Genomic DNA, 144,179 nt, shown 5'->3' on the forward strand with positions numbered 1-144,179 from the left:
TCTAGCAGAAGAAGGGCATTAACTACTCAGAAATATTTTCTCCAGTTGTGAAGATGTCAACAATTAGACTGGTACTAGGAATGGTGGCTGTAGAGAATCTACATCTTAAGTAGTTAGATGTGAAGACAACATTCCTTCATGGTGACTTGGAGGAAGACATTTACATTAATCAGCCAGAAGGGTTTATTGTTCAGGGATAAGAGTCTAGTTTGCAAACTAAGAAAGAGCTTGTATGGCCTAAAGCAAGCTTCAAGATAGTGGTACAAGAAATTTGATAGTTTTATGAATAGAACTGGGTTCAAGAGATGTGAAGTTGATCACTATTGCTATGTAAAGTTCTTTGACAATTCTTATATCATTTTACTGCTATATGTGGATGATATGCTCATTGCAGGGTCTAGTACTGAGGAGATTAATAATCTGAAGAAGCAATTGTCAATACAATTTGTAATGAAGGATTTGGGAGTTGCAAAATGAATCATTAGTATGAGAATCATTAAAGACAAGGCTAATGGTACATTGAAACTTTCACAGGCAGAATATGTGAAGAAGATTCTCAGTAGGTTCAACATGAATGAAGGTAAACCAGTGAGCACACCCTTGGGTAGTCATTTCAGACTAAGTAAAGAACAATCACCGAAGACAAAAGAAGAAAGGGACCATATGAGCAAGATACCTTATGCCTTAACTATTGGCAGCTTGATGTATGCTATGGTGTGTACAAGGCCGACATTGCACATGCAGTGGGAGTTGTGAGTAAATACATGAGTAGATCGAGAAAGCAACATTGAGAGGTAGTCATGTGGATTTTTAGGTATCTGAGAGGCTCAATAGATACATGTCTTTGCTTTACAGGTACATGTTTGAAACTGCAGGGTTATGTAGATGCTGATTTAGCAGATGATATTGATAGTAGAAAGAGTACTCTGGGTTTGTATTTACTCTGGGTGGTATAGCTATATCTTGGACTTCAAATCTACAAAAGATTGTTGCTTTATCTACTATAGAAGCTGAGTATGTAGCAGAAATTAAAGCTAGAAATGAGATGATTTGGCAACATTGCTTCTTAGATGAACTGGGTAAGAAGCAAGAATTGGGCATTCTACACAATGATAGTCAAAGTGCAATTTTTCTTGCAAAAAATTTAGCTTTTCATTCAAATTCAAAGCATATACAATTGATATACCATTTTATCTGTTACCTTATTGAAGATTAACTAGTAATACTTGATAAGATTTGTGGATCTAATAACCCAGCAAACATGTTGACTAAGGGTGTCACTATTAAGAAGTTGAAGCTGTGTGTAGCTTCAATTGGTCTTCTAACTTGGGGACAGGATGATGAGTTACAGCGATGAGGGATTGTCTTTGGAGGATTGCGGTTGATGTTGGTGATTAAACTAGTCTCCAAGTGGGAAATTTGTTGGGTTTTGTGGAATCTAGTTGTGTTTGATCTAGATTATGACCCAACCCAAAATAATATTGTTATAGTTTTTTATGGGAGATTTTCTGAGATTTAGTCCATGGAGCAAAGGCTTGGGTAAAAAATTTTGGCCCGTTTTTGTAGCCCATTGTAAATCCTGTACATAGGATATAAAAACTATTGTTTTGGAGATTAGGGTTTGATGTTTTTTTTTTTAAGAGAAAAATGCACTGCCACACTCTGTATTTTTCCCTGAGAATAGTGAAATCTTTGCAACTCCGTGGAAGTAGGCAAATTGCCAAACCACGTAAATACTGTCTTTTGTTTGATTATTTTTCTTTGGCGTATATTTTTTCTCTATTTTTGCATCTCACAGATATGGGAATTTCGTACATATTCCCATCAAGAACGACACTATCTTTTACCTAAATTAAGAAAAGTGAAGATCCATTTGTATAGTGCTTTTATTTAGCAAGTATTTTAGGGAGCAACACATTTTTTTATTTATGATTGAATAGCTCAAAAATCTGGTTAGAAAAGAGAAAATACTTCTGCCTCAACTGTAGGCTCGATTGATCGAGGTTTAATTTACCTCAACACCACCTGATTGATCAAGACTCTTGTTTTCAATTATCTATTTTGTGGCCACATTGCATTGACTTGGTGAGTGCTCACCAGACTTCACCAATAAAACCTATAAATACTCCTTCCAAAATCACTAAAAAAGTATGCACTACTAACTGCCATTGTTACTAGGTTATAATCCTTGATTACACACATAGAGTTAGTGATAATGAGGTGGTTCTACCTAGGTGATTAAAGCAGTTGGCTCGATTGATATATTAAGTAATTGCATCCGGGGATGTAAAATAGTGTCTACTTTAAATCCTCAAAGTTTACTTTATCTATTTTATCATCCCATTTTACAATTCACCCAATATCTCAGTTTCTATTTTTACATTTAACTCATTAAAATAATATAAACTATACTAACAAATAATATAAAAAAATTATTTTTTTCTCTCCACTTCCATCTTTCTTTCCTCTCTACTTTTTTGACTCTTTCCCCATATATATATATATATTTCTTACATTCTTGTGAATAGATGGTTCTCATATATGAGAACCAACTATTCACAGTTAGAAAAAATAAACAGAGGTCCACACCCGAATGTGGGTGAATTTTGGCTTGTTGTTTATTAAAATAGCAACTGGGGAGTTTTTATATGCCCAATCAAGGTTGTCAAAATCGGGATCCTACGTAGGATCGTAGAAGGTAGGTAGGATCGAAGATCGTAGGATCAAATCGTGGATCGTAAGATCCTACCTATTTTCAGATTTTAAGCAAAAAACCTATTGATAGTAACTTTGTATGTTATATAATCACTTAAAATATGAATCCATCCATTAAAAAAAAATTGCATCATAAAATGTAATTTGCATGCACTACATCGTTCTTATGTCATTCTAATGATGCAAAATATATTTAACTTTTGACATAATGTATCTAAAAAGTTCAGTACATGTTTAATTAGAACTAAGTACCAAAATATTATCTACACAAATGGAAAATTCACTTAATTTTCTTTCTAGCCAAAGTAGACATTGTATATTTGTACTAGAGCTGCAAAAAAAAAAAAGACACCAAGATACAGAGCATGCTCAAAAAATCACACAAAGAATTCATCAAACAAGTTGTGTGCAATTCTAAACTACTAATTGTGTTTACTAATATTTCTCAAAGATTCAAATACTGAAGATCATGTTTCATAATTTTTCAAATTTTACTTAATTTAGTTAACAAAATAGAAAAATAAAAAGCTTAAAAGCTTTGTCAAAATCATATACACAACACAACAATATGGAATCAAACTATCAAAGTACAAATAAATGATAAACTACTAAGTACTAATTACCAAAACAAATTACCAGAAAGCTTAAAGGCAGCGATGGCTCACGACAACATCATTAAGAGGGCTGAGAGGTGCTGGGTTTTTGACAGAGGAGGGAGGAGGCGTGGGATTGAGGTGCTGGGTTTTTGACTGGGTTTTTAAAAAAAAAAAAAAAAAACGTTAAAATTAAGTTAAGAAAGCTTCAAGGCAGTGATGGCTCACCATTAACAGGGCTGAGAGGTGTTGGGTTTTTGACCGAGGGTTGAGGAGGCGCGGGACAGAGGTGCATGCTGGAGCTTTGTGTTTCTAAATAGTTTAGGTTTTGTTTTTGAAAACGTTAAATTTATACCATAGATTTTTTTAAAATTTTATGTTGACATAGGGGTAAATTTGGGATTTCAATTCATTATTGGGCTTCTAAAACCTGTTGGACTTGTGGGTTTAGGTTTACCCAAATGAATCCCACTTAAAAAAAAAAAAAAAAATTCAAGCCAAATGGTAGGATCGGTAGGATCCCATACGATCCTACGATCCTATACGATCCTACACGATCCTACCTACGATCCTAATATTTTTGCGTTCCTGCTACGATTTTAAACTTTTTGGTGAGGTAGGATCGTAAAATCGTGCGATTTTACGATCCGGATCGCGATTTTGACAACCATGTGCCCAATACTAGTGCTCTTATATTGAAAATTTCTCTTTCAATAAGTAAATTCCAATACATATGACAATTCCTCAACTATTTTAGCACTTGAAAAAATGGAACAACATGGCTATGAGATGTTCAATTTCTATCAATATTGATAGAGGAAGTAAGTACTAAGTAGTCGAATTTGATAAAGGGAGTAGTCAAATAAATTTTGGGACAATGATTGTGGGTTATAGGATGCCATTGCAAAAATAGGCATACAAAGAGAAAGATAGTAATCCCTGGATTGTTATTTGATAGATTTTTAGATATCTTTATTTTTGTTTGAAGTAGTTTGCTAATGGTGATGGTAGATTGAGAGGTTCCGTTCTTTGGCAAGGCGGGGAGATGGGGATTGATTAAGGATGGGAACAGAGTGAGAGATTTTTATTTTGTATTAGTTTAATCTTTAATAATGTGGGAATCTAAATGTCAATTTAATGACATGGTTTTTTTTTTCCTTTTTACGTTCTGCTAATGTGGTAGTCCATGTAGCAGTTAAGTGACAAAAAATATTATACTTTATTTTAATTGTTAGCTACGTCAGCATTTTTTATCCATCGCTTAATTGCAAGGACCATTTTGACCCAATATTAAAAAGTCACGAACCAAATTGACACATTTGAAAGGTTAAGGACCAAATTGAAATATGGCGTAAAGGTTAGAGACCAAATATGTAGTTTACCCTATTTTTTATTTTACTATTTTTTCATCACATAATTTTAAAACTATACATACGTGGCAAGAAAATATATGACATTTTTCTAACATTTAGATATTGAGTTTTCACCCTAAGTTTTAAATCATATCACATTTATATATATGAAAAATGTATTTTTTTTGTGCTTTATTAGAGATAGAGAAATTAGCTACAAGTTATAAAGTATTACAAATCTATTAAATTAAGGTTAATTGCAGCTGCCAAAAAGCAAATTTCCTAGCTCTGTTAGACATAAGATATACATATTAGACATAAGATAAAATCATCATTGTATATTTATATATTTGTTGTACAGGTATATATAAAAATATTTAGTTATATTAAATTATTTTATTTTATATTCATTTAGTTACATTAAATTAATAAAATTAAAATCAATATTAGATACATGTCGAATAAAAAATAATTATATTAATATATATTGATGAGTACATTCACATGACATTAATTTAGTTCTATATAATAGATAATGCACATTAGTAATCTATTAACCCGAAATAGTCCATTATGATATTTTTTTTTTTTTTGGTGGTTTCCAGTTTCCACACGGAATGTTGGAGAGAAAATACCCACAATGCACATTAATATTATTTTTTTTACTCATTTAGTTATATTAAATTAATAACATCCCCTCAAAAAATATTTATTAACATAAATTTTTTTTTTAGGAAACAGTAATACTTATTAGAACACACAAACACGAAAGTAGTATATAAAGTTTTTTAAATAGGCTTATAATATATTACATAACCAAAGTACCACTACAAAATAATTAATTAGATTCAAATCAAAAGATAAATAATTATTTTAAGTTGTGACTCTTATGAGTACCTTCACATGACATGAATCTAGTTCCTTATAACAGATCATGCAAATTAATAATCTATTAACACATAGCAATAATCCATTGTGAAGTTTCTAAACGTAAAGTTATAGAGATACTATCCCAAGATGAGGAATACCTTGATTTCTTAATTTTAAAGATATAACTTACTAGACACATTTGGTATATTGAATGTGAATTACAACAAGAATGATAATCGTTATTACTGAGAATAAAATGTGTTGTAATGAAATAACTAAAAATATTCATTAGTTTGGTTGTGAATTGTAACATTAAAATAAACTTAAGATCTATTTTAGGAAATATCTCACTCATACAATTATATTCCCTAGAAAATAATATATTTTAAATTGAGTAATGCCACAAACACAAACTATTTTACAATATTTTTACAAAAGGATGATGTGGCAAATTTTTACTAGTTCTAATATGGGCCCATCACTAACATCACAATTTGTAAAAATGTTATAAAATAGTATGTGTCTATAGCATTACTCTTTTAGATTTGAAAGAGATGAGTTATTTTTATGTTTTTTTGTTAAATTTCCATAATTATTTCATGAATATGGAAAGTTTGTTTATTTGAAAATATATTAATGTTAGAAATTATTACACCTACTAATAGCTATTACAACGAGAAATAGTTAATTCTCATTTTATGCTCTGTTTATTTCAGCATTAACGTTTTCTGAAAAATGGTTCATTTTCCAAAGAGCATTTTCTAGAAAACTGCCTCATTTTCCAGTATTTGGTAACGACCTTGAAAATGAGCTTGAAAATGTTTTACTGGTGTTTGGTATGCATTTTTTTTTTAAAATATTTCTTGTATAATTTAAAACATGTATATCATGTAAACTAATTAATGTAATTGTAGGGGCATTGGGCCCAGTAATTTACCAAGGATGGCCCAACGAAGTCTTTTGGGCTAGAAACCCAATCCGAAGACATCAAAATGATCTTGGAGTATCTGAATGTATCTCATAAAGAAATGCCACGTAAAGATATGATAAACGAATGACCAATTACGTCCAAGGAGTAGATTTGTCCTCGGATTGTTAAGCCGAGGACATAGGAAGAGAGGTTTAGTGTCCCCGGGTTATGTTATAAAGAATCATATGACTACGGGAATACACAGTATACGTGGAGGACAATAGAAAGAGCAGTGGAATATCTAAGGTAAAGCTGCTACCACCGCCCATACATTAAAAGCTCTATAATTGATATACTGACTGCATAGATGGAAAGATGGGACCTGAGCATGAAGTTTGGAACTTGGTCCCTGACCCCAGCGGACTTTAGGGAAAAATTGATAGGACAAGTATCCTAAACCAGCATTGCAACCACGAGGTGGAAGATGATGAAGAGAAGAAGAGGAAGTATAAATAAAGGGGAAGACCTACAAAGAGAGAAGAGGTTTTTTCAGTAAGAAAAAGGGCCAATAGTATATGATAATCAATAATTGTATCCAACCTTAGGAAATACTATTATAAACTATCCTCAGATTGTGTCCAAGGAGGAACTTTCAGTCTTACTCTTGCAAATAACTCTTTATTTCGTGCCATTGGGCCCAAAGCCCGTTCTTTTCCTTGTTATCTAAACCATCCTTGAAATCTAGATTACAAACACATCCTCTACAAATTTATTGTAAAAAATAGGCTTTTCAAGCCCATTTCGTTCCAGTCGTAGATTGGGAATTTGAATTGTGCCCTTACAGTAATCATTATAAATAAAAAATCAAGAATGAATTTGGTTTTCATACTAAAATTTTGACAATAGATACAATCAAAATTAATTAGTTGTCAAATTTTCATGATCTCTACCACTCATTTTGATCATATATATAAACAATAACGTACGTATACACACACACACACATATATCAACCATTTGTCTATATCTATATATATATATATATATATATATATATATATATATATGACAGGGGAATACATTTTCAATAAGTATAAATAATAATAACTTTTAATTGTTTACTATGGTCAACCACAAGTCTTCAATATTACTCTAAATTATGTATTTACTTCATGTATTGTATAATATATCATCGCTGCATAGTATCTGCCAACAAAAAAAGTATCTGCCAACAAATACAATTCTCCTAAACAATTATCATTCATTATATAACAATATTATTATTCCATGGTAAAGATTGTCCCATGTAAAAGCAATTTAGAACAATATAGGTACTATGTTCAAAATTTTCATCTTTTACTTCATTCATTCTTTCTTCTTCTTCTTCTTCTTCTTCTTTTTTTTTTTTTTTTTTTTTGCACTTTATGTATGAAAAAGAAGTAACTTGTGCCTGGAATCCATCAAACTGAAAATTTCTTACAGAAAAAAGAAAATCGAGCTTGAAAATCAAAGCAAAGAATTGGGATTTTGGTAGAGAGGAATGAAATAATTTTCACTGCAAATTTATTCTCCTTTGCAAGTTAGAGCTATTGACTGATCAGTGAAGGAAAAAAAAAAAAAACTAATCCGAGAATTGTGTTACAAAGGGGAAGAAAAACATGGAGAAAAAAGAGAAGAGAGAATGTTAGAGAGAGAGATCTATGGGAAGAGGAGAGACCAAAGTTAGTGACAGTGAGGGTGTGAGGTGAGAAAAAGCAAAGGGAAGAGAGAAAAAGTGAGAAAACTTAACATGAGAGAGAGAAGGCGCCAAAAAATTATGTTTCCCACGGCTATAGATGAAGATATACTTATAGGAGATGCAACGCGTGAGAGAGAGAGATTGTTTTTCAAAAAAAAAAAAAAAAATTGGAAAACAACATATAGAAAATAAGCATTATTTTTATTAGGGTTTTTCGTTGACTAAAGATAGTTATCCATTGACCAGGTTTTTTTTTTGTTGCTACCAAACACTGGAAAATGTGGAAAACTATATTTATAGAAGGTTTTCCTATGAAACAAACAGAGCGTTAAAGAATATTTATTCATAAGGAATGAATATTCCCTGTAATAAAAATATAACCAAACTATTGAATAGCTAAACCATAGGAATAACTATTACATTATAGTGTCTATTTCTAGTCTATCAAACATGCCCTAACAAATTTGGGGAATATTTAGTTAATTTAATGCATTAATGCTTTTAAAGAAATGATTTAATATGGTTGACCACCATTAATTAGTAGAAGTTAAAATCAGATTTTAATGTAAAATTTCTTTCACTGTTGTACCTTCAATGTCTAACCATTAACTTCTTCTTCACTATTCTATCTATAACATCCTAACCTAATTACATTATTAATTTTATGGGTTTATATACTTAGTATTATCTTAATTACTTTAAGTGCATAAAGCTTTGATATTGTGATATTATAAAACATATATGCTCTTTTAATGTTATGGAAAGAAATTATAAAACATATATGTAAAGTTATATTGTTGTTTGGGCCTTTTTAGAATATAAGCTTATAAGGGGGGGAAAGTAAATACTTAAAAGTTTAAAGGGTGACTCACCAACCCTTTTCCCTTAGCATTACAAGTGCCCCACCCCAAAGTCCATTTCTCCTATCTTCTTTACTGCTCCAGAACAGTTTCTTGGTTCATCTTTTTTTGCTCTTTTTGTTCATTTCCTTTTGCTCTTACACGGCAACACCATCTCACAATAGCCCTCCTTTTCTTTCACCGAAAATCATAGATATCTCTCTTTAAGAAGAAAATTAAACTCTTACTAAAGCTTAGCTTCAGTTGTGGGTAAGTATATATGTTTATTTTTCTGTTTTGAGTATTTTAATAGTGTAATGGTTTGCTTTAGTTTCAGTTCTTTATTCTCTAATCTGATTTTAGAAGTTGAACTTATGATTTTGTTTTAGTAATTTGAAAGATTGATGATATTATGGTCAATTGGATGCTTATTAAGGTATTTTAATATGTATAGTATAGGAATAAAAATACCCAAATGAAATGAAGGCCAATTGCTATTAGTTGACGATTTTGTAAGAACATATGCTGAAATTGTCACTGTGCCAGATTTGATGTTTATAACAAGAAAAATCTGTATTAAATCATTTTCTGTGAATTAGGATGCTAGGAGTAGTTTTTATGAATCCTAAGACACATATAGTTGTCATGGAAGTGGTCTCACAGTATTTGGATTAATATAAAAACAATGGTTTAATTTCTATGTTGCCTGAATTTCTGTCAGGACAGATTTGATCATGTTATCTTGTATGATTTTTAATAAATCATTGCTTTATGATTTGACTCTGAAATTTATATTGTATTTACTAGACATCCAGAGGAGTGGCTTTGTAAAATTTCATGAAGATTTGATGTGTTTAGATAGCCTATATGTATTTTACAAATGAGGCATTTGTTGTAACTCTGACTTTGTGGATTTAGTTCTAAAGTTAGGATGAATGTTGAAGATGATAAAATAGGAGACGGATGGCTCCTTGAAACATGACGGTACGGTATTGACATGTGGATGGTCGATGGGTCGATATTACAAGGACACATAGTGGACGGTTGTAACATCTGGCCTCCATTTGTATTGATTAGGCTTTAAGGATTCCTAACTGGAATCAACTTGCATCTCGCAATAAATCTGATATGGCTTTGCTTGATCTCCACGCAAACGTGAATAAGGAGAGTTCTTGCATCACACGTTTAACCATAATTAGAAGACTCCTATAAGGAAAAGAACTCTATAAGGTATGCAGAATCGAAGAGGTGCTATTCTAAAAGGAAAGGGTTTCCTGGCCAAGGCACGGATGATAACCCTACACTAATATAAATACCCAAAACCCTCATAAATAAAGGTACGCATTATTGACTCAACTCTGGCACTTTAGGGTTGTGAAGAGTTCTAACTTGACCTTCGGAGGGTTTTTGGCCGTCACCACACCGGTGCTCTCTGATAGGTCTTTGTTTTTTGTTTTGTAGGCGTTGTTTCGATTTGAGAGTGCATATAGCTTATTGGTGACTTTTTGGCATCATCAGTTGGCGCCGTCTGTGGGGAAGAAAATCAACACTAGAGGGTAATCAGCCTTTGCTCTATCCCTAAGACAAAAAGTTGCATGGTACTCACTCGATCGATGGCAACAACCAACAATCAAGGTGAAGAACCGCACACCACAGCTCTAGAGAGGCAAGTCCAAACGCTTGCAGCGGCGGTTGAGCGCCTAACCAAGCAGAATCATAATCTAGAAGAGTAACTGCGGTAAAGGAATGCACACCTAAGCGCACCAAAGGAAGACCAGGAAGGTGCTAGCGTGGATGGGAGGAATGCGGAAGGGCCTGAGGGTAGCAACGCTCCGAGTAGACCGGAGCGGCAAGACACTAACTGGCCATCCATCTCGGACACCTTACCAACTCACATAGCAGCTGAGATGCAGGAGATGAGGGAACGGATGGATGTGATGATGAACGCCCTCAGAGGTCGAATCTCCAGTGACCTAGATGACCTAGTCCATAGAACTGATTCACCTTTCACAGCGCTCGCAAGTTCATGCCCCCTTCCCCCAAAATTTTGCATGCCTCAGGTGGAGAATTACGACGGATCCAAGGACCCATTGGATCACTTGGAATCTTTCAAGACCCTAATGCATCTTCAGGGTGTACCGGATGAAATCATGTGTAGGGCTTTTCCCACCACATTTAAAGGACCCGCGAGGGACTGGTATAGTAGGCTGAAGCCTAATTCCATTGGCACTTTTAAGGAATTAGGCGCACAGTTCGTATCACACTTTATCGAGAGTCACCAGCATAAGAAGTCTACCTCGTTTCTGATGAACATCAGACAACGAGAAGACGAGACTCTAAGATTATACATAGCCTGCTTTAACAAGGAAGCCCTCTCAATAGACGAGGCGGATGACAAGATACTTATAGCAGCATTCACAAACGGGCTGCGGAAGGGTAAGTTCCTGTTTCCTCTGTATAAGAATGACCCAAAGACTATGTCCTTAGTGTTTTATAGGGCAACAAAATACATGAAAGCAGAGGATGCCTTGCTGGCCCGAGAGAAAAAACCCAGAAAAAAGGGAAAGGTAGGAAGATACACGATCGGATAAGGGACGAAAGATGGCTAGAACCAAAGAGCGACGGGAAGATCGACGACCCAAACCACCCGCGGGAAGATTCATGAACTTCACCCCTCTCACAACCCCAATCGACCAAGTGTTAATGCAGATCAAAGATGAAGGAACCTTGACGTTTCCTGGCAAGCTGAAGGGAGATCCAAATAAGAGGCCAAAAGACAAATATTGCCATTTTCATGGCGATCATGGCCACGATACGATAAATTGTTATGACTTAAAACAACAAATTGAAGCCCTCATTAGGCAAGGAAGGTTGCAGAGGTTTGTGAGGAAGGAGAGAATTGATCAACTTTGGGAACAAAATCCCCGACGAGAGAACGAGCGCTCCAGACCACCCGTAGGAGACATATGGATGATTATAGGGGGCACTACTTCTGCAGGGTCATCCAAAAAGGCTAGAAAAACCTATTTGCGGATGGTTCAAAGCATCCAGTTGACAGGTTCCTCATTGAAAATGGCAGGACATAATAACCCCAACATCGAGTTTTCAGAAGAAGATGCGCGACACCTTTACCACCCGCATGACGACGCGCTTATCGTCAGCATACGGGCAGGGGACTATAACATGCATCGAGTTTTAGTGGATAACGGAAGCTCAGCGGATATCATCTACTATCCCGCGTTCCAGCAAATGGGGATTGGTAGAGAACGACTAATCCTAATAAATGCACCACTTGTTGGCTTCAGAGGAATAAGGGTTTACCCTTTGGGTGTGGTCACGTTGCCTATGACGGTTGGAGATCACCCTCAGCAAATAACCAAGGATGTAGCTTTTCTTGTGGTCGATTACTCTTCTGCTTACAACACGATCCTCAGACAGCTTACTCTCAATGCATGGAAGGCTGTAACTTCGACATATCATTTAATGGTCAAATTCCCTACCAAATATGGGGTTAAAGGGCTACACGAAAATCAGGTGGCTACACGAGAATGCTACGTCGCCATGATGGAAATGGACGACCGCCTTCAAGCAATGAACATCGAGGAACAGTGAATGGTAGTGGAGCTGGCAGAAGAGTTAGAGGAGGTACACCTCGATGACTCTAGGCCCGAACGGACCACCAGAATTGGCACCTTGGCTAGCCAAACAGTCCGGCAGGCGCTTATAGTGTTCCTCAAGGAAAACCAAGATGTTTTTGCATGGAGTCACGAGGACATGCCAGGAATCGACCCGTCGATCATAGTCCACAGGTTGAACGTATCACCCTCATTCTCCCCTGTCTGACAGAAGAAGCGAGTATTCGCCTCGGAACAAGACCGAGCCATAGCTGAGGAAATACAGAAGTTACAAGAAGCAGACTTCATACGCGAAGTGTACTACATGGATTGGTTGGCAAACGTAGTAATGGTCAAGAAGGCTAACGGAAAGTGGAGAATGTGTGTCGACTTCACAGACCTAAATAGGGCGTGCCTTAAAGATAGTTATCCACTCCCGCATATTGACACCTTGGTGGATTCCACCGCAAGACACGAACTCTTGAGCTTTATGGATGCCTTCTCTAGCTACAACCAAATTAAATTGGATGAGGTTGATCAAGAAAAAACCTCGTTCATCACAAGTCAGGGGCTTTTCTGCTACAAAGTAATGCCTTTCGGGCTTAAAAACGCCGGAGCCACGTATCAGAGATTGATGAACAAGATGTTCACGCACCAAATTGGCCGAAACGTGCAAGTTTAGGTAGATGATATGTTGGTGAAAAGCGTTCAAGAGTCTGACCACATGAGCGACCTCCAGGAGACTTTCAGTAGCCTACAATCTTACAAGATGAAGCTGAATCCGAGCAAATGCGCGTTCGGGGTAACTACAAGAAAATTCTTGGGATTTATGGTATCCTAGAGGGGCATTGAAGTCAACCCAGAGAAGGTAAAGACGATCATGGAACTATCTCCTCCAAGGACGGTAAAGGAAGTACAAAGCTTGACCAACAAGATAGCAGCCTTGAACAGATTCGTATCAAAAGCGATGGACAAATGCCTCCCTTTCTTCTGTACACTGAAAATATCATTTGAATGGACAGACGAGTGCCAAAAGGAATTTAAAGAGTTAAAGGTGTATCTCTCCGCTCTGCCGTTGCTTAGCCCATCTATGCCGGGGGAAGAATTATTCCTATACCTTACCGTCTTCTCAACAGCGGTCAGTGCAGCTCTTATTAGAGAAGAAGGTAAGGTACAAAAACCAGTGTATTTTATAAGCCGAGCACTGAGAGGAGCAGAAGAGAGGTACCCTCAGATGGAAAAACTTGCATTTTCTCTAGTAACCACAGCTCGAAAACTCAAACCATACTTTCAAGCGCATACCATAAATGTCCTGACAGATAAACCCTTACGAAGAGCAATGAGTAGTCTCGAAGCTGCCGAACGGTTGGCGCTATGGGCGATCGAGCTGAGTGAATTCGATATTCGATACCAACCACGGGCAGCCATGAAAGGACAAATATTGGCAGACTTCATTGCTAAATTCACCATCATAAAAGACTAGGGGGCAAAAGAGACGCCCATATGGAGAGTCCATACAGGCGGATCTTCCAATAAACATGCTGGAGGTGTTGTAGTTGTACTCCACACCCCGGAAGGAGATAAGATTGAATGTATGATCCGTCTAGACTTCTCTACTACCAACAACGAGACAGAGTACAAGGCCTTGGTAGCAGGACTGGACCTTGCAATTGCTGTAGGAGCTAAGAGTGTGGTCGTATACTTCGATTCTCAAATCGTGACCAACCAAGTTAATGGGAGCTATGACTGCAAGAATGAAAGGATGAAAAGGTATCTTGAGGAAGTGAAGGGTCGAGTGAATAACCTCCAAATCAAGATGGTTCAAATCCCAAGGGAGGAGAACCAAGAAGCCGACCAACTCGTAAAGGCAGCTTTAGCCGAACCTATGATCATCCTAAAACAGGTATTGTCTTTTGTCCAGCCCTCATCATTATTGGATGACATTAACATGCAGGAGGTAAGCAATGGGTATTGTTGGACGACTCCAATAATGGCGTATCTCAAGGAAGGCAAGCTACCCAATAATAGAAAGGATGCAAGGAAGTTGAAGGTTAAAGCTGCCCCGTTTGTTTTGATTAAAGACATCCTATATAAAAGAGGATTCTCCCGACCATACCTAAGATGCCTCAGCCACAAAGAAGTGGACTACGTAATGAGGGAGGTCCGTGAAGGAGTTTGTGGAAATCGTTCTGGATCAAGGTCTTTGGTACACAAGCTACTCTGAGCAAGATACTACTGGCCAACCATGCAGAAGGATGCCCACATATATGTCAGAGCTTGCAACAAGTGCCAACGATTTGACAATTTCATAAGGCAACCAACAAAAGAACTTACCCCTATGACGGCCCAATGGCCGTTTGCACAATGGGGATTAGACATCATGGGTCCGTTCCCGACAGAGGTGAGGCAGCTAAATTTTTTAGTGGTTGGTATTGACTACTTCACCAAATGGGTGGAAGTAGAGGCTCTAGCCACTATCACGGAGAAGAATATCCGTAGTTTTGTATGGAGAAGTATTATTTGCAGGTATGGAATTCCGAGGGTGCTGGTTTCGAACAACGGGAAACAATTCGACAATGACACATTTAGAGACTTTTGTTCCCAGCTTGGGATCAAGAATCACTACTCGTCACTCGCTCACCCGCAGGCCAACGGACAGGTTGAAGTCACGAACCGGTCCTTGCTAAAATTATCAAGACCTTGCTTGAGGGGGCAAAGGGCATATGGCCGGACGAATTACCAAGTGTTTTATGGGCGTACAGAACAACAGCGAGAACACCGACAGAGGAAACACTGTTTCGATTGGCGTATGGTAGTGAGGCTCTCATACCGGAAGAGGTAGGATTAACAAGCTACCGTATGGAGAACTACGACAAGAGCAAGAATGACGAAGCTTTGCGTTTACAGCTCGACCTTGTGAATGAAGTCAGGGCCGCAGTTGAACAAAGATTAGCGCGATACCAGGACCTGATGGCAAAGCATTACAACTCCAAGGTTAGGCATAGGGACTTCCAAGTGGGAGATCTGGTCTTGAGAAAAGTACTCGAGGTTACAAAAGATGCCTCCCAAGGGAAGCTAGGACCTAACTGGGAAGGACCATACAGGATCATTTCATGGCATAAGAAGGGAACGTCCTACTTAGAGACACTAGACAGAAAAAAGCTTAGTCACCCATGGAACACGAAGCACCTGAAGAAATACTACCAGTAGGCGAAGGACAGAGACGACAGCATCATTTACCTCATTTCCAGTTTATCTTTTAGTTTTTATTTCCTACAAGTACTTTTAGAGCCAAATGGCATTTTTTTTATGAACAATATTCTACCAATCCATTATAATAAGAGGAGTTTACTCAGAGCATATGGAATGTATTTTGCTCAAAATCTACCAAGTCCACACAGTGGACAGATCATCCAAGAAGGATGAAAGTTTAACAAGTTCACATAGTGGATGGATCATCCAAGAAGGATGAAAATCTAACAAGTCCACGCAGTGGACGGATCATCCAAGAAGGATGAAAGTTTAACAAGTCCACATAGTGGACGGATCATCCAAGACGGATGAAAATCTACCAAGTCCACACAGTGGATGGATCATCCAAGAAGGATGAAAGTTTAACAAGTCCACACAGTGAACGAATCATCCAAGAAGGATGAAAATCTAACAAGTCCACGCAGTGGACGGATCATCCAAGAATGAAAATCTAACAAGTCCATGCAGTGGACGGATCATCCAAGAAGGATGAAATTTTAACAAGTCCACACAGTGGACGGATCATCCAAGACGGATGAAAATCTACTTTCCACACAGTGGACGGATCATCCAAGAAGGATGAAAATCTAACAAGTCCACACAGTGGACGGATCATCCAAGAAGGGTGAAAGTTTAACAAGTCCACACAATGGACGGATCATCCAAGAAGGATGAAAATCTAGTCCACACACTGGACTGATCATCCAAGAAGGATGAAAATCTAGTCCACACACTGGACGGATCATCCAAGAAGGATGAAAATTTATCAAGTTCACACAGTGGACGGAACATCCAAGAAGGATGAAAGTCTACAATGTCCATGATGTGGACGGATCATCCCAGGAAGGATAAAAATTTATCAAGTCCATAATTTGGACGGGTCATCCCAAGAGGGATGAAAACCTACCAAGACCACACAGTGGACGGGTCATCCTATCCAGAACGAAGTGTACAGGTCCACAAAATGGACAGATCATCCTCTCAAGGATGAATATGTGAGTCCAAAAAGTGGATGGATCATCCTCTCAAGGATGAAATGTATTAGTCAAATTGTGAGATGATTCAATCGTACATACAAGTCCACATTTGGACGGACCCCTGCGACATGATTAGATTACCTATTGTACGGGCCATAAATTAAGAAATGCACGTCAGATAAGAGCCGTTCAAGGGCACAAGCAAACAGATAAAAACAAGCAAATAAGCTAGTTAAACCCTACAAGAGGGATTATGTCCACAAACAAAATACGACGGTTAAAAGCAATCCTTAACATTTTTTTTTTAAAAAACTACTGATGCTAGTGGGGAGTGCTTTCAAGCTTCTATTCGTCATCTGGTTGATCTTTAGCAGGAGTCTAGCCTTCGTCCACAAGAGGAGCATTAACAGCAAATAAGTCTTCTGTACTCTCTGAATGGATGGAGTGGGCTAATGTCTGCCCTTGGACATCTATAGAGACGTGGGACACGTCTAGATCTGGATACGAGGCCTTAACCTAACGAAGGACATCATCAAATCCTTCAGCAAAGGAGCTCCCAAGTTCTGCTAAAAGAAGGTCGGAGTCACGATACTCCCGTATTGCCTCCTCTTTGGCTTCACGAAGCTGATTCCTGGCGTCCGTAACCTCCTTTTCTTTATCTTTCAAGATTTGTGTCAGCTGCTCCGTCTGCTTTTCTAGCTCTCCTCTGACCTACTCAGAGCAGGTAAGCTTTCTCTCCATGTTGATCTTCCAGGCCTTCAGATCATGAAGCTCGTCTTCCATCAACTTATTCTTCTTCCTGAGACGGTCCAAGGTTGTCTCATGATTTAGACAATGACCCATCCGCCCCTTCATCATCAACATGGCCTAAAAGCAAAGTCAATATGAGTACGACGAAAATGATGAATAAGGAAGGACGGGTTTAAAATACCTGAGCAATGGTAAAAAGACCGGTCTCTCCCATCGTCTCTATAGCATGGTTACCAAGATCCTCATAGTCGTCAACAGTCATGATAGACGAGAGCTTTTCTAAGACATACTTAGAATCTTCTCGCAGGAGGATGGGTGGTTTCTCACCAGCAGGAGCTGGACCTTTCATCAAACCTTTACCCTTTCCATGCCCCATGGGAGTGACCGTTCTTTTGATCTCAACTTCCAATGCTACAACGGGCTCAGGGGTTGTTTTCTGTTTCTTTTGATGACGGTCCATTTTCTCTAGTTGCTTCCATTTGGACGGAATGGATGAACCCGTCCCCTTGATCTGTTGACTGGCCTCCTGTTTTTTCTTAGCTACTTGTTGTTTGATGAAGGCTCTTCTTTTGGCAGCGTCCATTTCTACAAAGAAAAGACGGATGTGCAGCATTAGAAAAGTATGAGCAAAAGAAATTAAAAGCATTTAATGACGGGCTTACGTTTGTGAACTCTAGTGTCGTAACGACGGGCGGCTGAAGTTGGTTTGGGACCTTCATAATACCAGTAGAGTGTGTCGAGGGTAACTAATTTAGCCCACGTCCTCTCTTCGAGCTTGGTCTTATTAAAGATCCTCTCCAAAAAGCTCCACTGCTCCAATGAAACTTGCGGATAGTCTCGAGCTGCAAAAGAAGACGTTTAGAGTAACTTAAAAAAATAAAAGCAAGGTTTGAGCCCACACAGGAATACTAAACTAAGTACATACCCGACGGACGCATTATGCCCCATGTTGTGTTAATGAGCATATATTTGTTATCACCTAGACGACACATCCACTCGTCCCCTTCTAGGAAAAAATACATACTCTTCCAGTCCCTATTAAAGTCGGGTGTATCATGCACAAGCCTCAACAACGGGCTCCTAGCCACAAAACTATACATACCTTTTGACTTTGTAATCTTAGTGGGACGATAATAGTGAAAGAATTCTTCCACCGTCAGCCTTCGTGCACTGTCAGACATTGCCCCGTACAAGACCTCCACGCCTATAAAAACCCTCCAGGCGTTTGGGGAGATTTGTGCGACGGATAAACCAAGAAACTGAAAGAGTCGACGGTGGAGAAAGCTCAGAGGAAATCTGAGCCCTGTCTTTAGCATTTGCTTATAAACCCCAACACCTTCAACACCCTTATAGTAACATTTCTCGGATTTATAGGGGAGACAGAGACGGATGTTGTCAGGAATTTGGTACTTGGCCCTAATAGTTTTGAAATGAGATTCTTTGACCGTGGACCTAAAGTCATTGACCGTCCATAGGGGTAGCATTACGAACTCCCTAAAGCCGTCAGGACTAATTACAGATTGGACGGGGGGATCAACGCCGTCTAGGCCATCACTTGAAACCTCCTCTGAACTATCTGACTCCAAACCTTTGTCATCTAAGGAAGGAGAAGTAGCAGACGGATTCCTTTCTTCACTTGAAGTGTCAGGGTCTTTTTGACCTGACGGGAATCCTTCATCGTAGCCGGCCCCGTCGCGGACAAACGAATGATTACTCGACGTACTAGACATTACCTACATATGACAGTAAAACCTAAAACACTAATGGATCTACAAAAAGTGCAGGGATTCGAAAAAGAAAAAGTTCAGTGAAAGGAGTACATACTGAATTGAAATCAAGCAGTATGAGACAACGGAAAGATTAGCAGGACGGTACAAGTGTGCAAAGTAAACGACGGTGGCCCTCCGATTGCAAAATTTCTATAAGAAGTTGAGAATGAAGAAAGAAAAGGCAAGCTTTTATAGAGCAAAGGGCACAGAATACGAAGGGATGCCTCGCTTGGGTGAACAGCTAATAGATGAAAGCCACATGTCCCTTGTCATAAATAATCCTAGCAAGCCTGTTATGATAAGTTACCGTAAAAAAGGAAGACTGTCACTCCATGGGTCCGTCTAGTTTGTAATGACGGACTCAAGGAGTGAGGGGGCAACTGAAAAGGATAAAATAGGAGACGGATCGCTCCTTGAAACATGTCGGTACGGTATTGACATGTGGATGGTCAACGGGTCGATATTACAAGGACATATAGTGGACGGTTGTAACATCTGGCCTCCATTTGTATTGATTAGGCTTTAAGGATTCCTAACTGGAATAAACTTGCATCTCGCGATAAGTCTAATATGGCTTTGCTTGATCTCCACGCAAACGTGAATAAGGAGAGTTCTTGCGTCACACGTTTAACCATAATCAGAAGACTCCTATAAGGAAAAGAACTCTATAAGGTATGCAATATCGAAGAGTTCTAACTTGACCTTTGAAGGGTTTTTGGCCGGCACCACACCGGTGCTCTCTCATAGGTCTTTGTTTTTCGTTTTGTAGGTGTTTTTTCGATTTGAGAGTGCGTGTAGCTTATTGGTGATTTTTTGGCATCATCAAATGTTTTGAGCCATAATTTAATTTTCTTATCTTTTGGTATGTCTAGATCATAGCTGAATTTTTATGCCTTCGTTTCTCTATGTTTTGGTACATAATGTGTTTGATGAATGTATCTTGTTTTTGGGGAAACTTTATGTGATGAGAATTAAGATTTTCTTGAGTTTGAGAGTTAGGTTGTGTTTGAGGTATAAGTTTATATATTTAGTAAGTGTTGTTAGTAATAAGTTTTGGTCTTTCATTTAGGTGACGAGAATGAGAACATGGACACTTGAGCTCCTCTTGTACAAATTTCTCGCGTCTTCTGTTTTCAGGTAAGGAATATGTGACATGTGCGTTTGATAAGTATAAGGACTATTTAGAAAATTTATTATGCATTAAAACCTTTTAATTAGAGATACTACATATAAACATGATTTAAGTAAAGATATATGTTCGTGAGTTTTTCAATCAAATTATTATTGAGGATGGCAGTATGTCCGCGATCAATCAAAGTATTATTGAGGATGGAGGTGCATCTGCTCGATCAAAGTATAAGTTTATGTTAAAAGTCATAATATTTTATGAGAAGAAGTTTATGAAGGAAATTATTATTTTCTATGATTTTAAAGAGTTAATATAAAGTTTAGTAACTTTATAAGAAATGAAAGGAATTTAGTCTGAAAGATTTTGTAGTATTAATCTGATAAGGGAAAAGGAGAACAATTATTTCCCTATGAAAAATGTGTAAGTTGTTATTATGAATAGTATAAAATACTATGCATGAAAAGATGTTCACCTATCTGAATATCCATAAAATATTTGATTTACATGCATTCTTATTAAAGGCCCATGTAGCTTAAAACCTTCCTGGTCTTTGTTGCTCACCCTATTATATTTCAGTGCATAGGTTCCATCTTGGAAGCAGCAAGAGTATTAGAGGTGGCAAGGATTCCGTGATTCTCGTTTGTTAGAATGTATAGTTTTTTGTTGTATAATAGTTTAGCTCTTTTGTTGTATTGGAGGAATCAAGATGTACTCGATCCTTTGAGCACAGATATAATTGGGAACCTTAGTTTGTTTTGAACCCTAGTTGTATGTCTTTGGGGTTAGGTTTGTAAATAAGAGTTTTGCTAAACGTTTAGCTATGTAATATTTACACGAATACCTTAAGTTTCAGCCAAGTGGTAATCTTACAAAGTTCAAATGAAATGAAGTTTCAAGGTCTTCATCATTTTTGTATATTATGGCTTTTATGCAAGAAAATAAGCAGAAATACAAGAAACATTTCTTGATAAGCACCTTCAGTTTAGGTTGGTTCGTGTTAGTATTGAGGTAAACTTGATATTAACATGGTAGTCATGCTTTAAATTCTGAAGTACAGGTTTGGGTCATGACACTCTCTGTGAGAGTATAAATACACAGTTCAGACTTCAGTTAGGCCATGAGAAACTAAGGCATTCATCACTAGAAAAACTAAACACTCAGAGTTTGTAAAAATGGCTTCTGCAACTTTATTTATACTTTTCATTCTTCAAGCTTGTGCTTGTCTATTTTTCTACACCACAGGAGCTCAAGCAAATATAACATTTTCGGCGATTTTCTCGTTTGGAGATTCAATCCTTGACACAGGCATGAATAACAATCGACCTTCAGGTAGGTGTAATTACCCTCCATATGGAAGAGACTTTTCGGGAAAAGTTGCAACGGGAAGATTTTGCAATGGGAAAATCCCCACAAACTTGATAGGTATAATATCATAAACTCTTTTACTTACCAAACAACATTTCCTCTCTTTCTCTCTCTCTCTAATGTGTTGGGTTATATATTGACCCTAGTTAATTAATTCAATTATCAAAATTGATTAATTAGGTTAAATTACATGTAAAGTTGTTGAGGCATAAGGCAAAAATACCATTGAGTAATTAATTAATTCAATTACCCAAGTTGATAAATTGACACAGTGATTTTGTTGACTAATGGGAAACCTCTCACAAGGAAAAAACCCTACTGGATAATTTGTAGGTCACCACTCAAAAGAATCACTAATCAAAATCAAGAGATTATAAGTACAATGAATCTTACCTCAAACCTGGTCTACTCGAAAGTATTAACCTACAGCTGAATCCTTAAGCCAATCTCTAATTGGTCTTGATTTTGTTAAGACTTCTTCCCTTTGCATGGATCTCAATGCATGTCTAACTCCCAGCAACTTGAAGCTTATTGTTGGATACAAAGTTCCTGATGTAGTGTAGGCGTGTAGAAGCAAAATCTATAACACACAATTACTACAAACTTCCACGAAACCTAAATTCTACAAGAAAACTAGGCTAGTAGGTAAAATAATAGAGAAAACATCTCTAACAAACTTTTATTAAAAAACATATAACATTAATCAACCTTTCTATAAAGAGTATTTATAGGAATAGAATTTCACCCACTCCATTTAGAAAAAGAAATAATAAACCTACTTTTACTTGAGAAAGGAAAACCAACTTAACTAGGAAAAGAAAAACAATTATAATCCTAATTAAACTAGGAAAATGATTTTAATTGAACTTGTAAAAGCAAATAAATCCTAATTCCACTAGGAAAGAGAAAACAACTTAAAATATTAAAATATTTTATTCTCCTTTAACCAATCTGCATCATTCTCTTAGGTTTGGGGAAAACTCGTCCTCGAGTTTTGTGGCAATCTTCCACGATCAATTGGAACCCTGAATAATCCTCTCCATCATATTCTTTTGTGCAAGACAAGACGATTTAATATGCTACTTATCAATCTTTTCTCACTCATAATAAATCTTGATGTACGAATTTTTATTCTTGACCTCTTTTGCCACAGTGGGATATATGAGTAAGTACTAAAAAATAATCCATGCACACATCCATAAACTTCATATTGCCTCCTCCACAAAGATTACTTAAAATCACGTGTTCATGCTTATTGTTGACCTCTATCAATTCTTGTTCAATAAAATCCTCCTAAAAGGGATCAATAACACTTTCCATTAATCTTTCCAAATTAATTTTAATTGTATTACCAAAAAAATTTGAGAGGAGCTCATCAACCCTAATGAAATCATAGTGTTGAATGCATTCAAGTTCAAGCTTTAGTAGATTGAAACTTTTTTCATCAATTGAGAACTCATCTACTACCAAACAAACCAATTGTACCAACCTATGATTGTAATCAGTAAAATCAATAACCTTTTGTTTTTGAACGTCGGAAGTCTCATCAATGGTGTGAGTTATGGGCTCACCTCGTATGTATATGACTTGTCTCCTTGACTAAAATCTTTAGGATAGTTATCATAAATTGGTGGAGAATCCCAATTTATTGCACAAACTCTTTCAATGTATTCATCGACTTCTTTGATATCACATTCCTCCTCCTTGATATCAAGATCCTCCTCCTCCTCCTCCTCCTGCACATAACATGGATTTGGAAGGCCGTTTTGAGGTCGATTTCCAACAGCTAAGGCAGTGAGCTGCTTTGAAAGCGCATCAAACCACTCTTCTGTTCATTGAAAGAATGCCTTTAATTGCGCATCACGTGCAACCTCATCGCGTTCATACACGTCATCTATGGCAACAAGTATTCCCCCACGTGCTTCTCTTTGTGCCATGGTAGGAACCTAGCCTTGCTCTGATACCAACTGATGCTGCATAGGAGTGTAGAAGCAGAATCTGCAATACACAATTACTACAACTCTTCCACGAAACCTAAGTTTTACAAGAAAATTAGGCTAGTAGGCAAAATAATAGAGAAAACATCTCTAACAAACTTTTATTAATAAACACATAACATTAATCAACCTCTCTATAAAGAGTATTTATAGGAATAGAATTTCTCCTACTCCATTTAGAAAAAGAAATAATAAACCTACTTCTACTTGAGAAAGGAAAACCAACTTAACTAGGAAAAGAAAAACAATTAAAATCCTAATTCAACTAGGAAAATGATTTTAATTGAACTTGTAAAAGAAAATAAATCATGATTCCACTAGGAAAGAGAAAACAACACTAAAATATTAAAATATTGGCGTAAATGCACTTTTAGTCCCTACATTTTGACCCTATTTCTATTTTTGGTCCATACGTTTTCATTTCACCACTTTTAGTCGCTAAACCAATTAATACGTGTTATTTTAGTCCTTACCGTCACTCAACTAATAGAAAATGTTGACATGGCTAGCGGATATTATTAAAAATCCACCGTGGCACTCATTACCCATGCCACATCAAATTATAATTTTAAAAAAATTAATTTCTCAATTTTAACAAAATAAAAAATATGAGTTAAAATAATAATTTCTCAATTTAACAAAATAAAAAACAGAATTAAAAATTAAACGTAACATGAATTAAGATCTAATTTAACTTGAACAAGAACACAAACCCAATTCAATATCATCAATTAACCCATCACATACCCAAATGTTAACAAACTCAAAATACCCAAATATGAAAAAAATACCAAACCGATTTACAACCACAATATTAATCAATATTAACACACCCAAAATAAATAAAAAATATTTAAACACATGGCTGCCATGCGTTTGTATATCTCCCAATTCCCAATTTCCAAGCATTAATAGATGGATTGGATGCCACATGCAGGTTTTTAATTAGATTTTTTGGAAGAATAAGTTCTTCCCAAAGAACATTCATATGTTCTCTCTCTCTCTCTCTCCCACAGAAGCCAATTTTCATTTATGAAATTTTAGTTTTCTAGGTTTGTTTTTTGGCGGTGGGTTCGGGTTTATGGATTTATGGGTCTTTGATCTTTCTCTTTTCCTTAACTGATTGAGTGCTTAAGAATGGGACTTCGTCTATATCAAATCTCAAACTCGGGCTCACTTCAACAATGGAGCTTTGTGGACCAGTGAAGGCAGCCAACCACTTCGAAATCGAAGACTTCGACACCTCCACTTGAAGACTCGGATTCTCAAGTTCAAAATCTCAGATCTTCGATTATGGTTTTAGTTTTATATGGGTTTGGGTTCTCAATTTCTTATGGGTTTGTTTGTATTGGGAAGTTGCAAGGATCGGCTGGGTTTGAAGGGATCTTGCTCTAATGGTCTTTGTTTGTTTTGAATTTTTAGTTTTGAAATTTATGGGTTACTTTGTTTTCTAGGTTTGATATTTGTGGGTTTGCTCTAGACCTGCTATTGGGTTTATGTTTGTGTTCTTGCTGGAGATCGGTTTGTGTTTGGTTTAAATTGATTTTGTGTTGGTTTCTCGGAAAGATGAGAAAATCTAGGCTTGAGCTGTGATTTTGTATATCTAGGCTTTTTCGTTTGAGAAAATCTGGGTTTTTTGGTTTGAGAAAATCTGATATCTGCTGCTAGTTTTGTGTTTGTGTTCTTGCTGGAGATCGGTTTGTGTTTGTGTTCGTGTTCTTATGTTTGGTTGACAAGAAAGGGCAAGAAAATGTGAGAAAATCCGAGCATGTGTTCTTATGTCTAAAATCTGAGTTTGTGTTCGTGTTCTTTAGTATTTTTGTTGAAGATGAACACATATCTAAACTGATGTATACATTTTTCTTTTGTTAAAATTGAGAAATTAATTTTTTTTTTAAATTATAATCTGACGTGGCATGAGTAATGAGTGCCACGGTGGATTTTTAATAATATTTTAATCCCTCTGTTAGCCACGTCAGCATTTTCTGTTAGTTGAGTGACGGTAGAGACTAAAATAACACACGTTAATTGGTTTAGGGACTAAAAGTGGTGAAATGAAAATGTAGGAACCAAAATAGAAATAGGGTCAAAATGTAGGGACACAAAGTGCATTTACGCCTAAAATATTTTATTCTCCCTTAACCAATCTGCATCAGTTCCTCAATACACTTGTATAAAAGGAAGCACTTGGTCATGAAATCCTAAGGCGCATAAGAATGTAGTAGCTTCACAATAAATGTATAGATTCCTTAATTGAATCTTTGTGTATGCTGACGACTTTAAAATAAACATTTTATATCCCCTAGAAGTTTAGTGAATGAAACCCTAAAAGTCCAACTCATCATGGGCTGAAAAATAGATGAAAATTCCAGATTTGCAAAGCTCAATAGATTGAGTAGTGTCGAAAGGTATTGAGGTTCATTAAATCTCAATAGATCGAGCTTGTCTTGAGCTTATATCAAGGTCCACTATTTCTAGCTTTTCTTACTTATTTCTTTGTGTAGTCTCATCTTTTCAATAATACCACTTGTTTTCCTTAAGAGACATACTTTATGATATTCTAGAATTCACTTAGAAGCTAGAACTACCCAAATAAAAGTAAAGTGCACTTTGTCAAAGGATATGCCAACTACATAAAAATATAACTCTAACATCATTCATGATCCATGTTTTATATACTATGTATAGAAAGTTTCTGGTTCTGCTTTTGAGTTTAGTGTCCAAAATATTCTAGGCATAGTTTATGTAGATTTCTGTTATTTTAGTTAAAAGAGACTTTCCAAAAAAAAAAATCTAAATTACAATAATATTTAAACTATAGGGGTGAAAGTAATGCACTCAAAACTTTAAGTTTTAATTTGAAAATAAGACCAAATTGTTGTGGTTATTCATCCATTTTATATTCCTTTCAGCGGAGGCATTGGGAATTAAAGATATTGTGCCAGCATATCTTAAACCAGATCTTCAAAGTAAAGATCTCCTAACTAGTGTAGGCTTTGCTTCCGGTGGCTCAGGAATTGACCTATTAACATCTAGTACACTGGTAACTATTTTCTATCTTTATTTATTAAACAAACTTTGAGTTGTTATATTTGACCTCATTAAGGTTTGGGCTAAAATCAAATAGTTTGGATTTTGTCAAAAGTACTTCTATCAATTTCATTTTAATCTAAACTTTAGGGATCAAAATATAACAATTAAAATAATCATGGTACGAAATTGTTATTAGATGGAATCCCAAGGAGGTAATATGTTCAATCAAAACATGTAAAATAGAATTTGAACAAAACCCTAATAATTTTATTTTAGTCCAAAATTAGGCGGTGATATATAAAAATTGAAAGTCATTAAACTAAATTGTTACCTAGTAGAACCCCAAAGCAAGGGATATGATGCCCCCCTCCCCCCTCTCTCTTTTATTCATATTGTATAGAAATTACGACATTTGTTGGTTTTCAATTAATCTAGAGGATGGTATTTCAACTTCTGCCCCACCATGTTTTAGGTGATGGGATCCAATACCCAAATCATGAGACAACAAAAAATCTAATTAGAAGAGCCGAATTAATATTTTCCTAAATCTAATAATTACACATAATTTACTGTGCTTTCAAAATTCTAGGCTTTCTTGCAATTTAATTGTTTTGTTGGAATCAGGGAGTTGTGGCAATGTCCCAACAGTTACAATACTTCAAGGATTACATAGCGAAGCTAACAGAGGTTGCTGGTGAAGAGAAAGCAAAAGCCAATATAGCCAACAGCCTTGTTCTAATGTCAGTAGGAAAAAATGACATAGGAGTATCATACACGAGTGGTGCGAGGAAATTACAGTATACTTTTCCTGCATATTGTGCTCAATTGGTTACATGGTCTCACTACAAAAAACGCGGGTCTACAGCCACGTTTTTTTTAGCCGCGTTTGCAAAACTGCGGCTATAGCTATCCTATAGCCATGTTTTTAAGAAATGCGGCTATAGACTTAACCTATAGCTGCTTTTTTAAAACGCGGCTATGAGTTAAGTATATAGCCACGTTTGTAAGTAGTTTTAGCCACGTTTTTAAAACGCGGCTATAGGTTAAATCTATAGCCACGGTCATAAACGTGGCTATAGGTCTAGCCATATATATATATATATTTTTTTTTTTTTTTTTTTAAGGAGGACCTATAGCCACGTTTTAAAAACGTGGCTATAGGTCCAGCAAAATATATATATTTTTAAAGGAGGAACTATAGCCACGTTTTAAAAACGTGGCTATAGGTCCAGCCAAATATATATATACTTATTTAAAGGAGGACCTATAGCCACGTTTTAAAAACGTGGCTATAGGTCCAGCCAAATATATTTATATACTTATTTAAAGGAGGACCTATAGCCACGTTTTTTAAAACGTGGCTATAGGTCTAGCCAAATATATTTATTTATTTAAAGGAGGACCTATAGCCACGTTTTTAAAAACGTGGCTATAGGAAAAAAAACCCAGATGGGTTTCTTTCCTTATGACTTATGATTTATGAAGGCCCTAAGTAACTTCTTAGAAAATAAAAAACCTAGAACCGCAAACTATTATACAATTTTTTTGCTATAAGTGTAATACAGCAGAGTGTGAGCCATGAAAAAAAAAATGGTATGTTCATGTGGAGAGTTGTGAAAAAAATTGTGTGATAATTTATGATCTTGTAACCACCTTTTTAACAAAGTATATGCCATGCGCTTCATTAAAAATCTATTTTTCTAAGAAGTAACAAAGAGCACCAAGCACCTAACCTGCTAACCGTATCAAATATAAATTTGTGAATCAATTGTATGCACTGGGGGCTCGATGATTTGATGTTCTTAGTACTGTAGCACTTGGATGTGAGCCATCAAGAAGAGTTGCAAGATCTTGTTCAATGACCACAAATGTAGGAGCACAAACTGTTAGGTTCTAAAAGTTTAGAACAATTGACAAATTATGAATACAAACTTGTCTAGATATAGATCTTAGAGTCTATAAGTATTATTATACAATGCTTAAGGTGATTCAAGTCAAGATTCAAGAACAAGCAAGCTGCAGAAAGAAGAATTCAAAATTTGCCTGGTTCAATCGATCGAAGAACAGGCTCGGCTGATCGAAATACGGGTATGCAGAAATTTAATTAAGCCCAAACAACAGTTCAAGCCTATTAAGGATTAGGGTTTCAAGTCTACCTCTTCTAGTATATAAAGGAAACCTTAAGCACATATTTAAAAAAGCTTTTGAGAGTGAAAAGAGCGTGCCTCTTTTGTAGATCTAGGGTTTTGTACCCAAAAGCTCTCTAAAGTCTTTGATGTGTTGTGTGTTGAATCTTTTATGTGATCTAAGAGGTGTTTACCTTCATGCACACACTTTAACTATCAAGATCAAGATTCACATCAAGAACTTGATGGTTGTTTCAGTTGCTGCTTAAAGAAAGTCACAAGTAGAAGAACTTGTGGTTGCTATGGATTAAAGAAAGAAGTAGTCTGCAGACTCGGAGCTATCATAGGATTGTGGTAGTAAGTTTTCTACTCAAGGTAGCAATAGGTTAAATCCTCCCTAGATTTTTTACCAGTTTGGTTTTCCTAAGTCATCAGATCTTTGTGTTCTTTATATTTTCCGCTACTTTACATGATATTGATAGGCCAAGATGTATTGACCCCTTGTAATGAATTAACCAATTAATTAGCCAAGTGAATTAATTAGATTCAATTACATTCAATGAGCGTGGTAACACAAACAAATCACCAAATAACTAAATGTGCAACGGAAATTAAATGACACAGTGATTTATTTACGAATGGGGAAAACCTACACAGCAAAAATCTCACCGGGTGATTTTAAGGTCACCACTCCCAAGAATTCACTATTATCAAAATAAGCGGTTACAAGTAAAGGAATCGCAATACTTTATACCATCCTACAGTTAAACCCTTACCCCAATACCCAATTGGACTTGTTCTATAGTGACAATCTCTCCTTGTATTGTACAGCTCTCAATACGTGACTAACCAAAAGATGCGCGGATCTCAGTACGCAACTTGATCACCAACTTAAGAAGGATGTTGGCTGCAAAGTCCTTCTGTTCATCACACGATGAAGATCGTGAAGTTGCTTGGTCACAAAACCCTACAGTGTATAAACACAGCAGCTTCTTCAAGAGATAGAAGAACTACGGCAAATTCTATCTCTGGTCACAATTTGCATGAACAAGACTTTGCTTAATACTCGTGCAACTTGTGTCACTTTGACAGACCTCAAAATAATCCTTATATATGTTTGGGGTTGTGAGAAAAGAAAGCCTAAACACATACTCACAGATTGAATGAAAAAACGGCTCTGAAAAACTAAGTTTCATAAATCTCAATACATAGCCATCTATCGAAATAGCTGTCGAGCCACGAGCTTCAACGGCTTTTAAACCTCGATAGATACTAGCTGTCGAGATTTAAAATCCAGCATTTTCTTACTTGATTCTTGGACAGACTTGCATGATTTTAACACTTGAACTTGAAACCCTGTTTCTTGAAGCATTAAACATATCCTAAATCTACCTAAATACAAGTAAAGTGCGTTTTGTCAAAGGATTAGCCAATTACATAAAATGTTGACATATGTTCCTAACATGAATCACATATGTCCTAACAGATATGATTATTATTGTTTTAACCTAGATCTAAATAATAAACCTAAATATACACTTGGTTAATTAATTAGGTTAAACAATCTAGTTTACAGGGATCTAAAACTTTACACAAACGTACAATAATCTGCTAAAAGCAGGAATAGCCTCCCTTCAAAGCAAGCATTCCGATGCAAAGCTGGTCTTTTTCGACATCTTTACCCCTCTGGATAATATCGTAGTAATCCTTAGCAATTTGGTAAGTATTATTATTATCTCTTAAAAAATTTGGTAAATTTTTTTCCCTATGACTAATGAAGGCCCTAAGTAACTTTTTAGAAAATAAAAAACCTAGAACCACAAACTATTATACATTTTTTTTTGCTATAGGTGTAATATGGCAGAGTGTGAGTGATGAAAAAAAATGGTATGTTCATGTGGAGAGTCGTGACAAAAAATTGTGTGATAATTTGTGATCTTGTAACCACCTTTTTAATAAAGTATATGCCATGCACTTCATTAAAAATCTATTTTTCTAAGAAGTAACAAAGAGCACCAAGCACCTGACCCGCTAACTATATCAAATATAAATTTGTGAAGAAATTGTATGCACTGGGGGCTCGGCAATTTCGTGTTCTTAATACTATAGCACTTGGATGCAAGCCATCATGAAGAGTTGCAAGATCTTGTTCAATGACCACAAATGTAGGAGCACAAATGTACAATAATCTTCTAAAAGTAGGAATAGCCTCCCTTCAAAGCAAGCATTCTGATGCAAAGCTGGTCTTTTTCGACATCTTTACCCCTCTAGATAACATCACTGGTAATCCTCAACAGTTTGGTAAGTGTTATAATTATTATAATAACTAGTTGCTAACTCATGCTATGCACTGGAACCTACCTATTTGTGAGGTAGACTAAAATAATTTTATAAAATCTTAAATTGATTAAGAAACTACACCATTACATAATTTGCTCTTGTATGACTTAAATTTGTGTTACAATTTGATGAAGAAGTCATTGCTTGAACGTGCAATAGCTTACAGAAAATTTGTCAAACAATTTCAGATACTAAAAAAAAAAAAAAAAAACTTAAAAATTCAGATATTAAAACTTCTAAAAGACCAAAAACTACTAAAGAATCAAATGATACACGATTTAGAAATTATTGAAACAAAACACTATATATATATATATATATGACTAAAAAATAGACAAATAAAAGAAAAAATTAGGTTACATTCAAAAAAATAATCCATGGCTATAAGTATGCACCCTATCATAAAATATCATGTTAGTGAAGTAGAGAGATGATAATAATAATAATAATAATATCAACGTTTGAGTTTGAGTTTAAGTTGGACTTGTTAAAGAGATGGAGTTTCACTCCTTGTTAAGTTTGGATTAAACAAAAATAATCTTTTTTTTTTTAAATGATGAGTTTGAGTTTAAGTTGGACTTGTTAGAGAGATGGAGTTTCACTCCTTATTAAGTTTGGATTAAACAAAAATAATTTTGTTTAAAAAAAATGATGAGTTTGAGTTTAAGTTGGACTTGTTAGAGAGATAAAGTTTCACTACTTGTTTAAGTTTAGACTAAACAAAAATAGTTTTATTTAAATAAAAATAATAATTTTATTTAAATATTGTACTGACGTGCACACTACAACAAAATGTATTTTTAGTGACGAAAATTAGTGAGAAAATATTTTTCGTCGCTAAAAATACAGCTTTAGCAACGAAATATGAATTTCGTTGCTAATAATGAAAAAAAATTAAAACATTTAGTGACGAGAAATAATTTTCGTCGCTATTGTGATCTAAAAAATGGGCGCCAGCGGAGGGAAACTTTGGCGCAAGCTTAATTAATCTATAGCGACGAAATATTTCATCGCTAAAAGTTGAAATTTTTAATGATGAAAGATTTCGCTACTGTAGGTATTGTTGTGGATAGTATTAGTGACGAAAATCCTTTCGTCACTATAAGGAAGAATTAGCGACGAAAAATAGTCGTCACTAAAAATAATAATAGTTTTGCACTTCATTGATTTAGCGACGAAATCATATTTCGTCACTAAAAGTATGCTATAGCGACGAAATATGAATTTCATCTCTAAAAATCTGTACAAAATCTAGGTTCTTTAGTGACAAAATTGACCTTCGTCACTAAAAACTTAAAAGCCTAATACCTTTTACGTCGAAGAGGAAGCAATAGCCACAGAAATATTGTGTCGCTAAAGGCCTGATTATAAATAACCTCTTATATCACTTTCTCCTCATTTCATTTCACACCCAAAAGTCTAAACACCCAAGCCATCTTCATCGTCACACAAGGCTCCAACCGTCTGAAGCCAATAAGCCAACCACGCCGAAGCCAACCGTCACCGATAAGCCACCGACGCCAAAGCCAAGCGTCGCCGATAAGCTCTATTCCGTCCGATATCTCCATTCAGTCACTGATAAGCTCTATTCCATCGCTGGTAAGCTCCATTCTGTCACCGATAAGCTCTATTCCTTCGCCGATATCTCTATTCCGTCCGATATCTCCATTCCGTCGCCATCAATCTCGCCATCCTTTTCGCCATCCATCTCACCATCGATCTCACCGTCGATCTCGTTCAATGACTCTTCCTCTTCGCCGATCCTTCACCTCCAACCAGCGACCATTCGCATTCCCTACCGGTGACCCTTCGCATTCCCACTCCTCTGTAAGTTCTTCCCTTGTTCTTCAATATCGCATTCCTACTTACATCTTTGTCATCTTTGTTTGTTTGATTTTCATTTTTTTTAACATATTTTAGATACCCACTTGTTATAATCTTCAACATCCTATTACCTTTGTTTGTATGTATGATCTTTTTTTCATTTCACTTTGCCCCATTTTTTCAAGGTTTGCCTCTGTTGCTTATTTTTCTCCATTTTTTATTTTGATTTATTTATATTTTTTTGGTTTGTTTATTTTTCTCATTTTTATTTTGGTTTTTTTATATATTTTTTCTCCATTGTTCTGTGATAAAAGGAATTTGAAAAGTGAATTTAGGGGTACAGGGGTTGGATGTTGAAATTATAGTTGAAGAAGTTGAATGGTAATAAATTTGGTTTATCTAAGTTTAGTTCAACTGAGCATGTTGGTGTCATATTCTTGTAGGATGAGGAATTTGGATGACTGTTGTATTACATGTGTAAGCTATGAGTTTGTGTAGTAATTTATGAGAAGATCATTTTCAAGACTGAAGTACTTATAAATTTAATTTCTCTTTTGCAGGCTAAATACACATTGTTTGCAATAACTTTGGATTTTTTCTGAAAGTTGTAAGCTTAGCTTGAGCAAAGTAAGTAAATTTTAGTTAAAAACCTTATAAAACTCTATACTTGTGATGTTGGAAATTGGATTTGTGGTGGCATATTGTGTTGGAGCAAGCAGGTGGCTTGCATGGCATTATAAGATGGTTTAAATACATATTGGAAGTGTTTTTTAATTCTTGCAAATGTGAATGAATATTAATGATTAGATGTGATGAATAATATTTTATTTTATTTAAATACTTGTAAAACTCTATACTTGTGATGTTAGAAATTGGTTTTGTGATGGGTTGTCGTGTTGGAGCAAGCGGGTGGCTTGCATGGTGTTATAAGGTGGTTTAAATACATATTGAGAATGTTTTTCAATTCTTGCACATGTGAATGAGTATTGTTGATTAGATGTGATGAATAGTATTTTATTTGATTTAAATACTTGTAAAACTCTATACTTGTGATGTTGGAAATTAGTTGTTGTGATGGGGGTAAGCGGGTGGTTTGCATAGTGTTATAAGGTGGTTTAAATAAGTATTGAGATTGTTTTTCAATTCTTGCAAATGTGAATGAGTATTGTTGATTAGATGTGATGAATAGTATTTTATTTAATTTAAATACTTGTAAAACTCTATACTTGTGATATTGGAAATTGGTTTTGTGGTGGGTTGTTGTGTTGGAGCAAGTAGGTGGCTTGCATGGTGTTATAAGGTGGTTTAAACTAACATTGGGAGTGTTTTTTATTACTTGCAAATGTGAATGATTATGCTTGATTAGATGTGATGAATAGTATTTTACTTGATGTCAATACTTATAAGCATTATAGTTGTGATGTTTGTGATTGGTTTTATGGTGGGTTGTTCTATTGGAGCAAACGGGTGGTTTGCATAGTGTTATAAGGTGGTTTAAATACATATTGGGAGTGTTTTTCATTTCTTGCAAATGAGAATGAGTATTGTTGATTAGATGTGATGAATAATATTTTATTTGATTTAAACACTTGTAAAACTCTATACTTGAGATATTGGAAATTGGATTTGTGGTAGGTTGTGTTGGAGCAAGCGGGTGGCTTGCATGGTGTTATAAGGTAGTTTAAACTAATATTGTGAGTGTTTTTAATTTCTTACAAATGTGAATGACTATGCTTGATTAGATGTGATGAATAGTATTTTACTTGATGTCAATACTTGCAAGCATTATAGTTGTGATATTTGTGATTGGTTTTGTGGTGGGTTGGTTGAAGTAAGCGAGTGGCTTACATGGTGTTATAAGGTGGTTTAAATTCATATTGGGAGTGTATATTTGTGTGTGCAATGTATATTTGTTTAAGTATTAATATAAACTTGTGCATTCATGAATGGGATAGAACTTTATCTAAGTAGCTTATAGACTTAGATGTTAGAATACATTATGCATAAGTTGTCCTTATTTTACTAAAGTAGTATTCATCTTATAATTGTAGTCAAACATGGATAAAAGTTGGATGACAATGGGTAAGACACCCGATGGCAGATTAAGCCATCCATACAATGTGAAAAATTGGAAAAAATGTTGATGCTGCTACTAGAGATGTGGTGCTTCAAAATATCCCGGTAAATTTACATTAATAACGTCTAACTCATCTTTGTTGTCACTAAGCATATTAAATTCATATAATAATATTTTTATAATACATATACACTTCATTTTATAAGATTAGTTTGAGTTATAAGGAGATTTCAACTTGGTAACGAAAACATTAAATACAAACTTGGTTTTTGAGAAGAAGTCCAGTATTGTAAAAGGACTTGGCATGTGACCTTCCTCTTCTATAGTAACCACCGCCTCATCTAATTCCTCGGTGGAGTATATCCAACGGCTAAAAAATGAGATAATTGAGCTCAAAGAGGCAAGAACTAGGGACCAAGAGGATCGAGCTAAGCACCAAGAGGCATGAGCTAAGCAAAAAGAGATCCAAAAGAATATTCTTAACTTTTTGAGAAGTAAGGGTTATGATGACACTCTTACCTATGGGGGTGGTTCAACTTCAAGTTAAAACATTTTTTGGTTAGTACTTTATTTTAGCAATTGACCCACATTACATAGTGTGACTACTCTTAATGCATTGTTAGAAATATTTCTTATAACATAGTTAATGTTTTTACTTTACGATTTTAATGTAGTATTGTTTTTATATTTGTACAAATTCCTTATTGGTGGCTTTTAAGAGATTTACTTTTGACATTACTTGAAGACATATGAGAACATCTTCCGTTAGTTCTAATTATATTATGTTACACTTTTTGTATTGTTATAAAACATCTTGAGTTATTGTATATGTTGCAAACAATTATTGTATGGAAGGAGTTTGAATTAGATATTTGTTTTATTTTTTACTTGTGGAATGTATGGATCTTTTTTTATAAATGTGTTGTTGAAATAAATGTATTATTCAAATGTGAGGTTTTAATAATGTAATAACAGGTTACAAGTTAATATCAAAGCCATGAAAAAAGTAAGAAAAGAAAATAAGTTTTAGCGACAAATTTTTTTGTCACAAATATAGCAAAAAAAAATTGTTTGTGACAAAATATTTCATCGCTAAATGTAGCAAAATTTTGTAAGAAATGGTTTTAGTGACGAAAATTTTCGTCACTATATGTGCTTGGATTTTCTTAAAAATAGTTTTAGTGGCGTACTTTTTCGTCACTATATGAACCCGAAAATAGTTTTAGTGACGAAATTACTCATCACTAAATATGATTTAATAAACTAAAGTTTTTTTAGTGATGAAATATTTTCGTCACTGAATTGTGTTTTTAGCGAGGAAAACATTTAGCGATGAAAAGTTTTTGTCGCTAAAAGTTTTTTTTTTTTTAAATCAAATTGGACTTTTAGTGACGAAATTTTTCGTCATCAAGACTTTCAGTGACAGGGTTTCAGCGACAAAATGAGTTTCATCGCTAAAAGTTTGATTTCGTCACTAAAGGTCCTTAGTGACGAAAAACTGGAATTTTAGTGACGGATTTTTTTGTCACTAAAAATACATTTTGTTAAGTTCTAGCGTGATGCCATCGTAGACTGGCGCCAGAGGAACTCTTCATCATTTGACGGGACACAACCTAGATCGCTAACATTGCCTTACCAAATTAGGTTTAGGGTTTTGAAATAGGAAGAGAAAAGTTCTAACATGAGTCTCTTTCTTATATTGGGGTTTGCATTACTTTATAGTATTCATGATTAACCTCACAAATTTGGAGATAAATAAATTATCAATGTTTGAGTTTGAGTTTAAGTTGAACTTATTAGAGAGGTAGAGTTTCACTCCTTGTTAAGTATGGATTAAACAAAAATAATTTTGTTTTAAAAAAATGATAATGATGAGTTTGAGTTTAAGTTGAACTTGTTAGAAAGATAGAGTTTCACTTCTTGTTAAGTTTAGACTAAACAAAAATAATTTTATTTAAATATTGTGCTGACGTAAAAATTATAAGAGCTTCAAAGGCTTCGATTATATATATATATATATATATATATATATATATATATATATATATAATAATAATAATAATAATAATAATAATTATTATTATTATTATTATTATTATTATTATTATTATTATTATTATTATTATTATTATTATTATCTCTTAAAAAATTTGGTAGTCATTTACTTAAACTTAAAGCTTTTGTCTTGCTATCATCCAAGGCCAATTAGCCTATATGGAAAATACTAGAACTACAACCAAATTTTAATGGGAAATGTTGAAGGTAGAACAAATTTAGATCACCCTTCATCCCTTGTTGGAACTATTGAATAATTGAAGGTGCACGAATGAAAGAAAGAAAGAAAAAAAAAATCGCAAAAAAGGCTTATAAATCAACGTGGCAATGTATCCAATTGATGTCACTTCAATAATGCAATAAAATATTGATATTAAGAATAATACAAATTTTATTATATAAACCTCAGAGCATCCACATCGGTGGAGCCATAATTTTAGCTATTTAACTCTACCAAAAGCTATTTTATCTATTTTACCTTCTCACTTTACAATCCACCTAACATCAGAGGTTTTATTTTAGCTTTCAACACAATAAAATAATATAAACAGCATAATAAAAAAATATATCTACTACAATAAAATAATATATCCATTACAATAAACAACAATCACAACTACTGTAACCGCCGCCGCCGCCATATGATAGCAAATAATTGTCTAGTGTAACAATAATATTTTTTTAACCCCAAATTATATATATAATCTTTTTTACTAAAACAATTTCTGAATTGTCATGATAACAAATAATCGTCTAGTGTAACAATAATATTTTTTTAACCCCAAAATTTTGTAATAATTTGTTGTACGTTTTAACACAATTGTAATTTTTATTTAGTAAATTTCCTTACATGATGGACACGTATCCCACTAACTTCCTTTTTTATTTTTATTTTTCCTTCACTTTTTCTTCAGCCACCCACGTTTCTTCCTCATTCCCATCAAATATCTTTTCTTTTCATCCAGTCACTGTCTTGTCTCTTCTTCAGCTCTTCTTCTTCACCTAAACTAAAAGATAGTTCTTCTTCTTCACCCAAAAGACAAGAAGAAAGAGATATATTACACAAAAAAATGAGAGAAGAAGAAGCCACAACAAAAGAGGCTCGCGGTAGAATAAGAAGGAGCCCGCAGCAGTAGTGGGTTTATCAGTTTATGTTGGAATTGAAAATTGCACATTTGACTTAGAATTTTGCAGTCTATTTGGTTGGTTAGAATATGGCGAAAAGGAAAAGAAAGAAAAATCTGAGGAAGAGAAGAGAAAAATTTGAGAGAGAAGAGAGACTGAGAGCTGCAACGGTAATAAAAGAGAAAAAGGAAAAGAAATTGTTTAAATATTCTTCATCAATGTGAACGCATAAATAAAATACAATTTTTTTTTTTTACTATTGAGCTACTGTGTATATAGCCAAAGATAGCTGTGCATTAGCTGAAAAGCTAAAATACATACATTTAACTCCACCAATGTGCTCCCATTTTTGTAGTTGGTAGTGCTAAAAATAGCAATTTAACTTTATAGCATCACAAATACTAATGCTCTAATGGATAGGCTACTATTCTCGTAAAGGTTATTTAGATATTTATTTGTTAGTTATTAAAGTGGCAATAATATCATATTTTTTGTCGCATTAATTTGTAAGTTTTTTTGTCGTAAAATTTATAATAGATTAGAATTTTCATATAATAAAATTACTTTTTCTTATTTTTGTAATTGATGAGACGTGTCTGTAAAGTTTACGCATAGACATATATGTGTGTATAGTATCCTACTCTTTTGTTCTCAAAAGTTAAACATCAATTTTTAAAGTTTACGTAACATGATACATTATAATTGAACTTTATAGCGTCAATTTGGTGATACATTTCTAATTTGTGACTATTCTTACAATTTCAGGCTTTCAAAATGCAAATTTGGGGTGCTGCGGCGGCGTTGTTTCATGTCTTCCATTTACTACACTTGTTTGTCCAGATGCTTCTACCTATGTCTTTTGGGACTCTCTCCACCCCACTGAAAGAACTTACAGAATAGTTGTCTCTGATGTACTCAAAAAAACTCTTTCTGGTTTCTCCTGAATCAATACTTGTTTTCTGGTGTTCATTGCAGCAACTCTCTCACTTGGTGTTTACAATAGTTGCGAGCATAATAAGGGAGAGGTTTTAAGAAGGGAACTTTAGAGTGGGAAGCTTTGTTCTGTTAGCAGTGGTTGTTATTAGGAGTGGTTGCTTAAGTAGAAAGAAGTTGTGAACTGGTAAGGTACCAATGGGTACGTAGTAGTCTTTGTTGTTTTAGTAGGGAAGTTGATTTATGGTTTTGTGATGAATAAATTTTATAGCGACTCCTTTGAATAAGGCATCTGAAAATAATTATCCAGTTATCTAGTGGAGGTTAGAGATTATCTCAATTCTATCTTATTTTCATCAATTTCGGTCAATATAAGAAAGAATTGGGTAAAACTTGAGTTCAACGTCTAATTTTACTAAACTTATTGAGATAGTGACACCTGTCTATTTTTAGTCACATATCATCATCTTAATGGGCCTTATGCACCGCTTCCAAGCCAAGTTTGAAAGAATCATATTTTCTATGTAACATCGTTGTTCTTAAATGATACAGTCTAATGCAGTCTTCTTCTTCTTTTTTTCCAATACTCCAGAAGTTTTTTTGAGGTCCAGGCCTTCACCTGAGGAGTGTGAAATAAAATACAAGAGCCCGCTTCCTAGTTTTTGACTCTGCTTAGTGCAGTCACATGACTACCACTTCTGAGTACCTCACAGTTACACACACTCCCATTATCTTGCTTGTTACATTCCAAGATAAAGTTATGGTATTTACAAAATTGTATTGAGGTAACAAGAACAATTGGGGACATAATTTATCATGGGTTAGTCGTTCGTGGTTGGTGTCAACATTTCGAGTGACTCTCAATCGCATTGGGTTTGAAAACTTCTTAATCGTTGTTGATTGATAAGATGTGGGTTATTGACTGGTATAGTTATGTCGGCAAGCAGATGATTTTGCAGCCCTGGAGTAAAAATTTCTTCACTTTTGTAATTAAAAAAAAAAAAGGTTTTTGGCTCTTGTTTGTTGGCGCTACTTGAGCTCCTATGGTAAGGAAAAATAGAAAAGCTTGATGTATGAAAAGTATGAAGAATATAGAATAGTGAAGAAGTAGTTTATGGTAAGGCAATGAAAGTAAGATTCTCAAAAATATTTGAAGGCACTAATACATTTAATAATATCCCCACAAATGTTAGCTTAGTATAATTTATATTGCTTTAATATTAAGGCCTCGTTTGGAGGAGGGAATAAAAAGGAATAAAAAAATAATTTTAAAATATTATTCCCTTTCTTTGTTTGGGAGTTTTAATGGAGGGAATGAAAAATCCATTCTCTTGTTTGGGAGTTTAAGTGAGAGGGAATAGAATAGATAGGAGGGAACACTCATTTCTCTCTATTCCTTTAAAACCTCAAATTTTCATTCCCCCCCCCCCCTCGCACAGAAATTAAGAGAATAAGAGGGAATGGAATTAGATTTAATGAAGTTTTTACTAAAACTCTCAAAATACCCCTATAAATTGAACCCTTTATTTTAAAATAGGAGGTCTAATAGTAATACTATCATAAAATAATTTCATTTCATTCCCTCCAAATTACTCACAAACGAGATTACTTACATTCCATTCATTTTCATTCATTTCCATTCCTTTATTTTAAAACATCCAATCAAGGCTAATTAATTCCATTCTATTCCATTTTTTTCCCTTACTTAAATACATTACATTTCATTCTATTTCATTCCTTTCCATTTCCTTATGATCATTCCATTCCATTCTCCTACGAACTCCCAAACAAAGCCTAAGAAATTAAGGTAGTCCTAGGGTATTACTCTCCAACTTTCCGTTCGGTAAACTTAATGGATTATTTTGTTTTAATAAATTATTAATGTACATTATCTTTTTTATTTGTGATAACGTAGAAAAACTTAACTCAAATTAGTTGCACGTCATAAAGTATATAGTACAATAATTAGTCAAATTTATTTGGGCAATTACCCCTACCGGCTTACTCGCCAGATACACTCCTAACGAGCTAAACAATTTATCCTCATACCCGAGAAGCTAATGCACTTATTTCATTATAAGGAACTAGCAGATTAATTAATGTCATGTGAATGTACTAAAAGCCTTTTTTTTATAGAGAATTTCAACTTATGATGTCCGCTCATGATGTTAGCTCTTTATCATCTAACCAAGGCACCAATTAGTTTTTGGTATAGGCGGGGATTGAACTCCAAATCTCTTATTCAACTATCAAAGACTTTATCACTTGATCTAACTATAACTCACAACTCAAAGCTTAATATATAAAAGTTGGATTCTCACAATTAGGGGATGCATTCCATGGTGACATGTGTCACTTTGTCAAAGCATATGGCAATTACGTTTGTCAAAATTCTTACAATCCGTTTTATTGTGAGAAAGACAATAATAAAGATACTGAATTTTGTTTCTAAACAAAAAAGACACTTAATATCCGCTCATAAACGTCTAACTATATCTAATCAAATTAAATATCTCACAATTTGGAAAGATGTTCAAAAATAATTTGTTGTTATTGTTTTTTACTTTTTCATCACATCTAATATAATTTAATTTTCTTCTTCTTCTTCTTCTTCTTCTTCTTCTTCTTTAGAAACAACATCTAATTATATCTAAGAAAAAAAATAAAGACACTTAATTTCTTCTCATAAACATTTAATTATATTTAGTCTAATTAAATCTATCATAATTTGAAACAAAATCCAAAAGTATTTTTATGTTACTTTATTTTTTTCACCACATAATTTTAAAACTAGACATACATAGCAATAAAATATATTTCTAGGCCAAAATGGGCAAATGCCCATTTCACACAAAAAATAATAGCATTCTGCCCCCTTTTCCAAACTAATTAAGTAAATGCCCCTCTTTTGTAACTCGATTTTCTCAAAATAAAGTTTCAATTTAAAACTCAATTTTTGGACAATTGAGTTATAGCAAACTAAAAATTTAAAAAAAAAAAAAAAATTTCTGGAAGTCGAGCTCCATGAACTCGAGTTCCATGCAATTTTTTAAAGCCCTATAGTGGCGTTTTAAAACATGTAAGTTTTTTTCTTGAGTCTGATCACTCCATAGGGAGCCCTATAGTGGTGTTTTAAAGTCATATAGTGGCGTTTTAAAACATGCAAGTTTTTTTCTTAAGTCTGATCGCTCCATAGGGAGCCCTATAGTGGCGTTTTAAAACCCTATAGTGGCATTTTAACATGCAAGTTTTTTTCTTAAGTCTGATCACTCCACAGAGAGCCCTATAGTGGCATTTTAAAATACCTATAGTGGTGTTTTTTATGGAAGTTGAGCTCCATGAACTCGAGTTTCATGCTTTTTTTTTTCTTTTACCTATAGCTGCGTTTCATGGAGGCCTATAGTGGCGTTTTTAATACCTATAGTGGCGTTTTTTATGGAACTCGAGCTCCGTGAACTCGAGTTCCATGCAATTTTTTTTTTTTTTTTTAAGTTTGATCGGCCCATACTCAATTTTCTACAAATCAAGTTTTATATTGAAACTCGATTTTGAGAAAATCGAGTTATAAAAGATGAGGTATTTCCCTAATTAGTTTGGAAAAAGGGGCAGAATGCTGCTTTTTTGTGTGAAATGGGCATGTGCCCATTTTGGCCCATTTTTCTAACATTTAGATATTGAGTTTTTACGTTAAGTTTTAAATCATATCACATTTATATATATATATATATATATATATATGAAAAAATGTTTTTTTTTTTTTTTGTGCTTCATTAGATAATAGAGAAACTAGATACAAAATAAAATATTACATATCTATTAAATAAGGTTAATTGTGGCTCACAAAAACAAATTTCCTAGCTCTGTCACTAAATACACTAGATGTAACTTGAATTTAACTCTAATAATATACATATTAGACATAAGATAATATCGTCATTATATATTTACGATTTTTTTGCACAGGAATATATAAAAATATTTAGTTATATTAAATTAAATTATTTTATATTCATTTAATTATATTAAATTAATAAAATTGAAATAAATATTAGATTCATGTCAAATAAAAAATATTTATATTAATATATATTGATGGGTACATTCACATGACATTGATCTAGTTCTATATAATAGATAATGCACATTAATAATCTATTAACCCGAAGTAATCCATTATGAAGTTTCTTTTTCTTTTTTTTTTGGTGGTATCCACACGGAAAGTTGGAGGAAAAAAATACCCACAATGAACATTAATATTAAAAAAAATTACTCATTTAGTTACATTAAATTAATAACATTCCCTCAAAAAAGAAATTTGATGACATAAAAAAATATTAATTAGAATCAAATCTAAAAGTAAATAATTATTTTAAGTTATGACTCTTATCTTATGAGTACCCTCACATGACATGAATCTAGTTCCTTATAACAGATCATGCAAATTAATAGTCTATTGACACACATTAATAATCCATTGTGAAGTTTCTAAACGTAAAGTTATAGAGATACTATCCCAGGATAAGGACTACCTTAATTTCTTAATATTAAAGATATATCGTACTAAGCTAAGGGCATGTTTGGTACACTGAATGTGAATTACAACAGGAATGGTAATTTTTATTACTAAGAATAAAATGTGTTGTAATGGAATAACTAAACCAATTCATTAGTTTGGTTGTGAAATCTAAGTTGTAACATTATAATAAAAATTAACATCTATTTTAGAAAATACCTCACTCATACAATTAATTCCCTAGAAAATAATATACTTTAAATTTGAGAGGGATGAGTTATTTTTTATGTTTTTTATTTCCATAATTGTTAAGTGAATATGGAAAGTTTGTTTATTTGGAAATATATTAATGTTAGAAATTATTACACCTACTAAAGAATAGCTATTACAACCCTTTTGGAGAGGAATACTTATTCTTCATTTTAATAAATAGCTATTTATAAGGAATGACACATTCCTTTAATAAAAACATAACCAAACTATCGAATAGCTAAACCATAAGAATAATTGTTATATTACAGTGCCTGTTACAATCTATCAAACATGCTCTAACATTTTTGGGGAATATTTAATTAATTTAATGCATTAATTCTTTTAAAGAAATTATCTAATACGATTGACCACCATTAATTGATAGAAGTTCAAATCAGATTTTAATGTAAAATCTCTTTCACTCTTGTAATTACCTTTAACATCTTCTTTACTATTCTATCTATGAGAGTATAAATACACACAGTTCATACTTCATTTAGGCCATGAGAAACTAAAGCATTCATCACTAGAAAAACTAAGCACTCAGAGTTTGTAAATTAAAATGGCTTCTACATCTTTATTTATACTTTTCATTCTTCAAGCTTGTGCTTGTCTATTTTTCTACACCATAGGAGCTCAAGCAAATATAACATTTTCAGCAATTTTCTCGTTTGGAGATTCAATCCTTGATACAGGCATGAATAACAATTTGCTTTCAGGTAGGTGTAATTACCCTCCATATGGAAGAGACTTTCCAGGAAAAGTTGCAACAGGAAGATTTTGCAATGGGAAAAACCCGACAGACTTGATAGGTATAATATCATAAACTTTTTTACTTACCAAACAACATTTCCTCTCTCTCTCTCTCTCTCTCTCTCTCTCTCTCTCTCTCTCTCTCTCAAGTGATGAGTTATATATTGATCCTAGTTAATTAATTTAATTACCCAAGTTGATTAATTAGATCAATTACATGTAAAATTGTGGAGGCACAAAGCAAAAAAACCACTGAGTGATTAATTAATTCAATTACCCAAGTTGATAAATTGACACAATGATTTGTTGACTAATAGGGAAAACCTCACACAAGGCAATAACCTCACCGGATAATTTTGAGGTCACCATTAACAAGAAACACTAATCAAAATCAAGATATTACAAGTACAAGGAATCTTATTCCAAACTTGGCCTATTCCAAAGTATTAAGCTACAATTCAATCCTTACGTCAATCCCTAATTGGTCTTGATTTTATAGAGACTTCTTCCTTTTGCATGGATGTCAGTACGTGTTTACCTTCTAGCAGCATGAAGCTTGTTGTTGGATGCAAAATTCTTCAATACACTGGTAGAGAATGAAGTACTTGGTCACAAAATCCTAAGGCGCATAAGAATGCAATAGCTTCATAATAAGTGTATAGATTCTCTAATTGAGTCTTTGTGTATGACAACTTTAAAATAAGCCTTTTATATCTCCTAGAAGTTTAGTGAAAGAAACCCTAAAAGTCCAAGTCATCATAGGCCGAAAAACAGATTTGGAATTTCTAAATCTGTGAAGCCTGATAGATCGAGTAGTGTCAAGAGGTGTCGAGGTTTATTAAATCTTGATAGATCAAATTTGTGTTAAGCTTGTATCAAGGTCCATTATTTTCAACTTTTCTAACTTATTTCTTTGTGCAATCTTATGTCTTCAATAATACCACTTATTTTCTTTAAGAGACATACTTTATGATATTCTAGAATTCACTTAGAACTACCCAAATACAAGTAAAATGCATTTTTTCAAAACATATGCCAACTATATAAAAATATAACCCTAACATCATGCATGATGCTTGTTTTATATACTATGTATATAAAGTTTCTGGTTCTGCTTTTGAGTTCTAGTGTCCAAAAAATTCTAGGTATAGTTTATGTAGATTTTTGTTATTTTAGTTGAAAGAGCCTTTCAAAAACATATCTAAATTACAATAATTTTTAAACTATAGGTATGAAAGTAATGTACTCAAAACTTTAAGGTTTAATTTGAAAATAAGACCAAATTGTTGTGGTTATTCATCCATTTTATACTCCTTTCAGCGAAAGCATTGGGAATTAAAGATACTGTGCCAGCATATCTTAAACCAAATCTTCAAAGTAAAGATCTCTTAACCGGTGTAGGCTTTGCTGCCGGTGGCTCAGGAATTGACCCGTTAACATCTAGTACATTGGTAACTATCTTATATCTTTATTAACAAGCTTTCAATTGTTACATTTGACCGCATTAAGGTTTGGACTAAAATCAGATAGTTTGGATTTTGTCAAAAGTACTTCTATCAATTTCATTATAATTTAAACTTTAGGGATCAAAATGTAACAATTAAAATAATCATGGTACGAAATTGTTATTGGATGGAATCCCAAGGAGGTAATATGTTCAATCAAAACAAGCAAAATAGATTTTGAACATAACCCTAATAATTTTATTTTAGTCCAAAATTAGGCGGTGAAATATAAAATTTGAAAGTGTTTAAACTAAATTGTTACCTAGCAGAACCACATGACAAGGGATATGATGCCCCCCTCCTCCCTCTCTTTTTTGTTTTGTTTTTTTGTTTTTTTGTTTTTGGATAGGATCCTCCCTCTCTTTTATTCATATTGTATAGAAATTACGACATTTGTTGGTTTTCAATTAATCTAGAGGATGGTATTTCAACTTCTGCCCCTCCATGTTTTAGGTGATGGAATCCAATACCCAAAACACGAGACAACAACAAATCCGATTAGAAGAGCCGAATTAATATTTTCCTAAATCTAATAATTACACATAATTTACTGTGCTTTTAAAATTCTAGGCTTTCTTGCAATTTAATTGTTTTGTTGGAATCAGGGAGTTGTGGCAATGTCCCAACAGTTACAATACTTCAAGGATTACATAGCGAAGCTAACAGGGGTTGCTGGTGAAGAGAAAGCAAAAGCCATCATAGCCAACAGCCTTGTTCTAATGTCAGCAGGAAACAATGACATAGGAGTATCATACACAAGTAGTGCGAGGAAATTACAGTATACTTTTCCTGCATATTGTGCTCAATTGGTTACCTGGTCTACCACTTTTTTGGAGGTAATTTTCTTTCGTTATGACATATGAAGGCCCTAAGTAACTTTTTAGACACACCAAAAAAAAAAAAAAACCCCTAAAACCTCAAACTATTATACAATTTTTTTGCTACAAGCATAATACGGCAGAGTGTCAGTGATGAAAAAAAAAATGGCATGTTCATGCGGAGAGTTGTAACAAAAAATTGTGTAATAATTTGTGACAAAAAAGTGAAATTCATACTGTACCGGTCGGTACAGTCGAAAAAATTTGTACCGGTCACCAAACTAGTACCGAAAACGTCTTAAAATGTATTGGTTCAAATACCGGATATTTCAGTTGATACTGGATGTTTTCGTCTGTACCGGCCATTTCGAACGGTTTTTGTGCTTCCGGCCGGTATAAGAAATGTTCTTCAAACCTAGTCGCAAGTAGGGATGGCAATTTAAATCCGACCCGCGGATACCCGGTCTAGCCCGACCCTAATGGGCCGGGTTTTACCCGGTCCGATAAAGAATAGGGTCGGGTATGGATTTAAAAAAAAAAACCCGAAGCGGGTCCGGGTTTTATCAAAAAAATCCAGACCCGACCCGGAACCCGACCCGGATAAATACCCGGTTAAATACCCGGTATATGAAATTACTAAAATACCCCTTATATATATATATATATATTTTCTGATTTTGTTTGGAAACCCTAATCTCTACTCTCTACTCTCTCACACTCACACCAGTGACCAGCCGCCTCTCACACTCAGCCCTGCGCCCCTGCCCTCTCGCCTCTCTCACACTCACAGCTAGCCGCCCTCTTGCCTCAGCACACAGCCCTCTCGCCTCAGCCCGCAGCTCTCGCCTCGCCTCGCCTCGCCTCGCCTCGCGGCCTCGCCTCGCCTCGCGCCTCGCCTCGCCTCGCGCCTCGCCTCGCCTCGCCTGTGGATTCTTTGTCAGGTTGATTTGTGTAGCTGAATCTTATTGTTTCCTCGATTGATTCATTGGGTTCAAATTTGGGTTTTGTTGTGATGCCCATTTGGTGTAGCTGAATCTGATGGATTTGTTAAATGATTCAGCTGAATTTGGTTTTGGGTGGTATGCCCATTTTTTATTTGTGTAGCTGAACCTGATTGGTGTATTAATTCTGTTGGATTGGCTTTTTGTTCTAATGCTTTTGTGGTGGATTTTTTTTTTGGTCATTTTGGTATTTAAATGGGTTGCATTGGTTTTGAATTGAATTCTATAGATTCTGGTACGGTGTAATTGATAATGATTCGTCTCACAAGTTTCATATTTGTTGGTACTTTATGTTGGTTTACTAATGACTTGTTGGAGTGTTTATATTGTTGAACATGTGAAATGAATAGACTCTTATCAGGAATTCAATTGTTTTGTTTGATTGAATTTGAGTATGAATTGAGAGTTGATATATTTTTCCTTAATGATATATGCAAAAAATCGTGATTGGATGATCACTGCATGTTCTTTTTTTGGAGATGGGCCCAAGTTATCTCAATTGTTGGCAAAATGAAAATGGCAATCATGCTTACTTCCCATTTACTTCGTTTTGCAAATTTCAGATTTGAGGTAATGATTGTTTTTGCCTTTTGAAAAGCTCAGCTGGGTTTGATTTGGTTTTGTTCAATTTTGTCATGTTTTGGTTTGTGATTATTGTTTATGATCTGGGTTGTGGTTGTTGAGGAAATTTTTTCAGAACAGGGAAAAAAGATTGGTTGGGCTAAATTTGGTTGGCCTCGCGGCTTAATTTTTTTTTTTTTTGGTTGGGCTAAATTTGGGCCCAATAAGTTAAACGGGGCCCGCGGGGCCCGGCGGGGCGGGTCTGGGCCCCGAGAAAAAAACCCGATTATTATTCGGGCCGGGTCCGGGTTTCGGGTATTGACCCGCGGGTCGGGTCTGGGTATGCAAAAACCCGGCCCGAACCCGACCCGTTGCCATTCCTAGTCGCAAGCGTCTTCAACTTCTTTGTCACTGCATTATTTTTCTCCTCTCCTTTTCGTCGGCGTCAACAACTCTTTGCAACTGTGTCTTCATCGTTTCTTTTTTTTAGCTTCTCTTTACCCCTACTATTTTATTTCATTGCCTAGTTGTACCCCATGTTTCAAAAAGTAAGTGAAAGTCTACGGTCTACCCACAAAAATGTTGTGGACAAATCAATGAATTTACGTGGTTTGTCAACCTTCCAGGTGACAGTTGAATAAGAGTTTTAACACTTAGCTAGGGCTGAACATATTAACTTGAGATGGACTTCTCATCAAAAATAAATTCGGGATGGACTTAATTATAATTTTCAATATTTTTAATAGATTATATAAAATATTTATTAATTTAATAATAATATAGCAGTAAATTCAAAACAATACACTAATATTTACTGGTATTGAAATATACCTTTTTTTTGTCAAACTAAATCGGCTTCCAATACGAAATTGACTCCCTTGATCGACATTCTCCATTTTCTATTTTAGTTAACAAAACAAGCATAGCACAAGTACATATACTTAGCTATGAACCGTTTAACCAATAATAATTCTTGTAGTTTTCTTTCTAATTCCTTATTTTCTTTGGAGAATGATGTTGTGTTATGAGAATCATATTCCCTTGAGCTTGCAACATCACATTCACTATTGCTAGGTGCCACATTGTTGTTTGAATCATCAGTACCAATATATATAGTATGTATGCATGTATGTATATAAAACAAGGACAAGAATTTTGTGATCTTGTAATTACCTTTTTAACAAAGTATATGCCAAGCACTATATTAAAAATCAATTTTGTTAAGAAGTAACAAAGAGCACAAAGCACCTTATAACCCGCTAATCGTATCAAATATAAATTTGTGAAGCAATTGTATGCACTGGGGGCTCGGCGATTTGGTGTTCTTAGTACTGTAGCACTTGGATGCGAGCCATCAGGAAGAGTTGTAGGATCTTGTTCAATTACCGCAAACGTAGGAGCACAAACGTACAATAATCTGCTAAAAGCAGGAATAGCCTCCCTTCAAAGCAAGCATTCCGATGCAAAGCTGGTCTTTTTCGACATCTTTACCCCTCTAGATAACATCGCTAGTAATCCTCAGCAGTTTGGTAAGTTTTATTATTATTATTATCTCTTAAAAAATTTGGTAATCATTTACTTAAACTTAAACCTTTTGTTTTGCTATCATCCAAGGCCAATTAGCCTATATGGAAAATACTAGAACTACAACCAGATTTTAATGGGAAATGTTGAAGGTAGTACAAATTTAGATCACCCTTCATCCCTTGTTGGAACAATTGAATAATTGAAGGTGAAAAAAAAAACACGCAAAAAAGGCTTATAAACCAACGTGGCAATGTATCCAATTGATGTCACTTCAATAACACGATAAAATATTGATATTAGGGATAATACAAATTTTACTATATAAACCTTACTATAATGGATAGGCTACTCCTAAAGGTTATTTAGATATCTATTTATTAGTTATTAAAGTGGCAACAATATCATATTTTTTGTCGCATTAATTTGTAAGTCTTTTTGTAGTAAAATTTTAAATAGTTTAGAATTTTCATATAATAAAATTACTTTTCATGTTTTTGTAATTAATGAGACGTGTCTATAAAATTTACACATATACACATGTGTGTGTGTAGTATCCTACTGTTTTGTTATCAAAAGTTAAAACATCAATTTTTAAAGTTTATGTAATATGACACATTATAATTGAACTTTATTTCTAATTTGTGACTATTCTTACAATTTCAGGCTTTCAAAATGCAAATTTGGGGTGCTGCGGCGGCGTTGGCTCATGTCTTCCATTTACTACACTCGTTTGTCCAAATGCTTCTACCTATGTCTTTTGGGACTCTCTCCACCCCACTGAAAAAACTTACAGAATAGTTGTCTCTGATGTACTCAACAAAACCCTTTCTAGTTTCTCTTGAAGCAATACTTGTTTTCTGGTGTTCGTTGCAGCAACTCTCTTGCTTGGTGTTTACAATAGTTGCAAGCATAATAAGGGAGAGCTTGTAAGAAGGGAACTTTATAGTGGGAAGCTTTGTTTTGTTAGCCGTGTTAATGTTTGAAATAAATTGTTGCTTGTTATTAGGAGTGGTTGCTTAAGTAGAAAGAAGTTGTGAATTGATAAGGTACCAATGGGTACATAGAAGTCTTTGTTGTTTTAGTAGGGAAGTTGTTTTATGTTTCTGTGATGAATAAATTTTATAGCGATTTGTTTGAATAAAGCATCTGAAAATACTTATCCAGTTATCCAGTGGAGGTCAGAGATTATCTCAATTCTATCCCGTCTTTATTCTACTGTTTTCATCAATTTTGGTCAATATAAGAAAGAATTGGGTAAAACTTAAGTTCAACGTCTAATTTTACTAGACTTATTAAGATAGTGACACTTGTCTATTTTTAGTCATATATCATTATCTCAACAGATCCTATGCATTAGATACACTGGACCTAAGTCAACTTCAAAAGAATCATATTTTCTACACAACATCATTGGGTTTGAAAACTTCTTAATCGTTGTTGGTTAATAAGATGTGGGTTATTGACTGGTATAGTTATGTCGGCAAGCAGATGATTTTGCGGGTCATCTTGTAGATGTCGATGATCAAAGGTGGATATTACTCGTAACTTTCTTCATTGACGTACCATGTGGTTTAGAGAAAAACACCTTATATTGATTTTTTTAGAATTTGTTATAAAAATATTGTAAAAATATTGTGGACATATCATTTTTTTAATTTTCTTTCAACAAGTATTCTAATACATATAACAATTCCCCCACTATTGTAGCACCTAAAAAAATGGAACAACATAGCTATGAGATAATCAATTTCGATCAATGTTGGTAAAGGAAGTAAGTAGTCAAATTTGATTAAATTTATAAGCATAATTATGTCAACATAATCCGTGTATTCTTAAACTCTCTTTTTCGGCTTGCCTCAATATGTTACTTATTATAGTCTGTTAAATTATGTCAGCATAATTTGTATATTTTGAGGTTGAGCAATCTGACCAGGATGTCCCAAGCTAGCTTTTGCATTGGGTACGTTACATGATGAGACATATAGTATGTTATATAAATGCATATAATAAAATAAATATTAGATATGGGATAATATCTTCACTGTATATTTACAACTCTTTTTTTGTATGAGGAAGTATATTTACACATATGTAGAGTTATATAAAGTTATTATTTTTAATGTGGATTCCAGTTAGCTCAATTGGTAAAGACTCTAATGGTTAAATAAGAGATCTAGACCTATTATCAAGACTTATTAACGAACACAATAAATCGAAACTCTCTTAAAAAATTATTATTTTTAATTGTTTCATTATTCTAAATTAATATAATCAAAATAGATAATTAGATTCATGTCGAAAAAAAAAAATTCATTTATGAGTCCCTTCACACCACTACAAAATACTTCACCTCTTTCAACCCACCATTTCGAAGGTCCACTAAAAAGGGTCCAAAAAAAATAAAACGGAAAAGTGAAAATAGGTTTAAGGGAATAAGTATGGCTACCTTTATTTCAATGGTCATTAAAACCCTTGAAATAAGCCAATACAACTGTTAGAGATATATTAGCCCATTAGCATAAGATCAAGTCTAATTCTACTTTATGTGCAAGCCAAGTCTCCTACTTGTACTAGAAGTCTATTAGTTTAGGGTTTAGTCTACTATATATACACATGTTATGGTTCATTGTAACACAGGATTTGTACTACACTCTAATATATTATTGATGTAGCCCTTTAGGGTTTCCTTCGTAGATGTAGACCGTTAGGCTGAACCATGTAATTTTCGTGTGTTATTGTATTCTATACTTTATGATTTCGCTTCTGCGTCCATACTAACATATTCAACATGGTGTATCAATGCTAATATTTAACAGCAACTATTTTAAAATTAAAAATAAATAAAAAAAAAAGACGAGCCAATTTCAACAGCATTAATTTCCGCAAGAATTTTGGCTCCAAATATTACATTTTTTAGCACCACTTTAACCTAACTCTCAAAATAAAGATATTTCAAAATTTTCAACCCACGAAATAAATCTATAATTTGAAAACTAAAAGGAGAAAACCCATTTTCTTTGATTTTTAGCTCTCCAACTCTCTCAAAGAAAACTCAAAGGCGGGGTGGTTGACGACTTAACTCCAACGATGATTTGAAGCATAGTGGTCGGCGATCTTATCTCCAATGACAAGCTAAAGGCATAGTGGTTAGCAATATCATTTCCTCCACTTCTTCATTCAATTACAGGTCTGTTTTTTTCCCGAGAAAAAAAAATTGAAGTTGTCTCAATCTCTCTTGGTTTCTCTCTCTCATTCTCTTCATTGGTAGAGAGACTACAAAGTATTCGTCCAATTTTGGGTTAGTCCTAGCATTTTAGGGGCTTAGAGAGAAAGCCATAGTATAAATTGAGGGCTAGCGTATAACAGTTTATTGGTTTCAGAATTCTCTAGTTAAAATACTTTTAAGTTCCTTTAGGTTAATGTAATAGTATCTCCATAAACTTCAAAAATGAATGATTTAGTGATTTGGAAAGCTAATTGAATTTTGTTTTGATATTTTTGTTTTAATATAATATAGATTTTGTAATATGTGGTTCTTTAAAGTCTATGTGCATGGCCGAGGGTTTTTTCTTTAAAGAGAAAAACCTTATAAAAAATGGTTATTGAACTTTTATTTATTTTTTAATTTTTCGAGGGTCCCCAATCCTCCATAAAGATAAAATATTCGTTTCAAGGGTCATGTAGATGGTTGAAATTTCTATTTTAAGGGAATTTGTTTCAAAAGTTATCAAGGGCCATCTAGATCCTCAAAATAATCTTTTTAAGGGCTTTTAATACCTTTTTTTAGGGCATTGACCCTAAAAAAAAAAACCAACTTTGTTGTAATAACATGACTTTAATCTTGTTCCTTATAAAAGACAATGCACATTAATAATGATAATATATATATATATATATATATTTTTTTTTTTTTGGGTAAGATAATAATATATTAATTTAACACAAAGTAATTAAGAAATATACCCGGCGCCTGCCCGGACTACCTTAATTTATAGATATTAAAGAAAACAGGTTACTAAGCTAACATTTTTGCAGAATATTTAATTAATGCGTTAATCCTTTTGAAGATTTTATTTAATGCAAGAGAAGTTTTTTTTTTTGAGAAGTATAATGCAAGAGAAGTTAAAATCAGATTTTAATGTCAAATTTCTCACTCTTGAAGTTTCATTGTGTTACAATTAACTTCTTCTTTACTATTCTCTCTGTGAGAGTTTAAATATACACAAACAATTCAGAATTCAATTGGGCTAAGAAAAACTAAAGCATTCATCACTAGAAAAATTCACTACTCAAAATTTGTAAAAGTTCCTTCTGCATCTTCATTTATACTTTTCTTACTAAAAGCTTTTCTAATTTTCGGCACCACAAGAGCTCATGTAAGTCTATTTGTGTCCATTGATTGGTTAACTTTTAGCCTTTATGTATAACTTTTTAAAATATCATTTTTTTTCTCACTTTTTCAAAATATAAGTATATTTTAGTATACTTCCAGCAAAAAGCTAATTAAGCTAATAACAAATGCACACAAGTAAATGTGAAAATTCATCCTTACAATAAAACTTAGTTGAGCAAAAGTCAAGTTAGGGAAAATTTAGAGGGTGAATTTTTAGGGAAAATTTAGAGGGTGAATTTTTATATATACTTGTATGCATTTGTTATTAGCTTATTTAATTTTTTTTGCTAAAAGTATGCTAAAATATACTTACTTGAGCTCCTATGGTATAGAAAAATAGAAAAGCTTGAAATATGAAAAGTATAAATGAAGATGCAGAAGGCATTTCATAAACATTAATTGAACACTGAATTTTTCTATTGATGAATGTTTAAGTTTCTCATAGGCCAAATGAAGTCTAAATTGTGTGTATTTATATAAACTCTCACAGATAGAATAGTGAATTAGTAGTTTATACCTTTATGGTAAGGCAATGAAAGTAAGATTCTCAAAAAAATCCTTGAAAGCACAAATACATTTAATAATATCTCCAAAAATGTTTGCTTAGTAATTTATATTGCTCTAATATTAAGAAATGGACAAAATTTGATAACAAATTTGGTTGTAATCTAAGACTACAATTTCACTCATTATTTTTTTATTAAATGTGAATTTTGACAAATTCACTATTGGATTACATTTTCTTCTTATATCCTTTATTCTTATAAAAATTTTAGAAGATTAAAGATCAATATCTATATTATCAATAAAATATTCAAAATTTGAAGTTTTTGAAGTTTAAAACTATGTATAAAAAATAAGTGAATGGATCGAATAGTAAATAACATCCAATTGACACAAAACTTGACATGTGTGTTAAAAATATAAATAAAATTCGATCCAAAAATTAAATATTTAAAATATGTAGTCATGTTAGTTTCTTCTTGTAGGTGTTGTACCCTTAGGTTGTAACCAAGTTTATAACCAAATTTTGTCTTTAACAAATTAAGGTAATCCTCATTCTGGGTATTTCTTTCCAACTTTCCATTTGGTAAATGTAATGGATTACTTTGTGTTAATAGAATATTAATGTACATTATCTTTTTGCTTGTGGTGATGTAGGAGAACTTCACTCATATTAGTTATACGTCGCAAGCATATTGTACAACAAGTAATTAAATTCCTATGGACAACTAACCCTATCAGCCAAAACCAATTACCAAATAATCCAAGGACTTTTGACCCTAAAGAGCTAAACAATTTATCCTCATGCTTGGGAGGCTAATGTACATTATCTGTTATAAGGAACTAGCAGATTAATGTCATGTGAATATACTCAAAACTCAATATAATTTTTTTTTCTTACGCGAGTCTAATTATTTATTTTTATTATATTAATTTAATATAACTAAATATGTGTAAATATGCAATAAAGATATTATCTCTTGCCTAGTGCCTAATATTTATATTTATATTATCATATGCTTTTAGTGCCAATTTATTATATAAATAACCATATCATATATATATATATATATATATATATATATATATATATATATATATATATATATATCTTATCTTAATTTATTTATAATTATATTTATATTATAAAAGTTGGATTCTCACGATTAGAGGATGCTTGCCATGATGACATGTGTCATTTTGTCAAAGCATATATGGCAATACATGTGTCAAAATGCTTATAATCCATTTTATTGTGAGAAAGACAATAATAAAGACAATTAATTTTGTTTCTAAACAAAAAAGACAATTTCTTCTCAAAAACGTCTAACTATATCTAATCTAATTAAATGTCTTACAATTTGGAAAGATGTTCAAAAATCTTTTTTTGTTATGATTTTTTTACTTTTTCGTCACATATAATAACTTAAAATACATTATAAAAGTTTGATCCTATTATAAAAGTTAGATCCTTACTGTTAGAGGATGTATACAATGATGACGTGTCATTTTGTCAACAAAGTGATGTGTTATTTTCTTCCCATAAACATCTAATTATATCTGTGGGGGTAAAATGGTCAAAACACGGATTTGGGCCTTGGGCCTGATTTGGTGATATGAGCCTGTCCGAGCAGAAACTTTGGGGCCCACAGGCCAACTCATGCCAGAGAGATTGGTGAGGTTGTCCGAGGAGAGGCATCTCCTTAGACAAGTCAAATAAGGATCGTATGACACGTCATGATGTTTGGGGAGAGAACTCTGAAAGGTTTGGTGGGTAAAGATGTGTTTCACATAGTTATAGAGAGGAAAAACGTATGAGAAATATTTAGGGAAAAGGCTGTTACCACCGCATTAAAGACCTTGCATCTACCTTCCTGGCCGCATTAATGGGGAAATGACTTCTGAACAGTAATGTTCAGCCTTCCAGCTATTGTTTGAAGATATCAAGAAAGTGATGGATGTGACAAGTATATAATAGGGTAATTTGTGATACACGTAGAGGATAAAGGGAAGAAGAAAAATGATATAAAGGAGAAAGAAAGGGCATCGGAAGAAAAGGGGAGGGGGGCTAAAAAAAGAAAAGAGAGAAAGAGAGTACTGCATACTTCACCTTCAATTTTAGTCTATTATTCAAATAAAGAATAGCAATATAAGACTTCCTCGGCTTACGTCAAAGGAGGATTTCTCACTATTTTCATCCTTTGATTATGTGTGAAGTGGTAATCTAGTCTTCCATTTGTAGTCCAATATCCGTAAGACCTAAGTTTCAAGCCCACACTCTACAAATTTGATTGTATAAGGCCATTTGGGCCTAAGCCCATCACGCGTTAAGGTCTGGGTACCAATTGTGCACTTACAATATCTAAGAAAATAATGAAGACACCTAATTTCTTCTCATAAAATTTTAATTATATTTAGTCTAATTAAATCTATCATAATTTGAAAATTCAACCATAGGAGTTTTTATTTTACTATAATTTTTCAGCACATAATTTTAAAACTGTACATACATAGCAAGAAAATATATATGACATTCTCCTAACATTTAGATATTGAGTTTTTACCATAGGTTTTAAATCACGTCTCATTTATATATATGAAAAATGTAGTTTTTTGTGCTTTATTAGATATACTGTAATTAGATACAGGATATAGAATATTACACATCCATAAAATTAAGGTTAATTGCGGCCTCCCAAAAATAAATTTTTTGGCTATATCACTAATTACATCAAGTGTAACTTAAACTTAACTCTAATAATATACATATTAGACATAAACTAATGTCATCAATATTTACCATTTTTTTGTGTGTGAAGTATATTTAAAAATATTTATTGATATTAATTAAATCATATTATATTCATTTCGTTATATTAAATTAATTAAATTGAAATAAGTAATTAAATTCATGTAAAATAAATAAATAATTATTTTAAAATATATTGATGGGTACATTCACTTGACATTGATCTAGTTCTCTATAATAGATAATGTACATTAATAATCTATTAACCTGAAATAACTCATTATGAATTCTCTTTTCTTTTTTTGGGTTTCTAAAGGGAAAGTTGGACAGCAAATACCATCGAGGCACATTAATACTAAATTACAGTTTTACTCATTTAGTTATATCAAATTAATAACATAAAAATAATTTATCAGATTCAAGTCAAAAACTAAATAAGTATTTTAAGTTATGAGTACCTTCACATTACATGAATCTTTTTTTTTTTTAGGGAATTCACATGACATGAATCTGGTTCCTTATAACAGATCATGCAAATTAATAATCTATTAAAACACAATAATAATCCATAGTGAAGTTTCTAAACGTAAAGTTATAGAGATAATACCCCAGGATGAGGACTACCTTAATTTCTTAATATTAAATAAATATAACCTACTAAGCTAATATTTTGGGGAATATTTAATTTAAATTAATGCATTAACGCTTTTAAAGAAATGATTTATTACGATTGACAACAATTGATAGAAATTTTAAATCAGATTTTGATATGTCAAATTTCTTTCACTCTTGTAGTTTAAATGTCTTACCATCAACTGCTTGTTTATTATTATATCTATGAGAGTATAAATACACACACTTTAGACTTCATTTAGGCCATGAGAAACTAAAGCATCCATCACTAGAAAAACTTAGCACTCAGAGTTTGTAAAAATGGCTTCTACATCTTCATTTATACTTTTCCTACTTCAAGCTTGTGCTTGTCTATTTTTCTGCACCATAGGAGCTCAAGCAAATAAAACATTTTCAGCAATTTTCTCATTTGGAGATTCGATTCTTGATACAGGCATGAATAACAATCTTCTCTCAGGTAGGTGCAATTACCCTCCGTATGGAAGAGACTTCCCGGGAAAAGTTGCAACGGGAAGATTTTGCAATGGAAAAAACCCCACAGACTTGATAGGTATAATATCATAAACTCTTTTACTTACCAAACATCTCTCTCTCATGCATGATGCATATTTTATGTACTACGTATAAAAAGTTTCTGTTTTTGCTTTTGAGTTCTAGTGTACAAAAAATTCCAAGTAGAGTTTAAGTAAATTTTTGTTATTTTAGTTGAAAGAGACTCAAAAAAATATCTAAAAATTTTAGTTGAAAGTGACTTAAAAAAAATCTAAATTACAGTAATTTTTAAACTATAGGTTAAAAGTATTACGCTCAAAACTTTAAGGTTTAATTTGAAAATAACACCAAATTGTTGTGGTTATTTACCCATTTCATATTCATTTCAGCGGAGGCCTTGGGAATTAAAGATACTGTACCAGCTTATCTTAAACCAGACCTTCAAAGTGATGATCTTCTAACCGGTGTAGGCTTTGCTTCCGGTGGCTCCGGAATTGATCCATTAACATCCAGTACACTGGTATCTATCTTTTATATATATTTATTTGGACATTAATGTTCGCCCTTTTTAAATTTGGCTCTATCACAAATTAGTATACAAACTTTTTATTGTTAATTACATTTAACCGCATTATGATTTGGACAAAAATCAAATTGTTTGGATTTTGTCAAAAGTATTTCTTTTGAATTCATCTAAATTTAAACTTTTGGGATCAAAATGTAACAATTAAAAAAATCGTGGAATTAAATTGTTATTGGATGGAATCAAAAGGAGGTAATTTTTTCAACCAAAACATGCAAAATAGAATTTGAACAAAACCCAAATAATTTTTTTTTTTTTTTAATTAGGAGGTGAAATATAAGAATTGAAAGTCTTTAAACTAAATTGTTACCTAGCAGAACCACAAGACAAGGGATATGATGCCCCTCCTCTCTCTTTTATTCATATAAATTACGACATTTGTTGGTTTTCAAATAATCTAGAGGATAGTACTTAAACTCCCTCAATTGTATCTTCTGCCCCTCCGTGTTTTAGGTGATGGGATCCAATACCAAAAACACGAGACAACAAAAAATCCGATTAAAAGAGCTGAATTAATATTTTCCTTAATCTAATAATTATACATTATTTACTGTGCTTTCAAAATTCTAGGCTTTCTTGCAATTTAATTGTTTTGTTGGAATCAGGGAGTTGTGGCAATGTCCCAACAGTTACAATACTTCAAGGATTACATAGGGAAGCTAACAGGGGTTGCTGGTGAAGAGAAAGCAAAAGCCATCATAGCCAACAGCCTTGTGCTAATGTCAGCAGGCAACAATGACATTGGAGTATCATATACTGCTGGTATGAGGAAATCAGAGTATACTTTTCCTGCATATTGTGCTCAATTGGTTACCTGGTCTACCACTTTTTTGGAGGTATATTTCTTTCATTATGACTTATGACAGCTCTAAGTAACTTTCTAGAAAAAACCAAAAAAAAAAAAAACTAGTTTCATATATAAACTATTATACAATTTCTTTGCTATGATATGGCATATTGTAAGTGATAAAAAAAATTTTAAAAAAAAAATAAATAATAATAATAATAATAATAATGGTAGGTTCATATATAAGTGATTGATAACCATTCACAGTTTGTCACATTAAAGTAATTGTAAAAAAAAGTTGTGTAATAGTTTGTGATTTAGAACCACTTATCTTTTTAACTATGTATATGTCATTCCCTTCATTAAAAATTGTCGTTCACATTTTGTCACATTAAAGTTGTAAAAAAATAAATTGTGTAATAGTTTGTGATTTAGAACCACTTATCTTTTTAATTATGTATATGTCATTCCCTTCATTAAAAATCGTAGCAAAGAGCACCAAGCACCTAACCATATCAAATATAAATCTGTGAAGCAATTGTATGCATTGGGGGCAAGGCGATTTGGTGTTCTTAGTACTGTAGCATTTGGATGCGAGCCATCAGCAAGACTTACAGGAGGGTCATCTTGTTCAGTGGCCGCAAACCTAGGAGCACAAATGTACAATAATCTGTTAAAAGCAGGAATAGCCTCCCTTCAAAGCAAGCATCCCGATGCCAAGTTGGTCTTCTTCGACATCTTTACCCCTCTAGTCAACATCGCCAGTAATCCTCAGCAATTTGGTAAGTGTTATATTTTTTTTGTCTTAAAAAATCTGGTAATCATATACTTAAAGCTTTCGTCGTGATATCATCCTAGCCTATTAGCTTATGGAAAATACTAGAACTACAATCAAATTTTCTATTACGTACTTACAAATTATTAAATTTTATATAAAGTATTTACAAATTAACGTGATAATAAATATGATAAATATGAATAACAGTACATCAACTTTAATGGGAAATGTTGAAGGTACTACAAATTTAGATCACTCGTCACCTCTAGTTGGAACTACTAAATTATAGAAAGTGAAGAAGAAAAAATCATGCAAAAAAGGCTTATAAGCCAATTTGGCAATATTTCAAATTGATGCCACTTGAATAATGCGATAAAAGATTGATGCCAAGGATATTGCATATTTTACTATATAAACCTTACTAATTGATAGGATACTAATCCCACAAAGGTTATTCGTACATTTATTTATTAGTAATTAAAGTGCCAACAATATCACACTCTTTGATGCATAGAATATTGATGTTAAGAATATTACATATTTTACTATATAAACCTTGCTAATTGATAGGCCACTATTCTCATAAAGGTTATTCAAATATTAATTTATTAGTTATTAAAGTGGCAACAATATCACACTCTTCGTCACATTAGTTTGTAAGTCTTTTGTAGTAAAATTTGTAATAATTTTAGAATTTTCATATAATAAAACTATTTTTCTTTTTTGTTAATGATGAGACATTAGTTTCTAAAATTTATGCATAAATATATAGTATCCCAGGATTATTTTTTGTTATTTTTATTTTTATTTTTTTGAGAAAGAAGTTAATGCATATTATTCAAGAAGGCTATTGAATTTAGCCTAAAATACAAACAAGAGGTCTAGTGGTACATCTTTCATCCAGACGAACATTTGTGAGGAGATTGTTGCTCTCCTTACTAAGGCGTGAGCAAGCTTATTACAATGTCTGCAAACAACAGATAGTTTAAAGGTAGAGAGGTGTGAAATAAGAAAAAGTATATCTGCTGTGAGGTGGCCAAAGTGTGTTAGGCATCTGGTCTCCTTCTGTATTGCTGTGTATAGAACCTCAGAATCACCCTCCAAGACTATACGCGTAAAACCACATTCTATAGCTAGCTCCAAGGCTCTCCTTGCTGCCAGGGCTTCGACTTCAATAACTGTAGATGGCATAGGAATTTGTTGTGATAAGGATACCATAACAAGACCCGCGTCATTCCGTATTACCACTCCCAGTTCAGCGGTATTGTCAGACGCAAAAGTTGCTCCATCAAAGTTCACTTTCACCCACTATTGCTCTGGTGTAGTCCACGTTGCTGCTTGCTGCTGTCGGTGAATTGGTAGGCTCAGGGTGCTGGAGTGGGACTCTAATAGCTGCTCTCGAGAGTGTTCCAGCACCTTATCAAGGGGATGTGATGGTTTTCCCAGTTTGAGGTTGTTCCGCCGATTCCATAGGTTCCAAATGACCATCGCAAATAGTTCTACTTCACTATTACCTGCAAGAATGAAGTCAAAGAGATCAAGGAAAGATATGAATTTCTTAAGTACACCATGGTTCCATGTTTTAGTTTGTTTCCAGAAGTCATCGAGGGCAGGGCATCCATATAGTGCATGAGTTACATCTTCATGCTGTTGCTTGCAACTGTCACACCGCCCATCAGTGATCACTTTGCGTCGAACCAAATTTAATTTAGTAGGAAGGGAATTCTTGCAAGCCTTCCATACTAAATGCTTGACTTTATTTTGGACCTTAAGACCCCAAATTTTGTTCCACAAAAGCTTCATCGCATCGGGTACGGACTGCCTAGGTTGGTGTCACGCTTGTTCTTCTTACAAAATCTTATATCCAGATTTAACTGAATATTCTCCATCCAGATTGAATGGCCAGATTAGGACGTCATCTTGAATGGTCCTACACAGAGGGATGTTTTTTATAATGGATGCTTCAAACTCATAGAAAGTTCTATCAATGACTTTCTCCCTCCAAGACCTGTTCACTGGGTCAATGAGCTCACTGACCATGGTCGTATCCCCACCATCCACCATTGGTGAGATTACTTTTGGCCTAGTTTTAGTAGGCAGCCAGTTGCCTCCCCAGATATGGACAGAGTTGCCTAGACCGATTCTCCAAACCCCACCCCTTTTGATGACTTCCCTTCCATGCATCAAACTCTTCCATGCATAGGAGGCATTGGCCGGATTTGTGGCTTCCAATACTGACGAATTTGGAAAGAACTTGGCTTTAAATACCTTGTAAAACAATGAGTTAGTGTCATGGAGTAATCTCCACATTTGTTTAGCCAAGAGTGCATCATGAAAAAGAAAAATGTCTTTAAAACCCATGCCTCCCTAAGATTTTGGTTTACATAAATCTAGTCATTTCACCTAATGGATTTTTCTACCATCACCCCGCTATCCCCAAAAGAACCTACATATCATAGATTCAAGTTCATGGTAGAGTGTAACCGGCAACTTGAAACAAGACATAGTATATGTGGGGAGAGCTTGTGCCACTGCCTTAATCAAAATCTCCCTCTCGGCTTGAGATAATAATTTAGCTTTTCATCCTTGTAACTTCTTCCAAACCTATTGTTTAGTATGAGTGAAACTTTCTTTCTTGTTCCAACCAACAAGTGAAGGTAATCTTAAATACTTCTCATATTGTTTAACCACCGATACTCCAAACATATTCTTGATAGTTGTTTACATGTCTTCCTGGGTGGACTTGCTGAAAAAATAAATTGGTCTTTGTTCGATTGACTTGTTGCCCCGAAGCAAGTTCATATTTGGCTAGGATATCCAATAAAGCTTGGCATTCGCTTTCCTTTGCCCTGCAAAAAATCAGACTATCATCTACAAAAAGGGTAAGTTAATTTTGGACCATTCCGGCATAAAGAAATACCTTTAATTGACCCATTTGTGGCTGCCTCACTTATCAAACTATGCAAGCCTTCAGTACACATGAGGAATAGGTGAGGAGAGAGGGGGTCTCCTTGTCTAAATCCTCTTGTAGGGGTGATGTGGCCTTGCAGTTCCCCATTGATCAAGATTGAGTATGAGCCTGTGATGATGCATACCATCATGAGCTTTGATCCACCTTTCTTGAAAACCCAGTTTCACCAACACCTTCTCCATGTAAGACCATTTCACTCTATCATAGGCCTTGCTCATGTTGAACTTTGAGGCCATAAAACCCGTTCTACCTTTATTGTGGTTCCTCAAGTAGTGTGAAGTTTCAAAAGCCACCAAGATGTTATCTGAAATCAGACGGTCAGACATTAATGTACTCTGATATTCTGAAATAAGCTTAGGCATAACAATTTTCAAACAGTTGGTTAATACTTTTGCAAAAATTCTATATAAGACATTATTTAAGCTTATAGGGCGAAATTCAGTCACATACTCTGGATTTTTTACTCTAGGAAATAGAGTGATAAAATAGTGTCCTAAAGATTGAGGTAGGACTCTAGTATTAAGATAATGCAATATAGATAGAGAGACATCAGAGCCAATTAAGGACTAGAAATTATGATAAAATAAGGAAGGCATATCGTCCGGGCCAGGGGCTTTCAAGGGTACCATTTGTCTTATGACAGCTTCCACTTCATCAATTGTGAAAACTGCAATGAGCTCTGCATTCATCTCAGGAGATACCACCTGAGGGATTGTGTCAATGACTTCCTCAAAACTGCTTGGGCCACCCGTAGTAAAGAGTTCTTGATAAAAGGTGGTGATGATGTCATTTATTTGGGATGGCCTTGTACATAATCTGCCCAAAGTATCATGTAGTTTAGTGATGTAATTGTGGCGCTGGGGTTGGGAAGCTTTGCTATGGAAGAACCTCGTATTGCGATCGCCATCCTTGAGCCACAAAACCTTGGACTGTTGGGCCCACATTTTGGCTTCCTTATCCAGCAGCATGTTAACTTCTTTTTCCAACACTCTCATGCATTTTGGGCCCCCTGTTTGAAGTGCCCATGATTCTGCCTCACGAAGTTCTTTCCCATTTCATTCTAGGTCTCTTCTAACGCTGCCAAAGTGTTCCTTGCTCCAACGTGTCAGTGCATTCCCACACTTATCAATCTTCTTAATTACCTTTGTATCCCACGGGTTCATAGAAGTCTCCAACCAAACAGCTTCAACCGTCTTAGTGCAACCTTTTTCCGTTAGCCACATTTGTTCAATGCGGAAAGGCTTTTGGAAGCAGCTATTCATACCTTCAGGGGCAATCAATAAAGGCTTATGGTCTGAAGTTGTGACATCCAAATGATACACTTTCGCACCTGGGAACATGGAAAACCAATCATTGGTGGCCATAGTTTGGTCTAGTCGTTCCCAAATGGTGTAGTCCTTGAAGTGTTTGTGCCATGTAAAAGGGAAACCCACAAAACCCAAGTCCATGAAGCCACATTCGTCCAAAATGTCCCGAAAAGGTTGCATTTGGCTGTGTGGCCTTGGTCTGCCTCCCTTTGTTAATTACTTCTACTGTTTTGTTCGTAAAAGTTAAAGCATCAATTTGTAATGTTTATGAGGTATGATACATTATAATTGAACTTTGTAGCATCAATTTGGTGATACATTTCTAATTTATGACTATTCTTACAATTTCAGGCTTTCAAAATGCAAATTCTGGGTGCTGCGGTGGCACTAGTATATGTCTTCCATTTAGTCCATTCACTTGTCCAGATGCTTCTACCTATGTCTTTTGGGACTTTGTTCACCCCACTGAAAAAACTTACAGAATAATTGTCTCTGATGTACTCAACAAAACTCGTTCCAATTTCTCTTGAAGCAATTCTTGTTTTCTAGTGTTCGTTGCCGCAACTCTCTCCCTTGGTGTTTACTATATTTGCGAGCATAATAAGGGAGAGGTTTTAAGAAGGGAACGTTAGAGTGGGAAGCTTTGTTATGTTAGCAATGTTAATGTTTGAAATAAATTGTTGCTTGTTATTAGGAGTGGTTGCTTAAGTAGAAAGAAGTTGTGAACTAATAAGGTACCAACGATTACGTAGTAGTATTTGTTGTTTGGTAGGGAGGTTGTTTTATGGTTCCATGATGAATAAATTTTATAGCGATTCATTTGAATAAAGCAAGAAAATACTTATCTAATTATCTAGTAGAGATAAGAGATTATCTCAATTCAATCACATTTTTATTATCTCATTTTCCTCAATTTCGGTCAAAACAAGAAAGAATTTAGTCAAGCTTGGGTCCAATATCCAATTGCAATGGACAAATAAAGATGGCGATAATTGTTTACTTTTGGTCACATGTCATTATTTTAACAGGTTACTATATAATGGACCCAAGCCAAATCCGAAAGAATTTGATGTGAATGCAGTTTTTTTTTTCCAATACTTCAGAAGATTTTTTGAGGTCCAGGCCTTCACTTAAGGAGGGGGAAATAAAATACAAGAGCCCCCTTCCTAATTTTTGAGTCTGCTTAGTGCAATCACATGACTACCATTTTTGGCCTCACAATTACACACATTCCCACTGTCTTGCTTGTTATTTCAACATAAAGTTATGGTATTTACAAAATTCTATTGAGATTTTGGCAGCAATTTTGTGCCTTACAACTTAATACTCGAGTTAACAAGAACAATTGGGGATATAATTTATCATGGGTTGGTCGTGCTTGGTGTCAACATGTCGACTAACTCAATGACCTTGGATTTGAAAACTTCTTAATCATTGTTGATTGAGAAGATTTGGGTTATTGACTAATTTGGTATGGTTATGTCGAAGAGCAGATGATTTTGCTGGTTATCACGTAGATGTCGAAGACCAAAGGTGGTGTATGCTTTTCGAGTTGATGGAGATCTAGATCTTCGTCAAATCTAATGGACGTGAGGTGGGTGAGAGATGATGGTAGCTGGTGAGGTGAGCTATTGGGCATAGCCCCATAGGGATGTCAATCAAATTGGGTGTATTGGGTTGAAGGAGACATGTGTCATATCGAGTGCAATACACGTTACTTATTTGATTATTTAGGTTAAGTACAAGTACAAATGTTATTTCTTATTAGTGGTTGGAGCAAATAAGAAATAACCTAACCTCCAAGGACGGAGTCACATTAAGGCCCAAGGGGCTTGTCTGAGTTGTAGGAAAAAAAACATTGTAGATCTATTAGACCCTTATTCAAATTGGGCCAAAGGAAAATAAAACTTGGCCCCCTTAATTAGCCTAAACAACTCCACAAATTATCACAAACAATATCACAAATCAGCCCAAACAATCACATATCAGTCCAAACAATCACAATTCATAAATCATTAGCCCAAAAAATTTGAACAAAAACTTACTATAAAAATAAAATAAAAATAGCGGGGCAATAGTATGTTTGGATGAGTGACAAAGTGAAAGCGAATGTAAATCATATGATTGATAAATTAGTAGATACTTATTTGGATTTTCATGAATTTTTTTTTTTTTTTTTTTTTGTACTTCAACACCCCAACTCAAAATTCAAGCTCCATCTTTGCTAACCTCAAAATTTAGTAAACCACTTTTCTTCTTTCTTTCTTTCAACTTTTTTTTTATTCTTTTGAGAAAGCAATTAGTAAACCAATGGCTCCATAAAGGTTTGAACCAGGATATATTTAGATTTTAAGTGTTTATTTGGAACGTGAGTTCCAGTTAGCTCAACTAATAAAGTCTTTAATAGATAAATAAAAGATAAAATGTATATTTGGATGAACAAAAGCAGCATTCCCTTTTCTTTTTCTTTTTCTTTTTTGAGAAAAGCACACACACACACACACTCTCTCTCTCTCTCTCTCTCTCTCTCTCTCTCTCTCTCTCTCTCTCTCTCTCTCTCTCTCTTTTGTTTTTGGTACATTTTACATACACTGTTTTGTTTTATTATTGGTTAAAATATTATTTTAGTTTCTAATTTTATCACAAAAAAATTCATTCCTAAACTTGGTAAAGATTCAGTTTTTTTTTCAATAGTTTAGAGACAAAATTAGGAAAAAAAAAAAAAAAAGCTTATTTAATAATTTAGGGATGAAAACAAATATATCTTTCAAAGTTTAAGGACAAAATATGAAAAATTTCCAATAGTTTATAGACGAAAAATAAATTTTTTTAATAATTTAAGAATAAAAACAAAAATTTTAAAATCTAGGGACAAAAAAACAAAATTTAAGTACGAAATTTTTTTTTTTTTTAACCTGCTACAGCAAGTTTTACAATACTATAATGTATCAATCTTGCCACTTTCGCTTTTCAAATCTATGCTTTTGAAGATCTCTAAACTCTTCTATTCTAGGGTTTCTCTTTCTCTGTTTCTCACTTTTGTGGACGCCATCACGCCACCTTGAATTCCCTAATCTGCTGTTTCAACGTTCTACAAGTCCGATTACCCTTCAATTTCGATTTCTATCAATTTTTTTTCTATTTTCTATTTACATTACTACACAATGAAATGAAAAGAAATTTGTGATTTGATGGAATTTTTAATTTTTAAAATGATTGATTAGGTTCCTGAAAATGGAGCTTGCATCCTTGGCTGCGAACAAACTAAAATCCTTTGCAAAATCAAGCCAAGACTTCGTCCACACACTCACTCATCGCCCTGAGAATTCATCTAGCCGCAATTCGATACTGTCTCTCTTCTTTAACAGATTTTTGATTAGTTTTATTCCCATCATTTGTAGATAGAGATTTCAATTTTCATTTTGTTTGAAGTTGTTGATTCGTGCCCTAATGTTATGGTATAATTCTCAGTTTGAAGCTATCCCAAGCGAGATTTAGCTTTAAATGTCTAGGAGTCTCAGTGGGAGGATTCTTGTTTTTGTTTTCAAAACAATACGAAAACGATTTTCAAAAAATTGAAATTGAAAATAGTTTTTAGATAATTTTTACATTAAATGTGTTTGGCTCCCATTTTTAAAAACAAATTTCAAAATACAAAAAGCAAAAAAAGATGTTTAAGAGACCATTTCTTTTTTTTTCTTTTTCTTTTTTTTTTTGTAAGTTTACAAAAAGTATCGTATAGAATCTATAGATTACCTTTTTTTGTTGATAATGATAAGGCTAGAGCTCATGTATTTTTTTTTTTTTTTTTTGGATAATGATAAATTTCAAATTTGAAGCATGAGATTTTGTTGTTGTGGGGAGTAAAAGGACTCAAGTGGGCATATGGGCCTTTGGACTGTAGCATAGAGGGCCAACCTGCTCCAGAATTAAACTCTACGAATTAGCCCATACGCCGAGGATCCGAGGATACAGCTGAGGGCGAGCTTCTCCTCGGACAGATCCAAGAGAACTCAAACTTCATTATGAAGGTCAAAGCACAACTCTGGAAAGACTAATGGTTAAAGGGGGACACCCTGAACCTTCTAGATGCACCAGTGTTAAAGAAAATATCAAGAGCAAAGGCTGCCACCTCCGCATTAAAGGCTCTGCACCTACCTCCCTGGCCGCATTAATGGGGAAGTGACCCCTGAACAGTAGGGCTGAAACTTTTAGTCACTGTCCAAAAAGTATCAGGGAAGAAAGTATTTAAGGGGGGTGAAGGCCAAAGAGAAGGGGGGATCTGCAACAAAGAAAGAAACTAAGAATTGTAACTTTTAAGTAAGAAATAGAAATAATACAGAAGTAGTCTTCGGCTTACGTCCGAGGAGGTCTATTTACAATTATCTTTTGTTATTTACATGTGTTTGTAACTCTTAGCCTGTTATCAAGTTCTCAGTACTTCTAACCTAGGTTTCAAGCCCACACTCTACAAATTTTATTGTTTAAGGCTCATTGGGCCTGAGCCCGTAGTTGTCTTTGGGTCCAGGTGCAATTGTGCGCTTACAGTTGTAATAAAGATAAGCTCCTTAATTTAAGAAATAGAAGAGTTTGAATAAATCTGTAGGGTCCACTGTTTTCATTATATTTACAACTATACTATTAAAAATGTTTTTTGTATCTTGAAAACACCCTATCAGCTGTTTTCAAAATCCTGGTCTGAATAAGGAAAATATGACACAATTTAAGTGTGGGACCCACCATTTTATGGTATGCAAAACAAAAGACAATATTTAAATCCTCTTACCAAACAAACCCTAAGTAACTTTGATCAGTTACCTAGATAGCAGATTTCAAAATACTAATATAGTTGTTTTGGGAATTGTTTTTTGTTACATTTGAATTTTTGCAATGATTCATGACTATTATGGTACTATTTTCAAGGATGTTTTGTCCACTATCATTTTAATGTTGACAATTTTTTGGTGCGATGAAGTATATTTAAAAATATTCATTTATATTAATTAAATTATTTTATATTCATTTAGTTATATTAAATTTTAAAAAAATTGAATTAAATAATTGAATTCATGTAAAATAAATAAATAATTATATTGATGAGTATATTCACATGACATTAATCTAGTTCTCTATAATAGATAATGTACATGAATAATCTATTAATCCGAAATAATTCATTGTGAATTTTCTTTCTTTCAAGGTTTCTAAAGGAGAAGTTAGAGAGAAAATACCCTCAAGGCACATTCATACTAAATTACATTTTTACTCATTTAGTTATATCAAATTAATAACATAAAAAAATTTATTAGATTCAAGTCAAAATAAATAAGTGTTTTAGGTTATGAGTACCTTCACATGACATGAATCTAGTTCCTTATAACAAATTGTGCATATTAATAATCTATTAACACACAGTAATAATCCATTGTGAAATTTCTAAACGTAAAGTTATAGAGATAATACGCCAGGATGAGGACTACCTTAATTTCTTTTCTTTTCTTTTTTTATACAAGATTGAATTTCTACTCTAGTCTAATTTAAGTATATATATGTGTGTGAGGCTCCTTCCTGGAGACTTGAACCCTGGTCCTAGTCCCTCTCCACACCTCACAAGCATTTATACATGTGAAGTGACCACCGCAAGGGTGTGCAGTGGTGAGAACTACCTTAATTTCTTAATATTAAAGAAATATAACCTACTAAGCTAACATTTTTGGGGAATATTTAATTTAATTTAATTTAATGCATTAATTCTTTTAAAGAAGTGATTTATTACGATTGACAACAATTGATATAAATTTTAAATCAGATTTTGATATGTCAAATTTCTTTCACTCTTGTAGTTTCAATGTCTTACCATTAACTGTTTGTTTATTATTCTATCTGTGAGATTATAAATACACACACTTCAGACTTCATTTAGGCTGTGAGAAACTAAAGCATTCATCACTAGAAAAACTCAACACTCAGAGTAAGTCCACTATCATTTTAATGTTTATAATTTTTTTGTGCGATGAAGTATATTTAAAAGAGAAATATTCATTTATATTAATTAAATTATTTTATACTCATTTAGTTATATTAAATTAATAAAATCCAAATAAAAAATTAAATTCATGTAAAATAAATAAATAAATATAGTAACATATATTGATGAAGTATATTCACATGACATTAATCTAGTTTTCTATAATAGATAATGTACATGAATAATCTATTAATCCAAAATAATTCATTGTGAATTTTCTTTTTTTTGGGGTTTCTAAAGGGAAAGTTGGAGAGAAAATACCCTTGAGGCACATTAATACTAAATTACATTTTTACTCATTTAGTTATATCAAATTAATAACATAAAAATAATTTATTAAATTCAAGTCAAAAGATAAATAATTATTTTAGATTATGAGTACCATCACATGACATGAATCTAGTTCCTTATAACAGATCGTGCATATGAATAATCTATTAACACACAATAATAATAAATTGTGAAGTTTCTAAACGTAAAGTTATAGAGATAATACCCCAGGATGAGGACTACCTTAATCTCTTAATATTAATGCTCTGTTTGTTTCGCTGAAAAACCTTTTGTAAAGATAGTTTTCCACATTTTTCAGTGTTTGGTAGCACAAAAAAAACTAGTCAACAGAAAATTATCTTTAGTCAATGGAAAATCATAATAAAAATAAGGCTTGTTTTCTATAAGTTGTTTTCCAAAAAAAAATTTTGGAAAACAATCTTTCTCACGGTACACTCTCTTACTCTTTCTCTCTTCCCTTTTCTTTTTCTTTCCTCACACCCTCACTGTCACTACCTCTTATCTCCCCTCTTTTATAGATCTCTCTCTCTCTCTCTCTCTCTCTCTCTCTCTCTCTCCATGTTTCTTTTCTCCTTTATAACACAGTTCTCTGATTAGATTTTTTTTCCCCTCATTGCTCAGTAATTATTCCATTCCTCTCTACTAACTTGCAAAGGAGAACATATTTGCAGCGGTAATTATTTTATTCTTCTCTACCAAAATCTCAATTCTTTACTTTGAATTTCAAACTTGATTTTATTTTTTTCTCTAAGAAATTTTTGGTTTGATGGATTCTAGGTAGTTCTTTTTTGCATATAAGAGTGCTAAACAAATATAAAAAAGAAAAAAGAAGAAGAAATGAATGAAGTAAAATACGAAAATTTTAAACATAGTGCAGGCTCTAAATTGCTTTTGCATAGGATAATCTTTACGGTAAATTAATAATATTGTTATATAATGAATGATAATTGTTTAGGAGAAATGTATTTGCTAGTAGATACATTATGCAGATACTATGTAGTAATAATATACTACGTAGATACATTATATAAATACATAATTTCGAGTAATATTAAAGGCTTGTAGTTGACCATAGTAGACAATTAGTGTACAAACAAAAAGAATAAACAATTAAAAGTTATTGTTATTTGTACTTATTAAAGATGTATTTCCATGTCAATTTTATGTATATAGACAAATGATTTATATATATATATATATATATATATATATATGTATGTATGTATGTATGTATGTATGTATATGTACGTACGTATGTATGTTTGTATGGACATTATTGTCCATATATAAAAGACGAAAATTTTAAACATAGTGCCTTCTCTAAATTGCTTTTGCATAGGATAATCTTTACGGTAAATTAATAATATTGTTATATAATGAATGATAATTGTTTAGGGAAAATGTATTTGCTGGTAGATACATTATGCAGATACTATGTAGTAATAATATACTATGTAGATACATTATATAAATACATAATTTCGAGTAATATTAAAGACTTGTAGTTGACCATAGTAGACAATTAGTGTATAAACAAAAAGAATAGACAATTAAAAGTTATTGTTATTTGTACTTATTAAAGATGTATTTCCATGTCAATTTTATGTATATAGACAAATGATTTATATATATATATATATATATATATATATATATATATATATATGTACGTATGTATGTTTGTATGGACATTATTGTCTATATATATAAGCAAGATGAGTAGTAGAGATCATGAAAATTTGACAACTAATTTTGATTGTATCTATTGTCAAAATTTTAGTATGAAAACCAAATTCATTCTTGGTTATTTATTTATTTTATTTATATTGATTACATTAGTTGGTTTACATAATAAACATGTTTTAAATTACACAAGAAATTTAAAAAATAAAAATAAAAATTTGCATACCAAACATCAGAAAATATTCTCAAGTTCATTTTCAAGATCGTTACCAAACACTGGAAAATGATACAATTTTCTAAAAAATGCTCTTTGAAAAATGAACCATTTTCTAGAAAACGTATATACTGAAACAAACAGAGCGTAAATAAATATAACCTACTAAGCTAACATTTTTGGGGAATATTTAATTTAATTTAATGCATTAATGCTTTTAAATAAATGATTTATTACGATTGACAAAAATTGATAGAAATTTTAAATCAGATTTTGATATCTCAAATTTCTTTCACTCTTGTAGTTTTAATATCTTACCATTAATTGCTTGTTTATTATTCTATCTGTGAGAGTACAAAATACACACACTTCAGACTTCATTTAGGCCGTAAGAAACTAAAACATTCATTACTGGAACAACTCAGCACTTAGAGTTTGTCCACTATCATTTTAATGTTTACAATTTTTGTGCAATGAAGTATATTTAAAAATATTCATTTATATTAATTAAATTATTTTATATTCATTTAGTTATATTAAATTAATAAAATTGAAATAAAAAATTAAATTCATGTAAAATAAATAAATAATTATATTAACTTATATTGATGAGTATGTTCACATGACATAAATCTAGTTCTCTATAATAGATAATGTACATGAATAATCTATTAATCCGAAATAATTCACTGTGAATTTTCTTTTTTGGGGGGCTTCTAAATTAAGGGAAAGTTGGAGAGGAAATACCCTTGACACATTAATACTAACTTACATTTTTACTCATTTAGTTATATCAAATTAATAACATAAAAATAATTTATTAGATTCAAGTCAAAAAATAAATAAGTATTTAAGGTTATGAGTACCTTCACATGACATGAATCCAGTTCCTTATAACAGATCGTGCAAATTAATAATCTATTAACACACAGTAATAATGCATTGTGAAGTTTCTAAAAGTAAAGTTATCGAGATAATACCCCAAGATGAGGACTACCTTAATTTCGTAATATTAAAGAAATATAACCTACTAAGCTAACATTTTTGGGGTGGGTTCCAATTAGTTTAACGGGTAAAGTCTTTGAAGATTGTATAGGAGATCTGAGGTTCAAACTCTGCCTACACCAAAAACTGATTGGTGTTTTAGTCTGATGATAGCTCTTTATCATCAGGAGCGGACGCCATAAGTTGAAACTCTCTCTAAAAAAAAAGCTACATTTTTGGGGAATATTAAAGTTAATTTAATGCATTAATGCTTTTAAAGAAATTATTTATTACGATTGACAACAACTGATAGAAATTTTAAATCAAATTTTGATATGTCAAATTTCTTTCACTCTTGTAGTTTTAATGTCTTACCATTAACTGCTTGTTTATTATTCTATCTTTGAGAGTATAAATACACACATTTCAGACTTCATTTAGGCCGTGAGAAACTAAAACATTCATCACTTGAAAAACTCAGCACTTAGAGTTTGTCCACTATCATTTTAATGTTTACAATTTTTTTGTGCAATGAAGTATATTTAAAAATATTCATTTATATTAACTAAATTATTTTATATTCATTTAGTTATATTAAATTAATAAAATCGAAATAAATAATTAAACTCATGTAAAATAAATAAATAATTATATTAACTTATATTGATGAGTATATTCACATGACATTAATCTAGTTCTCTATAATAGATAATGTACATGAATAATCTATAAATCCGAAATAATTCATTGTGAATTTTCTTTTTTTGGGGGTTTCTAAAGGGAAAGTTGGAGAGGAAATACCCTAGAGGCACATTAATACTGACTTACATTTTTACTCATTTAGTTATATCAAATTAATAACATAAAAATAATTTATTAGATTCAAGTCAAAAAATAAATAAGTATTTTAGGTTATGAGTACCTTCACATGACATGAATCTAGTTCCTTACAACAGATCATGCATATTAATAATCTATTAACACACAGTAATAATCCATTGAGAAGTTTCTAAACGTAAAGTTATAGAGATAATACCCCAAGATGAGGACTACCATAATTTCTAAATATTAAAGAAATATAACCTATTAAGCTAACATTTTTGGGGAATATTTAATTTAATTTAATGGATTAATGCTTTTAAAGATATGATTTATTACGATTGACCACAATTGATAGAAGTTTTAAATCAAATTTTGATGTCAAATTTCTTTCACTCTTGTAGTTTCAATGTCTTACCATCAACTACTTGTTTATTATTCTATTTGTAAGAGTATAAATACACACTTCAGACTTCATTTAGGCCATGAGAAACTAAAGCATTCATCACTAGAAAAACTCAGCACTCAGAGTTGTAAAAATGGCTTTTGCATCTTCATTTATACTTTTCATACTTCAAGCGTATGCTTGTCTATTTTTCTGCACCATAGGAGCTCAAACAAATAAAACATTTTCAGCGATTTTCTCATTTGGAGATTCAATTCTTGATACTGGCATGAATAACAATCTTCTCTCAGGTAGGTGCAATTACCCTCCGTATGGAAGAGACTTCCCGGGAAAAGTTGCAACCGGAAGATTTTGCAATGGAAAAAACCCCACAGACTTGATAGGTATATCATAAACTCTTTTACTTACCAAGCATCTCTCTCTCATGCATGATGCATATTTTATGTACTATTTATTATAAAATGTTTCTGTTTCTGCTATTTGAGTTCTAGTGTCCAGAAAATTCTAGGTTTAGTTTACATAAATTTTTTTTTATTTTAGTTGAAATAGATTCTCAAAAAAAATCTAAAAATTTTAGTTGAAAGTGACTTAAAAAAAATCTAAACTATATTAATTTTTAAACGATAGGGTTGAAAGTAATACGCTCAAAACTTTAAGGTTTAATTTGAAAATAACACCAAATTGTTGTGGTTATTCACCCATTTCATATTCATTTCAGCGGAGGCCTTGGGAATTAAAGATACTGTGCCAGCTTATCTTAAACCAAACCTTCAAAGTGATGATCTCCTAACCGGTGTAGGCTTTGCTTCCGGTGGCTCGGGAATTGATCCATTAACATCTAGTACACTGGTATCTATCTTTATATTTATTTATTTGGACATTAATGTTTTCCCTTTTTTTAATTTGGCTCTATCACAACTTAGTATACAAACTTTCAATTGTTACATTTAACCGCATTATGATTTGGACAAAAATCAAATTGTTTGGATTTTTTCAAAAGTATTTCTTTTGATTTCATCTAAATTTAAACTTTAGGGATCAAAATGTAACAATTAAAAAAATCGTGGAACTACATTGTTATTTGATGGAATCACAAGGAGGTAATTTTTTCAACCAAAACATGCAAAATAGAATTTGGACAAAATCCTAATAATTTAATTTTAAAACAAAATTTAGGAGGTGAAATATAAGAATTGAAGGTCTTTAAACTAAATTGTTACCTAGCAGAACCACAAGACAAGGGCTATGATGCCCCTCCTCTCTCTTTTATTCATAGAAATTAGTAAATTACGACATTTGTTGGTTTTTAATTAATCTAGGGGATAGTATTTCAACTCCTTCAATTGTATCTTCTGCCTCTCTATGTTTTAGGTGATGGGATCCAATACCAAAAACACGAGACAACAAAAAATCCGATTAGAAGAGCTGAATTAATATTTTTCTTACTCTAATAATTGCACATAATTTACTGTGCTTTCAAAATTCTAGGCTTTCTTGCAATTTAATTGTTTTGTTGGAATCAGGGAGTTGTGGCAATGTCCCAACAATTACAATACTTCAAGGATTACATAGGGAAGCTAACAGGGATTGCTGGTGAAGAGAAAGCAAAAGTCATCATAGCCAACAGCCTTGTTCTAATGTCAGCAGGCAACAATGACATTGGAGTATCATATACTGCTGGTTTGAGGAAATTAGAGTATACTTTTCCTGCATATTGTGTTCAATTGGTTACCTGGTCTACCACTTTTTTGGAGGTGAATTTCTTTCATTATGATTTATGAAGGCCCTAATTAACTTTTTAACTAAGTATATGCCATGCACTTCATTAAAAATCTATGTTTTTAAGAGGTAACAAAGAGCACCAAGCACCTAATCATTTCCATGCACTTCATTTGTGAAGCAACTGTATGCACTGGGGGCTCGGCGATTTGGTGTTCTTAGTACTGTAGCATTTGGATGCGAGCCATCAGCAAGATTCACAGGAGGGTCATCTTGTTCAATGGTAGCAAACCTAGGTGCACAAATGTACAATAATCTGCTAAAAGCAGGAATAGCCTCCCTTAAAAGCAAGCATCCCGACGCCAAGCTGGTCTTTTTCGACATCTTTACCCCTCTCGTTAACATCGCCAGTAATCCTCAGCAATTTGGTAAATGTTATTATTATCATTTTTTTTTTTTGTCTTAAAAAATCTGGTAATCTGTTACCTGAAACATTCGTTTTGCTATCATCCAAAGCGTATTTGCCTGTGGAAAACACCATGACTACAATCAAATATTCTATAAAGTACTTATAAATTAATTATATATGACTGGCGCAATACATCAACTCTAATAGGAAATGTTAAAGGTACTTAGGTACTGCAAATTTAGATCAACCTCCACCTATTTTTAGAACTATTGAATAATAAAAAGTGAAATAAAAAAACCCTGCAAAAAAGGCTTATAAACCAATGTGGTAATATATCCAATTGATGTTGTGAGGTCACTTCCCCAATTAATCGGATTTATCCGCTTTGGGGAGCCAGTCCCTCACGGTTTATCGGCTCGTCCCCGAGTGTGGGCAGGATTTTCACCAGGAGCAAGGGCTAGACCTTGGACTCGCAGGCTTGACACCAAGTCCCACATCGGTTAGAGTTCCCTCCCACATATGGTTTATAAGCTTCTGGAGCGACCATATGTGTACCACTACTACACATGTGTAGGAATGGTACACATATGGTCGCTCCAGAAGCTTATAAACCATATGTGGGAGGGAACTCTAACCGATGTGGGACTTGGTGTCAAGCCTGCGAGTCCAAGGTCTAGCCCTTGCTCCTGGTGAAAATCCTGCCCACACTCGGGGACGAGCCGATAAACCGTGAGGGACTGGCTCCCCAAAGCGGATAAATCCGATTAATTGGGGAAGTGACCTCACATTAAAAGGGCCCTTTTAATGTGAGGATACTTCCCCAATTAATCGGATTTATCCGCTTTGGGGAGCCAGTCCCTCACGGTTTATCGGCTCGTCCCCGAGTGTGGGCAGGATTTTCACCAGGAGCAAGGGCTAGACCTTGGACTCGCAGGCTTGACACCAAGTCCCACATCGGTTAGAGTTCCCTCCCACATATGGTTTATAAGCTTCTGGAGCGACCATATGTGTACCACTACTACACATGTGTAGTGGTGGTACACATATGGTCGCTCCAGAAGCTTATAAACCATATGTGGGAGGGAACTCTAACCGATGTGGGACTTGGTGTCAAGCCTGCGAGTCCAAGGTCTAGCCCTTGCTCCTGGTGAAAATCCTGCCCACACTCGGGGACGAGCCGATAAACCGTGAGGGACTGGCTCCCCAAAGCGGATAAATCCGATTAATTGGGGAAGTATCCTCACAGATGTCACTTCAATAACATTATAAAATATTATTGTTAAGGATATTACAAATTTTACTATATAAATTTTACTAATTGATAAGCTACTATTCTTATAAAGATTATTCAGATATTTATTTATTAGTTATTGAAGTGACAACAATATCACATTCCTTGTTACATTAATTAGTTTGTAAGTATTTTGTAGTAAAATTTGTAATAAGTTTAAAATTTTCATATAGTAAAACTACTTTTTCATTTTTGTGATTGACTAGACATTAGTTTGTAAAGTTTTGTGTAAAAATATAGTATCCCTAGGGTTATACTTTGTTAATTACTTCTACTATTTTGTTCTCAAAAGTTAAAACATCAATTTGTAAAGTTTATGTAATATGATACACTATAATTGAACTTTGCAGTATCAATTTGGTCATACATTTCTAATTTGTGACTATTCTTAAAATTTCAGGCTTTCAAAATGCAAATTCTGGGTGCTGCGGCGGCTTTGGTTTATGCCTTCCATTTAGTCCATTCGCTTGTCCAGATGCTTCTGCCTATGTCTTTTGGGACTTTGTTCACCCTACCGAAAAAACTTATAGAATAATTGTCTCTGATGTACTCAACAAAACCCTTTCAAGCTTCTCTTGAACCAATTCTTATTTTCTGGTGTTCGTTGCAGCAACTCCTAATAACAAGGGAGAAGTTTTAAGAAGGGAACGTTAGAGTGGGAAGCTTTGGGGCTGTTTGGTAGTGTATTTTAAATACGGAGTAACAGTTTTCAGTGTTTAAACAACATTATACGTATTTTCACACACTTTTTCACCCATGCGTATTTTCAAAAAATACAAACAATATTAGAGCATCTCTAATGGAGTAGCTAAAGCCCAAATATTCTCTATAATAGAGAATGAGACCAAAAAAATGGTCTCCAATAAATTCTCTAAACTCTAAATTTTTTTTGGCTCATGAACAGTAGCTCATCAAATCTGATGGGTTACTGTTCATTCTTCAAATGTCTTTTATTATTATAATAATCAAGTATTGATTAAAAAAATATTGGAAGATGTGCGGTTGTTAAAAAAAGAATAAATAATGAATGAAGAAATAATATTTAAATGAGATAGATAATAGGATAGAAAATTTGTTGGAAAGTGTATTTGAAAAAGTGGATAGTTAAAAGGTAAAAGTCACTGTTCATTCTTCAAACAGTACAAAAATTTGAAGAATCCGCTAGAGATGCTCTTACTAAAGAATATTACCAAATGGGCCCTTTATTTTGTTAGTAGTGTTGATGTTTGAAATATAGGGTGCGTTTGGTAAGCGCGTTTTGCGATTCCTACATCTATGTCTAGCTGATTCTTCTTCTTCTTTTTTTAAGTCCAGTGCCTCTTGCAATGTTCATGGGACATGAACAGTGTAATCAGGCATATACACAGTACTTTCAAGCATGAACAATAATTTTTCATTGTTTTTTTATTGTTTTTAGTTTTCAACAAAATAAGTAGTATCCAAACGCACACATAGTGTTGCTTGTTAGTTGTTATTAGGAGTGGTTGCTTAAATAGAAAGAAGTTATGAACCAATAAGGTACTAACGGGTACATAGTAGTCTTTGTTGTTTAGTAGGGAAGTTGTTTTATGATTCTGTGATGAATAATTTGAAAATACTTATCCAATTATCTATTGGAGATCAGAGATTATCCCAATTCAATCTCATCTTTATTATCTCATTGTTCCTTAATTTCGGTCAAAATAAGAAAGAAACGAGTAAAGCTTAGGTCCAGTATTCAATTATAATGGACCCATTGAGATAGAGATACTTGTTTATTTTTGGTCACATGTCATCATCATCTCAACGGGTAACGATACAATGGACCCAAGCCAAGTCTAAAAGAATTTTATGTGAATGAAGTTTTTTTTTTCCAATACTTCATAATGTTTTTTGAGGTCTAGGACTTCACTAGAGGAGTGTGAAATAAAATTCAAGAGCCCGCTTCCTAATTTTTGAGTCTACTTAGTGCAATCACATGACTACCAGTCTATCACTTCTAACCTCACAGTTACACACACTCCCACTGTCTTGCTTGTTATTATAACATAAAGTTACGGCTGACCTCAAGTTAACAAGAACAATTGGGAACATAATTTGTTAGGTTTTAAGACTTTAGGAACTAATGTTTTAGAACTTCAATTTGTAATGTTAGCAAACCATGATCAAAACGTTTAGTCTTGTTTTAAACTTGCTCAAAGTATGTTTAAGTTGTAAAGTTGAAATTGAGTGTTCTGCAGGATTTACTGTGTAAATATGCCTGGCTCGATCGATCGAAAATTAGACTCGATCAATCGAAACTCGTGCAAATTATTTTTCTGCAGAATTTTCCAACTCAGCCTAACCCCGTTTTATATGTAGGGTTTTATGTTTTGCCCTAGATATAAAAGGGAAAACCTTAGCCACATTTTAAGGTTGCTCTTTATGCTCTGTGTGTGTGTGTGTATCTTTTGTGAGATCTAGAGGTGTTTGCCTTTATATACACTTAGGGTTATCAAGATCTAGATTGATGTCAAGAGCTTAGTGATCAATTCAGTTGCAGATTCAAGAGCTTAAAGATATACAAGCGGGAGTGCTTGTATTTGCTAGGAATCCAAGAAAGAAGTAGTCCAAGAACTTGGAGCTGTCACATGGTCGTGGTAGTAAGTTTTCTACTCGAGGTAGCAATAGGATGTTAGTGGTCTAAGTCGCTATTGTGTAAACTTCAATTCTTTCATAGTGGATTCAGTTTACCTTGAGGATAGCTAAGTTAGATCCTCCGCAGGTTTTTTACTGGTTTGGTTTTCCTACGTTATCATATTGTTGTGTTCTTTATTTTCCACACTTTACAATGATATGATTTATATGTGTTAACCTAGATCTGCATAATTTACTTAAGTTAATCACTTGGCTAAATAACTAGGTTAATTTGATTTTGTTTTAAGGGGTTTAAAAACATACATAATTTATCATAGTTTAATCGTGCTTGGTGTCAACATTTCAACTAACTCAATCACATTGGGTTTGAAAACTTTTAATCGTTGTTGATTGAGAAGATTTGGGCTATTGGCTAATTTGGTATCGTTATGTCAACAGGCAGATGATTTTGTTGGTAATCATGTAGATGTCGAAGATTAAAGGTGGTGTATGCCTTTCGAGTTGATGGAGATTTCCTCGAATCTAATGGACTTGAGGTGGGTGAGAGATGATGGTGGTTGGAGAGGTGAGCTATTGGGCATAGCCCCATAGGGGTGTCAATCAAATTGGGTGTATTGGGTTGAAGGAGACATGCCATATCAAGTGTAATACACGTTACTCAATTGATTAGTTGAGTTAAGTACAAATACAAATGTTATTTCTTATTAGTGATTAAAGCCAAACTTTGTCCTTTAGATAATCAAAATATCAAAACCAAACCCAACCTGGAGGAACAGAGTCACACTAAGGCCCAATTGGGCTTGTATGATTTGTAGGAAAAAAAAACTGTAGATATATTAGAGCCTTATTCAAATTGGGCTAAAGAAAAATAAAACTTGGCCTCCTCGATTAGCCTAAACAACTCCACAGAATATTACAAATATTATCACAAATCAGCCCAAACAACCACATATTAGTCTAAACAACCACAATTCATAAATCATTAGCCCAAAAAACTTGAACAAAAACTTATCATAAAAATAAAATAAAATAAAATAGTGATGCAATAGTATGTTTGGATGAGTGACAAAGTGAAAGCAAATATAAACCATGTGGTTGAATAATTAATAGATGCTTATTTGAATTTTCATGATTTTTTTTGTTTTGTTTTGTTTTTTGTAATTCAACGCCCTAACTCAAAATTATAGCTCTGCCTCTGCTAACCTCAAAATATTAAACCACTTTTCTTCTTTCTTTTTATTTTTTATTTTTTATTTTTTTGAGAAAGCTAATGATGCAAAGAAGATCAGAAGGTTAGATGCTTCGGACTTGAAAGGACCACTTGCTCTCTCTGCGGCCTGAAGAAAAAGAAAAGCGAATCAAAGGTGACCGGGGCTGCCGGCTAAAAACCCTCCGATGGCAAAGTTAGTTTTTCTCTCTATACTTTTGGAGTTCCAACTTTTTTGGAGTCAAATTCACATACCTTTGCCTTGTCTAAATCAGTCTTTATATAGTGCATTCATAGGCGGTTATCGAAATTGGAAACCCCCTTGGATTCAAGGAAGCGCAATGGTCAAATGTAACTCCTACAACCGTTTAGGAGTTATTGCTTCTATTTCACAACGGATACTTGACAGTTATGCGTGGGATAAGGAATTATAACATTATATTCGGAGATTTTCCTAAGTGTGATACTCTCGTCCTGGAACTCCTTAGTTGAGTATACTTTGGCACTTGCGCAGGGGCTGTCTCGTCTGACAGACAAACTCCTTCAAGACGAGGTTGTCCGCGCTCTGGACGAGCGCCCATTCACTGGTGGTGCTTATCTCGTCCAGAGCTTTTCTTGCTTGGACGAGGTAGTTGCAGGTAGGTTCCAAAGGGTGTTTACAATTCCAGACGGGTTACGGACGACCTTTATGGACGACTTGGAGATAGGCAAAATCAGTACCCTATCAGTTGCCCCCTGTTTAAGGGTCGTCCAAAGTTCTTCAGTTTTTGGACACGCTTCAACATATCATCCCACGTGCCTCAAGGTAGAGGGTGGGGCTCCAACGGCCCCCAAATTGTGCCACGTGTCATCACTTATTTGGTTAACCGTCATGTCGATTTGAGTTTTTGAGGAAGTTGCCACGTGGTTCTCCCTGATTGAATATTTCGTTTAGGGTTTCACTTTTCAACGCCTATAAATAGTGGATTTCCTCCCATACCCTCTCCATTTTTCAAATTTCCTTGTTTGACATCTCTCGTCCGTCGCCTCGTCTAGGAGTATTCTAGCGTCCCTAGTTTCCTTCGTCTAGAGCCAGGTATTTTCTCTACGCTCGTTTTTAGGCTTCCCTTACATTTCCACAATGTCCGAGGTTTTTTCTTCGTCTAGCAATAATGTTAATAGGGAGATAGACGAATATCGCAACATAACTAGCTATAGTGGTTCTAGTAGTGATAGCAGTAGTAGCGGTGGTAATACCACAGACGAGTATATTTCTGGGGTTCCTGGGGTTCCCTTAGAAGTTTTCCAGGAGGAACTTAGGACGAGAGTGACATCTGGGTCCAAGGCCGGCCCCTCTATGCGCCCTCGTCCACTCGAAGGACGAGGTTAAGACCTGTTTACACCGTGGCCGTAGGGGTTCCGCCAAGACAGACGAGGAAATTAGCGTCTCTTAGAGCCGGTACCAAATTCCAGACGAGCTAAATCCTAGATTAGCCGTCCGTGATGAGTGGTGTTGCCAACCTCACTTTGGCATTGGGGTTTATGAAGCCTATCTTCTAGGAGGTCTTAGGCTGCCTCTCAACGCTTTTGCTAGGGAGTTGCTTACTAGGTTAGGTTTAGGTTTGTGTCAGCTAAATCCTAATGCATGGAGACTAGTTGTTTCTATGCAAGTTTTGTGGAGAGAGGTTTTTGAAGGGGATTGTCCTCTTACCGTGGACGAATTCCTTTTTTGCTATAAACCCTCTGAAATTAGTCAATCTCGTGGCTTCTATTAGTTTACAGCCAGGAGAAAAGATTGTAGGATTATAAAATCTTTGGTTACTTCAGATAGGAGTTGGAAGACGGAGTTCTTCTTCGTCTCCGGTTTTTGGGCAGGACGCCCTATTGAGTTGAGCAGGGATTCGTTTCCCCCCTATACAAGAGACATAGGGAACCTTCGTCCTGAAGGTATGCTTACCACTACCGTAACATTTCCTTTATTACATATCCTTCTATGTTAAACTTCTCATCTTTATTGCAAGTGTTAGAAGGCCATCATTGAACAAGTTCTATCTGGGACGCGTTCAGAAGGCTCGTCTTCACCCAGAGAGGGACTTCCATTCCTTGGTCACCCTCCAGCGTCTTGCGACTTGGGGACTTGGCCCAGAGCCCTCTCCAGAAGCCTTAGCCCACGAGATTACAGTTCGTCGACGTGAATTCTCGTCTTGCATTTCCTCTTTTTTTTTTTTTTTTTTTTACATCGTCTTAGACACATTTGTTGACTTATTCACCTTTATTTATCATTATTATTGTTTATTTTAGGGATGGCTACCATGAAGGAAAACAAAGGCAAGGGGGTCGCGGACGAGCGTGGTAAGCAAGACACCGAGGCTAGGGCTCGTCCTGCTGCTGACGACAAGAGAAGTCTGTCAAAGGCCATCAATCTTGAAAACCTCCCCAGCCGGAGAGCCAAGCACAGGAAGTCGTCCAAGCCCGGGGTCGTTTCTTCCGCTGTCCCTGTTCCTCCTCCTCAATCACTGTCCGTCCAGATCTTTGACGTGGAGTCGTCCGAGCCTGTTCCCCCTCCATCCAAAACCAGCGTTCCTGCCTCGTCCCAGCCTCCCGTTGACGTTGTGCCTAACCTTCTTGAGAGCGAGGGCTTGGCCTGGGAGAGGTTTCAACAAGCAGTGTCTGACGAGGACGTGGCTACATGCTATAACATGTCCCTGAAAGATTTTGAACACTCAGGTGTCCACGATCTTTTCAAGGTAATTAATATGAATTTGTTCTCGTCGCTAGTTTTTTTTTTTTTTTTTATGCTTGCTTTGCTTAATACGAAAATTCTTATTTGCTTGTGCAGGCTATGTCCAAGTTTATAGCTACATCCAGGCAAGCTACTGAGCTGGACAGGACAAGGCTGCTGTTGGAGAGGAGGATCCAGGAGGTCAAAGACGATTGCAAGGGCTGGGCTGAGACGGTTGCTGAGGCTAAGGACGAGGCCAAGGGTTTGCTGAACCTTGTTGAGGAGCTAAAGGCTGACATAGTGGAAAAAGACTCTCGTCTTGACCACTTTCAGAAGAAGATCGACGAGCTAAGCAACTCCCTTGTGAGGGCTAAGGACGAAGCTGTGGAGGAATTCAAGGCTTCGAAGCAATTAACTGACCTTCTGGACGCCAACTATGCGGCGGGATTTGAAGACTTTCGCATGGAGGCGAAAGAAAAGTTTCCAGAAGTTGATTTCAGCCCTATCGTCCTTCAACTTGGAGGTGCTGCTAGTTCTTTTCTTCAGACCAGCTCTAAAGACGTCAATGTTAAAGACGATGCCTCGACCAAGCCTGCTCAAGACGACCTTGATGCCTGATGCTTTTGTTATTTGAAGATTTTATTTCTTTGTTCAAGTGTTTTCTTCTCTTCTTTCTCTCTTCTTTTTTAAAATGTATAAGAGTACACTTATCTCGTCTAGAGTACTTTTGATGAGTTTATAAACAATTGCCTTTCAAGGCTTATTTCTTAAGGGTTTTTGGACGATGGTCGTCCACCCTTTAATGTCTAATGAATGTTTATTTTCGATTATCGTTATTGTTGTTCCATGGACGAGTTTACGCATTTTTATTTTTTATTCAATTGCCTTTTAAGCAATGTTCCCAAGTGTTGGGTGATCGTTTACACGATTCCCTTGTGGACGACTTGCTTAGGACGATAATGATCATTTTGACTGCCCTTTAAGTGATTATTACTCGTACTTTCGCGAGTTCACAATCGTCTTGACCATATACTCGTCATGGGGATGGCATGCGTCTTGGCTATATGCTCGTCGTTGGAATACCATGCGTTAACGCCTACTTTCTTTCTTAGACAAGTGGGCCTTGGTTTTTTTTTTTTTTTTAAAAGGAAAGCTTGGACGAGCATGCCTTAGCATTTTTCTCTTTGCTTTATCCCCTTTTTTTTTTTTTAAGGAAAGCTTGGACGAGCATGTCTTAGCATTTTTCTCTTTGCTTTATCCCCTTTTTTTTGTTAAGGAAAGCTTGGACGAGCATGCTTTAGCATTTTTCTCTTTGCTTTATCCTCATTTAAAGGAAATCTTGGACGAGTTTACCTTCGTCCGAAGATTTTTCTTGTCTAAGGCTTTTGCCTCGTCCGTGGGTATTATTGTGGAAACTGGAATTCAAATACATAAGAAATCCAAACCATATTATTACATGAACATTGTTCACAAACGCGGCACATGCTTATAAGCTAGTGCCTTATTAAGATACTTAAGTACATAGCCTCGTCTTTCATAAGCTGGTCTGTAAGTAGTGCAAAAGTTTAAGAACTAGTACACCTTTATTCATAACACACCATAATAGTAGTAAAAGCAAAAGTAAATATAAGCAAACACGCAAATCATAGCTGTAATTTTGCCACTGACTTCCCTCGCCCCTACTCATCACTGATAGTACCTTCTCAGGTGTTCCACGTTCCAGGGATGCTCTAACTTCCGCCCCGTCTAGTGGCTTCCAGTAGTAGGACCCCCGCTCTTGCGTTGATTACCCTGTAGGGTCTTTCCCAATTGGGTCCCAATTTTCCATGAGCTGGGTTCCTGGTCGCTAAGGAGACCCTTTTGAGGACAAGGTCCCCCACACCGAACCGTCTGAGTTTTACCATGGCATCATGCTGTCTGGCAATGAGATTTTTGTACCTTGCCGTCCTTTGCTCCGCCTCCATTCTTACCTCGTCAATAAGATCGAGGTCAAGGCGAAGTTGTTCCCCGTTGTCTTTCTCCTGGTACTCCCTCACTCGATGACTTGCCATATGGACCTCCGCTGGTATGACAGCTTCACTCCCATAGGCTAGTTTAAAAGGGGTCTCTCCTGTCGGAGTTCGTGCAATCGTCCTATAGGCCCAAAGAACACCTGGTAGCTCGTCTGGCCATATCCCTTTTGCCCTCTCGAACCGAGTCTTGATGATTTTCAATAGAGATCGGTTTGCTACTTCTGCTTGTCCATTTGCCTGTGGATGGGAGGGCGAAGAATAGTAATTCTTGATCCCAAAATGATTGCAAAAGTCCCTGAAGGGTGCGTTGTCAAATTGACGTCCGTTATCAGATACTAATACCCTAGGTACTCCGAATCTACATAGGATATTCTTCCATACAAAATTTTTCACATTCTGCTGAGTGATTGCTACAAGAGGCTCGGCTTCTACCCACTTGGTAAAGTAATCTATTCCTACCACCAAAAACTTCATCTGTCGGATTCCCATGGGGAAAGGGCCTAGGATATCCAGTCCCCACTATGCGAAGGGCCATGGGGCCGTCATTAGGGTCTGGTACTCTGACGGCTGTCTAGGCACATTGCTATAGCGCTGGCATTGGTCACATACCTTGACATAAGCTTTAGCATCTGCCTGCATTGTAGGCCAATAGTAGCCAGCACAGACGATTTTATAGACTAGCGACCTTGCTCCTGAATGATTTCCACACGATCCTTCGTGAACTTCCTTTAGAACATAGTTTGACTCGTCAGGAGCCAAGCACCTTAAGTAAGGTTGGGAAAAACCTCGCTTGTACAACACTTCATTTATGAGGACATACTTGGCCGACCTGACCCTTAACTTTCTCGCTTCATCCTTGTCTTCTGGAAGCCTTCCATCTTTGAGGTAAATCACTATCGGACTCATCCAATTCTCTCCTCCTCCTATCTGCTGTATGTCAGGGATGTCTATGCTCGGCATATATTGGATGTTGTCGAACTCGTCCACGACCCCTGCCAATGCGGCTTTCGCCAAGGCGTCTGCTTCCGCATTCTCCTCCTTGGGAAGTTGAATAAAACTTATGGCTGAAAATTTTCGTGCAAGGCGTTTCACTTTGTTGAGATATTTCTTCATTCGATCTTCCTTAACATCACACATCCCATTCACTTGGTTAATGACCAGTTGAGAGTCTCCTCTGATTGTTAACGACTCTGCCCCCAAGGACTTGGCTAATTCCAATCCCTTGAGTAGAGCCTCGTACTCAGCCTCGTTGTTGGTAGTTTAATACTGCAGACGGGCCGCGTACTCCAACCTGTCACCCTTAGGGGAATTCAATACAATTCCAATCCCTCCTGCATACATTGTGGACAATCCGTCTACATTAACCACCCACATTTCATTTCCTTCGTCCTTGTTCAGGTCGTCCTGGCTGGGGGTGAATTCTGCGATGAAATCTACCAACGCCTGCACCTTTATCGTACTCCTTGGGAGGTATCTAACATCAAATTCGCTGAGCTCAACGGCCCACTGTACTAGCCTTCCAGCAGCTTCCAACTTGTTCATCGCCTTTTTTATGGGATGGTCTGTTAGGACGTTGATGACGTGTGCCTGAAAATAATGTCTCAGCTTCCTGGAAGCCGTGATTAATGCGAAGGCTAGTTTCTCCATCATCGGGTATCTTCCTTCTGCCCCTCTCATCGCGTGGCTTGTGTAATAGATCGGTTTCTGGATTCTCCCCTCTTCTCTGACTAACGCCGAGCTCACTGCGTATGGGGACACTGCCAAGTACAAGTACAACTCTTCCCCAGGTATAGACGGACTCAACAGTGGCGCCGTCATGAGATACGTCTTCAAGTCTTGGAAGGCCTGTTGGCACTCGTCCGTCCATTCAAAAGCCTTCCTAAGGACTTTAAAGAATGGCAAATGGGTAATGACGCTCGGATCAATGCCAAGCATGTCCTCATGACTCCATGCAAAGACATCGAGGTTTTTCTTCAGAAACCGAATCAAAGCGTGCTTTGCCCCCTCTTCCATGCTTGCCCCAACTCTAGTAGACTTCTCGGGCTGGTTATCATCCAAAGGGACGTCCTCTAATGCTTTAGTGGGCTCAGTCACGACCCTTCTTCCGTCTATACTCATCGCCTGCATGTGCTCGTCCATGGCCAGCATAGCTAAGTAGTATTCTCTAGCGGCCAGCTGGTCTCCTTGTACCTGGCCTACTTCGTGCTCGGTTGGGAATTTGATGGATAGATGGTAGGTAGAGGTTACCGCTTTCCAGCTATTCAAAGTTGGCCTTCCAATAATTGCATTATATGACGATGCACAATCAACAACAAGGAAATTTACCTCCTTGGTTATCTGCTACGGATACGTTCCAACGACCACTGGCAACGTAATGGTGCCCACAAGTTGCACCTTCATTCCTCCGAATCCTACCAACGGCGAGTTCACTGGTCGAAGTTGATCTCGTCCTAGCCTCATTTGTTGGAATGCGGGGTAGTAGAGAATGTCTGCAGAGCTGCCATTGTCTATCAATACCCTCCTGGTCGTGTAGTTAGAGATGAGTAGGGTGATGACTATCGCGTCATCGTGTGGGTGATGAAGTCGTCCTGCCTCCTCGTCCGTGAACGTAACAGCCTGTTGGTCTACTTCCCTCGTCCTAGGAGGTCGTCCAGACAGTTGGATGTTCTGCACCACCTTCAGGTATGTCTTCCTTGACTTGGACGATTGCGCCGTCGAGTTTCCTCCTACAATTACCCTTATCTCTCCTAGTGGGGGGCGTGATGATTCTTCGACCTTAGCCTTCATTTTCTCATCTCTCTGGTATCGTCCAAGGAAGTTCCTCAATTTTCCCTGTCTAATGAGATTTTCTATCTGCTGCTTCAAGTCAAAGCACTCGTCTGTATCATGCCCATGGTCCCTGTGAAAACGGCAGTACTTGCTCCTATTATGCTTGTTGGGGTCTCCCTTCATTTTGTCCGGCCACTTCAAGGACTGATCATCCTTGATTTGCATAAGAACCTGCTCTAGTGGCATAGTCAGGGGCGTGTATTGCTGATTCCTCGCGGAGGAACCGGCCTTCTTACCATCCTTATCTTTCCTCTCGTCTACCCGAGCTTTCTTTGACGAGGTCCTTGATCCGAATAACGATGGTGACCCGCTTCGAACGTTCTCGCCCTTTTTCTCTTCTTGGCTATGATAGCGTCCTCGCCGTTCATAAAATTCCCGGGCAAAATGGACGAGATCGGGCATGGTTCTGCGGTTCGCTCGTAGAGCTTATGAATGAACAAGTCGAATTGACCCCATTGTGGAAAGCGCGCAATAGCTTGTCATCCATCTCGTCCACCGTCAGGGCCTCCCTATTAAAACGGGTGATGAAGGATCGCAAACTCTCATTTTCCCCTTGCTCTATGGTCAGTAAGCTGGAGGAGGAACGCTTGTGACGCTATCCTCCAATGAAATTGTTGACAAACAGCTTACTCAACTCTTCAAAGGATCCCACCGAGTTTGGGGGTATCTGACCGAACCACACTCGTGCCGGTCCCTTAAGTGTGGTGGGAAAAGCTCTGCACATAATCTCATCCGGGACTCCTTGTAGGTGCATGGTCGTCTTGAAAGTTGCAATATGATCGCAAGGGTCGCGATTTCCATCATACGAGTCTAGAGAAGGCATTTTGAACTTTGGAGGTGGGGGGTGACTGCTGATGGAAGCCGTGAAGGGGGAGTCCGTTCGATGAACCATATCATCCACTAGGTTCGCTCGCCTCATGTTTTCCCTCATTTCATCCATGGCTTTTCTCATCTGGTCCATCTCTTTTTCCAAGTGTGGCACCCTTCTTGAAGCGGTACCCCTTGTTTGATCTTCGGACTCGACATTTTCTCCTCCACCTTCCTGACTCGGTGCCCGTCTATCCGCGTGCCCATCTTGGCGCTGCCTCCTGAGGTTGATCTCCCTATTCAACTCTTGGTTTTGACGTGTTAGTTCCGCCATAGCGGCGGCCATGGATTGTATATGTTGAATGGAAGGTGGTTGTACGACAGGCGCTGACCTGCGATCGCGAAGGGGGTTGCTAGAAGCATCCCTACTCTCCTGGTGGCATGGGCTTGTTGCCCTTGATCTTGTTCGAACCATTCAGCCTTTTGTCTGGGAAAGGCTAATCGTTGAAAACAAAACAAATAACCGAACGAAAAGAACTGTTCCCACAAACAGCGCCAACTGATGATGCAAAGAAGATCAGAAGGCTGGATGTGTCGGACTTGAAAGGACCACTTGCTCTCTCTGCGGCCTGAAGAAAAAGAAAAGCAAATCAAAGGTGACCGGGGCTGCCGGCCAAAAACCCTCCGATGGCAAAGTTAGTTTTTCTCTCTATATTTTTGGAGTTCCAACTTTTTTGGAGTCAAATTCACATACATTTGCCTTGTCTGAATCAGTCTTTATATAGTGCCTTCATAGGCGGTTATCGAAATTGGAAACCCCCCTGGATTCAAGGAGGCGCAAGGGTCAAATGTAACTCCTACAACCGTTTAGGAGTTATTGCTTCTATTTCACAACGGATACTTGACAGTTATGCGTGGGATAAAGAATTATTACATTATATTCGGAGATTTTCCTAAGTGTGATACTCTCGTCCTGGAACTCCTTAGTTGAGTATACTTTGGCACTTGCGTAGGGGCTGTCTCGTCTGACAGACAAACTCCTTCAAGACGAGGTTGTCCGCATTCTGGACGAGCGCCCATTCACTGGTGGTGCTTATCTCGTCCAGAGCTCTTCTTGCTTGGACGAGGTAGTTGCAGGTAGGTTCCAAAGGGTGTTTTACAATTCCAAACGGGTTACGGACGACCTTTATGGACGACTTGGAAATAGGCAAAATTAGTACCCTATCAAAAGCAATTAGTAAACCAATGGCTTTATAAAGGTTCGAACCATGATATATTGAGATTTTAAGTGTATATTTGGAATTGCCAAAAGCAGCACTCCTTTTTGTCTTTTTTTTCTTTTTTAAGAATCAAAGTGTGTTTCCCCTCTATTTTTGTTTTTGACACATTTTATATACACTATTTTGTTTATTATTGGTTAAAATATTATTTTAGTCTTTAAATTTTATCCAAAAAATTTTTTATTTTTTCATTCCTAAATTTTGTGAAGAATTAGTTTTTATTTTTATTTTTTCAATAGTTTAGGGACAAAACAAGAACAAACAAAAAAAGCTTATTTAATAATTTATGAATGAAAAGAAATATTTCTCAAAATTTAAGGACAAAATGTAAAATATTTTCAATAGTTTATAGACAAAAAAATATTTTTTTTAATAATTTAAAGATAAAAAAATTTAAAATCTAAGGAAAAAAATAAATTTTTAATAAAATTTAAGGATGAAATTTTTTTTTTTTTGGTTTGACACTGCTACAGCCTACAGCAAGTAAACAAGATACACTGCTAAAGCAAGTTTTACAGTACTGTAATGTATCAATCTTGCCGCTTTCGATTTTCAAATCTATAAGCTTTTGAAGGTCTCTAAGCTCTTCTATTCTAGGGTTTCTCTTTCTCTGTACTCTCTCCGTTTCTCGCTTTTGTGGACGCCGCCTTGAATTCAAAAACCCCTAATCTGCTGTTTCAACGTTCTGCAGGTCCGGTTACCCTTCAATTTCGATTTCCATCAATTAATTTATTTATTTTTTCTATTTTCCATTTACATTTCCAAACAATGAAATGAAAAGAAATTTGTGATTTGATGCAATTTTTATTTTTTATTTGTAAAATGATTGACTAGGTTCCTGAAAATGGAGCCCGTAGCTTTGGCTGTGGACAAACTGAAATCCTTTGCAAAATCGAGCCAAGACTTCGTCCACACCCTCACTCATCGCCCCGAAAATTCATCTAGCCGCAATCCAGTACTGTCTCTCTCTCTCTCTCTCTTTAACAGATTTTTGATTAATTTTATTCCCATCATTTATAGATAGAGATTTCAATTTTCATTTTGTTTAAATTTGCTTGAAGTTGTTGATTCACGCCCTAAATGTTATGGTATAACTCTCAGTTTGTAGCTATCCCGGGCGAGATTGAGCTTTAAATGTATGCAATTGAATGTCTAAGCAATTTGATTAGTTACCCAGATAGCAGATTTGGAAGTACTATTACATAGCTGTTTTGGGAATTTTTGTTGTTACATATGAATTTTTTGCAATGATTCATGACTGCTTTGGGTACTATTTTGAAGGATGTTTTGTCCACTTTCATTAAGGAAACAAGCTGAGATTGATAGAATGTTTCTTTTAAATGGTAAGTTACTCGCCCATCTCGTGGGTATTCAACCTACAATGTTACAGAAAAGAAATGAAATTATAGAGAGAAAATTTGGGGATTTCAGTTTGAGGATTGTATTATGACTACGATAAAGATTACAATGTGTTATCCCTGTTTTATACAATCTGTGCGGGTAGCCAACTCTAACAAACTTGGCGCCAAAGTTCCAATCATAACAAATTTTCTAAACTACCATTAGATTAAGAACATGTGGACTTTCACTCTAACTGAACCTGTAACTAACAGTTTACATTAACTCATTAAGCTACACATGGCTTTGGGCTTCAGATTTAGACTCCATGCCATTTTGTTCTGAATTGGTTTAACACTTGAACTGGCTTGAGATGAATCTGATGTAGATTCTGAACTGTGTTGTGCTGATCTATATCGGTTAGCTTTACGCATTCCACTTTGCTCTTAGACGGGAAAAGGATGCTGTTTGAGTCAGAATTCATAGCCTAGAGATTGATAGTGTTAAGTAGCTTGATTTTGTTAAAGCATAAACTAAAATTTTGAGGTTTAAGTGATAAACTATTTGCAATTTTTTCCAATACAGATCAACTATTGATTTCTTATATCTAATTGTGTGGGTGGTATTCCTTCACCTCTTAAAGTAATTCTATATTGTTGTGAGTACTTTCAGAAAACTTATATAGAGGAATAGCATTTGATTTTCTATCTCTTGGAATGGAGATACAGGTCAAAGTGTTCAAAAATCTAAGATTGTGCATAAGCCCCTTTCCAATTTTTTTTTTTGTAGCTTATATATATATATATATATATATATTAATGTCATTTATGAACATGAATATGGCTGATGTTTAATTTTGGTAATTTACACACATATTTGGAGGTCTTAAACCCATTAACTCACTCTCTACTTTGTTTAGGAGGTGCCATTTGAGTTAGACCTCATGGGCATGAATAAAGTTATTTTAGTGGAATACATTCAAAATTTCACTGTCTAGCTGCTTCATTCGTGATTTTTTCTACTGATATATGCCCTTGGTGGATTATCCAATCCAGTTTTCTTTAGTAGGCTTCAATATTCAATAAATTTTGTTAATGATCTTAAGTTGTGACGGAGCCAAGATATAAATCTAGGGGGGGAAAGTTTATAACACACACACACTGTACCTTTCACAAAGAAGAACAATTATTAATTGATAGAAAGAAAAAAAAATCACTAAATTACTAAATATAAAGCTGTAGCCTATTAGCTCAATTTTTGCTATGCCAGCTCCATCTTGCTTCTATCCAACAAGTTTACTTCCAAATAGTTCCAATCCTTTAAATTGAAGGAACGAAGGTCATCAGTGAAGTCATCAACATAGAGAAGTGATGAAACTATTTCTTTTCCTGGGTATTTAGAATAATCAAAAGTTTATTAAATCTCACTCCAGTTTTTAAATGCAGTTATTACCAGGAGGTAATAGAGATGTATCATGCCAAACATGTCTTTTGGATACCAAACAGTGCTCTGCATTTGTTCCCCTCTTTTGCAAAGTGCTAGAAATATTTTCAGCATGATTTGCTGGTCTTATTTACTCAAGGATTGCAATGAAGAGATTTTAGGCCTTTTCTTTTACATTAATACATTTCTCTTACATGACGCCCCCCTCCACTCAAACACAAACTTGTAAAACTATATGACATTGCAGCATTGTAGGTTTTTTGGTCATGATTTATCAACATTCTACTTCCTATGTGGATACATGTGTCTGCACTTATGCTTGCGCTTTAGATAGCATGCTTACCACAGGAAGCATATGTTGATATCTTAGGTGATTAAAAATAGTACCTTTATTTTTATGTGGTTAAATTTGATACACTATTATCTTCTTACAAGAATAGGCAATACTCTCCCTTACCAGTGGACTTTTTTTTTTTTTTTTTTGACGAATTTGGTGTTTCCAAAAGTGTCAATTAGCTTGGTGTTATTATCTTTTTTTTTATAATTCTTCCCATGATGTTATTTTTAGATTGAAATTCTGAAGCGGTTGCAACGTGAAGCATTTGCCGATTTGATGAAACTCAGAAACAGACAAGACAAGGTTGAGAGACTACTTTCTATCTGTAAGACATCCAAGGGAAATCCATTCCAAGAATCCAGTACCCTTGTCAGAGGAGAGGTCGATTTCTTAGGGGCTTTGTTGATCATGGATAAAGTTGATGAGCAGAACTGTGATGCACTTTCTAGAGCAGGAATCAGGACTGGAATTGATTCAAGGTTCACATTCGAAACAACTATTGGGCCGAAAGATACTCTTGCTGCAGAGTTTGTGGCCAGGCAAAAAGGCAAGGGATATCTTGGAGAGGTTTTAGGACAGTCACTTTCTCTTGAAAAAGTGTTATATAAGACAAATTCTAGTGACTGGTTATCAGCTGTTGCAATCCCAGTAGGAGCGCAATGCAGGGATGTAGCAATCACTACAATTTCTTCTTATCAGGTACAGTCTATTTGCTTTAATATTGTTGCTAACCTAGATTGTTGAACCTCGCATTTAATATTCTGGGATAACATATTAGTTTTGTTCATTACATTGAGGATCACATACATGTCAGCCTAATTGATGAATGATTTCAAGCTACTTAGAAGAAATTTCAGCTGCATTTGAATTTTGGTTGGATGTTGTTAAAGCTGCTTTTGGGAATTGCATAGTGTCCCATTACACCCTTATTTCTAAATATCCAGTTGATTGCTGATCTGTAGGATATTTCAGTGGCTTTCTGTTCTCTGTTTTGTGGCAATAATATTCTTATAGTAGGATAGATCGGTAAATTGATGATGTAATTAGGCTTGTTGCTTTATGTGTTTGTATGTGGCTGGTGTGTTAAATCAAGTTCCAAATATAATTCACACGACGGCCCCGTTTTAGGCCTTAAGCTTTTTTTGAGTCAGACTGATCATATCATTGAGCCTGTTTCCATTTCTGCTCTTGCAACTATGTTTTACACCAAAATAAGCATGATGCTTATAACAATCCAATTTAGCACTGTACGTTTTCATATTGAATTTACTGCTATCAGTAATCAGGTTCTCAATATACAGTTATATACTAATTCATTTTATCTGACAGGGAAAGGGCCTTACGGATTTATCATCACTTGGACCTCCCCTTTTGAATCAGCATAGTGGCAGTGGCATTGGCATAAAAGTGAGAAAATCAAATATTGTTGCTTCATTGGCACAATTTGTTTCTGGATTGGAAATGCAAGCAGGTTCTGATAGTATGGGGCATTGCTTCAGCACTTTTGGACAAATTGTCTGTGAACTTCCACAAGGAATAAAACTCTCACTTTTGGGTCTTCATCAAGTGCCTAGATCATTAAGCCAACGAGTTAGTCTTGGACCCCTTACCATTCCTGTAGGCCTCTTAGAACATCATAGAGCTCCCAAGACGGTGGTTGAAGCATCTGCTTCAGCCATGATAGAAAGCACACAGGAACATGTCTCAACTGGGTGTGTTGCTTTAACGTTGGAGTCCGAAATTGATGGGTTTACGAGAATTGAAGGTTGGATTGAGATGCAAAAATCAAACCCTGAACGTTTACAATGGGCTGTCAATATGTCTGATGATTCTGAAGATTCTTTTGGATGGGGAATGAGCTTGAGTGGAATGGTTGGAGGTCCAACAAGTGGAGACCATTTTCAGGCTGAATCTTATTTAAAAGTTAACTTAGGTAAGAGATTCAGCTTGAAACCAGGCCTTGCATATATTGCAGATGGGAATTCCAAAATAACTGCCTTTATGCTGCGGTCTAATTGGTCCCTCTGATGACCATCTTCAGCCTAGTTATCATTTTCTCAATTTTGGGTTACATTTTCCATTCAAATTCTATAAGCAAGGTCATTATTTTCTCGGCAGGTATCTATTCTGATACAGTTCTAGTTAATCATGGGAAATGGTTTGAGGAGACCATGTTGCAAGTTCCCCTGGGGTCCATTCTTCAAATAATTAAATATTAGCAGTAATATTTTGGGCTCAATTCTGTTATGGGTAAGTGTAGCTGTGTAGTTAGGTTTGCATTTCTCGATAAAGTACAAGATATAATTTCTTCCACTAAATTCTTGTTCTACTAGTTTGACTTTGAACAATAATTCTATGTCCCAACTCTGTGTGCATAGTCCAAAGAGGACTCCAACAACTAATGATAGTAATCGTTTTGTTGTTTTCTTTCTAATGGGAATGACAAGTAATGCGATGGGACTTTGGACATATCGAGTTTCATCTTAATTGGCTGAGTAGGGAATAGCTAAGTTTAGTAGGTCACATTCTCATGACTATGCTGCCGAATTTTATGCTTTGGTGGTGTTGATGGTTGACGAGGACCGTAAAGATAATCTGTCATATTTCACAAATCCCTCCCTATCGTCAATTTGGTCATATGTAACGTTTGACACCAACCACACGATTGAATTAGCATCATTTTCGACTTTATAATATCTGCTTTGTGTACGGACTTGCAACTTTAAGTTGAAAGAAATCCTGTCAAGTTGCAGTTAAATTGGAACATGCACAAAGTGTTTGGGAATTTAGAAAAAAAATTGTTCAAGTTACAAAATTAGTAGTATATTGTAATTATCTCTTTAAAAAAATCTTGATATATTACTAGATCCCAATCAAGAGGTGCTACAATTATCATTGGAATATTTCGCACAACATGAATGTTTAAACAAGCCAAGATCACAAGCTACCGAATTGTGAAAAAAAAAAAAAAAAAATCTAAGGAAATAACACAAGATTTGAAGTTGTCTCAACTCACAGCCTTCCTCTTTGGTAAAGATCATAATCTTTACGTGTGGTAAGTGGAGTTTATGCATATGTACAAAAGAACTTCAATGGAAGATTTATTGCATAAATTTAATCCACAATTGTACATCATTCTTTAATATTTGAAGTCCTAGTGGACCTTATATCATTGCTTACGAATTTAAAGCAGCTACCATACCATGGTGGTGTTGGTGTTTTTATTTTTATCTTTTTGAAAATCACATACCATAGTGCCAACTGCCAAGACTACTGCAACGATATTGATCATAATGTCATTAACTTTTTTGGAATAACAGTGACAAAATTAGTCCTAAAAAGGAGTATAGATCAAGGTATGCAATAGTTGTAACCTAAACAATATATATTAAAGTTTTTGCCTTTTGTGCAAAGTTGCAAACCGACTTGCTTCAATAGGTGATCGTTGTTTACATTTGGGTCATGCCCCACGTACTGTATTTTGACGTTTTATACTTTATTTAGTGTATTTTGGATCTTTGATCTTAACAAAAGATTGAAGTTTTTGTCTTTTTCATCAAAGATGGCGACAGCGCAAAGCAAGTTCAGATCATGAGTGCTCTATTTTCGCTTTGTTTTGTCTTTGAGGTAAGAAAACTCATGTAAGGTAAGAGTGGGATGAGTCGGGTTAGAATAGGATGAGATGTTTTACTAATCTTAATTAGAGTGGTGAGATAAAGTTGAAACATAAAAAGAAAATGATAACTATGAGAGTACAAAGAAAGAAAAAGAGACAAGTATTTTGAAAATGATAATAAAATATGTATAACAAAAAAAATTATAACAAGGATATGTACTGAAAATATCAAAGTATATGTATAGAAAATTTAAAATATATCTATACTATTATTTAAGGGGTTTTCCCTATTTAGATTCCACATTTTTTAGTTCAAAAATGCCCTTACAGCCCTATGTTTAAGTAGACACAAAACTAAAGGACAATTCGGTAAAAATGCAACTCTAACTCCCAGTCTCCTATTTATTTTTAAATTGATTTATTTACTTATAAATTAGATTTTCAAAATAAAAATTATATATATATATATTAAAAATAATTAAATACAGTTTTTTTTTCTACAAAATAAGACCACTAAAAAAAAAAGTCTCACCGCATGCACGAAGCACGTGTGGTGAGACTAGTATTAAATAATGTATTTATAGAATTAGGGTGAGGTAAGACAGGATGGAGCAAACAACACCTATCCCCCATCATTGCATGAACATTCATGTGGAGCAAAGCATGACAAGGCATTTTTGTCATCTCTATTTTTCACAAATAAACTTATTCTAATAGGTGTCTAGATCTCAAAACCATTGTATGTTTGTTAATACCCCCACTAATATAAAAAGTAGCTTACAAATATGTATTTTGTAGCTTGTATAGCAATGCGGTTATAGTTATTACAAATTTTATCATAGTAATCTTACAAATTGATATGTTGCTTTTTAAACATAAAATAAAAACTATTTAATTTTTATAGCAATGAAATTATATATATATATTTTTTTGAGAGTCCACTAAGCCATTGTATACACATGTTAAAAATTTTTTTAAAAAGAAGATAACTTATAGGATGAGCCGGAATCTTGTACCATGCTTTATGCATGCACAAAGTGGCTCCCTCAACTTAAAAATTGATTATTAATTGCATTGTGATCAATTAGGGAGTGCCACAAATTAAAAATCAAGGATCATTGCACACTTGCTGTTAAAAACAATATCAATGTATCATTTGACACTATACGTTTTGTAATTATGGTTCAAAGAATGCTTATTAGGCTTCTAACTTTTTCCCAAGCTATATTATGTGAAGGAAAAATATATATATAGCTAAAAAAATATATATATATATATATATATATATATATATATATATATATTTGTTACATTCTCATAAAAATCCGAATCACAACCAATAAATTTGTAACTTAACCCATAAGTTAGCGTTTTAAAAAATATTCAGAGTTTAAATCTATTATTCCCATCATAATTATGAATTATTATCCAAAAAAAGAATAATCCTTACCACATGATGGTCATTAAATTTCAGATCCCAACAACCATAGAGGATCCAAACTTGCAAATCACACACCACTTAAACAATAATTAATTTGGGTCCGTTTGATAATGTTATTTTAGTAATGTTGTATGTATTTTTTAAAAATACATACAAGTAAAAAAATGTATAAAAATATATATAATATTGTTTAAAAACTGAAAACATATACCAAACTACCATTTTCTTCTCTACTTTTCTTTTTCTTTTCCTAATAGTAATTGAAATTTAGAAAATTCTGGAATTAAATTAAATTTCAAATTTTTTTATATAATAATATAAATAAGAGCCACCCCCACAATGAATACACTTAAAAATTATTTCATTATTAAAATTTTATTTCTCCAGAGAGAGTCTCTCAAACTCTATCCAATTTCTAGGGTTTGCGTGAGCGGAAAAGAGGTAAAGAGAAGAGAAGAGAAGAGAAGAGAGAGCGAAAAACGATGTCGTCGAGGAAGATAACGCTGAAGAGCTCGGACGGAGAGACGTTCGAGGTGGAGGAAGCGGTGGCGTTGGAGTCTCAGACGATAAAGCACATGATTGAAGACGATTGCGCCGACAATGGAATCCCTCTGCCGAACGTGACCAGCAAGATCTTGTCGAAGGTCATCGAGTACTGCAAAAAGCACGTCGAGACCCCGAAAGCCGAGGACCGTGTCGCCTCTGCCGATGATGAGCTCAAGAACTGGGACCTCGAGTTCGTCAAAGTCGACCAGGCCACCCTCTTCGATCTCATCTTGGTTTGCCCCTCTCTCTCATCTCTCATCTCTCATCTCTCAGATCTTTCAATTTTCTCTCTCTGTAGAGATTGATTTATATTGTTTGGGAACAAAAGGGGAAAATAGTTTTTTTTTTTTTAAGATTTTTATTTATTTGTTATATTGTTATTGTGAAGTTGTGAACGTTTACTCTGTTGTGTTGATTGCTGAATTACTAGTCCCTTTACTTTGTTTTGTTTTGGTTGAGATGAAAGAATTCACAATCTTACTCCTGTTTTTTGTTGTGATTTTGTGTGTTTTTGCCGATGGATTTGTTGTTGAAGTGTAGATGGACCCTAAGGTTGTTTTAGGTGAATGGTAAGTTCTTATTGTAAAGGGGAAGTATTGGTTGAAGAAGTGGTCTCAGGATGCCAATGAGCTCGAAACGGCACATCTTTTATTGGGTGCAGGCACACTCGAGTGAAAATTGCCTTAGTGGCCATAATAATTGGTAGTGCTTTTGAGTTTTGGAAATGAATACAATATGCTGACAAGAGTTATTAGAGAGATGGGTATGAATCTTGACTTACAGGACTTTCAAGTTTTAGGAACATGTTCCTGGATGAATTTTGGATAATCAAATTGCGTTTATGTATCAACCTTGTTACTTTATTCTGATGTTGAATATGGAATAGCTTTAGCGACTCTGTCCATCTCTTTTCTGTTTTGAACCATTGATTTGTTACGATATGTGCGGACTCTTGCTTTTGAAGACTCAAATGTTGTTCCCAAATAGAATCTACTTTATGCTTGAAACTCTGCTGATGCCCTTTAGTTATCATTCTATTGACTTTCTTTCCATTTTGAAGGTCCACTTAACAATTTTTTTGTGATCCTGCAATATACTTATAGAGCATCAAGACCATTGGTGTTTTGTTGTCCATAGAAGCCACTAAGATCATTTAATGGGTCTATGGTTTTGTTGCTGCATTTAACATGCACTGAATTAGTGCTGCATTATATAAGTTACTTCTACCATGTTTGTACACCTAGAATGACAAATCTTACTCTGGATTATGTCTGGTTTGCAGGCTGCAAATTATCTGAACATCAAGAGCTTGCTGGATCTGACTTGCCAGACAGTGGCAGACATGATCAAGGGCAAAACACCAGAGGAAATCCGCAAGACGTTCAACATCAAGAATGACTTCACACCCGAGGAAGAGGAGGAGGTTCGCAGGGAGAACCAATGGGCCTTTGAGTGAAAAAAGTTATAAAAATGAGCAGATCTGTTTTTACTTTTTTGTGGCTTATGATTTACTCCTGTGCTGAGGAAAGGGGTGGTTGTTTCCACCTATCTAAGACCTTCTAGTTATTCAAGTACTGTTCTAGGTGTCTCTGCTGTAAAACAATGTTTGTTTTGCTTATACCCACTTCCCTTCCCTCCACATTTAGTCGCAAAATATGATGTTTAATGGATCTCTTTTATTATGTTAATATGATAATATGTTGCTTTTTCTCCAGTTGTTTGTGTTCTTGACGCTTTGTCTACAGTACTTGTCATATCAAGGTGATCCACCATTGACTTTTGGTGGGGGGGATCCAAGTGGGTTTTGTTGAGGTTATCACAGCTATATTTTCAGAGATTCAGTGGTTTGTTTATGATGGATCTATGAAATGTGTTCTATCTGCAATTCTTGTCGGTGATTCACCACCAACTTTGCTTGAGAGAGTTGTTCTTTCATGGACTTGGTTCCAGGTTGGGTGTCCCGTCTACCAAGGTTTTTCTGTATGTTATGTGTGTGTATTCTATTATGTACACAAAGTTTACCGATTTTGGTATTGGTTCGCTGAATCAGCCCTACCGCCATATTTTTGCACACTATTGGCTTGGAACAATTTTTAGTAGTTTCACTGCCTATGTTTAGTTGTTTACAGCTTATTGAAGACTCCTGAAACGTTTATCGTGTGCAGGGGAAGGTGCTTTCTGGCATTGTAAATTGGAAAATGCTTAAGATATTAGAGTAACTCCGACATTCAAATTCCCTAAGTAGAGGTATTTTTTAGTCCCATTGTAGAGATTTATTTTCTTTAGTTATCAAAGTAGCTCCGACCTGCCCACTTGATAAGCTCCCCGGCATATGCATTAATACATACAATGAAATTAAATAAGCAGCAGCCTTTAGTTTGACCCAAAACTGATGGAATGGAATCAGCACGGAGAGTGGAGAAAGAAAAACCAAAAAATAGAACAATAATTTTGGAATGTGATTTTGAGCAATAATTTTCAGTTTTTAAACAATATTATACGTATTTTCACACTTTTTCATCCACACGTATTTTCAAAAAATACAAACAACATTACCAAACACCTCCTTATTGGTCAAGGTATGCCTTACTCCCAGGTCCTACGTTTTGAAGAAGGGTCTTCTCTAATTAAAATTGGTTTTTATGGTTTTAAGATTCATTTTATGGTGTGGTGTATACATAAACTTTGTTGTCCATGCTATCTAATGCTTAGAATAAGTCGCAGAAATGCATGCTCGTTTTTCCTCCGTTGACCATTACCAATGCCAAGTTGTAACCCTGCATTGGCATTGTGGAGAGGAATGTTCCGGGCTGGAATTTGATGTGGCGGGCAAAATTGTATCGGTAATCACTTTCAGTTGAATTAAGCATTGTTTGCTTACATGATGTTTTACTGACTTTGTTACTTAGCCTTTGAAATTTAAACTTAGCTGGAGATACGGATGCAGTGCTCATTAGTACCATGGGTACGTGTTTAGTTATATACTACATTAGAGGGTGCAGTGCTCATTAGTACCATGGGTACGTGTTTAGTTATATACTACATTAGAGCACAGGCAACATATACTTACTCCTCCTCCTAGTCCCCGCTTTTACTGCTTACTACAAATGGACTCCGGACTTTGAATTTTCCGTTAGTCCAAGTGATTGATCCAAATACATCTTCCTTCAATGAGGTTGCAGTGGAAGAAGAAAAAATCACTTGGTAGCTCAGCTTCTCATTGTTCTTTGTAAATGTCAGTTGATCTGGAATCACTTTGACAACTATTCCGCTAGGTGCATCCACACTTACGGCATAAACAGTTTTACCATCCCCACCAACGTTAGTTACCGTTCTGCTTATATTCTTGCTTGCTGTTCCACTGAATTTGGAGATTGCAATTGAAGGGTAGTTGATATTGGATATGTAATCATTGTTCGAGTCCTTGGGGCAAGCAAAATCATTGGGAATTGTTTTCGCAATTGCTTTAATTCCATCTGTATCAAGGCCAAGATAGCATAGGTAGTTCAAGTAGTCCGTGGTGCTGGTTTCGTACACTAGCCCTGGTTGTAATGGTCCAGATGTTGTTACTTCCCCTGCACCATAATCATAAGGTGTGGCTATTGAACCTGAATCTGTTGTTATTGGAGCTTTCATGTTGTTTGTTTGAGTTGCTGCAAATTGATGATAGTCATTAGTCATTGGTTTGTAGAACAACAACAACCAAACCTTAGTCCCAAAATTCGTGAATTATAAGTTGCAAATTCTGACCTGTTGTCATGATGGCTGATTTGATAGCTGATGGACTCCGCGTGGGATTCTGTGATTTGACAGTGGCGGCAACCCCAGAAACATGTGGGCATGCCATGGAGGTTCCTGAGATCACATTGTATAATATGGATTCTTTTCCTTGTGGAGTTTGTGATGTGTCATTTGCAATCCATGCTGCAAGTATGTCCACTCCTGGTGCTGCAATATCAGGCTGCAAAACAATCATGTTAGGAAACTAGTAATTGGTTGTTCAAAATAATATATGACATCATTGTGAAGAGCAAGAAGCCATGCCTTGAGAATGTTCATTGTGTCATATGAAGGCCCTCTAGCCGAGAAGTATGCAATAGCAGGTGCTGGCTTATATTCTGTTACTGCTACTGTTGGTAGAATTGTTGCAACTGGTTTGCTTCAGAAATTTCCGTACTAATTAGCATTTTTTCCCCTTTGTTTGCTTCATACACTCAAGAAATTACTAGTTGAAAAAACTAGTTTTGGAATATAATTTCAAAAGAAAACTTTGGTTTAATTACCTGCTTGAGTTTATGTAGGAGAGGACTTCAGCAGAATCATTTGAATTAATCAAAGTTACTGGAAATGAACCATAAGTACTTGCTACTCTGCTTGATTGGTCGTCAATCAAAACTATACCGATTCCTCCAAGACCCTTTACTTCCACTATCTTCCCTCTCGCTGTATAATCCTGATCGCCGACATTGTTACAGACAACAATCTTCCCCTTGATCAGGTTATTATCCATTGAATCTGGGTTGCAGTTTCTGAACATAATCTCAAGCATTTTACATCTTATGGAAAAATTAAAAAGAACAGAAAGAAAGAATGTTTTGCATCTACATTGGTCTAACTATTAGTACTATAAAAAGATTTTAACAATATAGACACATGACATTTCTCGACTTTGTTTTAGTGTTGGAGCTTTGTCCTTGTTTGCTCGTCGAGGGTTTTATCTCTTTTCTTCTTAAAAAAATGCTAAAGATTATATATAAAAGATTTACAAACGGATGAATGTCTGAATATTTTTATTATAAAGACACTATAATTCCTTTTTCCCTGGATTGGCATTTGGCATGGTTATCAACTTATCATGTTTACGTACCTTGCCTCATCTTCATTGGCACCACTTTTCTTGGCATATTTAGCATATATCAATGGATATTCAGGAGAATTTTTAAGTGGAGAGAAATTTATGCCTTCACCCTGAGTTCAATAGAGAAAAACTCAGCAACAAAAAAATAAATAAATAAACCAACTCAAAAAATTTAAATAATTACACTCAACCATTCATGTAACAATCTCATACACAATTTTAAAAAACACACAAATATTATTTGCATATTTTCTGCGCACAACTTTTGTAGATATCTTAATATGGTAAAGTTTGGATTTAAAAAAAAAAAAAAAAAAGGAACCAGTTGGAAGTTAAGACATGTGAGAAATAGTTGTCATATTAGATATGAGTTTTTTTTTTTAATATAAATATTTGCACCTTTTAACATAAGTGTCAATTTAATCCCTAAACTTTTGATTTGAACAAATCACGCTAAGCATTTTTACGTACCAAACCAAACCAAACCATTAATTACTATTTTCGTTAAATGCTAATAGCTTAAATCACATGATGTACACATAATTGTTTAAATAAAATGTTCAGTAACCAAATTGACACCCATGTGAAAGTATAAAAATGAGAAACTATTTGTTCAAATTAAATTATGTTCACAATATTTTCACAACTTATCATAAGTGGTAGTTGTTATTGATTCTAATTTAAACTTACCACTGAAATTACTTACAATTTGTTATAAAAGTATTGTGAAAATATTGTGAAGGTAGTATTTCTCTTATAGAAAAAAAAATGGTTGTACCAAGTGAATACCCTCTCATATTTTTTTCCCCCCTATAATTTATATATTAGAAAACACCTAGGTCAATATCACAATATATAAGTGAACAAAATTCTCAACCAAAAAAAAAATCAAAATTATTATCATAAAAAAAAAAAAGTTTAGCAAAAAAAATTATTACCAAAAAAATATTTTATTTATTGTTTTCTTTTCTATTAATGTTTACCTTAATCACTTTGTTTCCACCAAGCACCACATTAGATTGAAAATCTCGGTCAATAGTAGAAGCAGCTACAGTCAAAATCCAAGGAGCTATATTCACAACACTTTCCGAGCCGGGGCCATCATTCCCTGCGGAGCAGACCACGATGATCCCATGGTCCACTGCGTGGAACGCTCCGATCGCGATTGGATCACTCTTCAAATCAATCCTCAGATACGATGGTGCGCCTAGAGACAAAGACAAGACATCTACGCCGTCCGCTATTGCATCATCAAACGCCGCAAGAATCGAAGACCCACGACAACCGTTGGATGCGCATACCGTATACATAGCGATTCGTGAACTTGGGGACCCACCCTTTGCGGTTCCACTTGCTAGACCGTAGTAGGATGCACTGGCTACGGTGCTACCTGCTGCAGTTGATGCCACGTGTGTCCCATGGCCAACTGTATCACGAGGTGTATGCAACTTTGCTGTGGCTGTAACAACAGAGTCGTCGTAGGATCTTGCACCAATCAACTTCCTGATATGCATATTAATTAAGTATAATAGTCATGCATTAGGTTTTTTTTTGATGGAATCCATTAGGTTTTTAATGCTTATATAATGAGTGATAAATAATTCTCTCCCTAAAGTATTGGCAAATGTTATTGTAATGCTAGAGATATAATTTTTTTTACAAATTGTTGATATAATGAGTGATTATTGGTGAATAAAAAAATGATGTTAATAGTAGACCTAGATGAAAACTAATAAAAAACTGGTCACATCAATAATTTGTAAAAATATTCTAAATAATTTGTAACTGTAGCATTATTTTTAGAACATTAATTTAAAAAATATATTTTTATAAACTTTTTATAGGAAAAGAAAAAAATAATTAATTATTTTAAAAGTTTTTTATATATAAAAGTAGTGTAAAATTTATCTTAAATTTTTTATTAACAATTATCCTAAAAGTATCCATTAATAGGAGTTACAAGACCCTAAATCATTTTCAAGAAGGTATAAATTTTAAACAAGTAAAGAATAAATGAGTTCAACTTACAAACATCAAATTTCACCATGCTTAACTATCAAATTATTTACATAAAAAAATCCTATTGGGGCAGAACAAGTATATATATATATATCTATGCAAGGTAAAATATTTATGAATACTATAGATTACTTTAATTATATATCCTTGCCATTTTTTTACCATTTGAACATTATACTTTATAATTCATGGCAATTTAAATATTTTAATAATATCTATTAAGGCCTTATAGCTAAATTGACACGTCCTCATATACAAAGTGCTTAAAAATCTAAAAAGAAAAGGATTCGAACTGTTAGTAGCATATTGTAAATATCTATAATAATAATAATAATAATACATTCTATAATATCTATTAGAAATCATTAACAAGGAGCCTATTTTTGAGAGAGCGTTTCAACCTATGGCATCTTCTCCTGATGATAGCTTTTTATCATCAGACCAAAACGCCAATTAGTTTTTGGTGTAGGCAGGGATTAAACCTCAGATCTCTTATTCAACCATTAGAGACTTTATCAGTTGAGCTAGTTGGAACCCACCAAGGAGCCAATTCTAAATACTATTATACATTACTTCAATGCCCATCTCCTAAGTATCCTTTTTCCCCTTTTCTTATTTTTGTGTAAAACATTTTCCTATCTACCGTTGTCCCCTCTCTGTTATTGGAGAGGAAGACAACTATCCAACGGAAAAACAGGTCATTTTGGTGTAAATGTGTAATATGGGTCTATAAAATGAATTCTTTTACCGTCACAATAAAATCTTATAATATTTTAACAATCAAGTTAAGGTGTTAGCCCACCACGAAGTAAAATAAAAGAACATAAAATAAATATCACATCCACACCATTACAACTTGGAACAAAATTATTGTGAAAATATTGTGAGATTTTGTTGTGTCCATATACTTTCTCTAATAAAATTCATTTCCCAATAAATAAGTTTCCCCATTAGTGCTTTTTAATATTCAATCAGTATCCAGTAAGAGAATGTATTAGTGATGAGGATAAATAAATTATGTGTTTAAGAGGATAGTAATTCAATTGGTTCATATCTTGATGTTTTCAAAGTAGATGTTTAAGGTTGAAATCCCCCTAAAAAAGATTTAACATAAATTAAACAGAAAATTTTTGAAGTTTTTATGTCTACGAGAATTGAAATCTGGATTAAGCTTTTTTGGGTCTATTTTAAGCCAATCAAGCTATTATTATCAACACAAAATTAAAAAATGGGGCTATTAAGGCAAGATCACCGACTTAGCCAGTCTTATTCTTAAACAAATTTTCAAACCGTTATGAATCAGGCTCTTTTACGATGACAATAAAGTTGTGAAATTGAAATATCCATCGCTTTCAACAAGTCTATAACTTAGTCCTTTGCATATTTCGTGTTAACTTGAACTGTGCACAAATTAAGTAACATGCACTAACCTATTACAATTGGAGGAGTTGAAATCATCGGCTTTCACGCAAGTTCCCTTCCACCTTGACGGAATTGGACCCATATCCTTGTCATTAAAACTCTCTGACTCTGGCCAAATCCCTATATTCCATGCACTATAAATCAGAACATAATGAACAATAAAACAGCACGCAAATTAATGTGTAATATATGCAGTTCTATTTTTGTTTACTAAACAGTACTAGTATTGATTTACCTGTGTCTAAGATGCCAATTATTGTGTCTGATCCAACAGATGAAGAAGATTCATTGTCAGTATTCGGTTTGGAGTCAATCTTTACAGACGTTTGATACTTTAAGAAATCCCAAGAACGAGTTGTGTGGAGTTCTAATTGGGTATCAGGAAAAACAGATACAACTCCAGGTTTCTGTGCTATTGAACGAGCTTCCTCTTCTGATATCCGAGCTGCAAACCCTGAGAAACCATGCCTGTAGGTGTGTACTAGTGTATTTTCTTTCCTAGCACATATAGTCACGATTAACTTATAATTAATATCGACTTCTTGCAATTATCATAAATTATATATATATATATATAGACTTCTTGTAACACCCCTCCTTTAAAAAAAAAATGATACTATGGATTTGGCTTTGTTGAAAATCATTTCTCTTACGGGTTTTTTTTATTTATTTTTATTTTATTTTTATTATTATTATTTTTTTATCTTCAACTTGCCTTGGGTTAAAAAATTGTCAAAATATGTGGGATAAAGAAGTTTCCAAATATTTTGGCTATGGGTTATAACTTATACCAGTATGTTCATCACTATTTTTTTTTTTTTTTTTTTTTATCTGAGTATGTTCATCACTCTTTTGGAATAAAGGCCCATAGCTATGATATGAAGGATTCTCTATATCTATATGCAGAAGTGTATAACAAAAAGAAATGGGTAGGTCAAGTTGCAACTTTACTAGGAATTGGTTAATATAAAGCAAAAATTAAATAGTGGACAGGACGAATATTATTGTTATACTTGCTAATCCAATTCCAATTGGTTAATTTTGTAGTACACGTCTCTTCCTACTAAACAAACAACATTTGTTTTAATAAAGAAAAGGTAAAGTGTGACCATTTTGTTGAGGATGTTGTTTGGATGTGATCATAATAGCATTTATTAATTGAGAAATCTATATCATCTTAGACAAGAGGATAGGACCCCAAACCCTCTTTATACAGGTTTAACCATAACTCAACCTCAACTCAACTGAAGTCTTGATAACCATAAGTATAGTCATGGAAATTAACTACACGAGTCTGGGAATTCAACCTCAGAATATTGACTTCAATCGATCAAATCACACAAGAGTAAATGAGTCACTCAGTCTTCATGGTTAACAAACAACATTTACCATGTTACAAGTGCTCTAATATAAAAAGTTAGGGCTAAATTATAAGATACATTCTCCAACTTTTTATAAAATTCAATTCAGTCATTTATCTTAATTCTCGTTCAATTTCCATACTACTTTTAATTTTGTTCACTTTAGTCCTCCTACTAGTCTCCGTTAGAATTATGCCGTTAACTTTCAACTTTGTTCCATGCAAATGTATGTCATTAATGGCTTTGATGGTGACTAACAGGAGAACTGAATTAAACAAATTTGAAAATTAGAATACTTAAATTGAATTTTAGAGAAAGATGAATAACATAATTTATAATTTAGCCAAAAGTTAATTACCCAAGACAGCGAAGGCCTTTTAACCTCTTAAGCATGGAAGAAGTAATAAAGCTAGCTAATGAGCTACAATATTTTTTTCACAACAATTGACATTTTCAATAGTGATTAGTTAAGAGAAAGTGATCATGTCAATAATAAGGCTATGTGAATGTAACGTTGTTCAAATCACAACTTACTACTTTAATAAGTACCTTCTGGTGTCTCTAGCTAGCATTAATTACCTTCTTAACACAGAGCTCATGAGCTGAGCATGGTCATCCCTCAAGGAATCACTTGTGGAAGCCGCAGCCCCCATGTACACAATATAAACGCCATAGTTAGTCCCCGCTTGAGCTGCCTCAGTATCTTCCAGAAACGAGACAAGGAAGAGAGAGCAGAATAAGAAGCAAATTGGATTGCCTTTCATTATCGTATAGATCTCTGTGTTGTTGAATGAGGAATATCACTTTCACAAACCTCATGCTTTATACATAACATCGTAGCAAATGGTAGGCCAGTTTGATCAAGGCTGTGGTTTCTATGGTGGGTTTGTGCGTAAGCGCACTGCATACATGTCAAGCTGTAATATGATCCACCCAAAGTGCGCCATTTCAGAAATGGAAATATTGGTGGCGGTATTTGAGAAATGGAAATTAGTGGTTACGGTGAAGATGATGATGAAAGTGGTGGTGGATAGCTGAGGATATTTCTTTCCAAGGTCATGAGGTACAGTGTGTTGAGGTCTAAGAATTAAAGCTAGGTACGTAATCCCCCATTTTGATGGGAAAACTTTTTCCGCCTAGGAGGAATATTTGAATGCACTTTTCCCACACGTATAAAAGTGAAGTAACCTTTGTGATGATTTGTGAAGTAACCTTCTAAATAAACACTTTGTAATGATTTGTAGGGGTGAAATGCAACTTTTGGAGTCTGACGTCTAAATTGGATGCTTAGTAATTTGGAGTCTTTTGGCTAAATATTGCAAAAATATAAGTTTATTTGTGATATAGATATTGTTCAACCTTATTTAGTAAAATGAGGAGAGAAGCAAATTTCGGTAATATTATTACCGAAATTCTGAGAAAAAGAGGAAAGAGGAGAGAGAAATAATGGGATGGAGGTGAGAGAAAAAAAGAATTTCAGTGACATGGTTGCCGGAATAGGAGGAAAAAAAAAAAAGGAAATTCGGTAATAAAAAAATGAAGAATTTCGATAATAAGATTACTGAAATTCATTTGCCCTTGGCCCACAAAAACTGCCCAACCCATTAGCTTCAATTTTGACGTTAGTACTGATAGTTTCATTTTAAAAAAAAAATGGTTGGATGCCATTAGGAGTCGAACCCATAAGGCAAAGCTCCTCCCTTCAAAAGCTAACCAGTACATTGCCACATTAAATCTTACTTTAATTGGAAACTAAATCTATTTGTTCTAAAACTAGTAATTTGTTCTAAAACTAGTAGGTATTTCAAGTTAAAAAGAAAAAACATACATTTTTTTCCCAATACTTTCCAAAATAGTTATAACAACTAGGATGGTGGATTTGAACATTGAACATCTTCTTAGAGACATCAAAACCTTGAACTTTTTTTGTTTTACAGATCTTTCAATAGTTAATTTTCTTAAATATTGAGAGTGGACTAATTACAATAAATAAAAATAAAAATATTAATTATCATTGTAATAAAAATTTAATTTTTTTTTAAAATTTATTGAATTATGCTACACGTTTTGATGTCTCTAAAGAAGATGTTTAATGTTCAAATACACCACCTCGTTGTTATAACTACAATTTTGGAAATTATTGGGAAAAAAATGTATCCTTTTTTTTTTTTTTTTTTTTTACTGGAAATACCTACTAGTTTTAGAATAAATAGATTTAGTTTCCAATTTAAGTAAGATGTAATGTGACAGTGTCTACTAACGTTAAAATTGAAGCTAACAGTGTGGGGAGTAAAAGGGCCCAAATGGGCATATGGGCCTTTGGGCTGTAACATGGAGGGCCGACCTGCTCTAGGATTAAACTCTATGAGTCGGCCCATACGCCAATGGTCAGAGGATACAGCCGAGGACGAACTTCTCCTCGGAAAAGCTCTAGAGAATTCAAAGTTTCATTATGAAGGTCAAAGCACAACTCTGGAAAGACCAGTGGTTAAAAGCGGACATCCTGAATCTTCTAGATGCACCGGTATTAAAGAAAATATCAAGGATAAAGGCTGCCACCTCCGCATTAAAGGCTCTGCACCTACCTCCCTGGCCGCATTAATGGGGAGGTGACCCCTGAACAGTGAGGTGGAAACTTCTAGTCACTGTTCAAAAAGTATCAGGGAAGGAAGTATAAAAGGGGGGTAAAGGCCAAAGAAAGGGGAGAGAGAAAAAACAAAGAAAGAAATTAAGAAATTGTAATCTTGAAAGAAGAAAGAGAAATTGTAAAGAAGTAGTCCTCGGCTCAATTCCGAGGAGATTCATTCGCAACTATCATTTGTTTTTCACCTGTATTTACTTATAAAAGCCTGTTATCAAGCTCCCAGTACTTCTAACCTAGGTTCTAAGCCCACGCTCTACAAATTTTATTGTTTAAGGCTCATTGGGCCTGAGCCCGTGATTGTCTTTGGGTCCAGGTGCAATTGTGCACTTACAAACAGGTTGGGTAGTTTTTGTGGGCAAGGGCAAATGAATTTCGGTAATCCTATTACCGAAATTCTTCATTTTTTTCTCACTGAATTTTTTTTTCTCCTATTTTAGCAACCAGATCACCAAAAAAAAAAAAAAATTCTCACCTCCATCCCATCATTTCTCTCTCCTCTCTCCTCTTTTTTCTCAAAATTTTGCTGACAAAATTACCAAAATTTGCTTCTCTCCTCATTTTGCCAAATAATTTTGAACAGTACCTATAAAGACTAGATTTGGCGCTTGAGCCCAAACGAGTGAAGGACCCAGGCCCAAATAGCCCAACACAATGAATTTGTTAGAGAGTGGGCTTCTAAACTAGGCTTTCATGGATGTTATAGCGTTTACCATGGGCCAGGAATAATAATGAGACAAGGAAAAATAGAAGGCATTCACCAAATTAAGAAGGATAGTTCTCCCAAGGAGGTTTTGTTCATGAATATATCACTATCAGACTTGTTTTCAATTCCCTTTCTTTTGTGTTACAGTGTTTTTCTCTACCGTTTTTCCAGTCTCGTATCTCCAGGGGACCTTCTACTTTATATAGGCTCTTTTGGATGATCTTGTTCTTCCATTTGTGGATCACGCAGGCCACAACTCAAGTGCCAGTCCCATCAACCACCTTCCCTATACCCCTGTGAGATGCGGCAACCAAGGTAGCACTGTTCAAGGGTTTTCTCCACATAAATGCAGCCAGGAGGTTTTGTAGAATGCATTGAATGTAATGGCAGCCTTCAGCTCTTCAGTCACGTCAGTGCTAGCTCCCTTCCCAAAGCTTTTTCTGCACAATATAGCCTTCTATGATGACGTGGTCATATAGTTCGAGGACACAGACTCCTCAGCCCAGTAACTGCCCCTCTCGGCCATGCCATGACACATGGCGTGACTGCCTTACTCGAAATTCTAGTACCCCACAATAGCCCCTCAAAACTCTCATCGGTCTCCTCCCATCCGAGGAGAGAAATGGGATTTTTACTTTTGGTGGTTAAATTGACATTGTCTCTGACTCCCATGCGTGCGAATGTCGCTTTGCGTGTCTTGTAACTGTATCTGATGCTTTGTGGTCCACAACACTTCATTAAATGCTCCAGGCTACGTCTTGTTCCCCGTATCCAACGATGAGATGAGGATCCTACGGTTGACATTTTTCCTCAAATTTTGGGCGGGATAACTGCCACCCAAAACCCGCCTCCTATATAAGGCATCTAGAGAGTTCATTTCACCCACTCTGTGAATTTTTGAACTCTCCAGGCTTCCTACAATCCCAAGCTTCCCAGATTTATCAACTCTTCCCGTTCCCTAAAAGTTCCTGTGGCGTACGTTTCACTTGTTTTTGTAAGTTTTTCATCTTTAGGCTATTTTCTCCTTGGCCAGTCTCCTCAGCCTTTTACTTTAGTCATCCTTTTCTTAGACACCTCCTTCGCTTCTATCTCTAGTTTGTTTAGATGGGCAGATTCAAACACCTTGTATATTCCCTCGCTGGTATGGAGGGATTTAGGGCCAAATACCACATCCCTCCAAGAGTCTCCCTGCGGTATTGCACTTTGGGGCAATGGTACACTGATAGGCACGAGGGGGAGGTGGTCATTCCTATGATCGCCTTCATAGAAGGGGGAATGACTCTCCCCATGGGTAGCGTGACTAGGGATTACCTAATCGCCCATAGGCTGCGCCCACAACAATGCGCGCCCAACCTATTTAGGGTTCTAGGCAGTGCAAACGCCCTTAATTCATATATGGGTCTGAGCCTCACCTGGCACGATGTAATCTTCATGTACGAATGCCATTCACTTGGTGACTCCAAGTACTATCTTAAATCCCGATCTTCTACCGTTAGGCTCGTATCGTGTCTTCCCAAGTCCAACAAGGGCATGAAGGACAACTACTTGATCGCTTCTAGGGAATGGCACGACGGTCTTCATTGCCCGACCTAGGAAAGGGAGCCAGGTGGGGGTGTCTTAGGTTTAGGTTCCTTGTCGTGAGACTTAGTTTTGTGATCCGCCCCCCCCCCTTTTCCTTTTTCTTGACTGAGTGTTCACAATTCTAATTGTGGTTCTCCTTCTCGGCTGTGTTTATAGATAAGAGATACGTGACTCCCAACATCTGGTTCGTCAACGTCGAAGATCTCAACCAGGTGCTCAGGTCCGAGGTGTTTGTGAGCGAAGACGAGCAGTTAAGGGCCGTTCATCTCATTCTCGACTTCCAGCCCCTGTCTGATTCCTTTCAAGAGGGTGGCAACGTGATCCGAGCGAGCGACCTTCAGCTTAATCGTATAAACGTCACTGCGCCAAGTTTTCTTGTCTGAGAAGACATGGTGCAAGTTGTCCGATCTCGTCCAAGCGCTCCCCAAAGAACAGCGATTCCAAGAGAAGAGACCACCTCCTCTTGGTTGTCACTCGAGGAGGAAATTGACCAGTTTCATCTCGAGGAATAGAATGAAGAAGCGGGAGTTCTTGTCATCCACCTCTCAGATGAAGAGGACGAGTTGGATAGAATCTCGAGTGTTCGTGCCCCCGGTTTCATTTTTTCTCGTGTAGACAATAGCACAGAGGAAGAAGAAGAGATAGCCTTGAACAAAGGGAAGAGTTTAAGGGCACTTCTGGTGGACAGGAATAAAGGACAGACATCAAAAGATGCTCCACCTCCCCAACCCCTTCCCATCCTTCCCCCCTCCTCCTCCTCAAGGAATCTTACTCCCTATACCCAACTTGAGGAAGAAAAGAAAGGAGAAAGACGAGATCGAGGAAGGGGAGATGGCCCGGCAAAAAGAGCCAAAGCAACAGAAAGTGGCCAAAGGCCAGACATGGGCTTCCTCTACCGAGAGCCGAGAAGAGCATGACGTGGCCAAGGTGCGCCGCCAAATCCCCTCTTGGGCCCCTCAGCTGGAGTTAGATGGGGCTATCATTCCTAGAAACTCCTTCATCTGAAAGTTTCAGAAAAGGCATGCCCATTACTTGGCCGAGGCCTTAGAGCAGCCTGTCCTGCTGCCTAAGGACATGGCTGCTCTAAAGAAAATGAGGCAGCAAAAGCTTTTTCTATCCCTGAAGGGAGATCTCGCCTTGGTACGTTCTTAGGCCTTGTCCACTTTTGGTTATCTTTTTCTTTTTTTCACTTCTTTTTCTTTTATTTATTGAGTAGCACGCTTGTTCGTTGCCTTTGTATAGGCCATCTAGGAGATGTTCATCACCGAGGAGTGGGTGGACGACGCTCAGAACAAGGCTAAAGCTGAGGCCAGCCTTCGGGCTGATGTTGACAAGACTCAGGAAGCGGCAAAGCAAAAAGTCTAGGACCTTAGCACGAAGCTATTGGAGGTTGAGAGAGGGAGACAAAGCACTGAGACCGGGCTCAAAATTGATGAAAGACAAGCTGAGGAGCAACATAAGAAGCTCCATTATATCGAAATAGAGCGAGCTACGGCCCAGCAGGAGGTCCTTGTTCTAAAGGCGGAGCTGGCTAAGGCCAAGGAAGCAGCTCGGACCATCAAGGAGATGGCGGAGGTCTCAGCGCAAGCCTTTTACAACCAAGGGGTAAAGGAAGCCATGAATGTGGCAGGGGTCCTAGTTTTCATGGGGTGGAGGAAGCTTGAGAACGTGTGGTGTCCTTCGGATATCCGCGTGGCTCCAGCTGCCCTTCCACCTCCAACTGCCCTTGAGCCTTCCCCCCTCGAGTAGCTCTCTACTGCCCAGAGCTCTCTCCCTCCCCCTAAGGTCTCCATAAGGCCTGAACAGGCCGGTGATCAGGGCCAAGGGGCTAAAGGGGCCCAGAGCAAAGGGGCTAGCCAAGGTGGTGCTCGGGTAGGAGAGAAGGGCAAGGGCAAAGAGGTTGAGTCTTTGACAGGGGTCAAAGGACCAAAAACTCCTCTTAAGCCCAAGGAGGCTGAGGTTAAGTCTAAGGAAGATCCCCCTCCCCCTCCCAAGGCCAGGGATGCTGAGGCCAAGTCCAAGAAAGATTCCCTTCCCAAGACCAAGGATGTTGAGGCCAAGTCCAAGGAAGATCTCCTTCTTAAGGCCAAGGCGTAGTTTTAGGATCCCTCTTATTTTGCTATTGTAATTGTGATTATTTTGTTTTACCTTTCTCCTTGGCAATCTGCCTTTATCTGTGATGTGACTATTACTTTAATCAATGGAAAGACTTTAAACTTTTATTCTATGTATGTTCCTTTTTATTCATCATATTTATATTTGGTTAGTTGTTTCCCTTACTTTACCCCTTGCTGAGGTTTTTAGGTGAATAAATCCTCGATTGGTGAACACCCTTGTTTTAACAATAATAAATGCCGAGGACTTTATTGTTTACTCAGACAAGATAGGACAATGTAAGTGATGAAATAGAGGAACTAAGTGCTAGTACTAGAAGCGGTGTAATTAACAAAGGAGGCCTGAGTCCTCAAGGGCAAGCAAAATACTTAGTAGGAAATGAGTGTCTTACCTTAAATGCATCTTAGTGTACCCTCAGAGCAGCTTGGCTAAGGTCTAGGGTGGGCCCTTGTTCCTATGTGATGATGCCCATGCTAGGGCTCCACCTTGGATAGATTGACTGAGTGTTAATTCCTTTAAGACAGGTAGTCCAAGGGCTCCAGTAAGTAATGGAGAGTGTTAATTTGACCAAGGCATGAGGTATGGGGGTAAGGCATAACCAAATCCCATGTTTAACACTTAGAAAATCTAGATAAGGTGTTAATTTACCCAAGGCATGACCGAGGTTCTGTTTAATACTTTGAAAGCTTGATCAAGGTGTTAATTTACCCAAGGCATGGCCGATGTCCTGTTTGACACTTAGAAAAAGTAGATAAGATATTAATTTACCCAAGGCATGGCTGAGGTTCTGTTTAACACTTAGAAAATATAGCTAAGATTTTAATTTACCCAAGGCATGGCCGAGGTTATGTTTAACACTTAGGAAAAGTAGCTAAGATGTTAATTTACCCAAGGCATGGTTGAGGTTCTGTTTAACACTTTGAAAGCTTGATCAAGGTGTTAATTTACCCAAGGCATGGCCGAGATTCTGTTTAACACTTAAAAAATTTGCTCAGGGTATTAATTTTCCCAAGGCATGGCCGAGGTTTTGTTTAACACTAAAGGAAAAAGGGTAACGCATCATGTAATAAACGATTGACGACAACAAAGATTTTTATTAATAATAATACCTTCGCAGGTTATTTACATTCCAGGAATGTGGTACAACATTTTCATCTAAATCTTTAAGATAATAAGCCCCTATTCCAGCTACCGAAGTGATGCGGTATGTCCCTTCCCAGTTAAGCCCTAACTTTCCCCACGCTGGGTTCTTTCCAGTACCCAAAACCTTTCTCAGCACCAAATCCCTAGGTGCTAGTGGCCTTAGCTTGACGTTTAATAGTACCCCTGCTTGAGCTTTTGTTGATAGTAGGCTAGTTGGACCATGACATTTTCCCTTCGTTCCTCAATTAGATCCAAGCTCTTCCCTAACAGCCCATCATTGTTGCCCGGAGTGAAAGAGCTTGTTCTCAATGTTGGGAACCTGGTTTTGAGAGGAATTACGGCCTCAACTCTATAAGTCATTGAAAAAGGCGTTTCCTCTATGGATCTGCGAGGCGTAGTTCGATACGTCCAAAGGACATGCGGCAACTCCTCCACCCACTTTCCCTTTGCATCATCCAACCTTTTCTTGAGTCTATTGACTATGACCTTATTGATAGCCTAGGCCCATCCATTCCCCTGCGAATAAGCCGGGGTGGAGTATCTATTTAAAATGCTCAAATCACAGTATTACCTCCTGAAGGCCTTGCTATCAAATTGAAGGCCGTTGTCCGAGATGAGGGTATGAGGAATCCCAAATCAAGTAACAATATTTTTCCACACAAATCTCATGGTGGATACATCCCTGATGTTTAACAGGGGTTCGGCTTCAACCCACTTGGTGAAATAATTAGTGCCGACTAGAAGCCATCTCTTGTTCCATACTGCTTTAGGGAAAGGCCCCACAATATCCAAGCTCCATTGCGCAAAGGGCCAGGGACTAGAGAGGGGGTTGAGAACACCCCCAGGCTGGTGGATGTTTGGGGCAAATCTCTGGCATTGATCACACTTCCTCACATATTCTTGTGCTTCCTTCTGCATACTTGACCACTAGTACCCTTGTGTGAGAGCCCTATGAGACAGAGATCTGCCACCTGTGTGACTCCCACAAATTCCTTCGTGCAGTTCTTCCAGGAGAGGTTCCACTACCTTAGGGTGTACGCACAGCAAGTAAGGCTCAGAGAAAGAGCGTTTATATAATTTTTGGTCCTCGAACAGCCGAAAACGGGGAGCTTTCCTCCACACCTTATCAACCTCCCCCCTCTCTTCAGGCAAGATGTCGTCCTTAAGAAATGACACAATAGGATCCATCCAGCTAGGCCCTACCCTAATCTAGTGAAGGAGAACCCTCTCTCTTTTGCCCTCGTTCGACTTGTATAGATCTTCAACAAGGATAACCAGAGGCAAATCTTGCGCGGAGGAGGTCACAAGGGAGTCAGCATGCATGTTTCTGCTCCTCGGAACTTATAATAGGGAAAAAGACTCAAAATTTTCCTGTAAGAATTTAACCTGATTCACGTAATCCAGCATTCTTACGTTACAGGCTTCCAACTCCCACTTGACTTGGCCAACGACCAGTCTTGAGTCCGAAAACATCTCCACGGCTCGCCCTCCCATCTTCCGTACCATTTCCATTAAGGTCAACAGAGCTTCATACTCCGCCTCATTATTTGTGGCTGAGAAGCCCAACCTTAAGGACTTTTCAATGGTAATCCGCTCAGGGGATACAATAACTAGCCCCACTCCTGATCCCTTCTTATTAGTTGCACCATCTACGTACCTGCCATGGCGAAAGCTCATGTACAGTGACCATCCTAACTGATTTTACATCCATGTATGACCTCTCCTGGTTTTCTACTGGCAAAGGTTCAGCAAATTCGGCCACCAAGTCCGCTAGGATCTGGCACTTCATGGAAATGCGTGGCATATACTTGATGTCGAAAGCTCCTAGGATTTTCCCCCACTTTGAAATCCACCCCGTGTAGTGCGCTGCCCAAAGCAGTGATTAAAGGGGGAGTTGGATTAGAACCACAATCGTGTGTGCCTAAAAGTAATGCGGGACCTTTCACATAGCGTGCACTACTGCCAAGATGGCCTTCTCCAGGGGTAAGTAATAGACTTCTGCCTCGTGTAGTGATTTGCTTACATAGTAAGCTGGCTTCTGCACCCCATTATCGACTCTCACCAATACTAGGCTCACCGCTTGCGGTGCTACTGCGATGTAGGCGAACAAAACTTCCTCCTTCACGGGTTTGGACATAATAGGTGGCCGAGAGAGATACTCCTTCAACTGCTGGAAGGTCGAGGCGCATTCCTCTGTCCATTCAAATCCCTTCTATTTATGCATCAGTAGGAAGAATGGTCGGCACCTATCCACGGATTGGGAGATGAATCAGTTCAAGGCAACGGTCATTCCTGTCAATTTCTGGACCTCTTTAGGGTTCCGAGGAAGATGAAGGCTATAGATTTTCTTGATCTGATTAGGGTCGACCTCAATCCCTTGATAGGTGACCAGGTATTCTAGAAACTTTCCGAAGCTGACACCGAAAGAACACTTTGAAGCATTAAGGCACAACTTGTGTTTTCTTAATATACCAAAGATACTTCCGAGGTCGTTTACGTGCTCGGATTCGACTTTACTCTTTACTACCATGTCATCTATGTAGATTTCGATACATTTTCCCAACTGTGGTTCGAACATCCTGGTTATCATCCTTTGATAAGTAGACCCCGTGTTCTTCAGCCCAAATGGCATTACCTTGTAATGATAATTCCCTGTAGGTGTGACAAAGGAAGTCTTCTCCTGATCCTCCAAGGCCAACGGTATCTAGTGATATCCCTGGAAGGCATCCAAGAAGCTCATCTGAGGATGGCCCATAGTTGCATCCACTAGTTGGTCTATCCGAGGCAGGGGGAAAGGGTCTTTTGGGTAAGCCTTATTCAAATCCGTGAAGTCAACACATACCCGCCATTTCCCACTTTTCTTCTTTACCACCACCGTGTTGGCCAGCCATTCAAGGTAGAACACTTCTTTTATAGCTCCAACCTGTTTAAGTTCAAGTACCTCTTCCTTAACGGCATCGGAGTGTTCCTTGGATGAACGCCAAGGTGGTTGCTTTTTTGGGACGACAAATGGATTAACGTTTAGATGGTGGCAGATGACGTCTGGATCCACCCCTGGAGCCTCGTAAGGGTTCTATGCAAATACATCAACATTTCTTCTGAGAAAATCCACTAGCTCCTCTTTCTGTCGAGGAGGGAGTTGAGCGCTTACTTGAAAGAACTTCTCCTCGTCATCCCCAACAATAATCTTTTCCAGTTGCTCGCACTCTACCTCACTTCCCACCATATCCGTGGATAACACCGACACCTTTAATTGCTATAAACTCTGTCTGCCAGGGGCTAAAGGCTCTATTCCGTCTTGATGTCTAATTGCAGCCACCAAGCATTGCCTGGCCATAGACTGGCTTCCTACCAGCTCTCCGATCCGATCCCCTGAGGGATACTTTACTTTCAAGTGCAAGGTGGAGGGGACAGCTCCCTTGGCATGGAGTCAAGGCCTCACTACAATGGTGGTATAAGGGGAGTAGGTGTGATGCCCCAATTTGATTGATTGTGTAATATGTGTGGATGTGTGATGAGTCCCACATCGGGTATTTACTGGGTTGAAATGGGCTTTATTAACAACTACAAGGAGCCTCAATTGTAACTAGTCCTTTTAAGGTATAGCGCAGATGTGGCTAGCGCTTTTCCTTGGGTCGTTACATATGGTATTGAGCCATGCCCTAGCCGGAAGTGTGGGTCCCACACACGAGGACGCATGTGCTCATAAAGGGGATGGATTACAGTGTCCCAAAAGGGGGTCTTGCAATCCATGGAATCCTACATAGCTTAGGGAAGCACATGGGGATGTGCTTATAAGGGGTGACCTTCCTTTAATGTGTAGAGGCCTTTTTCCCCACTACTATGTGCTTTGGGAGAGAACAAAAATCATGAGAGGTATGGACCCCCAAAGCGAACAATATCTACATAGTTGAGGGAGTCGTTATAATAGGCGTCCACAAAGATGAAATCCACCTCCACTATTTCTGATCCCGTTTGCACGGATAGTTTGATTTTCCCCTTTGGGATGACAACCTTTCCATCGAAATCCACTAGAGGGGAGTTGTAGCTAGTTAGGACTTCTGGCCTTAGTCTCGGCCCCTTGTACAGATCAGGGTACATGATTTCTGCACCGCTGCCCTGGTTTACTAGCACTCTCTTTACGTCATATTCCCCAATTCTTAAGGTGACCACTAAGGCGTCATCATGTGGCTGTGAGGTTCCCACTTTATCCTCGTCGGAAAAGCTTAAGGCTGGTCGAACTCCTGCTTTGCGAGCTTGCCCAGAGTGGCGAAGATTACACTAATTGTGCCCAATGGGGGTTTTGAAGAGGCATCTCCATGCACTCTTGGCCCGTGATGGCTGCCTTTTTTATTAGGCTGGTATAGGAACTGCTTCAACTTTCTTGCTTGCACTAGTTGCTCCAGATGGTTCCACAAAATCCTACAGTCCTCGGTGGTGTACCCACGCTCCTGGTGGTATTGGCAATGGAGACTTTGGTAGCGTTTTGTGGGGTCTCCTGCCATTTTATTTGGCCACTTAAAGTAGGGCTTGTTCCTTATCTTTTCCAAGATCCGATGCACGAGCTCTCGGAACATGGTGCTAACGGCCTGGCCAACAGCCAGACCCGAGGGCCCCGCGAAATCCCTCTGGGGCCTGTTTCCATTGTATTGATCCAAGCTGAAATCCCTCCTTTCTTGGGGGATAACCTTGACATTTCCCTTTCCTTGCTATTGGTCTTCCTCGACCCGCTTGTACTCATCGATGTGATCCATGAGCTAGCGCACAGTCCCCACAGGCTTTCTCGTCAGGGACTTCCTCAAGTCGTGCTCAATGGGCAGGCCGACCTTAAAGGTGCTTATAGCCACGTCATCGAAGTTTCCCTCAATCTCATTGAACATCTCCAAGTACCTGTAGGAATACGTTTTCAGGGTCTCCCCCTCATGCATCGCCATGGACAAAAGTGAATCCAGAGGCCGAGGAACCCTGCTGCAAGTCATAAAACGGGCCCCAAATGCCTAAGTGAGCTCCCTAAATGAGCCGATGGAGCGTTCGCTCAGGTTGCTAAACCATTTCATCGCCACAAGCCCCCAGCTGAAAGGGAACACCCTTCAAATTAAGGCCTCGTTTTTGGAATGCACAACCATTCTCTTGTTAAAGTGGCTCACATACTCCACAGGGTCTGTCCTACAGTTGTACATGGTAAACGTAGGCTAAGTAAACTGGCGGGAAAGCCTCCATTCCTCGATTCTACGCATGAAGGACGACTTAGAGATTTGGTTCAACACTGTGCTTATGGCGTCATTCCCTCGGCCTTCGTGGGACGAGCCCCTGTTTCTGTGCCTATAATGGCACACCTCTTCCTTTGAAAAAGACTCGCTGAGGAGGGTCCTTGATTTGGGCCTGTAGCTGCCATCTTGGTCGTCTTCAGAGAAGTGGTCAGAGTGCGAGGGAGTCCTTTTTTACCTCTCATTTCTCAACCTCTTGCGAAGGCGGTCAATTTCTCGCTGCATGCTTCTGGTATTTTCCTCATGGAAGATGTAGTTCCTTCCTTCAGATTGGCTCCTGCTCATTTGTGTGGTATGCATGCTGACCTCTCTATCCCCTCCTCATTCACTGTTAATGAAGTGGTCCTGGAGTTGGGAGCCGATAGACTCCTCTTGGTTTGGCCCTGTCCCTGACCCTACCATAGCTAAACGCTAAACGTCCTAAAAGCTCAAGTATATCCCCACAAACGACACCAATTGTAAGGACTAGATTTAACGCTTAAGCCCAAACGAGTGAAAGACCCAGGCCCAAATAGTCCAACACAATGAATTTGTTATAGAGTGGGCTCCTAAACCAGGCTTTCATGAATGAGATAGCATTTACCATGGGCCAGGAATAACAATGAGACAAGGAAAAATATAAGGCATTCCCCAACTTAAGAAGGATAGTTCTCCTCGGATAAGTCCGAGGATGTTTTGTTCTTGAATATATCACTATCAAACTTGTTTACAATATCTTTTCTTTCATGTTATAGTGTTTTTCTCTGCTGTTTTTTTGGTCTCTTCTCTCCGGGGGACCTTTCACCTTATATAGGCCCTTTTGGATGATCTTGTCCTTCCATTTGTTGATCACGCAGGCCACCACTCAAGTGTCAATCCCATCAACCACCTTCCATGTACCCCTGCGAGATGCAGCAACTAAGGCAGAACTGTTCAAGGGTCTTCTCCACATAAATGCGGCCAGGAGGTTTGGTAGAATGCATTGAATGTGGTGGCAGCCTCCAGCTCTTCAGTCACGTCAATGCTAGCTCCCTTCCCAAAGCTCTTTCCGCATAGTATGGCCTTTTATGATGACGTGTTGATGACGCGGTCATATAGTCCTAGGACACGAACTCCTTAGCGCAGTAGTTGCCCCTCTCGGCCATGTCATGACACATGGCGTGACTGCCTTACTCGGAATTCTAGTACCCCATAGTACCTACATCACAAATAAGCTCTTTTTTTTTGCAATATCTAGCCAAAAGACTTTAGTAGTTTGGGGCCCTATCACCTATGTAGTCTTTTGGTTGAATATTGCAGAAAATCGAGTTTATTTGTGATATGTGTATTGTTCAAAATTATTTGAAAATTTGAGGAAAGATAGTGAATTTTAGCAACACCGTTGCCGAAATTCTAAAAAAAGTATGAGAGAGGAAAGAGAAGTGATGTGATAGGAGGATTTGAATTTTGGTAGTCTCATTACTGAACTTTTTGCTGCCCGAATTTGCTGCCCAGCTGCCAAGTGTAGTGCCCAAAGGAGGAGTGGCTGAAAGGAAACCAATTGTGGCAACCAAGTTACCGAAGTTGTAAGGGAGTAGGAGAGAGAAAATAAGAATTGTGGCAACCAAGTTGCCAAAAATTGGAGGAAAAAAAAAAAGAATTGTGGCACTTGATTTGTGGCAATGGAATTGTCAAAATGGGAGGAAAAAAAAATGTGGCAATTGATTTGCGGCAATGTTGTTGCCGAAATGGATGGAAAAAAAATTGTCATAAATTTATCCCTTACAATTTCGGCAACTTGGTTGCCAATTTTTTTTTTTTTTTTTTTTTCACTATGATCTACATCTTAGAAATTAAAAAAAAAAGGGTCAGTGAGTGCATTCACTCAATTCCGTTCTTAAAATACTTCCCAAAAATCAAAGAAGTTAGAAATTAAACTTGCAATTAAAGCCTGGGTCCTTGAGACTATGCTTTCTATATACGTTTTTATTGGCCTTAGTGCTAGTCACCCTGCAACACATTGCGCTTACTCTTTAGTGGAAACATCATTCAGAATCTTCTGATCAGAATTTTTTTTTTCATCCTATTTTTGGCAACTTGGTTGCCATAATCCTTTTTTCTTTCTCCTCCCTTCCCTTAAATTTCGGCAACTTGATTGCCACAATTGGTTTTTTTTTTTTTTTTTTTTTTTCGAGCACTTCTCCTTCAGGCACTTCATCAATCTGGGGAGAAAGAATTTAGGCCGAAGGAATTTCGATAACCTCATTACCGAAATTCAATTCTTTTCTCACTCCAACTATTACATCATTTCTCTCTCCTTAATTTGCCAAATAACTTTAAACAGTACTTATATCACAAATAAACTTAACTTTTTGCAATATTCAACCAAAAGACTAATCACCTATGAGTGTTATTGATGTTGTGCTTGCGCTTCAAATCTATGAAAATGGGGAATTGGGGATCACACTCTGCACTCTGCACTCTGCACTCTGCACTCTCTGACAAAACATTTTGGACTATAATGGTTTTTAGATATATATGACATGGTTTTACCCAACCCCAATAATCATACAAAAATGTACTTCCATGATAAGAGAGAATATAATGAGGTAGTGCAACAAATGTAAATTATATCCTTATAGGCATGCCCATTAACTTTTAGAGTTATCAAATAAGACAACAACGTCTACAAGTGGAACGCGCTCTAAGAATTGAATCACACGAAATCAGAAAATTCAGCCCGCCACGACCAAATGCCTTATCAGACTATCTTAGTGGATGAAAAGAGAAATAAAATAAAATAAAATAAAATTATAGACTCGTACTCATAGTGCGCCACTAATTCATGGTCACGTTTTTGCGTGCATGCTATGTTGTCAAAGGGATTTGCTTAGTTCGAAACCTGAGTGCGAAGAGATTTCTAGTTAACTGGCACCTTCTAGTATATTCAAATGGAGACGTTATGATTCAAATTATCTTTCTTCCATTATAACCTGAATTACACTTTAGCCTTGGTGTGGTGTGTTAAGGGGTTTTGGTAATGATTTAACTAGGTGACACTATAAGAAGCGCAATCTGAGTAGACAAGAAATTTTAGTATTCCCAATCATGAATCTTAGAGTGGATCTGTGTTTATAACCCTTAATCTAAGGGACTTATATCGTAGTCGTCACTTAATTTTATTTATAGTCGAACAATTAAGAAAAACCACACAAAAAAAATATTAATCAATGAACATATTAAAAAAGGCTTTAAAAAAGAAAATAAAAATTATATGACTTAATGTTCTAGGTATAATCTAAAATGAAATAATGGATAAGATTAAATCTACGTCCCTTAGACTAAGTTTAAAGGTTGAGTTGTGGAATGAAAATGTGTTAAGCATCCACATCATTGGTCTAAGAACTACTCTTAAGGTACTATGATCAATATAAATTGTTTATCCATCTATCACAAAATCAATTAAAAAAATCCAAAAAAAAAAAAAGAAGAAAACTTATGAAAGAACAAAGTTTAGCTTGACACCAGTTTGAAACTATTCCCTCCAATCCATGACATAGTGATTTATAAAACTACTCATGTATATTACTTAAACAAATTACATGATTCACTAAAAAGTCATGTAACTAAAACTCAAAGGGATGATCTCTTCAAACTTTTTCCTTCACAAAATCCACATTCTCCATTCACCAAAAAACTAAAATTGACCAAAATTAATAACAGCAACAAAATTTAACTCCAAATTTACATGCAAATTAAACTAAAAAAACAAAATGAATTCAAACCTACCACAGTCCTATGCACAAATTAAGATACACCTAAACCTAAAAAGCATGAACATTGTTATTGTAAGGGAAGGATTTGCTTGTATAGCCCAAAGGTTGAAAACGACTAAGGCCTAAAGAGCCCAAAACAATGAATTTGTAGAGAATAGGCTAGAAACTGAACTTCAATGTGTTGGACAGTAATCACAATAGGCTAAATGATACTTGAAAGAGAGAACAAACAGTTTAATGTAAAGAAGATCCTCCTTGGCAAAGTCTAAGAATGGTAGTTCCTATATTTTTTTTTTCGGACTTAAACACTATTACAGTTCTTGAGTATACAGTGATTTTCCTCTCTCATATTTTTTTTTTCAAATATGAATCTTGATTTTCCTTTTATTTTCCAACACAAATCATCTCAATCTTACACTTGGAAGGCTGAGATTGCATTCCCAAGACTTCCGTCTCATTTGGAACATCCTAGTAAGCTTTTGCCCTTACAACGTTAGGTGTGTCACCACTGTTCATGGTCTTTTTCTCATTAATGCGGCTAGGAGAGCAAATGCCTTGCATTCAATGCGGAGGGGATGGCTTCTAAACTCTTCTCCTTTCTTCCTTTTCACGTTTCGTGCCAAGTCGGCTCTCTCTACTTTCAGATATTTTACCTCCATGCACCTCCCACAGTCAATGCTTGTCCCCAAGGTTTGCTATTGCTCGTCCCTGAGGTCCAAGGTATATCCTCGAAAACCGCCCTAGGCGGCTTATTTAAATGGAAAGAGGGATCCTTGTCCAATGGTATTGGCTAGCTATTCAGGATAAAACACTCCTTTTTGATAGGCCAAGAATGTATTGACCCATTGTGATAAATTAATTGATTAATTAGCCAAGTTAATTAATTAATCCAATTGACATGTAAAATGCATGGTAGCACAAACAAATCACCAAGTAACTAAATGCAGCGGAAATAAAATTTGACACGAGTGATTTGTTTATGAATGAGGAAAACCACCGAGGCAAAACCCCACTAGGTGAATTTAAGGTCACCACTCCCAAGAATCCACTATTATCAAAACAAACGGTTACAAGTAAAGGAATCCCAGTACCTTATACCAACCTATAGTTGAACCCTTACCTCTACTCTATTGGACTTGTTCTATAGTGAAAATCTCGCCTTTTAATGCGTGGCTCCCAATACGTGACTAACCAATAGATGCGCGGATCCCAGTGACTTAATCACCAACTTGAGAAAGATGTTGGCTGCAAAGTTCTTCTATTCATCAACACGATAAAGATCACAAAACTCCTTGGTCACAAAACCTAATGGCGTACAAACGCAGTAGTTTTTTCAAGAGAAAAATGAACTAGGGCAAATTCTGTCTCCAGTCACAATTTGAATGAACAAAACTTTGCTCTACACTTGTGCAACTGTGCCACCTTTGACGACACTTAAAATAATCCTTATATATGTTTAGGGTTGTGAGAAAAGAAAGCCTAAACATATACTCACGGATTGGAATGAAATTAGAACTGAAAATCTAATTTTTCATATATCTCGATAGATAGCTTATCTATCGAGAAGCTATCGAGTATCAAGCTAAAGCTGCCTTTTAAACCTCGATAAATTCTATCTGTCGAGCTAGCTGTTGAGCTTTAAAATCCAACACTTCTTCACTTCATTCTTGTACAAATTTGCATAGTTTTAACACTTGAACTTGAACCCTTGTTCCTTGAAGTATTAAACACATTCTAAATCTACCCAAATTACAAATAAAGTGTGTTTTGTCAAAGGATTAGCCAATTCTAAATGACATATGTTCCTAACATGAATCACACATGTCCTAACAATCTCCCCCTTTGGCAATCTGTGACAAAACCACAATAAACAAATGAACATATGAGAGAAATCCTAAATCACTCAACTCATACTCACTTGTTGAATACAATAAAATCTATCCTAACACAAACTCTTGTGCAAGAAGAGAGTTCATGGCAAGAAGACTTTGACAACTTGTATTTCTGAAGCACTTTGAACAAAACTTATCATGACATCTTAGTGTGAAACAAAAAAAAAAGATTGCATACAAGTAATACATGTGCATAAAGAGAGAAAAGAAACAACACATGAAAAGATAGGTGAAAATGTAATAACAACCTCAAAAATATATATATCAATAATGAGTACAAGGTTTGCTATCACAAAGAATGTCGAGGAGAGCATCCATGCACCGAAGTTGTGCCATAATCGCCTTGAGGGTCACACCATCCACTGAGTGGATATGGATGGAGCTGAAGAAGCTGGAGATGTCGCCGTCTCAGTTCGTGGCCGCTTTGGTCAAAGTTGGGCCTCACTCCGTCTGATAGTCGCCTCATCAATGACACATATGACAAGAAAAGGATCCGATACGGGAAAAGAGATAGAAAAATGGTGAAGGATCCTCGTGATAGCTGAAGGAAAGATAAGCTTATCATGGATCGTCGTATCCTTATATACATCTATAAAGGAGAGAATAAAATGAAAAAGGAAGTCTATCGTGAAGTTCTCTAAGAGAGATAGTAAAAATTAAGCACGATGCTCTGTGATAGAGTTATAGTGAGACAATGGATGGAGAACGAATGTCATCACCATGCTAAGAAACCAATGACCTTTAGCAAAGGCCGAGTAACGGGTGTTCTAACGATCACCCTAAAAAGGAGTCTCACAAAATAGAGACATTAGCTCGTCTTTGGACACTGAAAGCTCGGATTTGTGTTAAAAACATAAGAGCTATTTAGACCTCAAATTAAACAATTACGGTTCGGTTGATTTTGCTCTAACTTAAACTAAGTGCGGAACAAGAGTAAATGAGGCACAATAAACTGATAACTACTCTAATGCATAAATATGAACAACAAACAATAAAAGTAAAGCACAAGAGTAAGGGAAGAAAGATGCAAACACAAGATAACACGTCGATGTGTTATCGAAGAGGAAAAGAACTCGGCGAAAACCTCTCCGCTGCCCTCCAAGCGGTAAATTGATTTACTAGACAATAAGTGGGATACACGAATAGCAAGAGACCCTCCAAGCCTAATCTACCTAATGCACCTAAGCCCTCCAAGCTCCTACTCCAACAAGGCTTCTCGGAACCGTGTCTTGTCTAGCTTTTCGGATCCTGCAATACGTCTGATTGCATCCACCAAGTCTCACCAGCTTCTTTTGGCAAATCCTTAAAGCTTCCCAAGCTCCAAAACACTCATTACACTTTAAAAAGGTGTGGGTTGTGTTTGGGTATAAATCTCCTCTCAATGCATGACAATGGGAGAGGGAAGAAGAAGAGACTACAATGATTTCTCACTAAGGATTAGTAGCTCTCTTTCTAAAAGATGGGTGTGTGTGTGTGTGTTGTTGAAAACCTATCTAGGATTTTTCTCTATGAATAACCTCCTTTACTTTTGTGGGTAATGAGAGTATATATATAGTATGGGTGAAGGGTAATAAAGTCACACTTACAAAATCTCCAGGCAGAGAGTTTTGTAGGTATCTTGCGAGAAGGCCCTACCCACGAGACACTCGCGAAATCCTCCAGGTTGGCATGACTCTTCAGATTCCAGCATGTGCTTCTCATGTAACACTTTCGCGAGTTAGCTTCTAGCGAGACACTCGTGAAATCCACTGATTCTTCATTTTATGCTCGATTCTTCACCAACTTAATAATAAACCCAATACAATAAAATCCCACAAAATACAAAGAACAAAATTAAAGCAATTACAACACTTTTTGTCATGGAATAAAGCCAACATAAAACATAGTTGTAAATCACAATTTTACAATATCCCCCTTTGGTTATTCCGTGACAGAACACCCTATAACAGACTCTAAAATTAAACGTGAGTTTGGGAATAATGGCAAAACTTACTCACACCTAAATCTAGAAGCTGCGAAGTACTTGGAACATATATACTTGTAACCTGAAACACTTGCACAAAACACATTAGACCTTCAAGGTAAAGCAAGCAATAAAAAGACAAGTATAGTGTAACAAGTAAACATGTGATCAAGTAAACATGTTGTAAAAACATATGAGCAACTTGATCAAACATAAAACAGTCATATGGAAATGACTACAATAATCATATAGCAAACCAAATGATCATCCGAACATGCATCTAATAAAGCACAATAACATAAGGATGTATGCATGTCCAACACATAACCAATGTAAAACATCAAAGTATTTGCATTAAGGATACAAGATCCAACAAGGGCACAAGAGTACTAAAGAAAAAAGCAAAAACATTAACTAAAAGTACTATAAAGCAATGAGAAAACACGCATAAAGTAAAACAAACAAAAATAAGGTTTTCTCATAAAAGTTGTCTCTCCCCCTTGGTATATGCATCTCTCCTATAGCTTTCTCCCCCTACGAATGTGCACGAGGTAGAGTTTCTCCTCTTAAGAATGTGCACGAGTCATATAGAAATGACGATACATACCTATATAATCTCCGATATACTCTTACCCTTTTTGTCACATATAGACAAATGAAGCAAAAGGAAGGAGGGAAAGAAAAGAAGATATGAACAGGGGTATGATGCATGAGGGGTGCAAGATGAATGAGAAAATGAAGCTCAAACGAAAGACAAAAACATCACAAAAATAAAATGCTAAAAAGCATAAAGTAAACATGGCATGCTAAGGATGATGAAACATGATACCAACCTAGGCATGACATAGACACAAAAACATGTTATATGTGCTAAAAGGGTCTAAAAGGACTTAACTAGCATGAGTACATGTCAAGTGTTAGAGTGTGTGCAGCAAATGTGCATTTAGTGTGCATTTAGTGTGCATTTAGTGTGCATGTGAGATGCAAGACTAATGCATGAAAAAACACTCACGAGGCAAAGTGTATAAAACACATCACCAATGATCAAAATATGACAAACATGAATAATTATGGTGATCCCCAAAAATTGGTACTCGTCAAAGTCCAAAGCAACGAGAAAATGTCATTTAGGCATTTTATCAAACACATAGAGTGCACACACTACACATGTTTGTTAAATAATGCATGAACATACGAAAATCTTGCCTAAATACATGTTATTTTTGCCAAAAGGGGCCAACATCCAAAGCATATCAACATTTAAAACAAAACCCAATAAAAAAGATTGACAAAAGTTAAGTTTTTCAACTCCTATTTGAGAAAATCCCAACTATGAATATAAAACCCCCAAAAACATAATCCAAGGATCAAAATCAATGAAAAGAGTTAAATAATACCTTAGTGATGTTTATGGAATGTAAAACACTTGAAATTAGTTAGGTTTTGATGTTGAAGCATTAAAATAGTGGTTTGGGAGAAGATAGGAGAAGTTTTAAAACAAATGTCCCACAAAATGTCATTTAAAAGCTAATCTAGAAATTTTCGCTGGTAATTTCACTGGTAAGCCTTCCTACGAAATTTCACTGGTAAGCCTTGCTCGCGAAACAGTCGCGAAACTCTCTGTCCAAAGCTAAGAAACTTGAGAATTTGATCCTTTAACTCGTGACTAAGCTTACATCACGAAAACACCCAGAAAACATGTTTTTTACACAGAAACAACTTGAAAAGTTTTGAAAAACATGGGTGATACAAATCACTTCCAAAAGTAAACAAAAAGAACAAAAATCTTTTTGGTTTGATCCACATATGGTTGAGTACACACATAGTACATTTGAACATGTACAAACACACAAATGAAATAGGCATTCATTGAACATTAAACTTGTGTGTTGTGTGTGTAGATTAAGTGTGGAAAAGTCCTTTGTCTAGAGTGAAGCTTCAATGATCAATTCAATTAAGTCATACACAACTAGTACTAAGTCAAATGGTCTATCTCAATTATAGAAATGATCATATATGACCTCCCACAAGAAATTGATCACAAAACTTTGAAACTTTTCATTTGGCTTTTTTACAAATAATAACATTTGATCATTTTTGAACAATACATCTCATTTTGAGATCAATGCCTGAAATTTTTAATATTTCAATTTTATGAGTAAGCCTTTGGCTTTTTGAGGCACCATACATTCCAATACAAGTCGCTTTCCCTTTTTCCTAGTCAAATACTAATATGTGCGATGGTTTTTGCAGCTCAATATCTCTTTTCGAGATTTTACATTTGCTGAGCTATAGAACAATAACATAAAAAAGTGGGAAAAGATATAGGCACAAGTCTATGCATGTATTAAGACCAACAAGACTATTGACTAATCATTCATGACAAGCTTGAAGATCGATTTACAACAATCACACATAGATTTAAAGATTTTTCCCACAAAGATGGATGTGCATACAAAACAAGTTATGCTCGTAAATGCACTACGCCATTAGTACGAATGTACTAGGCCAAACTCACATGTGAAATATGCTCTCAACCAATGGTATTGGCCAACCATTCATGATAAAACACTTCTTTTTGATAGGCCAAGAATGTATTGACCCCTTGTGATAAATTAATTGATTAATTAGCCAAGTTAATTAATTAATCCAATTAACATGCAAAACGCGTGGTGGCACAAACAAATCACCAAATAACTAAATGTAGCAAAAATAAAATTTGACACGGGTGATTTGTTTACGAATGGGGAAAACCACCGAGGCAAAACCCTACTGGGTAAATTTAAGGTCACCACTCCCAAGAATCCATTATTATCAAAACAAGCGGTTATAAGTAAAGGAATCTCAGTACCTTATACCAATCTACAATTAAACCCTTATCCCAATACCCAATTGGACTTGTTCTGTAGTGACAATCTCTCCTTTTAATGCACGGCTCCCAGTATATGACTAACTAACAAATGCGCGGATTTCAGTACGCAACTTAATCACCAACTTGAAAAATATGTTGGCTGCAAAGTTCTTCTGTTCATTAACATGATGAAGATTACGAAACTCCTTGGTCACAAAATCCAACGGCGTACAAATGCAGTAACTTCTCAAGAGAAAGATGAACTAGGGCAAATTCTGTCTTCAGTCACAATTTGCATGAACAAAACTTTACTCTACACTTGTGCAACTCTGCAACTGTGCCACATTTGACGGCTCTTAAAATAATCCTTATATATGTTTAAGGTTGTGAGAAAAGAAAGCCTAAACACATACGGATTGGCATGGAATTAGAACTGAAAATCTGATTTTCATAAATCTCGATTGATAGCTTATCTATCGAGAAACTATTAAGCAACGAGCTAAAACTGCCTTTTAAACCTTGATAGATTCTATTTATTAAGCTAGCTGTCGAGCTTTAAAATCTAGAACTTCCTCATTTAATTCTTGGACAGATTTGCATAGCTTTAACACTTGAACTTGAACCCTTGTTCCTTGAAGTATTAAACACATCCTAAATCTACCCAACTACAAGTAAAGTGCATTTTGTCAAAGGATTAATCAATTCTAAATGACATATGTTCTTAACATGAATCACATATGTCCTAACACTTTTATTGCTCACACTCGTTTAAGCTTGGTCACCTCCTCCTTAATAGCGTCAGAATGCTCTTTAGAAGAGTGCAGAGGTGGCTGCTTCTTCAAAGTGACAGATAGATTAACATCTAAGTGATGACAAATAAAACCTGGATCCACTCCAAGAGCTTCATAAGCACTCTATGCAAACACATCAACATTCCTCTTGAGAAAGACAATCAGTTCTTCCTTCTCTCAAGGAGGTAATTGAATTCCCACCTGGAAAACCTTCTCTTCTTCATCATCAATGACAATTTTTTCTAACACTTCACACTTGCCCCTTCTACGGCTACTTCCAAGAACAAATCTATCTTCTTTGATTGCTACAAACTCTTTTCTGCAGGGGTCGAGGACTCTCCTCTAGTTTGACACTTAATTGCGTCCACCAAACACTGCCTGGCCATAGATTGACTCCCGATCAGCTCCTCGACTTGATCCCCTGATGGATACTTCACCTTTAAGTGTAAGGTGGAAAAGACAGCCCCTATAGGATGAAGCCAAAGTCTTGCCACAATAGCAATGTAGGGGGAATAAGCATCTACCACAATGAAGTCCACCTCCACGACTTCTAATCCTGTCTGAACAGATAACCTGATTTGGCCTTTCAGGATAACTGTTTTCCCATCAAACCCTACCAAAGGGGAATCATAATAGGTCAAGTCCTCAGGTTTTAGTTTCAGTCCTTTATACAGATCAGGGTACATGATCTCTACACTGCTACCTTGATTTACCAAAACCCTTTTCACACCATACTCTCCAATCCTGAGGGTAACCACCAGGGCATCATCATGTGGTTGTAAGGTTCCCACATTATCCTCGTCCGAGTAGCTCAAAGCTGGTCGGGCTTCCACCTTACTTCTTTTAGGAGCAGGGGTTAGGTCTTCAGCAAATGACCGAGCTACAGACATCACCTTGGATGGGAGGGAACCAGTCCTACCTGGTGCAGCAAGAATAACATTAATTGTCCCCAAAGGCGGTTTTGAAAAAGCATCCCTTTGTGGTCTTGACCCTGTTTGGCCTCCTTGCCCGTTGGGTTGATACAAAAACTTTTTTAACTTCCTAATTCTAACCAGCTGCTCCAAATAATCTCGTAGGTCCTACACTCTTCTGTAGTGTGTCCTCGGTCTTGGTGGTATTGACAATGAAGACTTTGCTTGCACTTGTTGGGGTCTTTACCCATCTTATTTGGCTACTTGAAGTATGGCTCATTCTTTATTTTCTCCAGAATTCGATGCACAAGTTCCCTGAACACAGTGCTAACTACCTGGGCAGTGGTAGATCCTGTATGCCCAATGAAATCCCTCTTGGGTCGATTGTTGTTGTACCTCTCAGACTTGAAATCCTCTTGGCCCTGGAGAACCACCTTGGCCTTACCCTTTCCTTGCTACTGGTCCTCCTCGACCCACTTATACTCATCAATACGATCCATAAGCTGGCGTACACTCCTAGCCAGCTTTCTAGTCAGAGACTTCCTCAATCATGCTCGACAGGAAGACCGACCTTCAAAGTCCTTATCGCCACATCGTCAAAATTTCCATCTATCTCATTGAACATCTCACAGTACCTGTCTAAGTACGTTTTTAGAGCATCCCCTCTGACATGGCCATGGACAGTAGAGAATTCAAGGGACGAAGAACCCTGCTACAAGTAACAAAACGGGCCCCAAAAGCCCTAGTAAGCTCTTGAAAGGAGTTGATTGAACCTTCCTTCAAATTTTCAAACCATTTCATCACCACCGGTCCTAGGTTGGATGGGAACACCTTGCACATTAACGCTTCATTTTTGGAGTGAATAGCTATTCTTTGATTGAAATGGCTGACATGCTCCATAGGGTCTATCATACCATTATACATGGTAAATGTTGGCTGAGTAAACCACCAAGGAAGTTTCCTTCCCTCAATCCTTCGCGTAGATGGTGACTTAGAAATCTAGTGCAAGGCATGGCTCATAGCGTCATTACCCAAGCCACCATGAAATGGACTTCTGCTTCTCTGCCTATAATGGTGCTCTTCATCACACGAGAAAGACTTACTTGAGGGAGTCCTTGATTTGGGCCTATAACTAGCATCATTATCCTCATCAGAGGAAGCATCTGAACTCGAGGGAATCCTTCTTCGACGCTTACGGCGTAATTTCCTCTGTAAGTGATCAATCTCTAACTGCATATTCCTGGTGCTTTCTCCCTGGGACACATGACTCCCACTTCTAGAATAACTCCTACTCGTATGAGTGGCATGTACACTAACTTCACAGTCTCTCCTTCGCTCAAGATTAAGGAAATGATCTTGACGCTGAGACCCCACGAACTCTTCATGGTTAGGCACTGAACTCACCATGGCTATGTGACGAACTCAAGAATGTTCAGTTTCCCCACAAACGACACCAATTGTAAGGGCAGGATTTGCTTGTATAGCCCAAAGGTTTAAAACGACTAAGGCCCAAAGAGCCCAAAACAATGAATTTGTAGAGAATGGACTAGAAACTGGATTTCAATGTGTTGGATAGTAATCACAATAGACTAAATGATACTTGAAAGAAAGAACAAACAGTTTAATGCAAAGAAGATCCTCCTCGGCAAAGTCCGAGGATGGTAGTTCGTATATATTTCTTTCAACTTTAAATACTATTACAGTTCTTGAGTATGCAATAATTTTCCTCTCTCCTTTTTTTTTGAAATATGAATGTTGATTTTCCTTTTATAGTCCAACACAAATCATCTCAATATTACACTTGGAAGGCTGAGATTGCTTTCCCAGGACTTTTGTCTCATATGGAACCTCCTAGTAAGCTTTTGCCCTGCAACGTTAGGTGTGCCACCACTGTTCATGGTCATTTCCTCATTAATGCGGCCAAGAGAGCAGTTGTCTTGCATTCAATGCGGAGAGGATGGCTTCTAAACTTTTCTCCTTTCTTCCTTTTCAAGTTTCGTGCCAAGTCGGCTCTCTATAATTTCTAATATTTTACCTCTATGCACCTCCCACAATCAATGCTTGTCCCCGATGTTTGCTATTACTTGTCCCTGAGGTCCGAGGTATATCCTCGGAAACCACCCTGGGCAGCTTATTTAAATGTAAAGAGAGATCCTCGTCCACACAGTTATTATGCATGAAAGAGCAAATCCTACATGTGAATTCTTAATGATGCGCACAATGATTCCCATAAGTCATTTCTCAAGAAAAAGATTGTTACATTCACTCATCTCATTTTCCATTTTTTTTACTCACCTGTTGTCAATAATATTTAGTTTTGGACAAAAACATCATTTTATATGAATGCTCTTGAATTTGATGTGATAGCAATGCATAATTTTTTTTATTTTTTATTTGAGCAATGCATAATTCTAATCTATATGTCATGTGAGAGATGCTTAAGGATGAAAATAAGATTTTATTTTATTTTTCTTATTACTTCATTTGACGCAAGTTATTGGAAGTCCAATCCTCGAGAATCATCCTTAAGACCTATATTAAAATCAGCCCAAAAGAGATTTGATGAACTGACCCTCATCATGAAAGGAGGCTAAGAGCACTCTACCATGTCCAAGGGAATGGCATGCACAATAACTCTATGTTCAGAAAGAGGGAAAGGAGGGAGCTAAAATTGCAAGTTCATCCTTAATAAAAAGGTCAAACCAAAAAATATCAAGGAACTGAGAGCACCAGTATTCAACCCAATGGGCAAGTTCAAGCACAATTGGAACGGCAGTTACACTATCAAGAATTGTTGAAAACCCATTAAGCTTGTCTAAGCAAAATTTAGGGCTAGCTTGTTAGACTAAAAACCCATCAGGATAATCTAGGCACCAATTGGAGCTTAAAAAGTAAAATAAAAAATTGTTGGGTCGAAAACCCACTAGTATGGCATAGGGAAAAGTTAGAGCACAAGAAATGGCAATATGAGCAACTCAAGACTATCTTATCGTGAGGACTGGCAAGAGTGTAGTACCTTTAATAGGAAGAAATTTGTATAGCCCATAAACATGGATTGAATGAAAGAGCAATATGTATATAAGCCTGTAGTGCCTAAATTGAAAACCCATCAAACAAAAAGTAAACTTGCTGGATTAAAATAACTTAATCAAAAGTTCTAGCACAAGAAATGTGTCAAAAGTGAAATAAATTTTTTTACAAAATCTCACTCTATAATAGTTCCAATATCTGATGAAATATGCTATGTGATTTTTTTTTTAAATTTTAATTATTATATAAAAAAACTGTATGATAATTTTTTTTTGGTGTAAAATATAAAGTAAAATGTAAAATACAAAAAATAAGATGAATAATGGACGTGGACAGGACAAATGGACTGTTTTACCAGATGTCGTTTCAAGAATTAATAATGGACATGGACTGTTTTACTTTTATGGGAGAGAGTGAAAAATGGGGTACAATTGTACAGGCATTGGGAAGGATGTGAAACCAAGCTAGGAATAAAGAATGAGCTGTTGGAGGTGCTGAGACCTCACAGTCAGAAACAAACAGTAAAGTAATATGTGAGCTGTTGGAGGTGGTGGGATTCAGATAAAGTGCAATTGTAATCAAAGACTGAAATTAAAGATTGAAAAAGTTATTTTTAATCTCAACTATTAAATAAAATATATTAAAAGAAAGTTAAAGAATTAAAATTAAGAAATAAAAAAAGTAAAAAAAATTATGAGAGGAAATGGGTGAATTGCACCAAGTGAGTATTGCACCTGATCCAAATCCGGAGGTGGTGAGACCTCAAAGTCAGAAACAAACAGTAAAGTAATATGTCAGGGTTTCAAAAAGAACAAAGTTTCAAAAATATTCCGTTGCCGGGAATCGAACCCGGGTCTCCTGGGTGAAAGCCAGATATCCTAACCGCTGGACGACAACGGATTTGTGATTTGTTTCCTCAAAACCTTAATTGTATTGCATACTCTATAAGCCTCCTTAATTACTTCAAAAATAATATAGGTAAGTCCTGATGCATTAATTGATGAAGGTATAAACTGGTTTTAGATGACCTGTATCTTTAACTGAACATTATAAAAACTCTCTCAAAAAAGAACTTATAAAAACTCGTATGAATTCCTCAAGAATCCAATATGCATTCTGACACGTCAATATTTAACCATTTATTATGAATTCTGGCACATCAAGGCACAAACAATATGATTATGAGTGATTAATTTTGATTGGTCCATAATAAGATTAATTAGAATCAATTTCATGTCAAAAATTCCATTAGTTTATGTTTTAAGACAACTAGTCACTGACCCGTGGGATGCACGAGAAACCTATTGACTATAAAAAAAAAAAATCCAACAATGAAAAAAGAATTTAAGTTCTCATTTATGCAATGTTGTTGACAGTGTCAAACAGCCTTAATAATAAACTTATAGATCATAAAAATATCATTATTAATTAATATAGTATTGATAATGCACTTGAACTTTAATATGTTTAATATAGAACTCTTGATCTAACTTCGAAATAAATTCTACAAAATAGGAATATTTTTTTTTTAAATCAAGTTAAGAAAATAGAAAAACTATTAAATCCATGAAAGCAACCTTAGAAGAAAGTGAACAAATAACAATGCTATTTCCATTCAATGACACATATTGAGAGTATATAGGAACAATAATGATACAACTCAAACTTGTGAGCTACTATGAGTATATAAAAAATAAAAAAAACCCTTGTGTAGTAGCCTCAATTGATGGCTATTACATACTAGATCTATTTTAACTGGGTTTCAATTCAAGTGTTTATCTAAAATTTTAAAATTTTCATCAATCTTTGGATTGAATTTTTGCATAACTTGGTTAATTGTATAGTCACCCTATTTCCACCTTTAGACACCACAGTAAACACACAGAAGGTTTTTTTTTAATTTTTTTTTTTATATTCTTTTTCAATTCACTAATCGATGAAGGTTTTGGGGTTAAGGTGAAAATTCTAAAGAAATCAACAAATAGTCAAAGGCTTCGATTATATTGTACAGTCACACTATTTCCACCAAAGTTTTAAATTCCGTTTTAGAGGCTGTTTCGAATTAGCTATTGGAACGGAGTTTTTCGATATCGGTGTGTGCCAGTGCACCATTTCAAGATTACGCACCAGGTATATATTTAAATATATATATATATATATATATATAATAAAATTACTATTATTTATTATTATTAAGCTAAAGTTTTTAAATTGATTTCTTCAAAAAAAAGTTTAAAAAATGATTATATATAAAATTCTAATGAAGGAACGTTCAAAATTAAATATGCTATTATTGTAAATAAGCAAGCATAAAAGGGTATTTGTAAAACATGCAACTTTCCTGGAAACTTGTCAAAAATTCATCATTCCCAAGCACGTGACTCACTGCTCCATATCTCCTCAGCCACTAACCTGGCTAAAATTGGGAATTAACCCAGTTTGCCAAACAATATAATTAGTAGGCACTATTACAAAACTATATTTTTTTACTAACATCTCGAGTTTAAAAGTCTCGATTTAGGGCTTATAAATCGAGCCTCAAAGACTCGATTTTAGTGTTCTGATCACGTCTGATTTGACATTTTTCCACGTGGCGTCCACTTGGAAATCGAGTTTCTAAGACTCGATTTATATCTGTAAAACATTCCTTTTCTTATTTTCCTTCTTTTTTCTACGTTTCATTTTTCTTATTATCCTTCTTTTTTTTTGTGTTTCATTTTCCTCTGTGCATTTGTTCTCTGTGCCTCTCTCCTCATTACCTCTCCATCTGCTTCTTTCTTCCTCCACGCTGATCTACACAAGCCCAGCCGCCAAAGACCCATCGCTGCCATAGACCCATCGCCACCGACTCACACTGACCCATCTTGGCCTCTCTTCTTTGTTTTCGGCGTTTGTGCTTATGTTTCGGAGTGGATTTCGGGCTAAGTTTTGGGCTGTGTTTGTGTTTTGGGCTGTGTTTGTCTTTCGGGCTGGGTTTTTGTTTCGGGCACGAGTTTCGGTTTGGGTTTGTGTTTCAGGCATGAGTTTCGGCCTTTCTCTTGTGTTTTGGGCGTGGGTTTTCAGCCTCTTGGTTTGTGTTTCAGGCGTGGTTTTTGCTAGTTGTTGTCGATCTGTGGGTTTCGGCCTCTCAATTTGTATTTCTGATCTAGGTTGTTATCAATATGCTTTTTTTTTTTATGGTTTTTCTGCTTTCTTTTTTTGTTCTTCTTCACTTGTTTTTTATGGGCATTGGTTATAGTGGCGGGTTGAGGTTGTGTAGTGATTTCTATCGTTTTGACGGTGGTTGGTTATGATCAAGTACGGCGGTGTGAGAAAACAAGAGAGAGAGAGAGAGAGAGAGAGAGAGAGAGAGATACCAATCATAATAGATGCAGGCTTAAAACATTTTTTGTTTTGTAAAGGGTCTTATAAATCGAGTCTTAAAGACTCGATTTCTAGGTGGATGCCACGTAGAAAAAATGCCAAATTAGATGTGATTAGAACACTAAAATCGAGTCTTTGAGACTCGATTTATAAGCCCTAAATCGAGTCTTTTAAACTCAAGATGTTATTAAAAAATATAGTTTTGAAACAATGCCTACTAATTATATTGTTTGGCAAACTGGGACAATTCCCAATTTTGGCCCCACTACCCTTCTTCCTTTGTTATTTTTACTTTTTCATTATCACAAAACCTTTTCAAACTCTCTCCACATCTTTTTTCACCTTCCTTTAATTTAGAGTCTTTAGCCAGAACTCTAACCTCCTCACCAAATCACAATAGTGTTGAGTACCTCATAACAATTAGACCTACTCATTTCCCATGATCAACTAGGATCAAGTACACAGAATTGAGCAAATTAGTAAAGCTTTTTATTTTTGCCCGGAAAGAGTATTTCGGCCAAAATGCCAAAATTTCAGATTTTTTTTCCTCTTAGAAGATGTGGGTGGTTTTTGTTTGTATTGGGCTTGTGGTATAGAGGGAGATGGGAATGAAAGGAAGCAGAAAGGTCGATTGGGACAGCTGAGTGGTGGGGGAACGACAGAGAGCTATATTGGGTTTGGCTGTGAATCTGCGTTTTGGAGGAAGGAGAAAGCTATATTGGGTTTAGTTGGCAGAGCATCGTGAAAGGGAAAGGCAGAGCATCGGGTTATAGAAAAGTTTTATTACGCCTTTTATTTATTTTTATTTTTTTAAATTGTGCTAACATGAAAAATTGTGGAAACTTCATAGATCAATTTTATATATATAGATAGATAGATAATGTAATTAGGAATAATAATAAAAAATTGTGAGATAAAAACCTAATTTTTAATTTTTAATTTTTGATTTTTTCTCTTCGAAAAAAATAGGAAAAGTTAGAGATCAATAGATAGGATCATTATGA

General features: G+C 35.8%; 9 protein-coding genes and 1 non-coding gene across 10 annotated transcripts; 5 read left to right on the top strand and 5 right to left on the bottom strand.

Moving 5' to 3' along the window:
- Positions 1–24,785: 24,785 nt before the first annotated feature.
- On the top strand, positions 24,786–51,155 carry LOC142611674 (GDSL esterase/lipase At1g73610-like). The gene is made up of 9 exons (XM_075783813.1): positions 24,786–24,807; positions 26,783–26,913; positions 27,528–27,684; positions 31,199–31,330; positions 44,781–44,960; positions 46,222–46,352; positions 47,012–47,242; positions 50,075–50,315; positions 50,977–51,155. The coding sequence occupies exons 1-9, from the start codon at positions 24,786–24,788 to the stop codon at positions 51,153–51,155; spliced, it is 1,404 nt and encodes a 467-aa protein (XP_075639928.1).
- A 7,737-nt stretch (positions 51,156–58,892) lies between these two features.
- LOC142611757 (GDSL esterase/lipase At5g42170-like) lies at positions 58,893–60,446 on the top strand (the record flags this gene model as incomplete). The annotated part of the gene is made up of 3 exons (XM_075783922.1): positions 58,893–59,142; positions 59,474–59,604; positions 60,273–60,446. Coding segments are annotated over exons 1-3 (555 nt in total), but the record flags the coding sequence as incomplete, so codon positions are not given.
- A 2,094-nt stretch (positions 60,447–62,540) lies between these two features.
- Positions 62,541–63,035, bottom strand: LOC142611842 (uncharacterized). The gene has a single exon (XM_075784016.1). It carries the CDS (start codon positions 63,033–63,035, stop codon positions 62,541–62,543), a length of 495 nt encoding a protein of 164 aa, XP_075640131.1.
- Positions 63,036–64,247: 1,212 nt separating this feature from the next.
- On the bottom strand, positions 64,248–65,171 carry LOC142611926 (uncharacterized). The gene is made up of 2 exons (XM_075784100.1): positions 64,830–65,171; positions 64,248–64,556 (listed from the first exon to the last, which is right to left on the bottom strand). The coding sequence occupies exons 1-2, from the start codon at positions 65,169–65,171 to the stop codon at positions 64,248–64,250; spliced, it is 651 nt and encodes a 216-aa protein (XP_075640215.1).
- An 87-nt stretch (positions 65,172–65,258) lies between these two features.
- Positions 65,259–65,567, bottom strand: LOC142612013 (uncharacterized). Its single transcript, XM_075784165.1, has one exon. The coding sequence runs from the start codon at positions 65,565–65,567 to the stop codon at positions 65,259–65,261; it is 309 nt and encodes a 102-aa protein (XP_075640280.1).
- Positions 65,568–76,068: 10,501 nt separating this feature from the next.
- LOC142612080 (GDSL esterase/lipase At1g73610-like) lies at positions 76,069–82,450 on the top strand. The gene is made up of 6 exons (XM_075784233.1): positions 76,069–76,318; positions 76,654–76,784; positions 77,459–77,689; positions 77,836–78,082; positions 79,755–79,900; positions 82,409–82,450. The coding sequence occupies exons 1-6, from the start codon at positions 76,069–76,071 to the stop codon at positions 82,448–82,450; spliced, it is 1,047 nt and encodes a 348-aa protein (XP_075640348.1).
- A 10,855-nt stretch (positions 82,451–93,305) lies between these two features.
- Positions 93,306–98,275, top strand: LOC142640719 (uncharacterized). The gene is made up of 4 exons (XM_075814944.1): positions 93,306–93,497; positions 93,641–93,761; positions 96,156–96,623; positions 97,254–98,275. The coding sequence occupies exons 2-4, from the start codon at positions 93,651–93,653 to the stop codon at positions 97,950–97,952; spliced, it is 1,278 nt and encodes a 425-aa protein (XP_075671059.1). The 5' UTR covers positions 93,306–93,497; positions 93,641–93,650; the 3' UTR covers positions 97,953–98,275.
- A 3,042-nt stretch (positions 98,276–101,317) lies between these two features.
- Positions 101,318–103,241, top strand: LOC142644357 (SKP1-like protein 1B). Its single transcript, XM_075818990.1, has 2 exons — positions 101,318–101,760; positions 102,810–103,241. Exons 1-2 carry the CDS (start codon positions 101,464–101,466, stop codon positions 102,981–102,983), a joined length of 471 nt encoding a protein of 156 aa, XP_075675105.1. The 5' UTR covers positions 101,318–101,463; the 3' UTR covers positions 102,984–103,241.
- A 1,124-nt stretch (positions 103,242–104,365) lies between these two features.
- Positions 104,366–111,984, bottom strand: LOC142640276 (CO(2)-response secreted protease-like). The gene is made up of 9 exons (XM_075814345.1): positions 111,767–111,984; positions 110,062–110,324; positions 109,835–109,946; positions 107,369–107,888; positions 106,395–106,495; positions 105,811–106,056; positions 105,572–105,686; positions 105,278–105,488; positions 104,366–105,180 (listed from the first exon to the last, which is right to left on the bottom strand). The coding sequence occupies exons 1-9, from the start codon at positions 111,949–111,951 to the stop codon at positions 104,606–104,608; spliced, it is 2,328 nt and encodes a 775-aa protein (XP_075670460.1). The 5' UTR covers positions 111,952–111,984; the 3' UTR covers positions 104,366–104,605.
- A 28,656-nt stretch (positions 111,985–140,640) lies between these two features.
- TRNAE-UUC (transfer RNA glutamic acid (anticodon UUC)) lies at positions 140,641–140,712 on the bottom strand. Its single transcript has one exon. It is a non-coding gene; the product is annotated as a tRNA-Glu (tRNA).
- Between the last annotated feature and the right edge of the window lie 3,467 nt (positions 140,713–144,179).

This window comes from Castanea sativa, chromosome 1, assembly GCF_040712315.1.
Source record: "Castanea sativa cultivar Marrone di Chiusa Pesio chromosome 1, ASM4071231v1".
In the NCBI taxonomy this organism is placed as follows: domain Eukaryota; kingdom Viridiplantae; phylum Streptophyta; class Magnoliopsida; order Fagales; family Fagaceae; genus Castanea; species Castanea sativa.

What these genes read in the sequence shown, in the direction of transcription:
- LOC142611674 (XM_075783813.1), top strand. Translation starts at nt 24,786, where the DNA reads ATGGATTGGATGCCACATGCAG. An exon ending in AAACCCGACAGACTTGATAG is followed by an intron (nt 44,961 to 46,221) that starts GTATAATATCAT and finishes TACTCCTTTCAG; the next exon opens with CGAAAGCATTGGGAATTAAA. An exon ending in GGTCTACCACTTTTTTGGAG is followed by an intron (nt 47,243 to 50,074) that starts GTAATTTTCTTT and finishes AAATTTGTGAAG; the next exon opens with CAATTGTATGCACTGGGGGC.
- LOC142611842 (XM_075784016.1), bottom strand. Translation starts at nt 63,035, where the DNA reads ATGAAGCTTTTGTGGAACAAAATTTGGGGTCTTAAGGTCCAAAATAAA.
- LOC142611926 (XM_075784100.1), bottom strand. Translation starts at nt 65,171, where the DNA reads ATGCTGCTGGATAAGGAAGCCAAAATGTGGGCCCAACAGTCCAAGGTT. An exon ending in AAGCTGTCATAAGACAAATG is followed by an intron (nt 64,557 to 64,829) that starts GTACCCTTGAAA and finishes GTTATGCCTAAG; the next exon opens with CTTATTTCAGAATATCAGAG.
- LOC142612013 (XM_075784165.1), bottom strand. Translation starts at nt 65,567, where the DNA reads ATGGCCACCAATGATTGGTTTTCCATGTTCCCAGGTGCGAAAGTGTAT.
- LOC142612080 (XM_075784233.1), top strand. Translation starts at nt 76,069, where the DNA reads ATGGCTTTTGCATCTTCATTTATACTTTTCATACTTCAAGCGTATGCT. An exon ending in GGTCTACCACTTTTTTGGAG is followed by an intron (nt 77,690 to 77,835) that starts GTGAATTTCTTT and finishes TCATTTGTGAAG; the next exon opens with CAACTGTATGCACTGGGGGC. An exon ending in CAGTAATCCTCAGCAATTTG is followed by an intron (nt 78,083 to 79,754) that starts GTAAATGTTATT and finishes TTAAAATTTCAG; the next exon opens with GCTTTCAAAATGCAAATTCT.
- LOC142644357 (XM_075818990.1), top strand. Translation starts at nt 101,464, where the DNA reads ATGTCGTCGAGGAAGATAACGCTGAAGAGCTCGGACGGAGAGACGTTC. An exon ending in CCCTCTTCGATCTCATCTTG is followed by an intron (nt 101,761 to 102,809) that starts GTTTGCCCCTCT and finishes TCTGGTTTGCAG; the next exon opens with GCTGCAAATTATCTGAACAT.
- LOC142640276 (XM_075814345.1), bottom strand. Translation starts at nt 111,951, where the DNA reads ATGAAAGGCAATCCAATTTGCTTCTTATTCTGCTCTCTCTTCCTTGTC. An exon ending in GTGGAAACAAAGTGATTAAG is followed by an intron (nt 106,496 to 107,368) that starts GTAAACATTAAT and finishes TATTGAACTCAG; the next exon opens with GGTGAAGGCATAAATTTCTC. An exon ending in TCCTACATAAACTCAAGCAG is followed by an intron (nt 105,687 to 105,810) that starts GTAATTAAACCA and finishes AAATTTCTGAAG; the next exon opens with CAAACCAGTTGCAACAATTC.
- LOC142640719 (XM_075814944.1), top strand. Translation starts at nt 93,651, where the DNA reads ATGGAGCCCGTAGCTTTGGCTGTGGACAAACTGAAATCCTTTGCAAAA. An exon ending in ATTCATCTAGCCGCAATCCA is followed by an intron (nt 93,762 to 96,155) that starts GTACTGTCTCTC and finishes TGTTATTTTTAG; the next exon opens with ATTGAAATTCTGAAGCGGTT. An exon ending in CTACAATTTCTTCTTATCAG is followed by an intron (nt 96,624 to 97,253) that starts GTACAGTCTATT and finishes TTTATCTGACAG; the next exon opens with GGAAAGGGCCTTACGGATTT.